This window comes from Sinohyriopsis cumingii, chromosome 2, assembly GCF_028554795.1.
Source record: "Sinohyriopsis cumingii isolate HCF-2022 chromosome 2, ASM2855479v2, whole genome shotgun sequence".
NCBI lineage: Eukaryota > Metazoa > Mollusca > Bivalvia > Unionida > Unionidae > Sinohyriopsis > Sinohyriopsis cumingii.
The window spans coordinates 103760251-103904429 of record NC_142962.1 but is presented as its reverse complement, the minus strand read 5'-3'; the positions used below and the strand labels follow the sequence as shown (position 1 = coordinate 103904429).

The window sequence follows — 144179 nt, the reverse complement described above, 5'->3', positions numbered from 1 at the left end:
CAAATGATGTTTATGTTCGATCAAACGTTTGACGAATTCGGTTTTGCCTGAACCGCTAGGTCCAGCAATGAGCATGTTAAAGGGATGACGAAGATACAAAGCCTCCCAACTGGCACGATCTAAGTGTTCGTCGATGACTTTGACAGTAGAGGAAGAGGGAGCAGAGACAGCAGAGGTAGCCATGGTGTGAGAAATGTCACTTGTGACACGAAAAACAAACAAGACAAGAGTTTATATACTTTTTCAGAACACGTTTATTGAATGTTTCAAATATGAACACGAAAGACAAAAATACATACAACCCAAATAGTGATGTACAGGAATATAAAACACATCAAAACAATCAAAGTGGAATATAAACAAGTGTCTGTACAACATGTTTTGGGTAACCAAGATGTCCTAGGGACAGTGTGTAATGTTCTTACAGTCTCTACATGAGGTATTGTCACACAAGTGTCCTCCCGGAATGACCTTTCAGGAATGTCCATGACAGTCCTGTCCTGAAGCGAGTGGTTGTTCTCGGTGACGGGTTCTTCTGGCACTGTCACTAACACAGGTTGAAAAGTAACTTTTTTCCTTGAACAACTCTTGTGCATACTGGGCCACTTCTTGGGTCCAAGCTTCAAAACCCCCCTTTTTCCAATCACGAACATCTGTCCAATGAGGGTGTAAGTCACAAGCTACACACACATCGTCATACACGTCTTGGGTAGCTAAAAGTTGACGAATCTTTTTTTCCTGTTGAGGTCGAGAAGTATCCAGATGAAACCGCAAGGCTTTGAGCAAAAGGAGTTTTTCGTGACCATTTAAGGCCATGGAGGTGGTAAGTACTGATCGTAAAGAGTCCACAAAGAATCGGCTGGTAAACGAAATCCCAGAAAACAAGTCACTAAGACACACACCACTTGTCGTCCCAAATTGAATGGATAAAGTTCTTGTAATAATCGATGGTAATGATCCACGGTTTGAATATGGTCATTGAGTTCCTTCCACGGAATCTGTTGGATTACATACGACATAAGTCGTGGCATAGCTGCCTGTTTTTATAGTCTCTTTGTTTCGAAAAGAATACACGTACTTTCTAGCCAGTGATGTTCGTTTTCCAGTTGGGAATGTAAATCTTGCATACTGTAACCGAAACGTCAGAGTTCGATTAGAAGTTTCCTCTTCCGCTAAGTAGATTCCACGTAAAATATGTTGGTAATCCTTTACCTCGTCTTCCTCAATGGGTTGCTCTAGGTGTATCTCGAAGTAACCAAAATGATCAACACGTGAATCATCGGGGGCCTGGAAGTATTGAACAAGGTCTGACCACTGAAACAATTTCTGACGAATCAGTTCTCTTATACCCTTCAGGTACCAGTGGTTAAAGATCTGGTGACGTAACGGATGCAATTGTTCTTTACGTTTGACTTGTATTTTCACCAGCTCTCGGTAAATGCGTTCTCTCAACTCCACAGGCAAAGCACGAATGTTCTCTAGCAAAGTATCCATGAATAGGTCATACTAAATCCTCTTTGGTCTGACACAAGAAATGTACTCTTTGCACAAACATGGTTTCACTTCAGTGTCGAATTTAAATCGTTGAGTCACTAATCTACACATTACAATTCGTTCAGAAGTTTCCTCTTTCACCAAGTTGACATTGTGTTCAAGATGTTGGTAATTCGTTAACTCTTCCTCTGGAATTCGATGCAGTACGTTTACAATGTAGTAGATAAAATCGTCAATACCAAACCATTCCTTTTTATAACCAGGAGGTCGTTGATCAATGTCTGTCCAATGGAACACTTTCAATTGAATCAGTCCTTGTATAGCCTTCAGGTACCAGTGGTTCAAACACCGGTGACGTATCGGATGCAATTGTTCTTTACGTTTCACTTGCATTTTGACCAGTTCTCGATAAATGCGTTCTCTCAACTCCACAGGCAAAGCACGAATGTTCTCTTGTAAAGTATCCATGAACAGATTATTATGGTAAAAAGTTACTTCAATGTCTCGGTCCCACTAAAGGTAAGTAATGACAATTCGGTGACCATCGAGCATGTTCTACGTAGGCCGAATCTTGTGGTTCCCAGTGGTGAAGTGACACACTGCAACTGAAGCACTTGACTTTATCTCCTTCGCCCAAGTAGAAAAATCCGGCTCTGGCTAATTCTTCGGGGGTCGGTCCTCCCAGATACTTAGGCCATTTTCCTTTGAACGATTGAAGACGATTTTCAAAGTCGCAGTATTCCGACAAACGCACAGGAAACGAATATTCGTTTTTCACAGGTTCGTTTCGATGAGGGTTGAGTGAAATGGGCAGGAGTTTGCTCAGGGCTGGATGACATCCGTAGGGAGGTAAACGTGAAGGTCGACATTCCCCTTTAAAACGAAACCCAGTAAAATGTCCAAGAGGACGAGCAGCATCGCTTTCGCATCCCACAGGTTTGACACGCACAGCATCACTTTCCATGACAGGGGTAGGGGCACTAAAGTTCCCATGATGCTTTACGGCATCGCTCAGGTCACAAGGTACAGCATCGGTCCCATCGCAAGGCTCACAATCGCACTCGTCTGCAAACTCCGTTACGCAATTACAATGGTAACCACATGGACAATCGCAGTTTCCTTCCGGACATTTTCCGTCGCAATGTCTGGGTCTTATCCATCCAGTATTAGTCACACTAGAGAAAGATACAGCTTTTTTACAATCCCCAAACTGGAACGATCTCTCTTTCAAAGTATTCATTTTGTTCGCTCGGTCTTGGTAGTCACAATGAACTATCGATCTTGACCATAGCCCCCTTTTTATACTAGTCGCAATGCAGTCTCCAGTTTGTACATCTTTCCTTTTTTACGTTTTTTATGTCTTGTTTCGGAAGGTACCGTCTCTAAGGTACCGTCAACATTGTACCGTAGTGTAATGGGTGGAAAGGCCATAGAAAGGTAAGGGCAGTGCGGAGACCATCGAGTATGTTCCAGAATAGCTGAATCTTTATAGATACATAGATCCATTCGTAACTTCAATCCACAAGCGAAACACTGTACCTCGTATCCCAATCCTGACTCAGGTCCCAAGTAGACAAATCCTGTTCTAGCTAAAACATGCGAAGAAGGTAATCCTTCCCTATCCGTAGGCCATTTCTGAAACGTGTCCAATCGACGGGCACAATCACAATAGTCAGGTAAGAAGACTGGAAAATGGTAGGGTTTGAACTTGGAGTTCTCATCGGGTTTCTCACTCGATTCTTGCTGTGGCGAAGTCATCTTTCTGGTGAGTGGCTATCCTCTTACAACCAATGTTTTATACCAACGTGTCCATACGGTAAGGTGAAATGATTGGGAAGTCGAACTCGCTTCTGGTATACGATTTGATAAACTTTTTCCAAAGGTCGACTGACGATGTGGTGAGTGGGTAAACGTACAATCTTGTTCGGTTGGTAGGTGGTCACTTTAAAGTTTCCATCCTCTCCCGATTGCAAGGCTTCTTTCAATACCCCAAAGTTGACTACTCGACTGGTACGATAATTCAGAGTCAGTCCTTTCACTTTGCACGTCGTGTGCACTTCTCCTTGTTTGTCCCGGTATTCGTAGCCGTAATTTTTGGGACCACCACTGACGAAACTTAGAATCTTGTCGTCGGGATGCTCGTCTGTCCAGGCTCCTAAACGGTCTCCTTCGATGTTAGGGTGATGTTGAATCGGGTGATGGATGTAAATGCAACTGTCCGTGTCAAAGTACAGGACGCGTTCTTCTAACAGTTCTAAAGCTTCGTACAATTTTAAGCGAGCATGGGCTGTCACGTAAGCCGCAATGATGACATTTCCAAAAGGGTCGTCTTGTACAAAGTCCAGATCTTCTTCGTAATTGACCAAGATCAAATTCTCTCGAACGACGTCCACGTGTTTCATGTATTTGGTTTTGTCGTGAGTCATCTGGAAGTAGCGAGAAGGTTCTGTCAAATATTCCGTCTTGGGTAAACACGGTCGTTGTGCCATTTTACCCCACAAGCAATTTAACATCACTTTGGCAAACGATCGCCTGCCTTCGTTTTTCTCGATGTGGTCTAAAGTGATGCCCTCTTGTTCGTAGTATTTCTCTTTGAATTGTATTTGGTCTTCGGGAGTGTGACACCAGGAAGGATAGCCGCTGGCTTCTTGCTTCAGTTTCAAAAAGGCATCCACGTAGTCTGCGAAAATGCCTTTCTGCGTGGGGTCACCCTTGCGGTATTGTTGTGTCTTGGGAAAGTGGCAAATTTCGTACACTTCTAACAGTTGGTATCCCATGTCCAGAGCTTTGAACAATTCTACGCTGACCCAGGTTCCCGTCAAGGCCCGTTCTTCCTGGCTGTGATGGCAAGGTTGGTCTTGGTTGCACGTTTCGGCACAAGTACGGCACAAGGGAAACATCAGTTTGCCTTGACAATGGTGAGGTAAGACGGGATGGTAGAGGTTCGTGGGAGGCAAAACTTTGCACTTGATCAAGCCTTCGTATTGTCGAATGTTTTTCAGGTCGATGTGTTCCGTCAGCAATTGCGGGTGCCCTACGGGAAAGCGACAATATTTGCACACGTAGGGATACAGCGAACACACGTCCAAGTATTTGATTTCTTCTCCTTTCTCTTCGTCGGCTTGGTACAGCAAACAGGTGGCATTGGTCCTTCCTCCGTACAAACTATCCCTCGGGTTCAGCGGGTCCATGAACTGGTAACTTTCCACGAGGCGTTTAAACTCGGGATCTGTTTTCATACGGTGATCGTACTCGTGTTCCCACATTTCCACCACTTGGTATCCTTGCTGTTCTAACTTTAGGCGTCGCTGACAAGTGTCCTGATACAAGTCTTCCATGGTTCGTTGCAAAAACTGATTTTTAGTACCACGGTCAGGGTAACAAACGGGACATCCGTGAAATAAGCAACCGTTAAACTCGTACACGATCTTGGGGTTTTCTAAGTCCCAGCCATCGACCGAATACGTTCCGATGGTCTTTTCGCCCCCTCCGTTGCGGGCATGCTGAATCCACTTGTCTTCCTTGTCGCACAAGTAATGTAACCAACGTAGGGCTTTGACCGAGTATTGACGCTTGACAAAGTGGGTCGTTTGAGGGCTGATGACAGCCACTGTGTTTTCAGGCATGAATCGTTGTCGATACACTAGGGAACACGCTTTGGCAATGGTGCAAGCTTCTTTCAAAGGATCCACCCCTCCGTGTTCCATGAACAGTTCTCGAAATTTTCCACAGCAACGCCGTAAATTGTCCACGTCCGAACGACAATACTTTAGCATTTCTTCCTGAAAGTCGAAAGGGTCCGAGGCGTGAATCTGGTACCAAGCGTAGAAAGCTTCTCGTTGTTCGGTACGCATGTTGTCGGGGTCGTAATAGTGAGCCTCAGGCAAATGGGGTAGAACGGTGTGTTGATTGGCTTCCGTATTGAAAAAGTGTGGAAAGTACCCTTTAGCCATTTCTGTCATTCCAAACGTTTTAGGCATTCGACTCAAAGGCATGGCCAAGTAACTCATCGAATCTTTAAACTGTACTTGTCCCACTTGCATGAAAATGATTTTGGCTCCGTTCAAAGTCACTTTAGGACGCTCGGTGCCTTGTTCCGTATAGTGCCTCAAAAGAAACTGTCCATCGTATCCGGAGAAATTGTGAGCCATCACCGTGGCATGACGATGACAATCTCCGTAACGTTCGATGTCCTCTTGGCTCCACGTCTTGTCGACGGGGTCTAAGACCCATTGGGCAAAATCGGCTAACGTGTTGGGTCCCCGAAAGATTTTTTCACGCCCTCCGGGTATCTTGCTGCAGTGAGGGCAATGACTGAAGATAGGTTCTTGAATGCACTTCTCGCACGCTCGATGAGCCACGCAGAAATTAGGAATGTGAATGCCGGTTTCTTGCATGCATTCGAAATCGAAAAAGATGAAATTGCCTTTCTTCTTGTGACCGTCGTCTTTCTCTGGTGGGGGTTGGTATTTTTGCACGTAACATTGGTGTTCCAAGTCCACGATGTGGTGACAAATGTGACATTTTTTCTTTCCTGAACATACGTGTGCCTTGGTATTATTGGTACGTATGACTTGTTCACACGTAGAGCACAATCTCAGCAGTTGACAAGCGCATTTCTTCTGTGATCCTTGCGTTTTCAGATGTTGTTGGTAACAGGTAGGGCTGACAAACGTGCGCAGACAAGTGGAACAAGGCACTGGTTCTTCGCTCAGACAGGGTGAAGAGGCCAAACATCCTGTGCATTTCGATCCACAATGCTTGTGTTGCTCTCGATTGTTATAACCATGGTCACATTTCTCACAGTAATAACTGTATTTCAGGAATCCAGTGATACTGGTAATGGTATCGAAATGGTCATCGTGATGATAAACATGAATGTATTTTCCGTCCTTAAAATCTTGCCCTCGAAACAATAGAGGTCCGCGCACTTCTTGAGGGTGCACTTTCAAGGTGTATCGTGGAGCTAGGGCATCTTGCAATTTTTGCATCTCAGGAATGCCACAGGGTGTGTCTTTGGGCAGGCCAGCTTGTTGTAACAGGAGTTCTGCTTCGTTTCGTTGTTTGGCTCGATCGGATCGTTGAATAGTGTCCCAGGTTCTTTTCCATTCTACCGTGTCGTTCTTGTTGGCATAGGTTCGTCCCACCACGATGGCACGGGCTAAACACATCTGGTCATGAGGGTTGTGAATTCGGACGAGACTCGTTTTGGTGTTGCGAAGGTCGTCCACCAATAACATCTTTTTGCGTCCTGTCCCTTGAGGAGGAGAGACGTGGGTCATGTCCAGTGTGGCTTTACCATCGGTGATGTCAAACTGATCATTAGATTGTTGTACGTGTTGAATCTTGTCCATGACTTTGGAAGCAGTCAATTCTGCAGGGGTGCTAAACTCGATCCAAACAGGGGATTTCAAACCGTCGTGTTGTATGGAAAGTCTCAAGCGATCGTCTTCTTTGGGTTGACATTGTCGCTTGAGTGCAGTGAGCAAAGAATCCCACACCTCGGTGATGAACACTTCTGCTTTCTCTAACGGCACTTCAGCCTTGAAATCTTTAAACTTCACCGTGTATTTGTAAGCCGTGGTTCTAAATTTTCTAGAGGAGCGCTTTTCAGTCTCTCGAATGGAATAGTACTTTTCAGGGTTGACTAAGGGTGGTGAAATTGGTTTAGAGGTTTCAAATTCTGGTTCACTCATGTCCTCTTCAAAATCACTGGCATGAATTTGTGCCAAGATTTCAGCCCTGGTACGAGGCGATAGATCACGTTTCTGCCTCTTACTTCTTTCTTCTTTCTTCTCGAATGAATGGGATCGTTTCATCTTGAAAGCAAAAAGTCAAATGACTCAAGTTCAAACACCATAAGCTACTTTATAGTCATAGCAGACCAGCGTATATAAAAGGGTGTGTGTCTTGTCCTTTCACTATTCATTTCACTCTCAAGCCGAGCACAACGATGGAAGAGACTAACCAGATGGAACGTTTCGTCAGAGCTTTGCGAGGGGTCATTAGAAAATTCTCTTCAGACCAGCCTACGGACTACTCTCCTTCCTTTAGAGATAAAAGTCAAGATACTTGCTATATCTGTCAGAAGAAAGGGCATTGGTCTTCAGAGTGTCCAGACCGTGAAAAAAGAACAAAAACAGGGACTAAAAAAGACAAAAGTCAAGATACCTGTTATTATTGTAAAGAAAAAGGACATTGGTCTCCAGATTGCCCAAAAAAGAAACAAGAGGAGTCAGAAGAAAAGAGGGATTCTTCACAAGAAGAGAGGGATTATTCAGAGAAAGAAGAGGAAGAAAAAAGACAATTCTGTTTACAAGAGGCAAAGAAAGAGGAGAAGAAGAAAAGAAGAAGGGAAGAAAATGAGGAAAAGAAGGTGAAGAAATTCAAAAAAGAGAGAGACTAAACAAGGAGAAAGAAGAAGTCAATGAACTTTTAATTAAAGTGTTGTGTTGTGAATTGTGAATTGAATTGTAAAAAAAATGGAGAAAAGAATAAATGAATGATATAAGGTAAGTGTCTTTGAGTTGTGATTTTAAAATAAGAACGTACACTCACGCACTCATACACAGACACGTACTATAAGGGTAACATGGGTGAGTTTTTTGAGTTATTGGCAAATTGAAATTGTATTTCTTTTCGAGAAATGTGGGTGGCCCTGAAAAGGGCCTTTTTTCTTCATGGTGAAAGGGTGAGTTTAAGCAATCAACTTTAACTGCCTTATGCCTTTGCCACGGCCAAGGCCTACTTCTGGACTGCGTAATGTTGATGATGATAATAATGATTGGGTTGAAATCACTAAGGGTGGTACGGTAGGCTTAGTCACAGGGTTGACATGTTTGGCTCGGGAAGGTCGTATTCTCTTCGGTCGTGATAAAGAAGTCTGATACATTTGTTTCAGACTTCTTAACTCCGCTAAAATGTCCAACAGTACCGTGACCGTTTGATTTTCACCCTCTTGTTTCTTTGCTGCTACTTCTTCTTGCTGTTGCTGCTGTTGTTTTTTTCTTACCTCTTCTTCTTGTTGCTGTTGCTGTAGGAGAAAAGCTTGTTCCGCTTCCTTTTGTCGTTGCATAAATTTCTCCAATTCTTCTTTCTGTCTCTGTCTAAAATTCTCCACTTGCGGTAATGAAGAAGGTAACGAAGGTTCCGGAACAAATTCTTGCGAGGAGAGAAAATCCACAAAATCCCAATTCACTTCTTCTGAAAGTAAGTCCGAGTTCCCTTGGGCAGTCTCCCCTGCTGGTGCAGCCCAATGGATCGTTTTCTGAGTTTCCGTCATGTTGAATCACTGTCGCATAGATTGACTGCACACAAGCGTTAGCGAATCTATACTGACTACGTGACGTCACAGACTGCTCTCTTCGGATTGGATGCGGGCTGACTGAATTCTGTAACGCGTGTTAGGATTGGTGAATGAACTCAATCCATTTCAATCCCTCCTGTCCCTATAAATAAGCGCCGTTCACTGCATTGATTCACCTATTCTCGTCGCTTCAAGATGTGGACTACAGTTGAGTCATCCACCCTTGTGTCTTCCATGATGTTTCGGACAGACTTGCTTATGTATGTCCGATCGAAGTGGACCGTTGTCCACAGGACAAACACCAGCCTGTGGATACGTAGGATCTACGTCGAAAGACAAGGATGCCTGAAAAGAGTGCTGATGTACGGACCAACAGTAAGACGCAGCCTAAGGAGAAGAAGAAGACCAATGCGGTGCCATTTATGTTTATGAATACATTAACATAAACCCAAAGGCCCTTTTCAGGGCCAGCCATATTTCTCGAAAAGAGATAGTCTTTGAATTGCCTACCCCTTTTTTTTAAAAAAATCCCATGTTCAATTCCCCTTGTCCGTAGAGTGACCCACGATTTATTGCCATGTTAAATTCCCCTTGTCCGTAAAGTGGCCCACGATTTATTGCCATGTTAATTCCCCTTGTCCGTAGAGTGCCCCACGATTTTTCTCCATGTTAATTTTCCCTTGTCCGTAGAGTGCCCCAAGGGGTCTTGTAATGCTAATTCCCATTGTCCGTAGAGTGCCCCCCTTCACTACTAATGTATGTATAAGACGGTTCGTACTTTATCATAATAGCGTAATCATTGTTGAATAGTAGTATAAAATTGTAACAACGAATAAATGGATTCAGTCTCAATATATTTTAATAGAAAATTACTTTCAATATAATTTATCAACTTACTTTTAATACAATTTAGAGAAAATTTCAATCTTGTTACTTGTACTAAAAAATTCTGTCCTAATACATATTTAACCGGAAATAAAACTGTCTTTGTATTTATACATATTTAACACAAAATAAAACTATTTGTCTTTGTATTCTAACATTTAATAAGAAGAACTTGTATCTGCATGCGCCATTCCCGTTGGCGACTGCAATTTTACTTTCAATTTGAACGAAATACCTCACCTCCCAAGATGCTGTGCTGCGCATGCTTAGCAGTTCACATTAGCGAAGAAAACTCAGGTAAATCCGTTTTTTGCGCTCGGAGGGATGAGCTTTTTTTTAAAAAAAAAAGCAGGTTACTTAATTCAATTACTGGGGTGTCTTACTGGTATGATATTCGTTTATTTCATTACATCATTTATCTAGGTATGAGAAAGACATTCCAACAAATAAAGTACTCTTTTAAATGAAGATTAAAGACAGCCCAAAAATACCCGGATGGCAAATCCAAATCTAATAAACAGGACTCTCTAGCGTCCACTATCAACTAGCTATAAAGCATAAAAGCGTGCTCCGTTCGATTTATCCTCGGCTGGTTTGCATGTGTTTGCATAGCTTATTTTTAACACTGCACATTGAGGCTCTCATATTCTCCGACAGCAAAAATGTTTTAGTATGAACACTGTCAGTGTGAGCCATTTTATTTTGTTCATTTCTATGTATACTTTATAAAGCGTCTGCATTTAGTCCAGCTGCATAGATGTTTCGCATTATTTTTCTCTAAAAATGTCTCCTGCTTTTTTATTAATACATTGAGTTCACTATTTTTCACGCTGTACCAATTTTCATTGATTTCGTGGTCGGGTCGCTACAAAAACCACAAATTTATTGACCTAAAGAGTTTTGCAAAATAAATGTTGACAGCAAACTGTTTTCACATAGAAACAGTATCCATTTTTTTTAGCAAAGTACCAAAAGGGTAGGAAATTTTGATGGAATTTAATTTATTAGGAATTCCTTATTCGTAAAAATAAACATGTCAGAAAGGCCATCAGATAAAAATATGCATATTCCATTCATCGAATCAGGTTTAAACCTGTCTTTTTGAAATTTAGATCGAATTCATTGCAACATTATATTTTACAGTCATTAATCGTTGAGGATACATTTATCAACAGAAGGTTAACTCGCCGCTAGGAAATTAGGTCTGAATTACAATTTACACTTTGGCGATAAATTGGAAGTCGTTGAATTTAATATTATATCTCTAATAAAAGTACTCTTTTGATGACTTATAAACAAAATCATGACAAGGAAAGGTACATAGACCTGCTTTCTCCAGTGACTGACGTAATATACTCGCTTATAAGTTAAGTTCAACTGTACACTGCATATACCAAGATCTGCCGGCGCACAATGCGCAGGCAGATCTTGGTATATGCAGTTTGTTCGGATTAATCAGTAGAACAAACGGCGTAGACGCTGATCTGCATGTGCATTATGGTACGAAAGATAAGGTTGTTTGTTGTTTGTAGTGTGACTCGACTTAAAAGTCAGTATAAACGGTATTTTAGACTTTTGGATGCAGCGGCGAGAGAGATAAGCAAATGAAACATTAAATGTGGTAAAGTTGTCAAAAGCAGTAGACACTCTTGATCTTTTTCCCTACTGTATGAGACAAATTAGATGAGTTTGAAGTTGCTGCAGTTGTTGATATCAAACAGAACAATACAACCTAGCCATTGCTTGTAGCATTAGATTTAGCTATTTCATAAACGGAAAGTCACAATAGTTCATTTGTTGTATGAAAGGACGTTCATAACCACTTCTTTTAGAATGATGCTCGCTTGGATTCAACACAATCATAGATCGCGTCAATATTTAATAAACTGGATTTTGAAAATTCATTCCTGTTCAAAAATTGTTGCATCCTATGTCGTGTCGCCCGGTGACTGCTGTTTACGGCTTCTTAAGCCACGTACAAAATAGTACCTAGAGTATTTTGTCTCCAAACAACAGAATTTAAATAGGGTAGCGTTTGGTGAATGCTTCCGCACCTTCATATAAATTTACTCTGACAGAACTTCAAGAAAGACCCTCAACACTACTACGGCAAAATACCTATCCATGTCTACTTACTGTAGATGTATTACGTAGTTAACACAAGACATATTAATCCAGAAATAATTCAAAAACATGTCTTAAACTCAATAGTACTCTCAAACCTAACCTACTCATGTGGGACCGTCTTTAGAAAATCCAACATGTACTAGCGCATGTACTGGTAACTAAAGAAACATTTCCATTTGTATCACCAATTCACATTTACCAAATAATGTTGACCAAATTGCCAAATAACGGTGGTTATCTCTGAGCGATAACCATCTTTAATGACAGTGAAACAATTACGAGATAATCTGGTATCGCCTTAGAATGCTAGAATCGTACATGACACACGGTACTAATGATATGGAAAAATGGGAACCAGCCTGGAAATGGGTGAACATAAAATAGAATATAGATGGGTTTGGCTGACCAGGATTGGTTAATAATGTAAGTTTTTTTAGGAAAAAGAATCTTTTGAGAGTCTATCCTAGTTGTTAGTGAAAATAATAGAGACATTGTTTTATTGATGGAATTTGTCTTTTAACAGTCTTGAGTTTGGAACACGCAGTACTGAAATTAGCACCTGACTCTTTGGTGCGGAATTGAACGCACACGTTTCAAACACATGCAGGTCCAGAAAATGCCGCGGCCCATATCCTTTCCTCAACACAGAAGCTGACATCCATGTTTCATCTATACTGATAAATATAGGTTTGATCATGAGCACTCAAAAATGTTAAGTTATTGAATTTTTAATATCATGGTGTTTGTATAGGTTTACTATGGGGACTGAATTAGTACCCTGATTTACAGCATATTCAGCAATCTGCTCTAAGGGATATAACTCAATCTTCAACGATCTGACTTCTCTGACTTGTTCAGCCTAAGTACATTGGATTCAAAGAGTTTCATCCCTTTTTTGTAAACTTCGAAAAGTTATGGTTTAGGTATATAAATCGTCCTTTCATCCCATTAGTTGACCGTATTAATGTACCAAGTGGATCAAATTGTGTCACAAGAAAATAAATGACAGTTATTTCAGTTGATATGTGTGGATGCGAAATCGTGCGGTACAATATCCACATGGTGGGGTCGGCTGTCTTAATTTTCCTCTCTTAGTTCGGCACAATGGTACCTGTTGTTATGAAGACTGCGATGCCTTAAGAAGAGATATTGAAGAAATTAGCATAAATATGCTTTTTAAAAGTGTGTGCGTGTGTGTGTGTGTGTGTGTGTGTGTGTGTGTGTGTGTGTGTGTGTGGACGGGTGGGGATTAGTGGAGGTCTCGCTTGTTGTGCTCTTTATGTAAGATGTTGGAAGGTAGGAGTTGGAAAGCCTACGTAGTAAAGGTCTCGACGATAGACCCAAATGAGTCCAGTGAACATATATGGACTGAAAATGAGACCCAAATGAATCCAAGTAAACAAATGGACCAAACTGGAGACGGAAGCCAGAATGGAAATCCAAACAGAAATCAAGAGACTCAAATGGACATTTGCCACGCGAGAGTTCGATGCATACTGAGGGCAATATTCTTTATCTATCTATCTATCTATCTATCTATCTATCTATCTATTTATCTATCTATCTATAAATACGTTGACGCAGTCACACTTGACTATTAAGCAACGGGTGGTACGTGGTCAAAGATAAAGTAAAGATGGAAGTGATAGGACAGTCAGAAGAGTAGTGATAGGAAAGGCAGAAATAAGTAAAAGTGTGTCAGTGTACGTTTTCGTCCCTTCATACTCAGACCAATCCGGCTACCATAGCGGCAATGAGATATGGAACCTCAACCGGCATAGCCCTGAGAATCACTAGGTCTTACTTGTAGCTGACTAGTTCATTAGAATGTGATTTTGGAAAGCTCCTGCTTGTGAGATACCAAGCCAGGAGCTTCTGCAATTATTGATGGTAATGTGTTCCAAGTCCCTATTGTACATGGAAAGAAGCTGAACTTGAAACAATTTGTCGATGCTGACTTTAATTGGAACTTTTTCCTGTGGTTTGTCCTAGTTTGGCTATATGCCAGGGTCAGGTATTTGTCTGCTGGTATGTCCACTAGGTTGTTCGCAATCTCGTACATTATGGTTAGCTGGGCCTTGGTTCGCCTGGATTCGAGTGATTCCCACTGGAGATGGTTGAGCATTGCACTGACACTGCTAGTGTTACGATATTTATTTGTGGTAAACCTAGCCGCTCTCCTCTGAACCATCTCTATCTTATTTGTTAGATCTTTACTATGTGGTTTCCACACAGTCGAGCAATACTCAAGACCTGGTCAAACCAGAGTGAAATATGCCGCACTTTTTACTTCTTCATTGTTGATTTGGAGGTTGCGGCGCAGGAAACCAAGGTTACTGTTCCCTTTTTTCACTATCTTGTCAATGTGCCTTTTCCAAGAGAGGTCTCTAGACAATTCCACCCCGAGATATTTTGTTGCCTGCTCATTGGCTAACTTATGCCCCTTAAGAGTATATTCGGACAAGATTGGTGATTTTTTCCTGTAAACTCTTAGGATGCTGCATTTTTCTGGATGGAACGACATACCCCAAGTTCTTTCCTAGAGGGCCAGTTGGTTCAGGTCTTCTTGAAGGATCTCACAGTCCTTGGAGACATTTATTTCCCAGTAGACTATACAGTCATCTGCAAAAAGTCTTGTGTTGGATTTGACGCTTGCAGGTAGATCATTGATGAACACCAGGAAGAGTATGGGACCCAAAACACTCCGTTGAGATACCCCATTAACAACTGGTGCTGGGTCTGATGTTGCTCCATCTACTATAACTCTCTGCGATCTGTCTGATAGGAAATCTCTGATCCATTTCTGTGTGTTACCCCTGATGCCATAGTGGTCCAACTTACTGAGGAGTCTTTCATGGGGGACACGATCGAAAGCCTTACTGAAGTCAAGGATTGCAAGGTCATACTGCTTCCCTCTGTCTAAGGATTTGACGAGCTCATCCACTAGGGTTATGAACTGTGTTTCACAGCTTCGTCTGGCACGGAAACCATGCTGGCAGTCTGTTAGAATGTTGTAGCGATCTAGATGTTGCATCATGTTGCTGACTATGATGTGTTCAAGCATTTTGCAGCAGATACATGTAAGGGAGACCGGTCTATAATTGCTGGCCTTGAATCTTTCTCCATTTTTGAAGATAGCTGTAACGTTTGCTGTTTTCCAGACATCAGGGACATAACCTGTTGAGAGGCACTTCTGGTAAATATAACTCAGGTATGGTGCACACTCTTCTGCTAGATCGTTCAGGATCCTTGCTGGAATCATGTCTGGTCCTGTAGTTTTCTGTGGGTTAATTATCCGCAACAAGCTGTATACACCTTCTACAGTAACTTGGATGTCAGGCATTGGTGGGTAACGATCTCCATGTAGGCTTGGTAGATCACTCTTATCCTCTTGTGTGAAGACTGACTGGTATTGACGATTCAGTATGTTAGCCTTGTCGGATGCCTCTGAATGTAGTTTACTGTGTTCCTTGAGTGGTGCCACACCACAGCTGTCTCTACGTAAGGACTTAATGTAGTTCCAAAATCTCTTCTGCTTGTTTGGTTGTTGTTCTTGATGTGGGTTACCGACTTATATCAAGTTTTCAATATATCTCCAGTAAGCCTGCCGTTCTAAGCGTTGTGATCTTGCTTTTGCTTCTTTGTATAGTTTCCGATCTCTTGTTTTTCCTGTTGTTTTCTGTCTTGCAAACAATTTGTTCCGTCTTCTGTGTTGGGCTCTAATGGATTGGTCTATCCAAGGTTTGTTTGTTTTGTTTCCAGATAAGGTCTTAGATGGTATAAATTTATCCATTAACCGTTTGATGTTCTCCTCGAACATTTTCCATGTGTCATTTGCAGAAAGGTTATCTGTTTCACGTATGAATGATTCTTGTAATGACTTCAATTCTTCACGTAACTGGCCATAGTCTGCATTCCTGTATTGGAAGACTTTACGAGCTGCTTTCTTCACTTTCATTTGTCGTAGGCTGGACTCTATGTAAACTGTTTCATGGTCAGCAATTCCTGGTATGACATCACACTTGTTGATTAGTGTTTTGTTGTTTGTGAAGAACAGGTCAAGCAGATTTGAAGTAAATTCAGTTACACGTGTTGCTGCATCTACAACCTGTTCCAGGAACGAGTCCTTTATGATATTTAGTAGATGTTGGCATTGGACATTGTTTGTGGCTTGTGGTAGTGGACACTCATTCTCCCAGTCAATATCTGCCAGGTTGAAGTCTCCTCCTAGCCATAGTAGCAGTTGGGTTATTAAAACTTATCTCACTGTCTGCTTGGGTACTGTCACTAAGGCATTGGTTAACTATTACTGGTATCGAAGATAAAAGTGTCAAATATTCCAGTGTAGAAGTTTGGCAAACCACACTGAGTACAATCCCAGCTTACATTGTGGAGGGTTTTAAAAACGGCATCTGGCATACCCATACACTCTTGATGATACCATACTTCGCACGAGTCACAGCACACACAAGGTGTCGTCCATTTACAGGCTTTGTTGCAGACCCCGCAAGGAAACTTGATGGTTCTTGGACCCGGGTTTGGTTCTGGTGCATATGATTCAGCTAACAAAAGGCTACATAGATAGAGGAGAACGAGTTTGTTCCTACATACTGGTCCTTTTACCTTCGACATTGTTATTTTTAGAGTGGTAAAGAGGTGGGTGGAGAGCGATAATTTCTGACGATCCCGAATCAGTACTGGTTGTGTATTATTATTGTCCTCTGCCTGGAACGTCAGGGTTAATATTTTGTGCATGATGAGGGTAAGGGTGATGAAAGATAAGCTAATGGGGTGTAACATGTTTTAACTTACATCTATCAAGTCCAAAAAAGAACGGATGTTTACCATTTAGGGTTGTATTGTGGGATTTGCTGGTGAGTGACCAGCGTAGATTAAAGGGGGATAGCTTAAATTTTAAATAGAAAAAAAGTATGAGCGAGGATACTATCATATTGATTAAGGATATGTTCCCAAACATCAGAGAAATGATGTTGGTTTATAGGACCTGGCCTGATTTTGTGGATTTGTTGAAAAGAGTCGTGAGCTAGAACAGGAAGTGACCGACGCCCGCCATTTTCCTATCCAGATTTAGTAGCGCCCTACTGAGCAGCCTTGGGGTAATGTTCGTTGTGGCACCCCTAATTTGCTACAGAGAACAGGGTGCTTTTTGGTCATTTGTGGACTCCCCCGCCCCTCCCCCATATAAGTTTTGTGAATAACTGACCCCGTTCGACCAGGTATAGGAGAAATACTACCAAAATTTCAGCTGGAGAAATAACCCTCACGATGGCGCCCACTTAACTTTGCGTCTTGGGGCTGATTCTTCCTCCCGCCCCGACGTGCCGCCACTGCAAATGGAAATTAAAAATAGACATTAACGGAATGAAATGGACCCAAAGTAATTAAAAGGATTCAACTGAGAACTGAATCAACTAAATGAACCCATATGGAATCTAATGGACCCATATGGAGATTTTTAAAAAAATAGCCCCTCTTCTGAAAAGATATTATTTTAAATGATAGGTCGATAACGTATCCATACTGCTACAAATTCATTGCAGGCATCAGGGGAACATTAAGACTCGTGCGTCTGAGTTTATGAAACTTTTGGCATAAATAATCTTATCACAGTCAAGGATTACTACCGATTTACCGGTGTATAGACGCACCTGCTAGTAATGACCATATTTAGACTGTCCCCTGAGTGGTCAGTTTCAACAGTTTTGTCACCATATATCATAACATAAAATCTCATAGTCTGACATTATTAACCTCTGGAAACCACCAGAATTGTTGTTAATTTCCACTGCAGAAGACGTAATTATACAAGTAAATGGCTGCCATTTTGTACGCATCTGATGACAAAAGATTTTGTCGAAACCTTAACGTCGAATATCATAGCACCCCACACATAATTTCGAATATTTATCTGTCATTTATCCTTCAAACAAATATTTATTGTGTAGACAGTATGACATTGATATTCTAGTTGGATTTGTTTGGTTTGGTGCTTCACGACACGGCAACGCAAAGAACACACCAGAGTAGCCAACCAAGGCAGGATGATTCAAACCAGCACCATTTCGTTCGAGAGTATGCCACGCTAACCAATTATATATATAGCACTCTCCGTTCTGCTTTGTATATATTTGTAATTTTGAAATTCTCAAATATTAATCCTACATACCTAAATTTATTTCGTAGGAATCCGGAATGACGACTGTGTATATAGATGAGAATTAATTACTAGGTCGCCATACGAGTGTATCTGCTACGCACGAGTGCATATAACAGTGAATAGAATCATTTTTTTGCAGATGTGTGCTTAGTCGTGATGAAATATGGACTGGTGCCTGCAGGCAAGGCGATGGTTGTCGTTGACCCGCTGACCTGAGCTCAAATCTCCGTAGAGTACGAATTAAAAATTCTCTAACTTGTAATATTATTATTTATTTGTTAAGCTGATTAAAATGATTATGCGCCCTTAATAAGTGGTAAACGGACTTCGTTTGGGAAAAGGCAATATCAGCTGGTGTGTCACTTGTTTTCTATTTGTTTACATCGAAGTTACAGTATTTGCATTTGCGGAATGCATTGAAGTGCAGTACAGCTGCAGGTGCAGAATACTATACTAATATGTGTCACATGACACCGACTACGGTTAAAGAAAGGTTACAGCCATACATGTTGTGATATAAGACACGTACTCATTTTGGTACACATTTGGATAATGACTCCATTCCACACGCATGCAAGTCAGTTGACATTAATATCAGAGAAAGCCTTGGAAGAGTATATAAGCATTAAGTGCCAAAAGTGATTTTACATTTTTTTCACGAAGGATTTTTTTCTCCATATGATCCTATTTCCTTAAATTGCGTGTAATTACGTCAAATCTTAAAGGAAAAAATGTGCACGAAACAGCTTGTTGCAATTGAAGAACGATAAAATCCAAGCAGGTTTTTTGAATATTCTACTTGCCGTGAACCCAGTGTGTCTGCTGATACAGGAAGTTGGCTGTCTCTCCTAGCCTAGTATTGGTGTTAGTGTTTCATAGTCCTGATACTGTTAAAAGCTATAGGGGTGAACATGTCTGACATCGATTTTCAAAACCACAAAACCCCGAAACACTTAATTCACAAATGATTATAAAACAATAGCTGAAAACATCACGTGAGATCATTAATTTAAGAATTTCAACGGCACCAATTTACCAAATAATCCCATACTGCCTTAGTTTAAGATCTGCTTGATTACATGGGTCGATTGTAGCATTTTTTTTCTCTCATCATTTTCAAGTACTGTCATTTCAAATATGCAGGGAACATTCAGACCTTGTTTAGATCACATACTCATCATTTATCCAATACGCCTTAATAAAATATCGAAGTATTTCGGATAAAATGTATATAAAGAACAGCTGCCATTTACTAGAACTTGTGCATCACTCCCCATCAGTACGAGATTTGTTCTGGGATTCCTTCTATATTTGCATAAAACGAACCCTCTGTATTTCTGTAAACTTAATCGTTCTTTGTGACCTAGATGAGGAGTTTCTAAATTCTAATCTGAAAAACCCCGGTGATGTAAATGGTACTAAACAATTTAGAAAACGAACCCACGAGAGTAGCCACTCATTCAGCAACCAGTCACGCCCCTGTCATTGTATGACCTCTCATATTAGGGTAATCTTAAGGCCAGGAGGGTTTTGTATGTCAGTTCATATGACTGGGTTGACACTGAAGGGCTTGGATACTGTTTCAGTAGACAGTTAGCGTATTCCCCTGGGTCCGGATCCTGGCCAACACCGTAGCCATTTTATTTCCATTAGCTATGTTTGTGTATAGAATGTCTTAGTTTATTAAATACTATCTTGTAACTTTTCCTATGTACTGTGTTGAAATAATTTTTAGTTTTATCTTTTCCTTACTTGTGGTTATCTCTAATCGATAAGCGCCTTATCAATGTTTGCCACAATATAGGCAAAGGAATAATGTTTTTGTTTATTTTAATTTTCTTTAAAATCGATCATTTGAAGAAACTAATTCATCTCTTATTCTTTTTTAACTCAGGATACATTGTTATACAGTATGTCTTATAACTGCCTTCCATGGGAGCTTAGTAAGGAAAGTTGGCAAGCTATATTATTTAAAACTAAAACAAAGTAAAAAATAATACCATTTTTTTCACCATCTATCCCAAGTCACAGATCAAGATCAAATGTCAAACTACACTCTGAATAATACAAATTCTATTTCAGAAGCACCATTTCTCATGGAAATAAATTCAACTATTCGAAATATGTGATTTTTCAACACACACACAGACACACACACACACACACACGTCAAAATGTAAGAAAAAGAAAATAATATAAATTTATATTGGAAGTCACCTGTCTATGATGTCATGGTTCAATCAGCTGATACAGCAGCATTTGGTTGACACGCAATAACAAAAAGGCACTTTTACTAAATTTTACAACTAGTTACGTTTAAAGAACATTAAGATTTTGTGTTCATATATTTTAAGGTAGAACTCACTACGAGATGACCATAATTTCATACCTCTAGTTTAACTGAGTATAGATTCACCAGCACTTACTGATACTATGGTTCCTAATGCAGCGACATTACTAAGTACCAATTAATTAATTTTGGTTGTGTCACTGTTATGAGATATTGGGTGGAATATGATGACAATGAATCAGAGACATGCCATTACTTTATTTTATTACAAGCGACCTTACCCCCAAAAAAAATGTTATTAGGATGTCGGATATCGAATTGACAGGTCTGTCTGCAACAAAATTTACCTTTGTGTATGTTTTGCAATACAGAGGTGGGCATGCAGAGAACTGCGCATGCGTTTTATTACTAATTACAGAACAGAACAGGTCAGTCTTATCTGACGCATGTGACGCAGATACGCGAAACACAGCATAAGCCTGTGCTTTTCTATGATATCCAACTAAAGTGAACGAATGTATGATTTTGAAAATGACAAAAGTTTTCTTTCTACATTTTTGTTTTACTTCCACTGTCTATAAACTTGATATACGTCAGTGAACAAAACTACATCACAATTATACCAAATTATGCACCATTATCCACGTCCAATGGTAGACTGGTCATATGTCGCACTTATACATAGAATTAAGGACGTAACTAGGGGCAAGGAACAATGTTAGTCCAATGGACACATGTAAGATACATGTACTAAAGAAAAGAGAAGCTGTAGACATGTTCTGTAGCGGGTGTGCGGACGTTGTCTTAACGAGGCATCCCTGGATCCTGGTTAAATTTTAAGTCGATAGCGTAAATCCAGATTTTCAGGCGCATTATTCAACGGTAGATCTGGGTTTACGCAGTACGCATCTATATGGGTAATTACGTTATACTAAGTTCCTACGTGTAACGAATTAAAATAATATTAAATCTAAACTATATTTTCTTTTTCTTTCCTACATCAAACATTTATAATTTAAGTCAGCAAACCTTTTTTTGCAAGCGATTTGTAATGTTGTTTCAATTTCGACAAAAGTAAATAAGACAATGCATTAAAAAGCGACATAGCATAAGTTTTGCTTGGTTTTCTGAAATAGTTTGTCTGTTCTGTTGACGCGTTATTGTCAGTTTAAGACCCCTCCCACACCCCGTTTTCTACGCAGTACTTCTTTGTTTCATGCATAATTTTGTGTAATATTTATTACAGTCTTTTATTGCAGTTACATAGGAGCTTTGGAATGCCTTGGACATTATGGTATTTATGTCTGGTAAACACCATAATGTCCAAGGCATTTAAAAATCCCTATGCAACTGCAATAACAGATTGTAATAAATATTTCATAGAATTATGCACGAATCATCGACACACTTATCGTTTAAAATGAAGTACTGCGTAGAAAACGGGGGTGAAGGGTGGGGTCTTCAACTGACAGTAACAAACCTATCACACATGATGCATCACATCATCGGCGGAAGATGCAGTCTAAGACTCAAGCTATCAAAGCTAACCAGTCTAATTAGAACGTAATATAAGACCACTTTTCAAGAAGTGCATGTGAATGAGTTATTCAGATTCGTATGGTTTTCTGCCAGTGAGAGATAATTAGACTTGATGTTTATTTCTCTAATGAAAACCGTTTTGTTTTTGTAGCTCAGCTGTTTCTCGATATCGTTTTACACATGTTATTGTATTCGTTGGCATGAGTACAGTTTTGGATCCTCCAGCTGGTCATGCTGATGTTGTATCAAGCTTAATTGGATCATTTAATGTAGACGTTTTTTTTTTTTTTAAATCCGAACAGATCTGTCTCCCGAAAAAGGCTCATGAGCCATATCTCTCCTTGTTTTGAAGGGGATAAGGGGGGCACTCCTAGAGCATCCTTTCGTCCTGTCAGAGACCTTTATTTTGGGGGACAATAAGAGTCTAGATTAAAGTTTCCACCAGATGTTAATATAAAGACCTGTATCGCATTGGTATTGTTTCCCCCAAGCCAATTTTTCCATCCCAGACAAAGTCCTCAGAATAGACCCCCCCCCTTCTCTGGAAATCATAGAGTAAAGTCTTCCCAAAGGAATATTCCTTCAATGAGTATTCCAACCCACCACCAAAGTACGTGCTATTTTGGAAGACCTATTTTATCAGTGTTTATAAACTTTTTCATCTGACTCTTCTGTTGGAAGTATATGTGAACAATTCTGGGTCTTGTTAGAATAAATCCTTGAATTCTGATTTGCTATATATGGATCTGAACATGCGATTTATTTGTTAAAAACTCATGGAAAATGCCAATATTTATGTGAAACGTATACCACAATGTACCACATTATTTGTGTCTTGATTCTTCCCTGATTCTGGTAGCACGGATGCAAAAGATTTGAAGTGGAAACATTTTGTATTTGTCACCAGTGGCGTCACCACTCGTGAACATACAATGTTTGCACTTTATTCGAAATATTTCCATATATCTACTAAAATAGTGTATCTCTCTCTCTCTCTCTCTCTCTCTCTCTCTCTCTCTCTATATATATATATATATATATATATATATATATATATATATATATATATATATATATCATCATCATCATCATCATCATCATCATCATCAAGGCAAAACGCTGTGGGAATGCTATGATTTGGAGAATGAGATTGTTTGAATTTCCATCACGACGTAATCTAACGTTGACTTTATGGCAGCTTGTTCAATAAGATAACACTGGATTGTATACCTGATATACCATTACCGGATAAGGCCGTGTGTGTGTGTGTGTGTGTGTGTGTGTGTGTTTCCAAAATATCAAAAAGGCCTTCACTTTCCTCGAAAGGGCACCAAAGCAAACGTTTATGTGTCTCTTTCCTCAAAGTGTGCATAATATCCCAAAAACATGAGCAAGAATAAAACGATAGTCAACTTTCAAGTGAAAAGAAACTGTACGTTTGTTTTTTGCATACGTGTTTTTTGGCAGGTGTGGTGGAGTCCGAAAACCGCTTCTCCCAATCTGGCCCAGTTGTATTATTTGTAGCAAACCCTCATGACACTGAGACAATATCGAATCTACTGTGTAACGGGTCACGTCACTTATATAAGACGGGTTCGAGTTTCTTAAAATATTACAGGTTTGCTGTTATTAATTCTACAGAAAGTTGCTAATTTGTATTTAGTGCTTCTTTCACGCAAGGGAGTTAAATATGTTTCTAACTGTAAGCGGTCATTATCCATCCATTACTGGCGTGACAAGACAATCCAAAGGTAATGCTGGCGTCAAGTCCGATAAATCAACTCCTCAAATTTGTGTTGGTACTGGTTGACGATATGTAGATTTTTGCTGCATGCAGATCTTTCCGGAACAAACCTGCGTACACTTTATGTCACATACCGGCAATTGAAAAACGTCCATATCTAGCGAAATTAAAAATGGGCACAAGGCAGATGGTTCTGCTATTCCACGTGGATTTGCAAGTCACCAAACATAAGATTTACTCCGGAAATATAATGTACATGTCACCAAAAGAACCCTTCAGCCGACGGAAGCTGAACAACCGCAAGAAGTACCGGCAAGTGTATACGATGTCAAGCGATATGTGCAGCAGATTTTTACAGCTTTTAATTTATAGCTGATATCAGCCCCTAAACCGAAAATCAATATCATGACGGGTGAGGGGCTGATTTATCGGCCTACCTGGCGCCTACCATAGTAGTATTATTTCTACTTCTATCTGGAGTCTTTTTAATGAAACATTCCTCACTACAAGCACCTCGGATACTCCAATACACTTCTAATATAACTTAGCTATAGGTTTGTAAGAGCTGTCTTTATGGGCCTAAACTTTAATCAATAAAATCAACTTTTCATTTAATTCTTTGACAGCGTGTTCATTCCATTTAAAATCAGTTTGAATACCACCATGTCGACCAATTCTGCGCGTTGGGTAATTCTGCGCAACGATACGTCATTTCTGTAAACATTGTTGGATCACGTGTTATTTTGGTCAAAAACCATTTTATATCAAGAAAGAACGATCGTACTTTAATTTTAAAAAAGTGATATTCATAAAGTGTACAAAAATATCCCACATTTCGACTCGAAAAGCGTATAAAAATGTGATTTCTAAATGTCAACATGAAGGCACACTCCATGACCTTCTTTAACCTGTAACCCAGAAAATCCTATTTACTATGTATCTTTTGGAGTCATACAAATTAATACATTATTTAAAAGATGGAAATGTTTACCTTAACAAAATTCTGCATCTTAATCCAAGTTACTAATTTTGCAAAAAGTTGTCCCACACGTACAAAATCGTCTGCTACCAAACATGTCAACTTGCCGCTGAAATGGGATTCTCAAGAAATTCCTCGGCGTATAGTCTGTTTCAAAATTCTTTAGTAATTTTTCACATTACATACTATTCATTGCTGTTTCTCTTCAACATAATAGGTTTTTTTTTTCCTAAAATGTTGAACTTTACTCATTTTTGTTTATATGATTGATTTAGTTTGCTTAATATATCTTACCATTTTGGCATTGTTAGGTTGAATTTTGTAAAACTAGCTATAAATCTGACCCAATTACTTGACTGAACTGCTGACAGAACAGTCCAAAGTAATATATTTCATTTCTATAGCCCGATGGATAAACATTAAATCTTTTCAAAGCTGTGCGCAGAATAGGCCGACATCTCGCAAGTCATGAAAACACGGGGCAAGGTATCCCGTACATCCAAAATTAATATTAATTTGAATAGAATATTCTGGTGATAATCGCCTCTTTTCAAATGATAAGCATTGCATGTACCTGTTAGTATGAACAGTTTCATGATATGTTAATTTTCCTTTTTAATTTTTCGTTTCAAAATTAATTTTAAAAGAAATGAACGTCAGATTTTCGTAGGCTACTGACCAAAATTGTTTTTTTGTAAAACGTGCAGAAATTGCATGACTTTTTGAAAATTTGCAGTAGAAATTGTATTTTGGTGTTGTTTCTTAAAAATATGGCTTAATATACAAAAAATATTTTCCAAGTTATCTAGGTACTTCACCATATCTCATTCGGACCGCTCCGGTGGCCTAGTGGTTAGAGCGTCCGCCTCGGATGCGGGAGGTCGGTGGTTCGATCCCTGGCCGAGTCATACCAAAGACTTACAAAAACGGTATTAACAGCTGCATCGCTTGGCGCTCAGCATTAAGAGGTTAGTGTTAGGATAACGTGACTGGGTGGGACATCATGCTATATGTCTGCGGCATGATGCCCCAGTGCTAGACATCACTACAAACTGTCATGCTGCAAACATTGTAGCGATATGACTGAAAAATTGTTAAAGCTACGTTAAAAATCCAAATCACACACACACACCATAATTCATTCCGTTCATACAGATCATTTCATGTAAATGTTACGAATATACAGTTATTGTTTATTTTATGAAAGATGTATAATATCAGATTTTCACATAAAAATAGATTTTGCATTCTGTGAAGAAATAAACAAATTGTAAAAGGTTTGACGAAAGTGCCGTTTTAATGAAATAAAAGTCTTGAATTATACATGATCAGACTAATATACTGTTAAATCTCCTGTCTCGCCTACGACTCTGTTCAGTCTCGTGTCTATCATTTTCCTCTCTTCTGTCGAAAAAAATGTAAGCACACACACACACACGCGCACGCGCGCGCGCGTGATACCACATCATGATATGGACATCAAGAATAATTGGAGTAATCATACAAATGCTATTTACAAGGGACATTACAAGATTAACTAGCAATCGATTTACCATAGAATTTTATGCCGGCCAAACAGCAATTTGAAAATGCACTCAGAAGTGATTGTGTGTTCTCTGATTAATTCGGCCCTTATAGCTGGTTTTATAGGTTCAACGGTCGGATTCATCTTTACGACGAAATTATCTAAGCCATATTACCAGAATTTTATACGAATGCATTCAAAGGTGAGAAGCAGTGACAGTTTGTATGAATCGGCAAGAGATTCATCATATTGAGAAAGAAGACGATGAAACTAATATGTAAAAAAACAAACATTACGCTTGAAGATCAATACGATAAAATATCCGATAAGGCTAGCTTTAAATTAAGACGAGTGAAAATTCTTGCACATGTTGTTGTACATGTCGCCTCTAGGACTTAGATTACGTTTTCGCGAGTAGAGCATGGAGAAAGCGCAACGTCGTGGAGCCACGTTATCGCATTTTGTCGTGGCATAGAAAATATTGGCATACGCCATAGGCTCGCCGCGGCACTCAGCAGGTCCTGTCGAAGCGAATGACAAAACGGGAAAACGGGCTGGTGCAAAATAAAATGGTGCTGAGTCCTGGCGTAACAGCCTCTGTTTTTATCTTGCGTTTCATTTGCCATTTAGAGAAAGGTGATCATTTTGCAATTTATCTGTGAGAAGCTGCTTCATGGCGCAAATTAATGCGCTTAGCTTAAACTGAGCAGGAAAGACGTGTGCATAGGTGCTCGACGCGAGCTTAATTTTGAAAAAAGCAATAACCTAAAGGGCAAAAAATCGTACCGAGTGACAAAATTTCCTCAGATTACCCCGATGGCCATTTCTGACAAGGGATCATTTATATGATATATTATTAAAGAGGCAAGGTAATTCTGTCACTCGGTATGGACCAAAGGTGTGGGGCCAATTACAGGATTTGTGTACTAACATAGGTGATCCACACGTGGTAAGAGTGATTACGAAGCTGCATAACGGATCAAGAAAGTATTTTAAGGGCTATTCAGTCCTATACTAAGGGTGTTTTGTCGACTCAAACTGAGCAATCTAATTCAGGCTCTGTTATCATCACCCTGTCAAATAGACTAGACACTACTGCTAATCTAAACACAGTGATCTCCACCAGTTGCTGTAACAATATACCTTCACACATGACGAAAGAAAGTCTATCTGCAATCATTCTGGCGCGCGCGCGCGCGAGAGAGAGAGAGAGAGAGAGAGAAGGCGCCTGGCATACTCCAGGTGCATTTAGAGTTCTAGTAATTTACTGATTCTGCTCATTTTGTCGCTGTCGACTGGTCAACGATGGGTAGCCAGACTGATTGTTTGATTGGTTTATTGGATTAGAGTCGTGTTCACACATAAGGGTATGCACGACTGGTTTATGCATGCACATCAGGCTGATTAATTATTCGTGGGGGAAGGAATGACCCACATCCATCACGCATTTCTGCACTCTAAGAGTGCTGATAATTTTAGCTGGCAGGTCTCGGATTATAAAGTCACATAGGAGCTGTATATTTGGCGTATATGAGTGGGAATACACCAACACACACTCATATTAAAGAGTCTGCATCCACCGCTTGCAATTAAAGTTATTGTGGAGAGCGGAGTTGGAGCCACACTTTCCACAGTTTTATGTATAATTTCTTATGGGGAGCGGAGTTGGAGCCACTCTCCCCAGGATTGTATGCATGCGTCGGACGCTGTTAAGTTGTGTTAATTAATTAGGTCTTGCGTTTAGTAGAGAAGAGAAGAGAAGGGAAGGGAAGGGAAGCCACTGAGCCAGAATCCCCTTTGATATATCAACCAAAACTGAGCCAGAACCCCTTTTTGATCTGCTTTGATACCATTGAGCCAGAACCCACTTTGATCTTCTTTGATATCACTGAGGTCAGAACCCCTTTTGATATATCAACCAAAAGTGAGACAGAAACCCCTTGATCTTCTTTGATACCACTGAGCCAGAATCCCCTTTATCTTCTTCAAAAGTGAGACAGAACCCCCTTTATCTTATTTGATACCACTGAGCCAGAATCCCCTTTATCTTCTTCAAAAGTGAGATAGAACCCGCTTTATCTTCTTTGATACCCAAAATCTGAACCAAAAACGCAGTTGATATTTCAATCAAAACTGAGTTAGAACCACTTTGATTCCCAGAAAAAACTGAGTCAAAACCCCCTTTCATATGCTTTGATACCCCAAAACTGAGCCAAAACCTCATTGTTTCACTCCTTTGATAGCTAAATACTGAGCCAAATCACGTTCATCACTAAGACAATTTCTTTGATAGCCGCCAATTTGTTTTTATCAAGAATCCCTTTATGTCTATACTACTGACCTTTAAATATGAATACAGATATTTGTTCAGTGCTCCTTATAACTCAGAAATTTTGTTTGAAAAGAGTCACCATCACCTGAAGATTGATACATGGTGCGATTATTGAATACACCACTTGTGTTTATCATTGTGAGTTACTGTTTATAAAAGGATTGAAATAAAAGATATCACAGAACATTCACAAGAAAATGTTTCATAAAATGTGAAACTGCTAATCAATGGCACTGAAGAAGAAAACAAGAAAGGTTGATTTATGTAAGTCTACCTGATATACAGACTGCATACAAATACACTTACTTTGGTGTTGACGTAAGCAGTTTCTTCTTTCTCTGTCCTTTCTGAATGGTTTCTGCAATGTTTCTCTTACTTTTAGAAACAACTTTTGCATTCTGCAATCTTTCAATCAGATCATCCAAGAAAACTGAAGCATTTACAGCGCCAATATAACTGTCTGGGCCAAGATCATACTAAATCCTGATGTCGTCGTTACAAGACATCCTTCATTCATAGAGTCTGGCAAGCAAGATGATGGCTGACCTGCAGTTTGAAGATATTTTATTTGGCTGTTCATCAGACAGCGTAGTTTGGATATAGCGGTTTATGGTGGCATCGAAATCTGAGGGTGTCTTAATTTCGTATTAGACTTCTCTTTTAGACTGAATTGTCAGGTGCCCTATCTCCTGAAAACTCAGCCTTGTTGGATCATGAACCGTTGGACAGTACAACGTTTTCACAAAATCAATGTAAACATTATTGTCCATCTCCATTTTATCTGAATTAATACTAAAAAGGTTATCCCAAAACTTTGGATACTGCAGACATAATGTCAATATCTTCCAGTGCGAAAAGCCATGGAACTTGGGGAAAGTAGTCGTTGCCCCCTAAATAGGGCCAAAACTATTTCGATGCCAATGTTCTTGTCGCCCGTTTTCTGTTCCAACAACGTCAAAATCTTTGTGATCTTGTACAAATTTGAAAGCGTAGCCATTTTCTATAGCTTCAAAAACACCAGATATTTAAATCTTCCATCACGTTCTCTTGGCCAAATTTGTTAAACAGAGAACAAATGAATGACTAAAGAATCTATATCTACCGAGAATACAATACTTATAACAGCATCACCATCTTGGAGTGCAGAGACACATTCCAGCTGCCAGTCAATTTGTTCTAATTCAGCTTCTCTTTTACGATGATTTATTGGTAATATGAATGAGGGATCGTAACCAGTTATCTTTCCAACAGGTAGAATCTCAGTAAAACCCGTCCCAATATTTGGTTATCCTCGGACTGTATCGTTAGCCAGAACAGTCGGTTGTTGATCAGTCGAGATATATTATCTTGATTCACTCATTATAAGACAAGCAAATATATACAGAACAACTGTGAGAACGATTTCGGGTTTAAAATAAAATTTTGCATTTACTGGGTGAACATATGTGAAATACATGGTCACGGAGAGTAAACAGTTTTAGTATCAAATCACAATAATTACCCCTTTTAACAGAGCCATGCCTCATAAAATAATTTATTAATATCTGAGCTAAGAGATTTGTGTATAGCAATCAGAAACAATTCCCTTTAAAATAGTCATCATATGTTCTATTGCAACACGATCAAATGTGTGTGTGTGTGTGTGTTTATGATTTAAGATTTTTAACGTAGCTTTAACAATTCTTCAGTCCTATCGCTACGATGTCTGCAGTGTGGCAGTTTATAGTGATGTCCAGCAGACATGTAGCATTATGTCCCACCCAGTAACATTATCCTGACACCAGGCCGACCAGTTCTAACACTAACCTCTAAATGCTGAGCGCCAAGCGAGGCAGCTGTTAGTAACATTTTTGTAAGTCTTTGGTATGACTCAGCCGGGGATCGAACCCACGATCTCCCGCATCTGAGGTGGACGCTCTAACCAATCGGCCACTGGAGTGGTCACAATTGAATGTAATGTTCTAAATCTTGTAGCAAACTGTCACTACAAAACTATAAACACGCCTATACAACTTTGTTAGACCATGATAATATCTCTCACTTTGTCCGTTTCAAGTAATATTTTGAGTAGAATAAAATAAATATAGAATATTTCACTTCAAGTAATCTGATATAAATAATTGTACACATCTCTCTCTCTCTCTCTCTCTCTCTCTCTCTCTCTCTCTCTCTCTCTGTCTCTCAGCCATGTATGAGCTAACTATCAAATTAAACCCACTTTAAATAAGAGGCAAAAACGTCATAATAAAGATAATAATGTTCTATATGTTTCAACCGAAAATTATTTTCTGGAGGAGAGCAGCATTAACAGGAAGTTGTAGGTGAAAACCAGGTTTCTAGCTGAACGACTATTCCAATTGCCGTATTAAGTGCATATTGTCAATTTAAGGCTTTTATATCGCTTTTTTGAAATAGTGTGTAAAAAAGAGGTTTCCAACCCTTGACAAAGTCGCCTCGACAATTTCGAGGATAGCGTTTTTTGCGTTGGTAAAATCATAGTACTTCTTCACTAATCGTTAAAATATCAACTGTTGATATAAGAAATATTTCATTATCATAATGATATAAAGAAAACTTTACTCGTCCACTTATCTTACGATGACTTTCAAATAGATCTTTTATTGCTACTCTACCGCGTGGATATTTACTACCTATTACAAGTACTTTTGATTTATTAAGATCAATAGTTAATTTTGTATATTTTGTTGACTAATTAGAATTATTAAAGTTATCATATCGTTAAATTAGCTCATCTCTTAATTGATATATATATATAATTAAGATATTTATTATCATCAGATTTTATTAGCGATAATTTTATCAAATTTGTAAAACAAAAAACCAGATACTTCATTGTTAAACTCAAATGTTAATGGTTGTCCGTTCATTGTCAATGTTTTAATTCTGCTGCTGTTTCGATTTGATAACATTAAATTTTCAAACATTATTGTATAAATTTTGGATACAATTTATTTCAAGAAAACTTTGTCAACAATTTATTGCTACACACTAAAATTAACATCAAATATATCATTAGAATGCTCTGCACATGAATGCTTTGGATTCCGATAATGACCAAATGCAAATGTATCTATTCCATTTTCACAATAACGTTTGTCATCAAAATTGCTTAAACCTCTTTATGTCACTTGTTTAGGCTCGAATAAACAGTAACACAAGAAAGAGTGAAAACAAAAAGCTTTTAAAAATACATTAATTTATTTCCCTGGAAAAGTTCTGTAAAAATGAAAAAAAATATGAACTTACGGTTTTATAGAATCAAATCCAAAAATAATCCAAGAATTATCCAAAAATAATTTTTTGAAGTCCTAATAACAAAAGGTTCTACTGATTTCAGGATTTAAATCAACACCTGGTGTTTATAAACTAACAGTCAAGGTCAAACTATTTTCTAAAAAAAAGTATCATATCGGTGAATAAATTTAAATTACAATATCGTGTAATGAAAATCAATTTTAATACTGACAATCAAATTGAAATAAATATATATTAAATCTGATATAATTAAATCAAATATACATAACACCAAATTTTATTATAACATCCGTTTCAGGTTTATGATGATTTGTTCGAATAGCAAGTGTTCTTATAAAACTAACTCCTCCATCTAGAGCATAATTAAAATCGTCGAATCAGATAAAGTTTTTAACAAAGGTACGAGGCAAATTTTTTTGCTTATTTTGTTACTTTATTATTGTCCAATACTATATAATACATTTTACTGCTCAGTCCAATAAAATATTTTATGATAATCGAATTTGTCTCATCCTTAAATTTACCAATAACCTTTGTATTTGTATCATCATGAAATGTACTACTTCGAGGATAATCAGAAAAATCAAACAGATGTTTGCTATCATAAATATCCTGGTATATATCAGCACACTCTATTTCATAAACGAGTGAGTCGGTATCACTAAATAATAATCTGCTTGACGGTCACTGATTTTGAACAAAATTAAAATGAAAATCGTACATGAGCCACTTTGATAAATCTAACTCAGCAGCTCCAACAGAGATCGGTTTATTGAGTTTTAATTTTGTTTTTCTTCGTTGTAATGCAACAAGGTTTTCATTAAATATTTTCATGCTGACAAAATCATCATCAGACACAATTTTTTTTTCTGCGGTTGATGTTATTAACTAGCTCAATATTTACCCGCTTTCTAATATTTTCCATTGTTTAACCAAAATACCGAGTTATTCATTAGCTAAAACAATTTTTCAACATCCGTTTTGACTATAGATCTTAAAGTATTCGAAGTAGTATAATCTCTCATCCACAATGATTGATTAAGTTTTAACACACGATGAACTTTTCTCAATAGAAGACCGGCATAAATTGCTTGTTTAAGAATTTTGTAATGCAAAATAAAACATTTCCTGCTGAGCAAATTTGGTACAAGTTTATTTACAACAAAATTTTGTTCTGATGATACCATTGCTTGTTGTTCTCGAAATAATAAACTATAATCGATTATCATTGATTCTGTACAAAACGGATAAGCATTATGTAGATCATGTAATGAAATAGGGTAGTCCAAATCAACCGCAACAAAATATGAAATTTCATCAGGTATATATCATTTCTGTTTCAGATCAAAACTGATTTCGTGTGATCCAACAAAATCCACCAAATAGCATCGGTTCTGACATTGCGTGACCATATAAATTATTTTGATCGAAATAAATAATATATGTTGATGGAAGATTTGGATTATACTCACTCATATATTTATTATTTGCTTCGGAATACTTCTTTGTTATTACACTAATACATCTCGAATACCTTTTTCAATAAAATTAAACATTTCAACAACAGTCAATAATTCCAGCTCCACTTTACTAAACTTTAACAAAGCATCCCACGATTAAACTGGTGCAGAATAATACCAACATGGATCCAATCCATAATTGTTATAACTAATATTTATAAAACTTTCAAATACATCAGCAAGTAATAATACATCAGTTTTTAGTATAAATCATGATAATCACCAAATGTTTTACAATCAAATTATTTCCAATTTTTTTTAGCATATTCATATTCATTGTCGGTTATATTTTCATTTTTTAACCGTGAATAAAATGTATCTTTGTGCGGCATAGAAGTTTCATTAAATTTTTTCCAATGGTCAAGATATTGGTACGGAAATATTCCTTTTTTGTGCTAATAAACTTCTTTTGGAGACATCGTCTCTGTCAAAACAATCTTGCGAATTATTAAATTGACTACAACCATTAACCAGCTCATCTAACGATGCTGCCATAAACTGTAAACTGTCGACGAAACGTAATGTACCCAAAGTAACAGACAAATACGTTTCAAAATTGATTGGGATACATTTGATTACGTTATCAAGTTTTAAGCGAGACACTATTTCAGGGTCACCAAAAGCTTCAACAATAATACGGCTGTCATAACCACGAAAATTATGTAAAATGACAGGAATAGAATGTAGAACACGAATATTACAACCATCATGAGCAGCTTCATATTGTCCTGTTAAAGAATAATCAAAAACATTTATTGAGTGGCATGTAAATGCTTTCTCGCAGATATAGCTAACTTTTACTTCGTTGTATTCATATTCTTCTTGAGCAGTAATTTTCTTTTTTTTAAACAAAATATATTATCAACTTCACTAATCAACTGCTGTAGTAAACAAACAACAGGAATATGACTACTATAACATTGCTTCCAACTTTTTCGATTTGGTCGATATAATTTAATTGGCTTTGATTAACTCGGAATAACACAACAAACTACCTTATACGCAATTCCACATTAAATATGGCTTTGAATTTTTCTTGTACTTGGCATATTAGGATTTTTTCTACACCTTGTACTGGAGAAAGTATACACTCAAAGTGCGCGTAAATAACGAACGAAATCTTTAGTTTATGATTATAATATTTAAACCGAAGAATTTTTTTCTGTTTTATTTGGCATTGTAATTTGCTGCACATTAGTGCAGTACTGTAGATGCTCTTGTGATATTTTATTTCCAGAGCAAGCATGTAAACAGCGATAACAAAAATATTTTTGTAATTATATTGTCGACCAACAAGTTCATTAAAGTTTTTGATGCACATATAATGATTTCTATACAACAGAAGGTTTATAGTTGATTGTGATACTGTTTCAGACATATGTCTATGATAAACTTTTTCATGCTCATCAAGACCAAATATATTAATCGAAATGAATTTCTCAGAAATATTGTTTTGCTTTTCGAATTTTGATATTTGATTTTCTAAAATGGGAACCCTATTACCAGTAAAAATTTAATTTTGTAACGTAATTTAAATATTTTTCTAACGCGATCAGCATTTTTTTTCTTTCGGAAACATTGCGAAAAGAATAACCCATTGAAAACATTTGTTATCGAGTTTTTAACGTTGATGCAGCATTTTTTTCTTGTTGTAGTAGATCCAGATAAGAACTACCACACAGTACATCAGTGAAATAGAATTTCTGATATTGCTTCAAATTTCCATCCCGAACCTTATGCAGTATATTCTTCTATTTTTTAAAATTTTATTCCTGATAAAATCAGCAAGCAATGAAAGATTAGTTCCTAGTAAAACTCATCTAGACTTTGCTGTAATAATTGGATCGGCTATTTATTCACCAACGACGTATTCGTTGGCATCATCTCCGAAAAAATAAATTTTGACAATAAAATATGATATTGTACCATAATTTCTGTTGCGTTGTTTTTCAAGTTCACGTTTTACCATTGGTTATAGCAGGTGACAACAATTTGTTGATGTAAAATCTTGGAGAATTATTTGTTTATCAAATCGGTAACTATAATAATATCCATCAAAAGCGGCAGCTATTTTTGTTGCTGATAACCCGCTTTGCGATATGCATTTAAGGCTCTTTTTGCAATATCACGTAATTTTAACATTGTTATATTATATTTGATTATGTGTTTAATTCTACATATTTGGAATGCTAAGCGTTTTAAAACAATTAAACAAATAAACTGCTAATAAGAATAAAGACACAAAATGAAAATGAGCAAGAACACTATTACACACATCCTAGTTATAACCTATACGACGGTAATATGCTATGATCAGTGATACACATCAAACATTCTTCACCATTTGGCAAAAAAAAAAATCCCGAAAACAATAAGACGCGAAACTCCTAACCTTGACCGTGTTAAGGTTAATGACAATATCGTAGAACTCTTTGGGTTAGATTATGTTAATGATAACGACCTCGACAACGTCGAGGTCAATGACACCGTTGTTATTAAAAAATATGGAAAACAAGCGTCTAGTCGATATAATGTTAAATATTATATCACAAAAGCTTTAATTTTACCGTGGAAGAGAATCAATAATTTTGGCAGTTGCTAAGGCCATTTTTTTAAATGTTAATATTTCAGCATTGACTGTCAATGCCAAAAAATATAAAATTTGATTTTATATGGGTCAAAGTATTTAATCTGATGAACATTTCCAACAATCGTCGAAAGTAGTTTAGTTCATTATGTAAACCTGTAAAATGCAAATCCATACTACGAAAATACGAAGAGATTTATCAGAAAAATTATTACGCTGTTTTAATCCAACTGTCAAATTTGGAGTAAATCCTTTTTCAAATAATTTTTTTTTGTTAGAGAAATTCGAACTCGATCTCCAACCTTAAATTTATATTTTCGGTACATATTTTAGTTTGCTAGTACTGGAATTGTTATTGCGTCGTTTAGTGACATTGAAAGGCTTTTATGTTTTGTGTTATTATATTCATCAACAATTTGCTGAAGATCCTCAATATATCTATTTGTGGTTTTCAAATGTTTGTGGATTCTTTTGTTCAATGTTCGATTAAATCGTTCAACGATAACACTTTTTCCTTTATTTCCGGTAACATATATTTTTATGTTGTTTTTCTCCAAGGATTGTTAAAAAAATTTATATTAAAAAACTCTGCTCCATGATCAGTCCAAATTTTATTAAGTTTTCATTCAGATTTAACAATAATTTGCTTTAGCGCATCACTTATTGATATTCCAGTTTTATCTTTAACAGGCACACTAAAAGCGTATCTGGTTAAAACATCAATCACTTTAAATAAATATTGTTTGGAGCACCGTCAATACTAAATTCAGCAAGATTTGAAAGATCCACTAAATATATCGCCCAAATATCATCAACAGCGTATGCTACAACCTTACGTCGCGGAAACTTTTTTCCAGGCCGATGCAGTTCGGTTGCAAGACGCTCTGCGTTTCCGAGTGGATCTCTACCGAGAGGAGACTCAGAAAGACTTGTCATTCCAGGTCCTAGTTTATATTTTGTTCCAGTTAATTCTTGAACAAGTTTTCTGTCAAATCGTTCTCGAAGATTTGTCGGTTTTATACTATGAAGTTCGTTTAAAATAATTTTATCACAATCATGCTTTTCCTCAAAGCTTTGCGTTGGCAAGTCGTCCTTGGCGTTGCCAACCTTGAGTGAGTCAAGACGCTTCGCTTCACGGTAACAAATATCATGTCGCAATGCTTTTGAATCAACTTGATTATAAGGTTCTTGTCCCGGAAGCAGATTATCATTTTCATCAAGCTGTTGATCATGCGGACTATACGGACCAGAGTATTTATGTCCTGGTCATGTCCAGCCGCCTTTTGGTTTTGGTAATTTGCCAATTAATTTGTGTATATCAATACCAACTCCAATTATTTCTCTTTGACCGCAACTGGTGCAGTAAGCGATGGTTTTATTTTGTTACAAAGATCTTTAACAAATGCATTGCAGTTACAATTTTTCATTTTGTAATTTTTCAATCACCTACAAAAGTGACTTCCCTCTTGGCGTCGCCAAGGTGTCAACCTTGGCGACGCAGTCCACTGCGTTGGAATCCACCACCTCCAACGATTTGCGTTGACGGTGTCAAGGTTGAAGATGTCAAGGAAAGGGATTTTAAGAAAGCGCTTTTCTTCTTACCAAAGACCGCACAAATACTATTTAACATTGTCCTGTTGTTTTAGTTTTTTTTTTATTCTTGATTATTATTTGATGTTTTTGTTTTGCATTATAGGCAAAACGATTCTAGTTTTGATGCTGTCATTATATCTTTGCTACACAAAAATTTCAAGAATGTTGAGTGCAATATTATCATTAGCAATAGAAAGTTTTCTGTAAAATTGTAAAATAAACTGTAAAATATTACATCCACCAGCCAGCGTAAAACGCGAAGCGTTGTGACATTTGTTTGATAAACATAACACAATAATAACCGCAAGTCGAAGTTCCAGTTGGTTGTAGTTGATTTGAAGAAAAATTTATTTTATATATTTTTATTAATATATTTTGGATGACATCACTTGGTGGAAGACCAAATGACTCAAAATAATTATTATTATTATAGACTGCGACCCAATGTGTCCCTGATCCATCATTAAAATCTTGCATAATAACTATACAAGAACCACCTGGAGCGACTCTGTCGAAAAGTTCATCTTTTGAATAGACTCCACAACTTTTATATATATATATATATATATATATATATATATATATATATATATATATATATATATATATATATATATATATATATATATATATATATATATATATATATATATATATATATATATATATATATATATATATATATATACATATATATATATACATATATATATATATATATATATATATATACATATACATATATATATATATATATATATATATATATACATATATATATATATATACATATATATATATATATATATATATATATATATATATATATATATATATATATATATATATATATATATATATATATATATATATATATATATATATATATATATACATACATACATATATATATATGTTTTTTATCAATTATATCAAAATTACTTAACGCGGACGCGGAAAAACTTAGTTTTTCTACCGTCTGGTTCCTGGGAGTGTCATTCCACGTCCTATTCCCAATAGATTTGGCAGTAGGCTTCCAGCTATTATTGCTAGTAGTTGTCCGATAAATCCACCCTTGAGACGCTTTACGTTTTTCACGTCCTCGACGTTGTCGATGATGAGTTTATCTTTTGTCCAGTTTTTTTTTCATCCTGGTCTTTTTGGCATTTTATTTATTATCCACACATAACGTTATGCGTGGTACATAATTTGTTTTATACCGTCTCCTGACACCGCTTTTTTAGTTGCTCCTGATATTGTTCCTGATGCTGATGCTATTCCCATTGTTCCTAACACTGGTAATATTTTTGGTAAAATAGTTTTTGCTATTGTCGCAAGTGCTGGTTCAAAACATCCACATTCCTTTGCCAAACGTTTTACTTGTTACGTTGATAAATTTAACACAAGTGGTTTTCCGCAATTGAATTTAGTTATTTGTTGTTTTGTTAGCATTAATTTTGGTAAAAACCGTGATTGTTGGTGTTGTGGTTCTATACGAAGGGAAACAGCACTTGGAATGCTACGCGGTAGATCGCGATGCGTTCCGTCAACAACAGTTGCTATTTTTTTTTTAACTTGTCCTTATGTCATTATTATTATACTACTACTGTCATTTTGTTTTATAGTTGCGTCGATTGTAATAAATATATCACTAACAACAAGCGCATACGCATTTAATGCAGGAGCTGAAACAGCAGCTGGAGCAGTGCTAAGTGTCCAAGACACTTCAATATCGGCAGATAATTTGGTAGCTCTTTCGCTGTGCTTACATCAACGTAAAATATTGGGTACAATACTCAGAATTCTTCAACACTGATTTGAGATTCACTGTCAACGTCCTGATACTATTGCATAGCTTCCCTCAGATGCATATATGGTGGTGTAATGTTTTTTGTCGCGTCATTGGTAAAGCTACATTTGATTGCTTGTTCAGTATACTGTTTCTAGTTGATTCTTGCAAATATTTGTATAACATTAGCATTACTAAACACCGCGCTATTTCGCTGTTGACTACCACGATGTGCTTGTAGCTGAAAGACAATAAGTATGTGTCTCGGCAATTGTTCGCTAGACTCGGTTGTAATTCTCCATATGTAATCTGTTGTATTTGGAGTTGCGGTTTGATAAATTTTATTTTGTTGAAAATGTATTTTTTGTGTATGCCGAAAGCATTGCCTCAAGTTCTATTGTTTTGCCAATAGTTTGTATAACTCGCGGCATCCATAACGCTAGTCTTGAAATTTGAAATTGTGCGTCAGTTATTCCAGGAGCACGTATTATACAATCATTTTGTTCTGCTCGATCTAAAATAAGCGTATGCTTAAGTCCACGAAATACCTTGTTGTAATCACGACAGAATTCGAAGATTGTTCTAGACGGAAGCATCATTGTTATTTGGCTTGATTCTGCTGCAAACGCTCTTTGTTTAATATATCCCTCATTGTATCTAGCAATACGTGTATTTAAAAATCTATTAATCAAGTCTAACATAGCAACACCATCTGCACCTGCACCTGGTGGTGTTATTCCAAAGTTATCACATGCTTCCGTTAGTGAGACTCTCGTAGTGTCTGCGTTTGCATCTGCGGCTGGTGCTGTTATACCATGGTTTGGTGTGTTCTCTATAAGAAAATTGCGAACAATCACAAAGTCAACACCATGTGTAAGGGTACCACTAGAAGAAAGAAAAAATTCACCCGAAGGCTTTAAATCACTTCCAGTGTCCTTAAACCACATCATATTTAATGCAATGAATCTTGAATAATTATCGCTAAAAGAAACAGTTTTAAGTATCATACTTGTAGTTGTAAGTGCACTGACATATCTCAACTGTTTGATTAGCAAGCTGGTATCGCGCACTTCTAAAACAAACACAAACCATTGTTTACAAGCGCAATGTCTGTACCAGCTGCAATATCACCACCAGCTGCTGTCAATAGACGACCACGAACTTCAAGTACAACTTTATGTTGCAAACGAAAGACGTCTTCATCTCGTGTATTAAACGTTCTAGCACCAGCTTTATTTGATCCGTTTGACTTTTCATCGAGGTATTCAACGTACTAAAACTCGGTTACAATATCATTAACATCTGATTTATCAGTAAAATCAAGATAATTGTTAACTGACATTTTTTTAATATTATTCCCACAAAATTAAGAAAGCTGGAACATCAACTTGTTTTACCATCTTGCGTATAATTTGTTCGCTGTCCGGTGATAATAATTTTATTGTTGTTGCCATCATTGCCTTTTTTTGTGTAATACGTTGGAGTAATATCTGATATTTCTTTTACCATATCGCGTTGCATATCGCTATGCGATGTGCCATTAATCTTATCAGCAATCTATTGTCTGACAGAAGTTCTAGTAACTGAAGAGGTGCCTGTAGCAAAAGCTTTTGATGCGTCAGTAGTGATTGGGGCTGCTCTATTCACAATACCGGGTACATTTTCAACGAGCTTTGTAAAGATGTTTTAAAAAAATCCCCCTACAATTTTTCTTCGATCAAATTACCTTCGATACAAGGTATTGTTCATTGTTTTATTAAATATTCCTTGATAAATTCAAGGTTGATAAAATCAAGGTCCCAACGCTACGCATTGGCGCGTAGGTGTAAGTAATAGGTGACCACCTCGTTGTTAAGATCAGGTTGCCTACCAGACTTATCTGTAAGTTGCATGTTTATATTTGATATTTGTGATTCAAGATTAACCGGATAATAAATTATTTGTTTAGGATTAACTTGCATTAGTGATCCTGATGGAACGTCTGGTAAGAAACTATATATTGTCTGTCCGCGAGTACCCTGTATAGAATAAGAACCTGATGCAATTGAACAATTAATCAAAATTGTTTTAACTTGTGTGATGTTTACAGCAGCACTTCCGTCGTAAGAGACTTCAACAGCTCTGCTGTTGGATCCATATTGTTGATTACTAAAACCGAGCAATGACACAATACTTGTTGATGGTGAAAAGTAGACTGACAAATTCTTTTTAACGTGATTCTTGCTCGTAGTGTGTTATAACTCGGTGTCAACTCAACATTATCGTTGTTGGCGGCAGAGCCTTGGCTCCGCTGTTGGCAATTCATTCTTTGATTATCTTGTTAAGATTGGTAATGTTATATGCATCTTGTGGAATTGTAACGGTCGTTTGTAATTCTTCTTGAAAAAATGTGAAATCATCATTGATCATTGACGTTTGTTTTGACATTTGGCATTGCATGCCATGGTGTGGTAGAAATTAATCCTATTTCATACTGTAAATTTTCAATTGGTGGATTATCATCCTCTGAAAATTTTGCGCTATCACTCGACAAAGTCGAGGTGGAGTCGAGTAGTAGTGTTGTTGATAACATTAAATAATTGACTAGACAACATCGTTATGCAGATTCTCGTATTCGTTTGATGATAAAGATCGATTTTCTCGTAGATGATCTAGTATATCAACAATTTCATTATTAGTTTCTGTTCTAAGACTTACTGCTTCTTTTGAGGATATCAATCACATTTGGCGGTCAACCATTTCCGCGTTTCAGGCATACTCGAACGGCTCCTAATCCCATTTGCACTCTTGTTACATCTTTTGGTCGTCTACTAACATATCCACGAAAATGATTTTTAAAATCTCAACCTTTACCAAAACCAGTTTTGTAAGAGAAGCTGATGCCTTTTTAATAAAAATCTTGGCAATAATTCCGTCTCTTAAGTCGTCTAATTTTATCAACATGCTATCAATTTCTGTATTATTTTGTATATTATTATCAGCAGTAATCCCGTTATCATATACTTGATTAACTATACCTATTATTTCATTGTATCTATCTTGATTCCATCTCATAACATTATTAAGTACTTTATTACTAGTATTAATTATTGGCATAAACTCGTTGTAATCATCTTCTGTTAAAATTTCTCGTGTCTTTTCTATAACATTTTATCTTATCTGCAAGATCTATCAATTTTTACAGTGCTTTCTGATATTTCCTTAGTGTTTGTTAAAATGTGTTTTATCAAATTTTGTGTTTCAGAAGATGATGTTTCAAGTAATTTTTTTTTGTTGCAGTAGTGTAAATGGAATAATTAATCTGTCAAGTTTGGTTTGACTTGCAGCGGGATCACTAATGCGACAGAGATATCTACTTGTTTTGCTAACCTTACTTTTCTTGTCTCAGTCTAGTCATCTCAGACCAGTCGTCTCAGTCAAGGTGTCCATGCGCTCATAACTACTTTTATAAAAAGAAACCTGTGTTGTCTTCTGCTGTGCCTGACGTAGTTGTACTAAAATCAAACAACAACCACAACAGCAACAAATATATAACAAAAACATCGTAACTTAAGTTAAATCCATCTTTAAGAACACACCATACAAAAACAATTCGAGAGAGACAAAGACATATGCATATGATGTTAAGATTTTTTGGTATTATGCTTGTTAGTCCCACACAGAATGGTCAGTTTTATTCTATATGCAGGCCTAGCTCAATACATCTGTAAATCAGCGTTATTAAACGGAGCTAAAGCTACCTAACTAGTTTTAAATACTTCATGTGAAACAAATAATAAGCTGTTAGCTACATTTAATGACGCTGACCTGAAAATAACTGTGCTACAGATAGGATAAAATTCTCAATGCTGTGTAAAATGAACAATATAAAAGAAAACACTTATCCTCGCATATATACTATAGCCTATACACTTCATGGCCTCCCTACTCTCTTAACAAATACGGAAAACTTAGTAACAGCCAGAAAAGTGTTATATAAAGCATGCTTTTTTTCTAATTTTGTTAAGCATCTCCACTGTGCCCCGGTTGAATCAAAAATATACCGACTATATTTAATGACAAATAATACACTTACCAACCAGAAGGAATAATTTATCCGTCAGCAAATTAATCCATAAGTAAATGTCACTGTAGCACTTGCCATATTTAGAGGACAGAAAAATAAATGTTCAAAGAATCCGTGAACTTGAAAGTTTAGCACATGGCTATCCGCCAGGGTCCGCATTTGGAGGGTCTATTATACACGGGGGTAATTTTACAATCAATATTAAGGACAACACAAGTATGTCACACACAGTTTCACCTCCTCCAAAGAAAAGAATAGTTATATACGATAGTGACACATAACTCTAATTACCCATGAATAATCTAAAGAAAAGTGTTACTCGTCGTTACAGCTTGTACTAAGTATAACTACAGTAGAGCTGAGTAGCCAATATCGTTTTATTATTTACAATGTAACTTTTCAAAATTGGAGCTGATGAAAATAAAAGTTTCTTGTAATAAATATTAATTATTTATTGTTAATTCCATATAACATCCATATATTAAATGTGATAATACCTCATTATTATACAACATTTTATGTTGTTATTTTTCTTTGCTCACGCGTATAAACTGTGTACTTCGGACGCAACGGTCACACCACAGCCCTCATTAACATATTTATATTCATGCGCCGCATGTAAACATTGGACGTGAACACTAGTGCAGAATTCTATTTACTTTAAATGAAAATATAGGGTGAGAAAAATAATCTACGTTGGGGTTTGGACCGACACAAGGAAATCCCAGTCGCGGGTTTATATTATATGTCTCCACACTCAGACAAGCCTCGTGGGGAGACAAATAATATAAGCCCCTGACTGAGATTTCCTTGTCTCGGTCCAAACCCCAACATAGATTCTATATGTCTTGCAGCGGGATCAGCAATGTTTGCCACAAACGCCTCCAAATTTTGTTGTTTTTCTCTTTCGAACTTTCACTAAGCAAACTAAATAAAACTTCCTCTTTTAAACACGTTATCCTTGACGTACTTCTTGGACATTTTTTCTTAAACCCAACTCTTGTCGCAACAATTTTTCTTTGTCCGTTATTTTTCATTGTTATATAAAAATGTATGAATACAACAAGGAGACATTTTATCAGGATCCCGTGAAAGTGTTTCAAACAGAAAATTTGTATTTATCTTTAGTGGCGGAGCCACTTGTTGCCTTATGATAAAATTCAATAAATTCTTTTTTGCTAACATCACCACATTGTTCGTTTGCAATATTTCGTACGTGTACGTTATCAAGTCCCGGAAACAAAATAAAAATAAAAAATCGTATAAATCGATCAACGTTTTAAAATCCTGTGCAAGATAAACAGCATTACATTTTCTGTTAAGTGATAATGAAAAATATGATTTAATTTTGTTCAGTTCGGAATTGTTTATCTGAATATCAAATACAATTATTTATTGCTCGGACGAATCTAGTTCGTTTATCGGAATAAGATCCCTCCAGTTGCCTGATAATAAAAACATCATCATCAACTCCGAGTTCACATAGTTTAAAATTGTACTCTACTAACAGCAGATGCATTTCTTGTTGTGGATTGATTGTGTAAATATAAACTTTATCATAGTTAAAATTATTGTTTAGCAACAAATTCGTTTAACAGATTTGTTATGCCAGATCCTGTTCGTCCAACAATAAGACAATGACAATCGGGAAGTTCATTGTTGTGTTTCTGTTTTATTAATCTTTCAGTATCAAAGTTTAATACTGACATTTTATATAAATGAGCTACTTATACAACATTTAGAACTAAAATGCAATCAATAACAACAATGCCGTTGACTAAGTCGAGTAGTGGTGAGAATGATTTATCAAATTATCTAAAAGAATCTATCGAATCAATGAGCGGTAATCTATCAATGTCAAATAATCGAGTAATAGGATTAGAAATTTCTTATCCACCAATAAATTTTAATCAAACTCAAGCTGTGAGCATATAACAACAAAAACCTGTTGATGATAGTAAACTTGATAAAACTGGTGAAACAGTTACCTGTAATGTTGAATAGCTGGGTAACAAAATAATAGGATTTGAAACTGTTTATCCACAAACTAATCAGACTCAAGCTGTAAGTGCACAACAACTAAAAACCATTAATGATGCTAAACTTGATAAAACCGGTGGAACAATTACTGGTAATTTTGATATGTCGGGTAATACAATTATTGGTCTTGAAGAAAAGTTTCCACTAGCAAATGTTAATATGAGCCAAGCAGCAAGTTACAATCAAATTTATTCTGTTTACGATGTGGTTGTTAAACAAATCTGGCGACACAATGTCTGGAAACCTAGTGATGAGTAATGCAAAAGTAACTGGGCTATCAATAATCTCACCTCCTGATGAGGATACTGACGCGGTTAGTAAAGCACAACAACGTGGCGCACTTGCGCCGTATTTACGTTTGTCTGGTAGATAAATGACTGGTTCGATTGATATGGGCGGTAGGTTAATTTATAATACTCAACTTGATAATACAACGCTAGCAAATGATGATTGGCTAACAAACGTAAGATATGTTAAAAACAACTTTGTTAAGTTTTAAGCGATGAAACAATGACTGGTAATTTTTGCATGGGAATGAATTTAAAAAAAAAAAAACATCTTCATACGATTTGGTTGTATATTCGGATCTAACATATAAAAAATATGTTGACGCCGACTCAATACTACAAAATAATATTTTAATAACAAGAGCGAATTATTTACCACTTGCTGGTGGATCAATGACAGGAATGATTGATATGGGTTTATACAGAATAATATCATCATATACTCCATTTTATTCATTAGGTTTAGTAAATAAGGCTTAAGCAGACTCATTATCCGCGGGTGGAATACAAAGAACAAAAAATAACGTTGGTTTTATACCACCACTAGTCGACTCAGCAAATAACGGATTAGGATTTGAAGCAACCGCATCAGTTCAATATCCCGGAAACTCATCACATCATGTTTTTTAGTTTACAAGTCCAATATCGGGAGCTGGTGAATGGACAACTTATGGAGAAACACTAAATTTTTGGTTATAAATATAATGTCCGTACGAAGTTGCAGTGTGACCATTTCAAGTACGTGGAAGATTAAACTCAACATTTGGTCGTATATACAGCTGGCAATTGCAAGGATCAAATGATAACACAAATTGGACTACGTTGTGCTGTATATCAGGTACTTATATTTCAATATCACAACATTTTCAAATTTCACAATTAAACACAACAAAATAATTATACTTCCGAATTATGTTAATGCTGCAGAAAGCCCATATCCGGGAATAACAGTATTTCAGTTATTTACGCTAGACGATCAGGTCTAACAATTGTGTAATAATTGTGTAACAGTAAAAATAAAATGTCAGATCCACCAATTATAGCAGTATCAAAAGAGTTTTATGATAATATTTTCAACCAAAACAAGGATGTATCCCATCTTCCAGATGGTGAAAAAAATTATATCAATGAAGCAAACAAAATTAATTATAATCAGATAGATAGTGAGTCAGAAAATATAGCTGATTATATTCGTATTATGCACATGCGCTGTCCGCAGTTGAACGAGACATTAAAATATTTTAATTTGATTAGCACGTACTGTCATCCTGATGATTGTAAAGAAGAGCAAAGAGCAAGTTGAAAAACTATTTTAAAAAATATGACTCGATTTTAATAAAGAAAATATTGATGTTATTATAAAATCATAATTTAATAACAAAAAAAACTTATGGTGAGAGAATATTAGAACAAGCTAAAGTAGAAGGTTCTCACGATCGTCTTAAAAAATTGTCAGAATAAAAAATTTCGAAACTACGAAAAAATATCTTAATGATAGTTTTTCAAAACGAGAAGTTTTTAAACACATTGGGATGTACTATTACGACAAATAAACACTGCTGGAAGTTGTTAGAAACACATTTAATGTCGCCGAACTTTTACTAAAAGCGTATACTAAAGGCGTATATAAACGCAATTAATCCATTAACATATAGACCTTATGATTTTGATCCAATCCTTGTAAACAAATTATTAGCGATAACTGAAAATTTTAATGATAAAATTTCTGATTTCGATGACGCTAAACGAGAAATGTTTTTCAACGAATTCGAATTTGTAAATCTACATTAAATAAGAAATTCACCAAATGACAGTAACGAAGCTAATGATGTACCTGCATTAGAAGAATCTCGTGAGTTATCATTTCTAACATATTACAAAAAAATTAGAAAAATTATATACAAAACATTATCAATAACTATTGAAAAAGATTGATGTATATGTAAAGTTTTAATATGGTTGTATCACTAATAAAAATTCACTTCGACATAACATGTTAACTAATTTTCATACAGCATATATAATTCTTCAAGAACATCTTCTTCTAAAAAATCTTAGCTTGCAAAATTTAGCGCTAGTGCTTGGTTATATTGATGAATTAGAAAACGATTGTAAGGATCTTGTAAATGAATTAAATTTATTTAATTATACTTACAATATACGTTCATATAGTTGGTTAACAAAAAATCAGGCATTATGGAATGAAGCAGCATATGAAAACACGGACTCGTTTGAATATACCAAATATAAAAAATAATTCTATCTAATTATGATCAATTTAGAGAATATATTCGCAAAATGAAAAGAATACATAATTTTGAAGTTGTATAAAAAAAAGTATCGCACAAGAAATATCAAAAACGAAAAAAAAAAACAGCAAACAGATTATTGATTTCAATCATATTTCAGAAAATATTCCAAAAGCTGAGATTGATGCGTTAATACAATATTAGACATTTTATCGTTAAAAAAAATCTTTGGTGTACAAAAACATGTTATAAGAATTATGGAAATATTTTCGTATTTACCATCGTCATCAACACGTTCTGGTATAGTTTCTAGCGGATCAATGTTTAACCCATTTTTGTTAATTGTTTCTGGAATTGGTGTCATTTTATCAACTGCGTTAAAACGAATAGAACCTAACTTTGAAACAAACAAAAAATGCTTGTAAAACAGTAACTATAATATATCAAAAATTGTTTAACCATATAAGATCTTATCATCGCTGTGTAATATATGACATGAATATATGACATGAACGATTTAATCTAAGAGTTTCTTTTGATTGATAGTATTCTTACGGGTATTTTACTAATGCGAGTAAGCAAGTATACAAATCAATATAAAAAAATGTATAAAACCGAATGTGTTAATGATACCTGAAAATAATCAATTAAATATTTTAAAACAATTGGTATATTATATAATGACCTCCATAAACAATGATGATATAGTTAGTGACAAAGTTACTAGTGACGAAGTTATTGATGACAAAGTTACTAGTGACGAAGTTACTGATGATGCAACTGATGATGGTATAGTTTACTATGAAAGTGACGATGCATTATTAACAATGTCAACGATGATGACTTTGATTTTGAAAGATATATGAACGAAATGTGGGACTCGCATGAATATAATGAAGCAGCATAATATAATATAATATAATATAATATAATATAATATAATATAATATAATATAATATATGCAATAATATTTCCAAAGTTAAGAAAGTTATACAATTTATGTGATAATGAAAAAAATAAAATATACAAAAAATAATATTAATTGAAAAAGCAACACAAAAACGATGAGAAATATATTCCTCCTCATATGGATGCGATTCCATATATTATTAATTCTAGTAAACAACCTAAATGAAGAAGATACATATCGTATGAGTTTTAATGATAAGATACGATATGATTTGCATATTAAAAGCCTACAAGATTTTTATAATCACACTCCTTATGCGCGTATCAGGTAAAGTTTTCTTTATATCATTATGATAATGAAATATTTTAACGCCAACGCGAAACGCAAAGCATTTTTGCGTCCAATGCATCGCGCTGGGGTTACAAACCTCTTATTTTACATACTAATTCAAAAAATCGATATAAAGGCTTTAAATTTACAAAATACGCTCAATACGGCGAATTTTGTATATATCATAAAAAATCGACATAGAAGCCCCAAATTTACAAAATACACTTAATACGCCGATTGCAATAGTCGTTGAGCCAGAAACCTGGTTTTCACCTACTACTAAGGAAACTTAGGTTTTCATTTATATGACTTGTAAAAAAAAAAAAATTGTCCATTACGACATCTTTGTAACCTATTGTAATAAGTCTCATACCTGAGAATAAAAAGAACAATCACAGTTGAATATAATGCAGATATGATGTTACTTTAAAACATATTAAATATATATTTAACGTAAAAAAAATATTGAACGAGAATATTGTATATTTTCAAACAAAATGCTATAATCGTTTCTAAGGAAGTCTAAAAGTTTTACTAAATTACCCCACCAAGTAACCATCTAAAGAATTATTCAGAACAGATCGATGAATGCTTCATGAATTTTATAATTGTAGTTATATGAATAAGTTGAAAAGTAATAGCGGAAAAAAATCACAAAGTTAATTATCTGAAATTAACGAGTATTTCATCATTATGCAGAAACGAGAAAATGTGATTTTCCATTTGCGACAGCAATATCACCCGATTGGGTCTAATATTTGCTTAACATATCGATTAACTCCATTTTTCACCAAGATAACTTAGCTCCTCATCTATTAAACTCCTGTCTCACCGCCGATAACGTTCATGATCCATAAGACAGACATTTGGAAAAGCAAACTGAAGATTCTATTTTTTTATTGCGTGTTTGTTAATCAGGAAGTACACCAGATATAATCTTGGACCGCCTTCTTCCATGGTGCCACCTATCGGTTTAAAGGGAAGATAACTGGTTATGATCCTTTATTGGCCTAACAGGTGGATGGGTGTGGTATAGTCAGATATGCAACGAGCGTTACATTTTTCATATACATTGGATCTTGCGTACAATGCACATGGCAAACTTCACGAAGCTAGGTAATGTGGGATGACATACTTGTCTTCCCTTGGTCAACAAGGTCCCTTGATTGACTGACAGTCATATTACATGCACACCTATAACCCGATGGCTACCAAACTTTTCATACTGAAAGCTTAGTTTTGGCCGGTACTGATAATGGCAAAGAGAATTCCTGAAATACATACTAAAAACTGATTTATGTGCTTGTTTACGTTTAACTCCTCTTTACCTAAACTTTCACAACATTCACTTCTCTAAGCATTAATCCGCCAAACTGTATATCTTCAGGTATCACGTCTTTCGGTCTTAATACCCGTCTACAGATAATGAAAAATACTTGCCATTAGCTACTTATTCTAAATAACCAGCATATGTATACATAAATAAGTTGTATATTGAATTTGATTGCAAATAGTAGACCTATTCTAGCTGTGGTATGCATTTCAGCTAGTATGTGAGAAGGTACTTTCCGCAAAACAAGATGGTGAAAATTAAGAAAAATACAAATTTTAATATAACAAAATTACAGTCTGATCAGGCATAATATATGTGAGTAGTTGCATACTTGATAAGATGGAACTTCTTTCAGTTCTGGTGGGTGTCACAATTGTCACTAATCGTGACTGTTAAACGAAGTATAGAGCAACGTGCTTCATGACGATGAATATGAATGTAAACTGTCGAATTTTGAATTGTATTGAATCTTAAAGTGGAATGCATTGAGCATTACAATTTTATCACATTTAAGCCAGAAAAGTCTTTGTTAAGGGTATCTTTGACTTCTCTTCTCCCCCACGTTGGTGTTAAAACTTGCAAGGCTATAATTTATGACTCAGTGAGATTGACCCGGGTATTGCTTTTTGTTGTTATGGGGCTTAACGCCATTGTTCAGCACACGATAGGCTATGCATGGCGGACAGTATTAATCGTGGAGGAAGAACCCGGGAAAACCCCGGGAAGAACCACCGACCCACGAGAAGCTACTGGCAAACTTTCTCACATACCCACCTTGGTCGAATCCTAGACTCGAACCCACGCAGACAGAGGTGATCCGTAACGGAGAGCGCTTTAGACCACTCGGTCACTCGGGGCCCCTGACCCGGGTATTGCTACGCTGTCCCGAGAAAGTAAACATTTGAGCTACCAACCATCACCATATGATAGAAACCCATGTCAAATTATCATTTTCAAAGGGAAATTGATATGCCCGTACTTCACAGATTCTATGTTGTCTAAGATCTGTCGAAAGAAATTATTATCTTGGGAAAAAGTTAGGAACCGCTGCTTTGCTTACGTGCTAACTATGGCCTGTGGCTGTGAAGCGAGGGTGATGTTATATCGGATTAATTCAGATTTTATGCAGTTTGGATAGCTAGTATGCTTCTGTGTAACTAAGTGAGGGAATTGTATGTGCGTGTAGAAAGTGGTACATGCGGAGATTTATTGGTAATTTTGTCCTTTAAGGAAAGCTTTCTGGGGAGAGACGGGACAGTCCAAAGACGGAAGTCCGAAAAAAGAAGTGGCATATACAAGACAAACAAATAAAACCGGAAAACGGTTATGTTTGCAAAACTTGACATGGCTGTCTCTACAGGAATTAAACCTTTATCTTTATTATGTTTCAACTAGTTTATTTCAACTTGTTGCTGATACTGCAAATTATTATTCTTGACCTAGAAATCGATAAGCCATAACGACAGCTGCTATTTGATGTAAATGTATGTAAGCGCAAACTATACCCCAGATATTTCATTGTTATAGTACTCATTATAGGCTATTAAGCAAATTTATAGAATTATTTAAAAGAAAATGTGTCGGCTTCAAAAGATAATTTTATTTGTGCAAGGCTGTCTTTTTCTAGTCTTCTTGATTTAAACCGCTTGGTTTCAATGTTATAAGGCGGCGTATCCAGTAAGATTCCATTTCTTTCCTGGTTTGGGAACTCCAGTTATGGTTGTGAGCAATTGCAATAAGTGTAATATCACTGAAAGTGTGGCCAGAGGAGGAGAAGTGTTCTGCGACAGGGCTTCTGTACGGCTTCTTTGTCATCCAATCAGATCTATGAAGGTTGGTCTTTTTCTGTAGCTTTTCAGTTTCTCCGACATACTGAAGGCTACAGAACTTACATGTGATGAGATAAATTACATTCTCTGTTTTGCACGTTTTTTTTATACATGGTCCAAACAGATGATACTTTTTTATAGGTCGGATGGTTTATTCATTCAAGTTTGTCTTCGTAGATATTACAAAGTTTTTAATTTTAAAACGCAAAAGCTCGTTGCTTTTACAGATTCATTTAATTTATGAGATGTTTTACAGAACACTTGACTAAAGAGGTTATATATTAAGGTAGTGTTGTACAGCTCAGTGAATGGGGAAAGTAATGGGCGTTTGATTCATTCGTAATTACATGATATTACAATTTAAGAGTCTCCACCCACCCACACCTCCATGCCACGTTTCAATTATAATTAGACAAATTTGCGTTAGATGTGACTAAATGGGAAGAAAAAAAATCAGCAAACATTAGGTTTTTTCAGTTCTTTAATAATTTTGTCTTTGATGAAAGAAAAATATTTCTTAACCTAAATACATAGATGAAAACAATATTGAAGTTAATACTGTTCTCGTATATCTCTGGTCCACAAAAATATTAATTAAGGGTTCCTTAGTCAATCCGGAAACAAACTGAAAGCAATTTTGTATCATGCTGACAACACTGTTTCGTCAATCTGATGTTGACAATACTGTTCCGTCAATCTTATGTTGACAATACTGTTCCGTCAATCTGATGTTGACAATACTGTTCCCTCAATCTGATGTTGACAATACTGTTCCATCAATCTAATGATGACAATACTGTTCCGTCAATCTGATGTTAACAGTATTGTTCCGTCAATCTGATGTTGACAGTACTGTTCCATCAATCTGATGTTGACAATACTGTTCCGTCAATCTAATGTTCACAAGACTGTTCCGTCAATCTGATGTTCAGAATACTGTTCCGTCAATCTGATTAAAATCAAATCTGCAGTCTTCACGCAGGAATGAACTCGTTTGGTACTACGTAGGAACATACTTTCCTTCTGATGGCCTCACCATTTCTATACCGTATCAGTCTCGTTCTTTCCGCCCACACGGATCAATACTCATATGTAGTTTTGTATATGAATTGCATGGTGTGATGTACGGCTTAGAAAAGTTTACAGAGGAATTATACCAATGTAACAAGAAAAAAATTGCAAGTGTGAAATTAGAGTTTCATGACGTAAGAAAGTGGTTGCGTGTTTAAGAATCTTTTAACTCACAGCAGTTGTTGTCTTGAGGCCCTTGAAAATGGGGGAAACATGGACTGGTTGAAAATAGGTATAGCCGCACGAACGATTCAGATACCTACGTGTCAAAATGTTGTGAACATTGGTCAATTATTTCAATGAAGCTTGAGAACTGACTGTAAATGCAGATACCTCTTTTTAAAATCTGTTTCGGATAAATCATGATCAGTATTAACTTCCAGAAGCATTGTTGATAAGTAGTTTGTTTGGTGCTTTGAATAAGAGTTATATAGATTACAATTTGTTTGCTTTTAGAGAAACAGTACAAATTAACGTAATGAACGTTTAAATGGAAACTTTAGCATAGAGGGCTTTTGGCGTAAGGTTGTGCCTTTGAATTTGGCTGTAAAAGTGGAATGTGCCGCTTTAAGTCGTGATTGTTTAGATGCTAGAGAACCATTTTCTGTGAGTATAGCATTTGTACATTAGTGGTGATGTAACTATGAGGATGCAGTGTCAGCTGGCATCGTCTGATGGCTAAAACAGATCTCTGCACCCAAGTTTTCATTGTAGTGAGCAGGGTTAACTTGCGTTTTCGACCCAGAAACATATCTGTTCAGAAGCGTTTCCTACAGTATATTTTGAAAACTGTTGGATACCAGTAATACATTTGTAATAGTCTTAAAGATCACATCACGAGAATCAGCTTGTAAAGATCAGTGTTTATTAAGAAATCTCTGAAATGACTGCTCACAGTATACGAAACTCAGAAACATTCATAAATGGACCGTCGCATTATCATATTTGGAACTGATTTGTTTGTTCTATGGGAGATGTGACACTGCTTATCCTTGATTATTTCTATGATATTGTTTTGGACTGTGCCCTCAGGCGTAAGGAGTAATGGTTCGGACGCAGAATGACGTAATGGTTCGGCTTGAAAGGCACGAGCCTGCGAGGTTATCTTTGGAAACATTTTCAGGAGTGATATGACTTTTGATAGTATGGATGCTGATGCAAGCTTCCTTAGGAAGTATCTTAGCTTTCATAACAGCGCGAGTTTGTATTTGCGAGCAGCAGTGTGACCTGAAATGGTCTGAAGCCGACGAAGGTTTGTTTTCTGTGCTGAGCAGTTTGGGCGCATCAGGTTTCTTTGTCGTCGTGTTGGGAAAGACTTGTGACTGGTAGAGGGGATGGCATGTCGGATGTTTGTCAACAATAGGAACCTGACCTTGTGCAATTTTTTTTTTTCAAACTGATGCGTAACTAGTAAGAATTGATATCGCTCTACCTGCAGTATCTTTGTCGTGGTAGTAGGAGATGCCTACGTGTTTGGTCAATTGTTTTGGCCTGCTGGTTGTACGGGAGACATTCGAGGAATGGTCGTTGTAGCAGCAGGAAGGAGCTATCGTTTTGTTTCAGTTAACTTAGGTAGACTTGTCGACCAACTAGAATGATATCGGATTTACTCTGACATGGCTATCGTCTTTTCTTCTTTTGCATGAGATATTTTGAGAAGATCCTGATTTGTTGGAATGGAGTTGTAAAATGTCATTATTATACGAGGATTTACAGCCTTGATAGCACAGTCAAAGCAGTGTGATGACCGATTCAACGTTGTGAAGTTTATCGTTCATTGTTCAAGTGTATTTTATTTTTTGGCATAAGTGATTATGCTTTATCTTTAGTTCTATGGAGAAAAAATGGCAGATTCATCGACTTAGAGTCAGATCTTTAATCATGCTTGGCAATCACGAATCATCGGATTGGTGGTTGATTCTAGGGAAGTAACCAATTGTGATTCAAGACCAAAAGTATGGCATGTGTGATCACTCGGGGACATGTGAAGTTCTGATTCGTGGGTAATGTAATAGACCTAGAGTAAGTGCAATTTGTATTTATGTAGCCGTTTATTGCTTTGTTAGATTTTAATGATTATTTGTTGCTTATGTGGAGTCGGTGTAAGCGAGGTATTTCTCAACCCAATTAATTATCCAATATTTAGGAACATACGTCAAAATATATATTATTCACGAGACCTTTTTTGCCTGGATTAGTTTCGTACAATGGACTCTCCATAAATATCTTAATGTAGGGAATTATTTAGATATTTTAGGTATATGTGTTTAGTAATTTCAGATAGAAATAATTATTTTTATTGGGTGTTTGGGTTGTGTTTTATATTGAATGGCTTGAAGTACTAATATTCGGCTTAGAATGGACAACTGACGAATCATACAAATGTGAACCCATGCAAATAAAATTCGAGTCTCATGACGTTTGGTCATTAGGAGTAAAATATTCGTAATGTATGCACGTTTAAGAACCTTTCGATTCAAAACCACTGTCCATGGAGATAGGGAAACATGAACGCTCAAGCCACGCTCACACGTGTTTGATTCTCTTGGCGGAGAGACCCCCTACGTGTAGCAGTATGTTAAATCTATATTTCCTCATGTTTCCTGCAAAATAAATAGATTTAAAAGAAGATACATAGATGATGGTTCACAGTTATAATGTGAGCAGTTCAAAAAAAAAAAAAAGAAAAAAGGTCTTATCAGAGTACTGTTCTCTTCACATCTGGATAGCTGGCTTGATATCCGCTGTAGAAAATCCCCTTTTAACTAGCAGTAGATGAAGCAAGATCGTATTAATTCAGCTCCAGATTAGATGTGTTCCTTTTACTGCCGTATTATCCTCTTCTTCACACATCTTAAAATTTCCAAAGTTACTTCAGAAGTTGAAATCCACAATTTGCATAGTTTGGGTGCATAGAAAGGCGATCAACGAATAAATTCCAATGTATCAGTGAAACAGTACACACTGAAAGTGTGTGTGTGTGTGTGTGTGTGTGTGTGTGTGTGTGTGTGTGTAGGATTTTTAACGTAGCTATTACCAACTATTCAGTCATACCGTTACAACGTCTGCAGTGTGACAGTTTATAGTGATGTCTAACACTGGGGCATCATGCCGCAGACATGTAGCATGATGTCCCACCCAGTCACATTATCATGACACCAGGCCGACGAGTCCTAACAGAAATCTCTTGATGCTGAGCGAGGCAGCTGTTAGTACCATTTTTGTAAGTCTTTCGTATGACTCAGCCGGGGATCGAACCCAGGACCTCCCGCTTCACTTCTCCAAGATACTTACAGACTACAACAAATTTACAAAATGAATAAGTCTGCATGTTTACTTGTATAAAACCCCAAAAGTAAAATATAGTGCGAACATTTCTAAAAACGAACCCTTCATAAATCTATCAAAGTTTTAAAACATTTATATATAATATATTGAGTGTTCTGTTAAATATATTAGTTATACTATCTCGTTTGGTTTCGCTTATCTAACGATACGCATTGTGTTTAAGTACAATTGATTTTCTTTTAACCTTTCACTAACAAGGAGTAGAAATTAAAATTTTCTCAGAGTTTGCATTAATCTTAGTGGAGATGCTTCAAGTTTTAGACCTGCATTTGATGGGGTTAGACTTGTACCTTGGTGCCTTGTATTAAATGCCAACGCCTATTAGTATTTACTGACCAAATTACCTATGGCCAATATGAGAGTTATCAGTTTATGCCTGGTGTGCGTAGTTGTATCACGCTGCATACTGTGCGACAGCATGAGGGAACTGTTTCCTGATCTAAAATATAGAAATTAAATAGTAACTCTGAGTCAAAATATCCCAGAAATTCTGCTTTCAGTTTTGCTCCAAGTTTGCAGATGACCATTTTTGTTCCGTGAAGTGTGCTTACAATAATGCATATTTCAGTTCGTAATAGAGGATTTTCTTGTGCAAATTAGCGTGATCAGGGCGTAAAGCAATTTCGTAAAAGGTTCATTCTCTTCTATGAATTTCATATCTGCATTTAATTATACCCTAGCTTTGTCTTTCGGATTTGGAATCTCCAGAACGTGCACTAGATTTCAAACAACTTGGTAACCCTGGCAAATATTCAAGGTACGTGCCACTCTACTCGCAGCGAGAGTAGTTGGCCTGCACCGACTCCAACCAGGTATGCACGCGTGCGCTTTTAGTCGCCTACCTCTACCACAAAGTTTGTCTTACACTTCTTCAGGATGGCTTCAAATTTATTGGTTGCCCAAAAAAGATGCAAGAAATAATTTTCGTTCTGGACTATACGCAGCATAACGCAAGTGCGATCTCACGCTTCGTTCAATGCACATTCATTCGAAATTGTCGCGGGAATCCAATCACGCGCACAACTACAGTTTGCGGGTAGCCTGTGCCAAAGTATAAAGCACAGCCTTTTTTGAGGGTGAACAAGTTCGTCGTAGTTCTTTCTCTTTATTCTTCTTGTGCTAACAGCATCTTCTCAATTGTTTGGTGGCGCCTAAGCTGTGCATCCAGAGCATGCTCCGGCGCAAACAAACGGCAGTCACTATCATGATGGGTAGCGTGGAAAACTTGCGATCAGGGGTTTCTTCCACAAGCAACAATCGGAGTAGCTTAAAGCCAATTGACTGTTTTCTTGGTGCTCCATGGCCATACCATGTGTCGAGAGTTTGGAAGAAGTTCGGATAGGGAAGGCGCATTGTGCACCTGCAGGGATGAAAGCACCGTACATGAGTCTGGTTCATTCCTATAACAGCGCAGTGAAGCCAGGTCGACGCTATGTTCATCTGCATGTGACATGTCTGCCCGAAAGTTTGGGCATCCGCGAAAGCCAAACTCTGAAGCGGTCCACTATACAGCTGGTTCCCATCGATCTGGTTTGCAATGGTGAAGAATACAAAAATAACTGCTGCTCTCTGTGCCCCTGTTTGGGCGTACTACGCCATGTATATCGTGTTGTTGGAGCGGCCAACAAGCACTAGACAGCGGTCCAGCTCTTTGGCAATTACAGTCGCCTACCCTTGTAGAACACATGGTGCTGCACGAAAACTTTGCTATGGAGCATACCAGAGAAATTGCTAGTGTAGCCGACAGAGTATAATTCATAGCCAAATTTCAAAAGTAAAGGTTCGAAGGCTGGGATGGGAGCATGTTGGTCTTCCATCGGAATCTAGAAAACGTCTACCTTAGTTACCAAGACTGCAAAGGTTGCCATCTCGCCGTTGAGACTTGTACAATATTTCCCAAACAATCCGTGCCTTGGAGTCAGTGTATTGCTCGATGTGGTTTCGTATCTCGCAAATGACACCAGGGCGTCCCCTGCCCACTTTGTACACGTCGTTTGTCTGGATGTAGCAACAGAGTTCCATTGGGCTTTCGAGTCAAGACTTTGCGTACTGCGTCCAGTATGTCGGACACCAAAAGCTTGGCGGACCGTGCGTCTACGACAATACACGCAACCTTGCCTCTAACGAAAACAATAGTTTTGATGTGCAGGTAGCCAAAGACGTATATATAATCTACAAAGTTTAGGAAGGCCAGAAAGCATGTCCGGCAAGCTAGTCCACTCTGGAGATATCGAAGACTATGTTTCTCTCATAGGCGTTCTCATGAAGTGGGTGTACAGCAGCAGCGAAATGTGTGTAAGGTGGAGTCCATGGTTGTAGGATGTGCACATATTTCCGAACATGTCGAAGAAAGATTGGTACTACACCACGCAAAATGTTGACAGACAGATTTCTTGCAATACAATCTGCTAACTAGAATTTTTCGAGTGCCTATAGAAGTGAACGCTACAGGCCACGAATTCTGCGGCTTTGGATGTACATCAAACAGAACCTTACCTGACAAAAACGCTAAAATGTTCCAACATACACTGCTGAAAATTGAGTTAAGTCTCAGTAAAAAGATTATATCATCATTGTGGAAAATAATTTAGATTCTTCTAGTTCCAATTTTTTTAAGGATTTGGCTCATAGTCCTTGTACCTTCAATGAAAGTATTCGTAACAAGTTTTTTTTTTGTTTTGTTCTGTTCTCTAATTGATTTTGTGATGTCTGTCCCGTCACTTGTAGCCTTCATTGAAACCTATTATCTTTACTGGTGTTCTTTCGCTGATAGTTATTATCAGGAATATCTTGACCATGTACCGACTGTGAGGACACATTGGTACTTTAAGCATGTTTTCATTCGTCCAACAATGGATTGAATGTCCAGCATGAACATTATTCCCAAAATCCAGATCCACGCCCACACACGCCAAAAAATAAATTCAGCGGCTATCCTTCGTCACTTCATTCCAGTCTGGAAAAATGTTGTGCACTAGCCTTCTGTTGATAATCATATTAGCGAGGACCCTAAATGAGGCAAGTTTTCCATTCCGCTTGGTTACCTTGTACCTTGGCCATATTTACCTTGTGCCAAGGATCTCTGTGGATAATCACTATGAACTTGTACTGATTTGTCGACAAGATTCTTCGCAGTTCGTGAGCAATTTGGTGAATGAAGGTACATAGTGTACTACAATATGAGCTATTCGAGAAAACGTAACCTAAACAAGTGAAATGTAGTGAAAGTGTCCTTTTCTAGTAAGAGTGATGTACTTATAAAGACACTTATAAAGTCATCAAGTCCGACGATTCTAGCATAAACAGCGCTTGAAAAAAAAAATAAACATAAATATTATCTAAAGTGAGTGAAACGCGAACTATGGGTGACAGTTACCTAATTTTGCGATTCGGATATCCGGTTGTGTATATTTGATTTGCATTGTTTGTTATTTTTTTATATTTATATTTCATTATAGCTATTGATAATGTGACATTGTATGTTGAACTTAACCTTGTCCAAAAACGAAGTTCATTTTCTACCTGGCCAATTACTGATTTTAGTTTTGTAGTAAACATGTTTATCTCAATCTATGTCTTGAACTCTGGAAATACCTTATCCATTGCGGGGTCCACATGTTATTTACTACACATTTTATAGTATATTTTAGTAACAGTCTTCTTAATACAACTAAGATGTAACTGTGTAAATATTATGAACTTTCCAGAAGGTTACTTTCCATTATGTAATGTTTTATGTTTTATTTTTTATAGAAAATGTTTATTGTGGCCTGAGGTCAGGTGGAAGACTATATAATCTTGTTATTGGAAGAATTGTTCGTTCGTGGTTCAAGATCTAGCAGAATCAAATTGTATTATTGTTTTGTCCAGAAGTTAACTTAGGCTGGCATTTTTTCCTTGAACTTATTCAGGTGATTTTTTTCTGGAAAGATAGAGTGCTTATAAAATAATAAGATTCTTAGACAGAGATATTCAGTGGGATTTATAGTGTATTCAAACCTGGAATTATATTATTGCGATTCAACAAAAGATTGTTGGTAAAACAACACGATACAGGCCACCACATGCACGTCAACTTTCAACGTTAATTTTAATTTGGATTTCTATTAAAGTTATTCATAACTTTTATTATTAGGACTTGTGTCTGTAGTTCTATGATTATTTGGGATTTAATTCGCAATACCGTCGGTTCTTTTTATTAAAACATTTTAAAAGTCTTTCAGTCTTTTTCTGTTACTTATTTTACGAGTTTAAACTCATAACAGTAGTATTTATTAAGATGCATCCCCTCAAAAGCCTCATGATTTTAGGTATAACAGTATCAATAGGGGATTTTTTTAAAAAGTGACCATAAGCTGAGGGAAAAAACGTAGGTCACAGTGGTATTTTCTTGTTGTAAAGGTATGGTACTAATACAGATGCATACAATTCTCTAATTGAATGATTATAGAATGAATAGTTCTATTTAAATAAAAACTAAAACTCAAAATGCAGCAAAACTTGAAATATGGACCACAGTGGCTTCCTTTAGTAATGGGGGTGTCGTGTTCATAGTCATGCATCCCAACCAAGTTTCATGACTGTGCATAAAGGTACAGAGTGTAGAAAACCTGAGCCAGAGGAAACAGCAATAACAACAACAACAAACAATAGTAACTGGAAGGGACTGACAATCGACTGGACGAGAAGAATTTCCAAGCTCGGAAAAGCCATCGATTGCCTTGCCTGTGGGAAGGCTTCCGGAAGCGACGGCATTCCGCCTGAAGTCCTCAAGAGCGGAAAACCAGCACTGCTCCAGCCCCTACACACACTCCTCTGCCTTTGCTGGGAACAGGGATACATCCCACAGGACATGCGTGATGCCAACATCGTCACTTTGTACAAAAACAAAGGAGACCGTAGCGACTGCAACAACTATCGGGGCATCTCCCTCCTCAGCATCGTCGGAAAGGCCTTCGCCCGTGTTGCCTTGGCACGCTTGCAGATCCTAGCCTCCCGCGTCTACCCAGAATCCCAGTGTGGATTTCGAGCCGGCAGGTCAACTGTAGACATGATCTTCTCACTACGTCAGCTGCAGGAGAAGTGTCGCGAGCAGCGGATGCCCCTCTACGTTGCCTTCATAGACCTGACGAAGGCGTTTGACATGGTTAGTCGGAGTGGACTCTTCAGACTTCTGCAGAAGATCGGCTGCCCCCCACGTCTGCTTGCTGTCATTATGTCGTTCCACGAGAACATGCACAGCACAGTGTGCTTCAATGGCGCAACATCTGAAGCATTCCCAGTCGTTAGCGGAGTCAAACAAGGCTGTGTCCTTGCACCGACGCTCTTTGCCATCTTCTTCTCCATGCTTCTCCAGTACGCATTCAAGGACTGCAGCGAGGGAGTGTACATCCATACCAGGGCTGACGGCAAGCTGTTCAACATCGCCCGTCTCCGTGCTAAGACTAAAGTCACAGAGGTACTCATCCGTGAATTGCTCTTTGCCGACGATGCAGCCTTGACATCACACACGTAAGATGGACTTCAGCAGCTGGTATGCTGCCTCTCCCATGCATGTAAGGAATTTGGACTGACCATCAGTTTGAAGAAAACAAATGTCATGGAACAGGACACAGACTCCCCTCCCTCTGTCTCCATCGATGGGTACAATTTGGAAGTTGTCGAGAACTTCACATACCTCGGGTCTAACATCTCCAGCTCACTCTCCATTGATTCTGAGGTGGGCGGCAGGATTGCCAAGGCAGCAGCAGTGATGGCCAGACTTAACCAGAGGGTCTGGAACAACCCCAACCTCACAGAGAAGACCAAACTGCGTGTCTACCAAGCGTGCGTGCTCAGCTCACTTCTCTACAGCAGCGAAACATGGACGACCTATGCAAGACACGAGAGGAAACTCAACAGCTTCTGAGATGTCTGCGGCGCATTCTGCACATCCAGTGGCAGGACAAAGTACCCAACACAGAGGTTCTAGAACGCGCCAACATGAACAGCATGTTCTCCATACTCAGCGAGAGGCGCCTTCGCTGGCTCGGCCATGTCAAGAGAATGGACCCAGGTCGCATTCCCAAGGACCTGTTATATGGGGAGTTAGCAGAAGGTGCACGACCAACTGGACGACCACATCTGCGCTACAAAGATGTTTGCAAGAAGGATATGAAGACAGCAAACATCAATGTCAACGACTGGGAGAGCTGTGCAAACAACCGTTCCAGCTGGCGTCTAGCTGTCAGGCAGGGAGTTCAAAACGCAGAGGGAAAGAGAAGAATAAAGCAAGCTGAAAAGAGAGCTAAAAAGAAGGATAAGCAAAAGCGTACTTTGGAGCTATGCCATCGTCTCTCGTAGACGCACGGATGCTAAGAGAGGGGGTGTCGTGTTCATAGTCATGCATCCCAACCAAGTTTCATGACTGTGCATAAAGGTACAGAGTGTAGAAAACCTGAGCCAGAGGAAACAGCAATAACAACAACAACAAACAATAGTAACTGGAAGGGACTGACAATCGACTGGACGAGAATTTCCAAGAAGTCAAAAAAAGATCATATGTTCCTTTTAAATGCCGAATGCTGAAACCATCTCTGATATACCTTAGCGATAACAAGCTTTCCAAAATAGCTGTTGTGGTGGACAAATCTGATGTCAGATTAACAGCATTTCCATTTAGGAAAAAGTAGACTCATTAGACGTCTTTTGGCGACCAACCTCATATCATATTGATTATTCATTCAGGGGGAGTACAGACAAAAAAAATTTATAAGACAGCCGTCAAAACAGCCATACTGTATGTTCCACTAACACCATTTCCATTTAGGACCAATCTGGTGTCATAAGAAGTCTATGTAGATATATCCATCAATTTGGGAGTAGATAGCCACCATGTTGGCCATATTAGAGATTGATTTAGGACCAACTAGACACCATAAGTCTTCTGGTGAAAACCCCAAGTCAATGCGACATTCCTTTCAGGAGGAGGAACGATAACAAGATTTTCAAGATGGCTGCTGTGACGGCCGTATTTAAAATTAGATCGGTCCCAGTTTCATTTAGGACCAAGTTGATATCACAAATCTATTCGGGAAAACTCTGTGATGATATGACCATTCGTTCAGGAGAAGTAGCGATAACACAAAACATTCAAGATGGCCACTTTCAATCATAACAACTAAATCATGGGAGGAATGTATGTATAAAGTTTCATGGCAATGCGATCCTCCAAATAGTTTAGGATAAACAGCAATAACAAACTTGTGCTAACGAACGGACGGACGACAGACTATGGATGAAGGATGTACATCAGACCACTCCATAAGCTTTTCTGGTCTATGACAAGTAGAACTAAAAAAAGAAGACAAATAACCCTTCTTATGGATGAAGCCAAAGGCCTTTTTCATGGTTCTTCAGTTCTCTCAGAAAAGAGATACTACTAAAGCATTGCCAAGCTATAAGTGCTTCGTGTTTTTGTATGTTTTTTACAACTAAAATGCCAACCCCATCCCAATGTATTTATGATAGTATGTTTGTGTTTATCTGTGTATACTATGTGTTACAATTCCTGCTCAGATGTTGCGAAAGTGTATGATTTTATCTCTGTTCCTTTAGTTTTTCGTTGGTTAGTAAGAGTGTGGTGTTGGTGGTTAGTACATTGGTCACTATAACGGCGTATTGGTTAGTACAAGTGGAGTGTTGGTTAGAAAGTGTGCTCTGTTGCTTAGTACGTGTAGGGTGTTGCTCACTTCATCAGCATGTTTGGTAGTTGGTTATTACTATAACTAGTTGTTGGTCAGTAGAACTATGCATTTGTAGGTTAAGTTTAAAAATAACATTTCCCGTTGTAGGCCATAAAGATCCCAGGAATATTTTTGAAACCGAAACTTTATAACCTCTGCGTTACATTCTCCATAGAAGCTATATAGACTGATTTCAACTAGTGTAATGCTAATTCCATTTTGATGGCATATCAACACATCTGAGGCTACACCACCCACATTACTACTACAAAGGTTTTTCTCAGCCTCATTGCATGTTTCATTGTTATTAGGCTAGTCTATGACACTATTCACCGTTTTGTATAAAAAGTACCTCTGTAAATATACACTTCATTAAAAGTAGTTTTGCGCTTTGTGTACACGCGGAATAACATGTATTTATTTCATACCTTTTCAAAATTCGTGTATCTGTCTCTAAATATTTCTGAAATTGAATTAAAATAAAGGTGTCTAAAATAAAATATTCCCTACTTTCTTGAAAATGTGACCGTACAATGTTTAATATTGTGCTTACATATAAATTAGCCTGATGTTCTACACCGAGCTTGACGAAAATATGTCAAGCCGTATGTAATAAACCAGCTTTTGATAGTTTCTACTTAAACTTTGATGGTCATATTTGATGTTCTCTCTTATCTTGAAATTGTTCTATCGTAACCAAACGCCGTTCAAGATGACATTGTCACATTTGTTTGTTTTTGTTCTTGTTTGTTTATTTGGAAATATTTCAGTTTTGTACACAAGCTGTAATGCACTAGCTTTCCCTAACTCGATGGTACTTCAGAGCAAGTAGCAAAACATTAATAACATTACCTCGAATTGATAAACGGCTCCCGTACATTTTTAAAACTCTATTTCATCCAAATCCGTCTAGCAGTAATTTGTTTTCAAAAAACGACATACTTTAAGGTTCGATTTTTTTTCTGTAAAACAGCTCAAAAGAAATTAACCTTGCTTTCCACTATATTGCGACATTTAATTGGTTCAGTTTTATCACCACTCGATCAACCTGTAGAGTGAGAACGTATACATATAACACCTTTAGGCATATTTTAAAATGTTATTGAAAATAAGTATATTTTGCTGTTGCTTTTTCTAGTTAAATTGCTTTGCTCACAAAAATTACGCGGCACGTGACTTGTCATACTGGGTGCGGGCCGGGGTAAATTGACAACGTGAATCACAGCGACTTGACGATGTACTATCCCACTTTTGATGCCATCCGCTGAATAAATTAGCCCATAATTATCAATATATGTACGTTTTCAAACTCGTTAATGAATGGAAAAACCAAATCTGTAAAACAATTGGCATGTCACCCCTAGATTTTCAATCCTGTGTAGAACGAATACGGAACAAAATGGGAGATATTTCATATAAAATACAATGGCAACTGTGTTCCATATTTTAATTTAGTTATTAGGAAAGAAGAACAAACAAAAAGATTTCACAAAATTCACTCAACATCAAACTCTTGGCAAGTACATAAAAAACGGAGCTGACCAAGATCTTGATTATATAAGCCCATATTCCAATTTTGATCAAAATCGGATAAGGGTTATGGCTTTAAATGTGATAATAAACTGAGCCAGTTACATATAAAATAAACCCATTGCAATGTATGGTTCTCGCTCATTGCTGAAAAAGTTAAAGACATTGATCACTGAAGGATATATTTGAAGTTTGATCAAAATCTTATCACACATATGACTTCCAGAGTGGCAACAAGCTCAAAAAATCAAACGCAAGATCAACTGCTTAATTTGCGTGTATTTCATTATCAAACTTTTACACAATCTACATCATAGAAACCTATATTCCAAGTTTTATCCAAATCGGGTCACAAAAATGGCCTCAAGGGTGGTAATAAAGTCAGCCAATCAGTTTCAGGATCATCCATTAATACAAATGGGTATTGCTCATTATCGTACTCTTCCCGAGATTTGGGTGATATAAACCCATATACCAAGTTTAATTGAAACTGGTTCAGAAATATTAACATATAATCATAAACGGATGACCACTTCAAGGCAGGTGTGTTACATGTTCAAAATACTCTTTTTTCTGTTTTTAACATTGAATTTGGTGATGGAAATAACGACGTACTGAAACTTGCAAATTAAATTGAGTATCTAAACCCATTGAATGTGATTTTATCGTGTGGAGTGCGTGCTCAGCCATCTAACAACATCATCATCAACAAGATGCAGAGACTGCAGTCCATGACATAAGAGTAATTCGCTCCAAGTAAGGTCACCATCGCTGTATGATTATTGTAATTCTGACAAACTTAAAGATGTTACTAAGCAAGATCAAAGCAAATATTCCAACCTGCGCCTTGTTACCTCTGAAACGTGCAGCTGATTTTATTTACATTTTTGAAAAAAGGTAGTATTTTCTCTATAAGCAGGGTGACCACTGGTACTTTTCCCATCAAATGTTGGCGTCATCCCAAATATCCGAAAGTATTAAAAAATTCATGATGCAAGAAGTGTGTGTGTGTGATCTGCATTTTTAACGTAGTTTTAACAATTTTTCAGTCATATCGCTACCATGTCTACAATGTGGCAGTTTATAGTGATGTTTAGCACTGGGGCATCATGCCGCAGTCACGTAGCATGATGTTCCACCCAGTTACATTATCCTGACACCAGGCCGATCAGTCTTAACACTAACCTCTTAATGCTGAGCGCCAAGCGAGGCAGCTGTTAGTATCATTTTTGTAAGTCTTTGGTATGACTCGACCGGGGATCGAACTAACGACCTCCCGCATCCGAGGCGGACGCTCTAACCACTAGACCACCATAGCGGTCTTGAAAGAAATATATAAAGTATTGTAAAACTTTCTGATAAAGGGATAAAAATCAAGGAATCCTAGGCACATTCGGACTACATGGATTATATAAAAAGGATGCGTATCCTGACAATTCAAGCATTATTTCTTGTCATTTAACATACTAAGCAGGGTCATATCCTTAAGTTATTTAAATATGCACAATTTCTGCACGTAAGTAATTTAAGCATACTTCTGCCTTACGAAATTAGGGTCACTAGTGATGGCTACATCACTTTGGACCTCGCTGTGTACATGTTTTTTGGCAGGGCCTTAAAATTAAGAACTTGTGCTGAAAAACCAATGTTTGGATAATATGGGCATTCAGGGACCATAACTCTTCTACATGATCATACGGAATGCTGGAAATCCAACTTATTCAAAGTATTGCCAAACAAAAGTGCATAATAACCTTGGCTGAAATTTGGGGCCATAAAACTTCAAATGATGACTTGGAAAACATGAAATAAAACTTTTTTAAGATCTTATCAATATCAGATTCCATGCCAAATTCCAGGAACGTTTAGTACAGCCATAAATCTTTTAAACGAGACTAAATCCGTACAAGACATTTAATGAAATCAGTTGTCAAGGGCCGTAACTCCAACCAAAGTGGAATTGATGGAATAAGGGTTAAAAAAACCCACATGTTAGTCTTTAGACAATGTGCATACAAAACTGCATCAGAATAAATTGAATGGTTCCAGAGCTGTGCTGATTACAAGGATCTGCATTAGTATTCGTGTAATATTAATGGAAAAAGAGCAGCAACTCAGACAAAATGGGATCTGAAAAGATGAAAACCCTTAAAAGGCACAACTGCACGTAATAGGCAATTCACCTACCAAATGGCTTTCGGACATGTGCAAGAATTGCAGAGATATGCTGTTCATAAAGAATTGTGAACAGATGGACAGATGGAAGGGCAGACAGACAGACAGATATTACAACACTAATCCAGCATTTCGATGCTGTGCTGTAATTAATTTCTTTCCCTAACAAAAACGCTTGTTTAATTTTAATATTCCAAATTCCATATTTATCAAAACATTTATGTATGCAACCAATGACCACACTGATCAACACATACAATATTAAAGAGAAAAAATAAAACGACTGTTCGCATAATAAAAGCATAACGTCGAGTATTTATTCCAGTTTATAATACTAGAATATCCAACATGTTCTCAGTTAAAGCAATGATTTCAAAAATAAATAAACTGGGCGCCTATGGCTGATAGGTCTGCCCCAAATTAGCTCCATCCTAAAGCTAGCAAAGGAAATTATATTCGACTATATTTTGCACATAAGCTTGGCACATACTTCTTCTGTGTTCGCAAGTTCCAATGGAAAGCAAAGCTTGATATACCGTCCTTTCTCACAGAATCTTAGTTATTGTCAATATCACTGAACAAAAGGTAGTTTTTCAGAACTGGCGGAAGCTTTAGCTCTTCAATCCTATCCACAGTACCTTGTCCCTTTCCAAGAGAATTTCGAATGCTTTTTCGTGTAATTTCCATCAAGGTACATGGGTTCCTACTTATGTCTTTCGCATGGTTTAAAATCTCCTTGGATAGAGTCACTTGTTTTTCATCTGTGTCTAAATACCTAAACAAGGCATTTGTTGCTTTCTCGCAATAAGCAGAAACTAGAAACTTCAGAAAAATGATTTTTTGTTTGTGCAGGCAGTGCTCAACGGCATTGCAGGGTCGGCAAGAGTTGCTCAGATTGCATCTAATATCAAATCTACAGTTGACATTTAGTAGCATTTTTAAAATATCTACCTGACCAACAACCACGGCAAACCAGAGAGGAGTCGCCCCAGCATCATCTGCTAAATCCGCATCGCTATTAAACTGAAGCAGCAATGAAACAATTTGGGGGCAGCTGTGAAACACTGCTTCATTTAAGGCAGTCATGCCGTGCAGTCCTCTATGATTTGTGTCACACCCCGCTTCTAAAAGTAGCTTGACAGTTTTCTTATGTTTACTGGTGACAGCACTGATCAATGGTGTTAGACCATCTCTATTTCTCGCGTTAATATCAAAGTTTCTGGCAATAAGGTCTTTGCAGCACTGCACGCTTCCACTTGAGGCTGCATAATGAAGCAAAGAGTTTCCATTATTTGGCATTCTTATCAAGTCAGCACCGCTTTCTATGAAAAACTTCACTAGTTCAGCATGGCCTTTGGCTGCAGCCATATGCACCGGAGTACAACCTAGTGAATCTTGGGCGTCTATATGACAGCCATTCGCTATTAAGAATTTACAGCATCTGATTTGACCCCTTTCCGCAGCAAGATGCAAGGCAGTCCTTTTATTGTAAGCGGCCATGCTTACATTACATTTATTCTCCACAAGAAGCTCCAAAACATTTTCATGTCCATTTAGCGCAGCCATCATCAACGGCGTGAATCTACGGATGTCTTGTGCATCTATTTCAGCACCTGCTTTGAGTAACAGACGACAGCATTCTATATCCCCATGCTGAGCGGCAAAGTGAAGTGCAGTGGATCCACTATGACTGACCTTGTTTACTTCACATCCTGACTGCAGATAAAGTTTCATCAGTTCAACGTACCCTTTTTCAGCCGCACAGATTAAAGGTGTATTACCAAAGGTATCATCCTCTTCAAAATCAGCTTTCGCATTGACAAGCATCTTGCAAATCATAAAATGCCCATTTTCTGTAGCGCAATGAAGAGCTGTTCTCTCAAGGTACCCTCTTCGCCTCACAGAAGCTTGGTGAGCAAGAAGATATTTTACAACACTGATATGCCCATTTAAACAAGCTAATATCAATGGAGTATCGTCTTGTCCATTTCGAACATTGATATTAGCACCTGCTTCGACTAACAAACGACAACTTTCGAGAAAACCATTTTGCGCAGCATAATGAAGAGCCGTTCCCTGCTCACTGCCGCCACGTTGGTTGACGTCACAGTCCCAGAGCAAGAGAAGCTCCACAACAACTGCATGGCCATGGGCAGCTGCAACCGTCAGGGGTATGTTGTCATCAGCGTCCTTTATACCCGGACCAACTTCTGCTTCCAAAATGGAAGCTGCACAATCCGCCCGCCCAAGTTTACACGCTGTGAACAGACCCTTTTCCAGTTCTGTCTTAGTACAAACTTTTGTCCGGATAAGCTCTCGCACCTGCTTAACGCCATTCTCAAGGATGGCACTGTCTAATCTGTAAAAAAAGGGAATAACTGGTAATAAAGCTAATAAAATGTTCTTTTTTCCAAGTAACTATATATATATATATATATTCCAACTGTAAATAAAAAATGACAACAATGCAAAATATCAACAGTAATACAAAAATACAATAAGCACTGAGAATGCCTGGAATTTAAATGACTTCCTCTTGATGATCTTAAAAGGCAATGTTAAGACCTTTTGAAATTAGTTTAGACCAAAAGGTCCAATGCGTCCTTAGAAGACCAAGAAGTGATACTTCACACATCCAAGAATAGAAAGATGAATATTACGAGGGTAACTTTCAAAAATACTTGTGTGCCATAAATCAGCCCTGTAAGTTGATTCAGTTTTGTGTAACGCGCAGGCAAACAAAGCTGAGGCTGAGTCTTTCAGCACTGCATGTTGGGTATTTAATTCAAGTGTCTACCCTACATCCAACATGCTTCCTATACGCTAATACCGCTTTAACATATATGGATACAGATAAGATTTAAGATAAAATACGCGTTGGTGTCTGTGTGTGAGCACATGTACGAACATCCCTTATTTGAGCAAGAGTTGGGAAATATTAATGTGGCATCTCTCTTATAATAGTACAAAGATTATGATGTCAAACACTTAGTTTAAACGTGCTGTATCGCCTTTAAATAAAGCAAAGTGATCGGACAAAAATCGTTATAATTTAGTACGTCGACTGTCAACAAGATATATCACATATAGAGTATACTAGTGTCATACGTGATATTGCGGCCAGTATCATGAAAGGTATTTTGGCCTGTACCATACATGGTATTTTGGCCAGTACCATACATAGAATTTTGGCTAGTATCATACACGGTACTGTGGCCATTATCATACACGGTATTGCGACATCATACAAGGTATTCTGGCCAGTATCATACATAATAGCGTGGCCTGTATCATTAAAGGCATTTTGAACAGTATCATAAAAGGCATGCTGGCCTGTATCATACATGGTATTGTGGCTAATATCATACATGGCATTTTGGTATCATACATGGTACTTTGGCCAATATCATAAATGGTACTTTGGCCTGTATCATGAATGGTATTTTGGCCTGTATCACATATGGTATTTTGGCCAATATAATACGCGTTATTTTGGCCAATATCATACATGGTATTCTGTCCAGTATTATATATGGCATTTTTGCCTGTATCATACATGGCATTTTGGCCTGTATCATATATGGTATTGTGGCCAATATCATACATGGTATTTTGGCGAATATCATACATGGCATTTTTGTACTATGAACTATATCATACATGGTATTTAGGCCAGTATCACACATGGTATTTTGGCCAATATCATACAAGGTATGTTTGACTGTATCATACACGGTATTTTGGTCAATATCATACATTGTATTTTGGCCTGTATCATACACGGTATTTTGGTCAATATCGTGCATAGTATTTTGGCCCGTATCATACACGGTATTTTGGCCAATATCATAAATGGTATTTTGGTCAGGATCATACATGGTATTTTGGCTTGTATCATACATAGCATTTGGCCAGTATTCTATATGGCATTTATGCCTGTGTCATACAAGGCATTTTGGCCTGTATCATACGTGGTATTTTGGCCTGTATCATACAAGGAATTTGGGCCAGTATTATACATGGTATTTTGGCCAATATCATACATAGTATTTTAGCATGTATCATGTACATTTTATTGTGGTCAATATCATACATGGCATTTTGGTATCATACATGGTATTTTGGCCAATATCATACATGGTATTTTTGCTTTTATTATACATGGCATTTTGGCTTGCATCATACGTAATGTTTTGGCCAGTAGCGTACATGGTATTCTCGCCAGCAGCGTACAGGGTATTTTGGCAAAGTGTAAATCTACTTGATCGTTTATCATATTAACAAGTATAAACAAGAGTACCGTTCACAAGACATACTACACATGCTACATATTTCATAGTTCTTTATGTAGATAACTGAAATTTGTACGCAGAAACTAGTTTACTTCTTTCAAAATAAATAACTTTGACCTGTGACCTTTCTACTCCCAAATTCAATAGGTTTCTTTATTACTCTAAGTGAGAGCAATCGACAACAACGGGGCCATGTCTGTAAGGTGGAACCGATGTTATTGTGCGGAAACCATTTTTATTCTTCCAGTTAGTGACCTTGACTTCGGGCGTTTTGACTCCAAAAGCGATAAGCTTCTTCCTTACCCGAAGAGCACGCCATTCACAAAGTTAGGTCGATGTATTTAATGTAAACTTTAGACATGTAACTTCTATGTCTGATATTCTCTACAATGCACCCCTTTTCACCAGGATTAGTGTGAATAGATCGACAATATATTTACCTCCTCATATAAATATTTGAGTTCCTGTTGAATTGTGCGTATCCTTGTTACTTTCCATGATTATGTGCCAATTATGTGAGATATAATAGATTCAGCAACACTAAAGCTATAGAAATTTAAAGCCCATGAAGATGTTGGTGTTCGTCGTTGTAAAATATTAAGCTTTACATTCAAACTGATGGAAAATCGTTTGGTTTCTCTGTAGGTGGCTGATAATAAAAATTAATTAGTTATGATTAATTCCCAATCCTATTTTATTTCAAGTAAATATAAAAGATCCATCGAAAACAATCTACGCTACAGATGGCATTTAAATCCACGATATTTAATACCCGCTTTTGAGCTGCTAAGGCGATGTGCAAAAAATAACATACTTTCGAGGCAAAAACAGACGCTTGATTAATCTTGGAAATCCAAACATATGTAGTTTGAAATGGTTGTGAAAATTACGAAACCTGTCAAAAGTTGACATCTGATGTTTAGACATTCCCAGGGAGGAGGGAGGCGCTTTCCCTGAGAAAAGACCCAAGTACTATAGCTAACCTGCTGACTGAAATTTCTCCAGTGCTAATGATTGCGTAAGTTATGAAAACAACCGTTTAAAAGTTTCTCTAGTTTATTTTTGTCTCTTCGTATTTTGATCCCACAATAGCGCCATTTGTCATACACTGAAAAGTTATAATGCCATAAGGACGCTTTTTATGTCAAAGAAAGTTCAAATTATGTTTTAGATTACACTGTGTACATGTTTTTCTACCTTTATTAACATCAGCCATATATGATGGTGGAACAGAACCATCTGAATAAATCTGAAATTAAAGCATCCCATGCCAGAATATTTCTGTGAACTTCTGTCAAGGTCTCTTCTGTGGTTTCTGAGAATACGCTCTTTTTCAAAAGGATTTATACATTGGTAGTAATATCGGTTATATCTGATGGCGAATCGACGTCATTTGTATGAATGTAAACGAGCTCAATATCACAACGCAATCATACTAAGGAGATTCTGAGAAGTCGTCTAAAGCTCGTCTATTTTAAATAACCGTGGCCATATCCGTGGCCAGGATGCTTTCTCTAAAGGCTCAAAAATGTTAAAGCCCGCTAAGCCAGGATGCTTTCTCTAAAGCTTGCTCGAATTATGTGTAGTAGTTTTTCGGAAGTAAACTTTTAATGTTTTCACATTTAGTAACGGCGGCCATGTATTCTGGCGAATCGACATAACTGTGAATAAATTTGAAAGCCATCAATGTCACAATTGCTTGCCTGTCATATTTGGTCAAATTCTGTTGAACAGATTCGGAAAAGTCGTTTAAAGTTATTTCCAAGTTTAGTAATGGTGTCCGTAATGGTGTCGAACCCACGATATCCCGCTTCCGAGGCGGACGCTCTAGCCACTAGGCCACCGAAGCGGTCATTTCATGGTTGATCAGCATCAGAATACTGAAGTTGAAAATAGAAACTGTTCACAGACGCCGGACGGTAACGACACACGACATAAGGATGATGGGCCATGCCTTAAACTCACTTCACCATACGGCCACGTGAGCTAAATATGATCGTTGCGAGTGCTTTAGTGAAATTTAAAAAAAGAAGAGAATCAAGCAGGCCTGAGATAGTTCACCTGGCTGACATCTGCACAACAGTGTTATAAGATCGTTTAGTCAGGAGCGACGTGGCCACAGAGAATGATCTGAGCAGTGGATTTTCTGACTTACTGCAGAACTTGAGGAAGCAGTCGGAAGGGTGGGAAGGCGCAAACAAAGAGCCGATCCCACTGAAGACTGAAAGCAACTACTGACCATGTCCCTTGATCCGGAACAGAAGAAACGTAAAACAGAAGTTTGTTGCCGAGTCTGGCTAAAATAGATCCAATATGGGTCTTCCCCACAGCGAGAAATGGGACCACGTAACAGAATAGCGAGGAGTCCATTCTGTGAGGATGGCTCTGCCAGTTCTGGAGAAACTGTCTGCCACAACGTTCTTCTTGCCCGGAATGTGCCGAAATCGGATTATCTTCTCTGTGGTGACCCAGCGAAGAAGGTTCCGGACATCCACACAGAGACAAGGAGCATGTGCGCCTCCTTGACGTCGGAGATAAGCTACGACATACGTTTTGTCGGAGGAGACCATAATAAATGTACCACTTACTCTGTCGATGCACCCTTGCAACGCTAGATATACAGCCTTCATTTCCTAGGTTGCTTATGTGGAGGGATGATTTGGACGGGGTCCAAAATCCCTGCTCAATTAAGTCTGGGGATTCCTTTCATACATCTGTATTGATTTATCCACCACTGCAAATGGTGACGAAATGCTGATCCTATAAGGATCAGTGTTGATAGAGAATCTCTGAGGTTTCGACCTTGCGAGAACGAGTAACTGCAGAGATCGCATATGAACACGTCATAATAGAATCGATTCGGCAGCGGCGTTCAAGGTTCCCAGAAGGGACAGGTACAGTCGAGTAGAAAAAGACGTTTCTGCTTGTAGCGTCTATAACACAACCAGGATTCGATCCATTTGATCCAATGGAACTCTAACGAAATGCATCCTCACATAAACGAAGCCTTCCGATGAAGTGACTTCCAATTTCTCGAGGTTGGGCAAAAGGGCCAAATAAATTACCACGGATCAACAGCAGTACAGATCTTGATGAAGGAACTGGATTTGAACATTGTGGATCAACCAATCATCTAAATACTGGAGAATTGGTGTTCCCAGTAATCTGAGATATCCAGATATCATTCCCATAACTCTCAATCAGGGAATACAGGATAGTCAAATGATATATAACTCTGGAAGGTGTGGTGCTGATCCCTCCCGGTGGGAGGTTGCGACATACAACCTCTGACCGGGTGGTGGCGGTGCATCTCCTACTCGAATGGAGGCAGAGTCACGACATGGTATAGGTGGAGCATCTACTCAATGGGAGGCAGCGACACGCCATGAGACGACTCGTGCACATCCTCCATAATGTAAGGCAGCGGCACACTAAGAGGTAAGCGGTGTTTCTCCTCCACATTGGGAGGCAGCGACACGCTATGTGATTAGCGGTGCATCTTCTGCTCCATGGAGGCAGCGGCACGCTGTTACATGGTCGCTGTATCTCCTTAACAATGGGAGGTATCGACGTGCTGGGATGTATATTCTGGTTAAAAGGCTACTTATTTTCTGTAACAAAGAAGCCGGGAAATTCCGATGACGAAGGAAAACGAGGTTTCTTCTTCCTCTGATAAGTGCGTGTACAAGATTCCAGCTTTCTGTAAACCACGACTTAGATAACTTATAAAGATGTTTTTTGTAGATATCAAACATTTCATACAGTATGGTTGAGTGTCCCAAGAAGACTTCTTGTGGCCACACTTTCCCAGTCCAAGTGTGTTGATATTATTCCTTTATATAGTAAATAAATTAAAATATTTTTAATGTCACGTACAACTAACCTTTTTTGTACGTACCGCTTTAGGAGTGCACCCCTATATTCTCTATAGACGTAGTAAACTGTAGTATAAATTTACGAGTATTTTTGTTTTCGTGTTAAGAAAGCGAATTCTCAAATTCTTATACAACTTCTAGTGAATAAAGGAAGTATCCGTGAATAAAGGAAGTATACACACATACAAAAACTATGTAAAACAATTCAACGCGCTGAATCAAATATTAAGTATGAATATCGTATACGATGTGCTGCCGTCGATATCAATCTAAAGAACAAAGCCTTAAGTTAGCAAGTTGTCCTTTGTCGTTATTCCTTGCAGACAATGACCTACCTGTACCTAGATATAAAATGTTTTAAATAGTAAGTGTACTCGACCCATGCGGGTGTACACGAGGTAACCCAAAGTTCCTGATGGAAACAAAAACTGGTGGGAAAAGGTTACCACGTAAAAAATTTGAAAAACTAATGTGTAATGTAACACCATTGTAGATACATTACTATAGAGGCCATGCCGCAATTGCGGTTAAACAACACTATTCCAGGCAAATTTTCCCCGGCGAATCTGTCACACGTCTGATTACATCAGCGTCCTTGAAAAGGATGAACTATATATGCTTGTTTTGCATATAACATACCAAGGACATGGCTAGTTGCACAAGGAAACTGGGCGTTTTCTTTTTTCGGCACGAAAAAGAAAGCTAAACAACAACTGAGTAAGCTATTGGTGCTATTAAAATCTTCTCTCTCTCTCTCTCTGTCTGTCTGTCTGTCTGTGTCTCTCTCTCTCTCTCTCTCTATATATATATATATATCACACACACACACACACACACACACACACACAAAGATAAAGGTATAATTAATATGCACATTCCCTTGCTCATAATCGATGTAGTCCAAGATCTTGATGATATAAAGCTATGTACAAAGTTTAAAGAAACTTAATGAGAAATATAATCGCTATCTCTACAGAGGTAACAAATCAGATGTAATATATATCATCAATATCTACCAATCTCATTTATTAAAGAATATGTGTACGAAGATGATAAAATAAACTAAGACTCAGAAATCTCTCTTTGGAATTCGACCTCCAGAATGGTAGTGAGCTCAGACAATCAAATTACGAGATCACCTAATTATTACGCATAGATCCTGCCCTAATCAAACTCATCCAACAAGTCTGAATAAAACTGTATTAGAAATATAATTACTAGATTGTTGAGGAGGTCTGCCAATTAAATACAAGGTCAAATCATTATCATGCGCAACTTCTTATTATCATAGTCATCCAAGAGCTTGATGATATAAGCCTATTTACCAAGTCTGATCAAAATCCTATAAAAATACAGTCTCTAAAATAATTAACAAGAATCTCAAGAAAATACTGACACTCTACTGGGCGAAATGAATTTCAAGGAATTCAAAATCAGATCATTTCTTCCTTCTGTCGTCGACCGTCCTATCTTTGTGTCAGTCCCTTGTTTGTGCCCCATGTTTTTTGCGACCTGGCGCGCTTGTTTTTAAATCCTGATGACTTTAACTGGGTCAGTATCTTTCGTCGACAGCGACAGAAAGTACTTATTAAGAAATATTCGACGAAATAAAATTTAAATATTTACTACAATTCAAATAAAAGAAAGCAAAATAGAAACGTCCGGTTTAACTAATGCCATTTTTGTCTCAAGTTTGTGGCCCTTGAGTGAGTGTTAGCTGTTCAAGTCAGTGCCACTATTCACATGTTGGCTTACTGAACCTTTTTATTAGCGGGAAAAACTAGCTAGATAATTTGGTGACGGTAAAGGCAATGCAAAAAAACTTGGTTACCGTAACACGCACTTCTTTTACCATGTTAGAAAGAAAAAAAATGAACGAAATAGCCAACTACATATAATGAAATTTTTCAATGAAATGTTTTAATATAAAGGGAAAGATCTTTGTTATTTAATAACACTGAAAAAACCCACATCTTCTAAAACTTCACCACATTGTGTAAATATGGTAATTTCACCGAAAGTCTTCATCGATAGCAACATTTAAAATTAGCTGCTGTGGTGCACATTCTAGATGTCAAATTGGCGTCATTTTCTTTTAGGCCAATGCAGACCATATTAGAAGTGTTACAGTGAAAATCCCATATCATAATGATCATCCTCCATTCAGGGAAGTGTTCACAGCGAGAATTTTTTTACCCTGTTTTAATACTATCAACACGTTGAATAATTTTTACACTAAGCGAGACCTATACATATTTATGTGTTATTGCATTTGATACGGTGGTTTCATTGTTGTTAACAGCTCTAATGGTCATGGACCAAAAGAGCTTATGTGATGGTCAGTTTGTCGTCCGTCCGTCAGCACAAATTTATTATCGCTAATCCTCCTAAGTTACTTTAAGGACTGCAATAAACTTTACACACACATTATCCCATAGTCTAGCTGGTCTAAAATGAAAATGTTGCTGTCCAAGGTCAAATTACAGTCTATCAGGTAGCAAGATGTTTAGCCAATCAGTGCAAGGGAACCCTTATTAATATGCGTACATCTGGCTCATAATAAAACCTATTATGCTAGTTACTAGGTGCGTATTATTCTTAACAGCAACAAGAACCGACTCCAAACTGAAATTCTGTCTCGTAATACCAGCATGCATGGATAGCTACCAGTTACAAGATCGAAAGCGTATGTAATTAGTAATGTTAAATCATATACATACGTCTACTATAGAATGATGTACCGCATATTAAATTGCACCCAGCTGGATACATATATGAGTAGAAATGGGCTGCTACGATGACATGCTGAACGAATCTGATGCAAAATTACCTCATTAATATGCATATATCTTGTTCCTAACGGTACCATTTGTTTAAAGGATTTAGCATGTTACCATTCATTTTAAATAGGTTTTACAAATATTTGTTTTATATGCTATGTTATTGTTCTTCGTGTTTATGTTTATTTGAAAAACTTTACCTTCCTAGTGTACAATTCACTTGACGTATTTCCCACCTAGCAGCCACTATTGTAAATCTCTAGCACATGCTCATCAACTGCACTAATCCATGATCCTAATGAATGAAGCATACTAAACAAGTCTGATAAAAAGTGGGTTAGGAATACAGTCTCTAGAGTGAAAATTAGGTCCGCCATTGTCATTCAAGATCACCGCATTAATATGTGTGGATGCGTCACATAATAGACCTTATGCCAGATCTTATCTTATCATAAGCCATATTTTTTAAATATGAATTTATCAGGGTTAAGTTACAGGAACTTAACCCCGATCAACTCACGTTAAAAAAATATGGCTTCAAGAATGGCAATAAGCTCAGTGAATCTGACGCAAAATAACCATCCAAGATCTTGATGGTACAGGTATAAATATAGCTTCCAGAAGTGATAACTTGCTCAGCCAATCAGATGCAAAATTACATTATGAATATGCATGAATCTCGCTAGTTATCCAACCATCCAAGATCTTGATGGTACAGGTATAAATATAGCTTCCAGAAGTGATAACATGCTCAGCCAATCAGATGCAAAATTACATTATGAATATGCATGAATCTCGCTAGTTATCCAACCATCCAAGATCTTGATGGTACAGGTATAAATATAGCTTCCAGAAGTGATAGCATGCTCAGCCAATCAGATGCAAAATTACATCATTAATATGCATGGATCTCGCTAGTTATCCAATCATCCAAGATCTTGATGGTACAGGTATAAATATAGCTTCCAGAAGTGATAACATGCTCAGCCAATCAGATGCAAAATTACATCATTAATATGCATGAATCTCGCTAGTTATCCAACCATCCAAGATCTTGATGGTACAGGCATAAATATAGCTTCCAGAAGTGATAGCATGCTCAGCCAATCAGATGCAAAATTACATCATGAATATGCATAATTCTCGCTAATTATCCAACCATCCAAGATCTTGATGATATCAGCCAATATTTCATTTTGTATCTCGTTACTGAACTCGTCAAAGCTCTTGATGATATAATTATATAGTACAAGTCTTTTCAAAATCTAATCAGAAATATGGCCTCCAGAAAGGTGAAAAGCTCAGCCATCAGATTCAAAATCACCTCATTAATGTGAATGAATGTGACGAATTATAGAACTTGTCAGACACCATGACGGTATAAACAAATATTCTAAATCTGATTAAAACAGTGTCATAAATATGGTCTCCAGAGTGGTAACAAAGTTATGCATTGTTTTTGTTCATTATCGAACTTGTCTTTGATTTTGAGAATACAAACCCATATTCCAAGTTTGATTGCAATCGCTTCAGAGATATTAACTGCGCAGCGGTAACAAGCAACTGTTGCAGGACGAACAACCAATGGCGCATGCCAAAAGACGTACCAAGGACGTAGATCCTTGCCATGCGCTCATTTGACCTTACGGCCAAATGAGCTGACACTGCAGGACAAAGTTGCTACTTTCAGGCATCAGCGTCAGCGTCCACAGTAATTTTCTAAAGGTGACGTTGTTTGTTGCATTTTTTTTCTCCATTAAGTCTGGGCTCGACGTGGAGGGTCTGGTTTTCCTGTTTAGTCAAAACCATGTGTATTTCTTCATAAGAAACGTCGCGCATATGCAGTACAATAAAATCAAAATACCCGAGAACATATAAACCCCATCTTTGTAACATATGTACCTACATATGTGCCTTTTTAGCTGACACACTGAATTACACAAATCCTCGAAGCAAACCAAATTTAGACTATTTATTCAATGAGGGAGAGGGAGGACAACTGTAAGAGCATTCGTTTAACTGCAATCCCTTTTTTTTTCAAATGCATTAACGCTATTGTAGAATTTGCTGGAAATTTTAGCATGAACACATGTGCAGCAAAATAGTTCAACAAATCAAGGTAATTACTGCAAACATCATAAATCAGGAGGTTGAGTGGGACTGGGCTGAAATTACGTTTTGACAGGAAAGTCTAACCTGCAGAAACATGAACAAGGCGCTAGGAATTTGAAGAATTCGAAACTGCTGAATCTTAGGTTTCCAGCACTAAGCCTATGTGAAGAAAATGAGAAAAAAAAAGTCTGAACACGGATCCACTCCACACCCCTATACCAGTGTCAGATTCCTGATTTTGACAATCTGCCGTGACTGGCGAATTACAAATAATACGAATTCTCCTAGATTGCCACCTTTGAATATTATAAAAGATGTACTCTTTGGATATGTGTCCTTTTTTATTACAAAAAAGTTACTAAGTAACAGACTTTCTGGAATATCTCTCGTGATGATTTGAATGTGTAAAGGATAAAAATATTTTAATAATCACGGGACTGATCCCAAGGCAAATAGGCTACATCCATTACAGCATGGTAGCGACGGGACTCAGGTGGCCGAGCGGTCTAATGCGCTCGCTTTACCGATCACTGCCATTCACCTGTCCGCGTGGGTTCGAGTCTCAGGCTTGGCTTGTAGGTATGTGAGAACTCTTGCCAGTAGCTTCCTGTGGGTCGGAGGTTCTTATCGAGGTTTTCCCGGGTTCTTCCATTAACAGTAATACTGGCCACCATGTATAACATCGCGTGTGCTGAAAAATGGCGTTAAACAAACAACGACATGCAAGGTGTAGCACCGGACCTTTTCTGAAATTGCTAAAGCACTTGTTTCAGTGATTTTATCACTGATAACCGGTCCGGGTCTTATAAACATGTCATAATTCTTTCATTTGTAGAGATGATTAACTGAATATCTTGTTGTGTGTGTGTGTGTGGGGGGGGGTATATAAAGCTTTATGATGCCCATGTTTTGGGACTAAAATATATGGATTATTTGATCCTGCTCGTCCGTCTCTATACGTGAGTGCAAGCGTAACGTCATGCAATTCCTCCAAAACTCGTAAACTAGACTTCAAACTTTGTAATATGATTCGGGGAGAACTGCGGATGCGAACGACGGCTTCAGAATTTCGATCCATGCCTTAGGGGTGGAGTTTGGGATTGGGGTGAGGGTTGAGATTAATGCACTTGGGATGGGGAACACGTTTTCATGTAAATAATAATAATAATAATAACAACAACAACAACAACAACAACAATAATAATAATAATAATATTAATAATGTTTTTTCAAGAGAATAACACAGTTATTGGTACAAACATAAATCTCCTCTTGTGGCTCTCAAAAAAAAGAAGAAAAAAGAAACGATCGGATTTTTTCATAAAATTTGTGCAAACTTCCCAAAATTTATATTTCTTAGTCGTATATAAAATGTGCAGTGATTTCATGATTTGTTTAGTTTCGCGCAACAACAACGTTTACGAGAGAGACATTGCGAATGCGGGTGGTCTGTCGATGTGCTGACAAATTTTGAAACTATGATCCGTACCCTAATTAATGGGGCTATTTGGTGGGTGCGGGTGGCCTCAGACTTCTAGTTTCAAATGAGTCTTAAATTCCAATGGATGAGATTTTTAACAGGGACTCTAACAGAAGCTTTGAATAAATGAAATGTTGTAACCTATAGGAAATAGTACTCAAATTTGTTACTTTACGGACTGGAGGATCTTCCTGAATAAGGCCAAGGCCAGCATGTCAAACATACGATCCAAGCATTGCTGAAAATCTGTAACCAAACCCTAAACAAACCCATATTGACGATGGCGACAACGACTGGAAAGTAACTGCTGTGTCTCGTTTCCCACAGATTTGTGTTCGAGGGGATGTGCGGTAGCTAAGTTTGTAGAACTTCGGACTTGTAATCCAATGGAAACGGGTTCGATACCCGCTCAGACCAACCCGTGTCGGATTCATCAGTGTGCCATTCGGAAATACACTTAGCTCCCATTTCCTCAGCAGGATATAGCCAATAATGTGCTAAAAGTGCGGTGATAAACAAGAAAACAAAAACTCGGGCCGGGCAAAAATACAAAGTTCATGCTGAAGGAAGGCTTATTATTAAACAATGATAAGGATGTCGAATTCTTGCCCGGAAACAACAATATACCAGACGTAATAAACTAGTCAGACAATTCTAGAAAACGACCAAGTTTCCACATCCTTGTTATACTGATTAGAAAGAGAATGACACTTAGACGGCAGCGGTAATGTTAAATAATATTGAGTTGGAAGGGATGCACGTCTTCCGCCCGGAGCATAAATGTTAAACTGTTCTTACCGATAATACATGTACAGTGTACAAAATCGAAATACAATACATATAAATCTTATTTGGGTCCTTCTTTTCTTTCTTTCTCTCTGTTTCATATTATCAAGTACCATTCATCAGATTTAACTTATTTTCTTCTGCAGAGACATGTCAAAGCATCAAACCAAATCAAGTTGGTTGTTGCTGTTGTGGGGTTTAACGCCATTTTTCAGCACACGATAGGCTATACATGGCGGCCAGTATTAATGGTGGAGGACGAACCCGGGAAAACCCCGGAAAGAACCACCGACCCACGAGAAACTACTGGCAAGCTTTCTCACATACCCACATTGGCCGAATCCAAGACTCGAACCCACGCAGAAAGAAGTGAGATGGCAGTGATCCGTAACAGAGAGCGCTTTAGACCAATCGGCCACTCGGGGCCCCCAAATGAAGTTGGCGTTGTCTGGGAGTTACAGCGTGCGGTGAAGTGCATGAAGATGAACGGCCAAAGCTCCGTAATTATACAATCGATCTAAGAAAACTACCCCTCCCAGAATTTGTGACTTACGACCATACATAAAAACTCTGACCCATGTTACAGACACCATGGCCTACACAGAAGGTATTTTCAGATCAACGCAATTAAAAAGGAGCATACCCAAAATGCATGCGGTTATGGGTTCAATGTAGAAACTTAACCAATGATGGGAAGTTAAAATATATGCAATGGCAAGGCTTGTGTTACTTGTTTAGGCTCTAATAAACAGTAACATAGAAAAAGTGAAAACAACAAGCTTTGTAAATTTAACAAATAATTTATTTCCCTGGAAAAACAATGTAAAAATGAAAAAATAAGAACTTATGGTTTTAAGAAATAAAATCCAGAAATAATCCAAGAATTAAATTTTAGAAGTCCTAGTAATGAAATGTTCTAATGAATTCAAGATCGAGCCCCGACGAAAAGTCCAAAATGGAAGGCGATGACGTATGCTGTAGCTAGCATTGTGCTGTTGTGTCTACAGTTATTTGCTGCTTCACAAACAATATTCCGGTGTTTGAATTTCCGAATAAAATTTCAAGAAATGTCTTTGTCCAAGAATTCTGTATGAGCACCCAAATACTTCCAGGAAAAATAATTAATCTTTTAGAAACCAAATAATTTAAATAAAAATTAAAATGCAACTCCAAAGGTTATACAGTCAAAAAAAGACGCAAAATAGATAATAGATACCCGTATCAAGTGATCACATTCCAGAACAGGATAGAAGTTATTTACATGCCTAAGGTCACGTATTCCAGTACAGCATAGATCTCACTCTATGTATCCCACAATAAAAATAAATTTTAAAAAAGAACTTGATTCTCAACCAAAGCCAGGATGTGATGTGATTTGGATTTTTAACGTAGCTTTAACAATTTTTCAGTTATATCGCTACGATGTCTACAGTGTGGCAGTTTATAGTGATGTCTAGCACTGGGGCATCATGATGAAGACATGTAGCATGATGTCCCACCCAGTAACATTATCCTGACACCAGGCCGACCAATCCTAACACTAATATCTTAATACTGAACGCCCAGCGAGGCAGCTGTTAGTACTATTTTTGTAAGTCTGGTATGACTCGGCCGGGGATCGAACCCACGACCTCCCGCATCCGAGGCGGACGCTCTAACCTCTAGGCCACTGGAGCGGTCCAAGGCCAGGAACTAAGTTAAAAATAGAAACAGTGTTGCTATTATAAGGTGTTATGAAAAGAGTCAGGTCAAAGTGAATTTTCTGAAAAAAGGCCAAATCAAGTACACACGATTACATTACTTTACATGTAATGAAATTAAAAATAAAAAGATTTTAAAACTTACAAACAATTAAATTAAATCATATATAAATTAAATCAAATATACATAGCACAAGCATCTTTGATACTAAGGATGTTATACCAAGAATGCGGTACTAAGGAAGCGGCACTAAGAGTGTTCCAGTATTAACAGTGCCCGAGAAATGAGCAGCAAACATAAAATGTATTCCATGTCAGTGAAGCATAAAATATGGACCATAACGAATTACGACTGAAATGAGAGTGTAGTGCTCATAAAATGTATCCCATGTCAGTGAAGCGTAAAATATGGACCATAACGAATTACGACTGAAATGAGAGTGTAGTGCTCATAAAATGTATCCCATGTCAGTGAAGCGTAAAATATGGACCATAACGAATTACGACTGAAATCAGTGTGTAGTACTCGACAAGATGCATCCTCTCACCATGCATCCCCTCACCAAGTTGCATTATTTCAGAAATGATGGTACGTACATAGAATCCAAAATAACCATATAGTCGTGAGCTGAATTCAAAACTTTACCTACGCCTGTAAAATGTGAAATATGGGTCACAATGCTTATTTTTCTACGATTGTGGTATTAAAAGAAATGCATAAAATCATCTGAATGTATGATTCTAGGATGAACAGTGCTTGAGAAATAATGTTAAAACACAAAATTTACTAAGTGTGAAATATGGGTCACAGTGACTTCTATTTGTGATCAGGGTGTAGTACTACTCATCACGGTGCATCCCCTTCGCAAGTTTCAAGATTCAAGGTATGTATTCAGGGTGCAATAAACCAATGCTGCGATAATCCAAACGCAAACACCTTGCCAAAAATGTAAAATACAAGGAAATGCAAATTTAGCTGCAGTTCGACTATACATATTTATATGTTTATGTGTGTGCGGACGCCAATACCGAGACAGTCTCCTCTACTAAACTGAGGAAAGCTAATAACAGTCATTGATATCAAAGTTGTGACTTAGTACTTGATAAACAAATTCTAATGTTTAAGAACTTATCTGATGCATACCATATTTTGAACTCCAGTGCAAAAATGTTAACAACACCAACCATTAAAACTACATCCATACATATAAATAATCCCACCTGTCCATCCTTAATGACAGCGTAGCTCCGTTTCCTTTTCTCACAGACTGGATACGGTCTTGTAATGGCTCTCTTTCGTCTCAAAATCATGTCATTTTTTATTTTAAAAATGCTGTATTTTGTGGTAGAACGCCTGAAGCTGAAATCACATGTCCTTTCCTATCACCAATTTACCTGAAAATTGAAAAGGTGAAGAACTTAAAACACTGAACGGTAAAGCTCCTTTCAAAACTCTGTGAAAGCAGCTGCATCCTGTGGTAACTTTGTAAAGCTACAAAGGAATTTAAATGAATCTATATAAAAAAGTTGTACCATATATTAAGTGAAAGGATCAAGCCAAATCTGTGCGTAAAATTGTAATTTGAACAATGATATTTTGGTTGCTAACAACCTTTCACCTGTCTGTTATTTTTTATTCTACCCGCAACACTTGGAGAAATCTATCAAAAGACATGGCATACGTATGAACAAAGCTCAATGCACATGCTCAGCCAATGGTTGCTTGTATGTTGGTTAGTTCTAACGGCGTTTTTAACACAATATTGGCTATATCATACTTACGAAATGGAAGGTAAATGCTTTTCTAAAAAACACACCGACGAAGCCAATCAGGGATGGCCTCATCGGGTATCGAGCATGATTCCATCGCTCTGCCAACTGAAATATTTTGATACTGCGGCACCCATTAGTACCAGGAAACTGTATCCACGTTCTTAACAAGTAAAACCGATTTTCAAATGAAATAACCCTACAAACATTTAACCAATGGTACAAAACCATGCACATGTTTGAGACGAGTATATATCATTCTAATCGTAAAGCAGACAAAGACGATGTGTGCCTCAAATATGTCTGAATCTGATAAGGATAGACTACTCCAAATAGCAGTATCCAAAGAATGAGGTTTGTGTTTTGAAATAGAAGTCATTTTCGGTAAGTATAGTCCATGCCTCAAACTGCTACAAGACTAGATGCAAGCACATCCCTTATTAATTATAATAATTTGTCTGCCATGTCAAGTGCAATACCTATCAACAACGATGAAAACAACAGTTACAATCCAACAAGCGTAAAGACACTCGCATAACGGCAAGGACAAAATGAACATTATAACTCTCCCTCGGAAAACTGACTCTCTCTCTCTCTCTCTCTGTCTCAGGGGCCCCGAGTGGCCGAGTGGTCTAAAGCGCTCACCGTTCCGGATCACTGCCATCTCACCTCTGTCTGCGTATGTTCGAGTCCAAGGCTCGGCTAGCGTGGGTACGTGGGAAAGCCTGCCAGTAGCTTCTCGTGGGTCGGTGGTTCTTTCCTGGGTTTTCCAGGATTCTTCCTCCACCAGTTATACTGGCCGCCATATATGGCCTAACTTGTGCTGAAAAATGGCGTTAAACCCTACAACAACAACAACAACTCTCTCTCTCTCTCTCTCTCTCACACACACACACACAAATATTAACGGTGACGACAACCATCCCGTTGTTGTCACCGCTAACAAATGAAATATCCACTTCTCGCTTTTGGATACCGATACAAACATCGTAGCGTTACGACTGATTTTTTTTTTTTTTAAAGCTACGTCAAAATCCAAATCCAACACACACATACATACACACACAATGGTTCAACAAGAACCGATCTTACCGTATACATGTGAACGAGATATCCAGAGAAGAATACTGTGCTTGGAACACAAATTATAACTAAATATCCAGGAAAATAATAAGTCAAGATAGCTTTGGTTTTTTTTCCTGTCTTGTAACGAGCAAGAAATGAACTCCTAATAGATGATTCACCTTCCTCTCTACATCACAAGAAAGCCAGAAATCAAATCGTATCACTAGAGTACCAGTGACTTTACAATATACAAACTAACCAGATATATGTGCAAATTAATAACTGACGCTGAATCAAGTTAGACCTCTGTAAATCAATGTGGATATTTCCCGTACATATCTGATGTCTTTAAAGCAACGAACATCGTAGTTTGACTGCACGCCACTTCCATATTCAATTGGAACACTGTCGGTCTTTTCGAGAAAGAAACGATTCAAGCATATGATCTCCACATAATCGGCTGTAAAGCTTAGAAACTGACTGCACTTCTAGCTGTAAGAAATCTGATCGCACGTTAAAAAAAGAAGAAAATATCGTATTCAAAACAGCCTCGTAAAATGAAAGTCTATATATGCGGTTTTCCAGATATTACTGCAAAATATCAACTATACACGGATTGGTAGAATTAGTATCAGCGGCGTGGCAAGAAAATCTGTCCCTACCATCAGATAAACTTAATTCTCGGGCCCCCTCTTAATAAAAAAGACTGCTTGATGAGAATTTTGCTCTGCCTTCCCCCGTTGCAGCTATTGTTTTGGCGGTTGCTCCGCCACTTGGCTTTATTTTCGGCAGGAAATAAGCTGCTTTTTAATGACTGATATATCATACCAGTACCGCACTGGAATTACTGAGACTATAGATCTCTTAGTTTACAGGTGATTAACTATCAATGTCTAGTGCCAGGTGAAATATACCTCAAAGATTTCCACAATGAATGTCACATTACTGTATAAAGTAAGGAAGGAAATAGTTTAATTTCTGGTTTACAAATCTTCTCAATTCTTCGGAAGAAAGAAAGAAAGAAAACAAAAGAAAGAAAGAAAAGAAAGAAAGAAAGAACAATGAGAATAACTATCCTTGGTTCGCACATACCTGCGTGGTTGTAGTTAATACACATTTTGTGTTCACATGACTGATAGTTCCTTTCATACTCCAATTTCAAGTCTTCTGCTCCCATATGATACAGGAATGTAAATGAGTAATTTGTAATAATTTTTCATCGCGACTGTCATTCTTGTAAACTGGACTTCGCCAAAGCTGATACACACGTTCAATTGATTCATTTTATTAAAAACTACTTATTTTGTCATTGAATATTCAGAGGCTAAAGCAGCTAGCTGTCTGTAGATTTATCTCTATAGTCGCCTCATGTTCGCTAGTGTAATGCGTGTGACTGTGATTTGGATTTTTAACGTAGCTTTAAAAAAAATTCAGTCATATCGCAACAATGTCTGCAGTGCGGCAGTTTATAGTGATGTCTAGCACTGGGGCATCATGCCACAGACATGTAGCATGATGTCCCACCCAGACACATTATCCTGACACCAGGCCGACCAGTCCTAACACTAACCTCTTAATGCTAAGCGCCAAGCGAGGGAGCTGTTAGTACCAGCTGGGGGACCCAAGACCTCCCGCATCCGAGGCGGACGCTCTAACCACTAGGCCACCGGAACGGGCTCTAGTGTAGTGTATTTTCAAGCTTATATACATGACATCATGGAATAAATCTATTAACGGTACGTGCATAAATGCATAATTTGTAAATAAAATACAATTTTTATTAGTTTTCAAAGAAAAGTTTTACAAGAAACTTCTAAAACAAAGTTGATCAGAAGCCAGATCCCAAACAGAAAATTCCACACTGCACACCTTTTCTGGTACTCTCGAAAGTAAACATGTCCATATTTCTCTGGATTAAATATGGCAACAACATAAGAACTTTTTGTGCCCACTTGGCGTATAAGCGAAGAAAAGTTCCTTTCGGTTATATTCTTATTTTAACAAACCCATTCTCGCTCTTATTTTTTTTTTAACATAACCAATTACAAAAATTGAGGACGACATGACAGATTGGTTAGTCATGACCAAATGTGTTATCCTCATTAAAGAAAGTTTATTATTGTTATTATTATTAATATTATTATTACTATCATTATTATTGTTACCCGTAAACCGGTCCCAAAAATATTTTCGCGTATCCATCGACTAGACTTAGAAGGTCACTGGCAATCAATTGTTTTATTGACTTCAGGACCAACATTTCTGTTTTGGTATAATAGATACCGCATTTAAGAGAATGAACATCGCTGACTGGCTGAATATAATTACTGTATATTTTTTCAATACGCAACTGTCGAGGCAAAGGTGGTAATAAATGTAAGTGGGGAAATCTCACCGGACTGAATTTATAGAGTGGGTACTTACAGGAGAATTTTTGTGAAAAACGAGGAACTTTTAAAAGTTTCGCCATGGATAGATCATTTATAAAACGTAAACGTGATTTGCCGATCGTATCACAAGAGCATAGTAGAGGGCCCCGAGTGACAGAGAGGTCTAATGCGCTCGCCTTTACAGATCACTGAAATTTCACCTCTGTCCGCGTGGGGTTCGAGTTTCAGTCTGGGCTAGCGCGGGTATGTGAGAACGCCAGTAACTTCCCGTGGGTCGGTGTTTTTTTTTTTTCTTTCTCCACCAGATATACTGGCTGCCTATAATGTGCTGAAAAATGGCGTTAAACCGACAACAACAATAACAACAACAAAAGTATAGTGATCTGACCACACATTAACGGTATTGATTAAGCTCTCACTCTAGAACTTAATGAATAGACGAAGGCTGTGGTTGAGGTACGTTGGCATGCAGTGACGACTGTTGTTGTTGTGGGGTTTAACGCCATTTTTCAGCACGATAGGCTATACATGGCGGCCAGTATTAATGGTGGAGGAAGAACCCGGAAAACCCCGGAAAGAACCACCGACCCACGAGAAGCTACTGGCAAGCTTTCTCACATGCCCACATTGGCTGAATCTTAGACTCGAACCGCCGCAGACAGAGGTGAGATGGCAGTGATCCGTAACGAAGAGCGCTTTAGACCACTCGGCCACTCGGGGCCCCCAGTGACGACTGAAGAAAAACCTCAACAAATTATCTAGTAGCGTCAGCCATAATGTTGCAGGCGTATACTGCTGCGCTGAGAACGACTAAAAGACCCAGAGAGAAAAAAACCGAAGTCATCCGTACGCTGACGTGAACGCGCTGTCCCATATAACCTTATTAGTACTGTTTCAGCAAACGACCTGAAGTGCGAACCTCCAACTGTTGGAATGGGTCATGGAAATCGCATTCTGCCTTTTGACACGAATCAGAATCAGCTTTTTCTTGAGAAACACGATGATTGGTTTACCGACGAGACGTTTAAGGCGTCGTTGAGCATTTTCCACCAAGTCTTTTACTATACACCCTCTGACAGGTAATTCGTCATATCCTTTAATTTACACAGGATCGCGTACAGCTTCGCACTGCAGCAAGACATTTGTAATGATTGAACGTTCAGAAAAATTAATAAATGCTATATTTCAATATATTGAGATGTTATTGAATGGAATATGTAACTTGATCTTTAATGCCATATTTCTGTACACTGAGATTCTATTTATTAAAGGAACCTTACTGATCTGTCTAATGCTGTATCTCCGTCTTTTCTTTACAAAACACAACTGTTTGCTAGACTTTGTCGGCACGCTCTTGTCTTTGCGTTCATTTCTCGGTGTTATCAATCTGCGCGCAATACAACGGATGCCAGATCTTTCATATAAACATTTGCCAGGCATTGCCCTATTCAGGAAGAACTGCAAAAATAACGATTTTATATAAGCACAATTAACGACACCGAGTAATGTTTTACCAAAGGCAAAAAAAATTTTACAACATATTACACTGACTTGGGAGCTTATACAATTAACTTCATGTCTTTGAACCGCATTATAATGTGCGCTGAAACTGTTGTTGTTATAGGGTTTAATGCCATTTTTCAGCACAAAGTACCTATACATCTTGGCCAGTATAAATGGTGGAGGAATAACCGGGAAAACCCGCGAAAAGAACCACTGACCCACGAGAAGCTACAGGCAAGCTTTCTCACATACTCGAACCAACGCAGACAGGGCTGAGATGGCAGTGGTCCGTCGGCCACTCGGGCCCCCGCCCTGAAATCAACTGAGCTAATGATATGCACTAAATATCACACAGGACGAAAAAAAAAACAACACCTTTTCGGATATGTTAAAGAGTTTCCGATGGAAACTTTGATTCTTTTGTGGAAAATGTCATCATTTAACCATTCCTGCAGGTTCCCAAACTGAAATAAATTCTTCGATATCATCGAAACGGTTTCAAGGAAAAGTGATGTTGACTATGAATGATCAGTATGAAAGTGTAATTTTATTTTGGGTCACAGACAACTGATACTTGGTATGAGCTATATAACCAGCGTATATGTGGTTGTACATTAAATACCGTGACTGCCTGAAAATAATTACTGAAGAAAATTAACCCAATTTTTAGGAAGAAACCTAACTTTAAAAAAAAAATATTTTATCTTTCTTGCCGGACAAGTACTACTGAATGCAAATGGATTGATTTCACTGGGCTGGATTTTTATAGTGACCACATAGTAGGGAAGTTTTGTCAAAAGGGGGCGCAGAGCATATAACTGTCATCGTTTAAAATGTTTTCCATTGGAACAATCATTCGGAAGAGGTAAGAGTGATTTGCCGATCGTACCACAAAAGCAATTTGGCTATATATTAATGTTTCTGTGGGAACTAAACTAGACGTCTGTGGCCATATTGATACTCGAGAAAGATGTTGACTCAAGACACTAATACGGATGCGACTCCTGTTGGTTAGAATTCATTTACTGCTGGAATCAACTATTCCTCGAGTATCTAGTTTGCAGGAGTTGCATTAAATGAGGCAGTAAATCGAGATAACCTAAACCAAGGGCCATACACAATTCTGAATGATAAATTCAAAAACTTTTTCCACACTATAAGAAAGGTTTCCAAGATATCGTTCGTTCGAATTCACGACATAATGTAATTAGCCAACGTCACTGAGTTCACTGAACCATAAGAAGCACATGGGAAAAAAAAAAAAACATCCACTGGTCCGTGTGGCTGCGGGTTAATAAAAACCCATTTTGAAAGCTTTGAGTTTTGAAAACCGGGGAAGATAACTTAAGTCAGCTGACCAGAATCACAATATCGCCCGATTCGACTACAAACATCTGTACAAGAAGACATAATTTATTCCATGACAAGCGCATTCATTTTAGCGTTTGCGTTTCTTTATTTTTTTTCCAGCATTTGAGCTCAAATTCAAAATCAAAAACTGTTTTAGCTTTCCCTCTAACAGATCTGGTGCAAACAAGCTGAAATTAGCAGTTTCCCGCAATTAAATAAAATTCACGATTTAATAATTTTGTAACTTCTAAAAGGGACCCCTTTATAGAAATTTGTAACTTGAAGGGAATTACTACGTTGTTGCTACGGTTTCGAAATATGGTATTCGATTTCTACTTCACCAACCAATTACAGGCGGTACAAATTATAGCTAATGATCCGTAAATATACGAGGCAGACGAAGATATATGGAAACTAACAATTAATGTACAGAAAACATAATCACATGCTATGTTAGAAAACCTCGGACCTGAAATATTGAGAAAGATTCCTGCGTTAATGCGTATTTAAATTAGATGTTTGGCAAAAGTTCGTGAAAATCCACTGTGCTGCAAATTGACCCTACAAGTCAAATGTATTAACGAAATCATAAGCTTGGTGGAGTGCTAAGATATCATATTGGAAAAGCTGCTCTATAGAGACCTCCAAAACACACTTGACAGACAATACCAACAGTTAGGTTAACTTCAGTCGTAAATGTGGGACTACTAATTGAATACATGGCCAAGGCAACAGTATAAATTACTTCACCCCCATATAAAATCAATTTAAATCTTGGAACTTATAGTACTTTTTTTATTCTAAGCACTATGCAAGAAAACCCCAAGCAGTTGCCAAAAGCATACTGCGAGTTCATTTGCTGCAGTGTTGGAGTTTCCCTTGATAATGTGTGCTTCGAATATAACATGCAGTTTTATATACTGTTTGCAAGCCATATGGTACCTTTCATCTAAATCAAAAAGTACTGAAATAACTGGTTGTATAATCACACTTAACGAATATTTTCTTAAATAAAGGAACCCGACAATGACGGGAACTGCCTTAAAGGATCTGGATGGACACACTTGTAGGTTACCTTCTTTTAATAAATGTTCATTCGAAACATTGAAGTCAGTCCCACTGATCATACCTCAAAAATCAATCGGACGGTCGAGGTCACTATGTAATGTATGCCGACAGATGCCATTTGATGCCGTTCGGACCAACTCGGTTATTTACGATATATGGATTGACCGAGAAGTTGCGAGTGCTTCAAACGTGTTTCACTCGCAACTTCTCAAACAATCCTACCGTCAACCGAATCGTAGACGGAGGTTTCTTTCTTGCGAGGAAGTTGTATGTGAACAAAATGTGTGATGTTTTTAATGTAAATTACGGCGTCAATACACAAGCGAAGCACACTTTTGTCCCGAAGAAAAAGCAGAACTGGTATAAAGAATCGAATATATTATCATAGCTGCCATTCAGACTACCTCGGTTATTTATGGAACAAGGATTGACCAACAAATTGCAAATGCATTTATATTTTCATTCACTTCTCAGTCAATCTTATTTTGAAATAACAGAGGTGGTCCGGACAGATTGTTGTTCTACACAGTTGTCAAAATATGTCGAACGAAAACTCCACAAACAAATGACAGAACATGAACCTATCAATGGAAAGTGACATCCTTCATACAGAACGAATCGCAGGGGTAAGGTGGAATTGATCAGCTGCAAACTGACAGGTACGCTAATGTGCTTGACCAATCAGTGCACGTTTCGACAAGCTATTAGTAATGCCATACTTAACAACGGGTAATTTATCCAGTTAAATCGCGTGATAAAACAATATTGTGACCATGGTGAAAACGTGTGCATAGGGCCTTGGTAATCAGTAGATACTCGGTAATCAGTAGATACATACTCTGACATACTTGTTTGCGGTGACATTTATACTGTTCCCAATACCCCGTCGAAGTATGCAGAAATGTATGAGGTGGATCACATCTTAAGACCGGCCCAAAGAACATCAAAACAATCGATGGAGATGACCATGTGTTTGCGTGTACGAAGAGTCCATTAAAATAGCAGAGAAAAATATACTTCAGTGAATCTATAGACATGTCATTATGACCTAATGGATTGGGACTTTTTACTCATTATTTTGACCTAATGAATTGGGACTTTTTACTCATTATTTTGTTTGGTGTTTAGCAACAAACTGACAAATGAGCACATAAAAAAGTTTAGTGCCAATAGCATCACAAAGAGCTTTAAACATGCATAAGTGAATATTCAAATTATTCGTCGATCTATGATTCGCGATTATGAAGCCACATTAACTATAGATGGGAAATAAACGCGAAGTACTAAATTACTCAAAAGATCAATATACTATCATAAGCAACTGATCGATTGATTGACATCTTTATTTCCAATCATTCTAGATACATAAACAACAAACGATTAAATCGTACAAGTAATATGAAGAAATAAAGATAACTTTAAAATATTAAACACAAAATATCCTTGCTAATAACGTTCAATCAAGGCGCCCCGAGCGGTCTAAAGCGCTCACCGTTCCGGATCACTGCCATTTCACCTCTGTCTGCGTGGGTTCGAGTCCAAGGCTCGGCTAGCGTGGGTACGTGGGAAGGCCTGTCAGTAGCTTCTCGTGGGTCGGTGGTTCTTCCCTGGGTTTTCCAGGGTTCTTCCTCCACCAGTTATACTCGCCGCCATGTATAGCCTATCTTGTGCTGAAAATGGCGTTAAACCCTAGAACTACAACAACAACAATGTTCAGTCAACGTTGCACACACAGCATGCAAAATAAACCGGAAAATGTATACATTATTAAGAAACATTAAATTATTCTACATCTTTAAGTTGTAAAGAGTAAATAAACATTCAAAGCGTACAATTTAGGAAAATAAAGTCAGCAGCAATGCCAATTATATGCCAGTCTGGTTCAATATCAAACGTCTCGCATACCTTTCCCACACTAGAGCAACGGCTGTGATACACAAGAGAGGGAAATGGGTAATCTGAGCATTACTAAAGTGAACTATGGCATTAACGGGTAATCGTTTTCAAGGGAGTATTGACAGCATCAATATTGGACGTGTAAAGATGCACACATTATTTATGAGAGAGAGAGAGAGAGAGAGAGAGAGAGAGAGAGAGAGAGAGAAAATAGTGGTAAAATGCGGTGCATAAAACACTACTGGCTCGAGAGGTTAGTTACGCAAGGATGAACATTTTCATGAGTCTAATGTTTTAAATTTATAGCGTGCAAGGCATAGGCTCTTCCTGTAGTCTGAAGAAAATTTCCAAAGATTTCCTGTGATCAACGCCGAAAACGTCATCATGCTATTTATAGAGAAAAAGCAAATGTTCGAATGCCAAGTTGTTGCGCACAACATAGCCACGAAATTCCAAATGGCCAAATGAGGTAATGTTGTGCTTTATCATTTACATGTGGATTTACGAGTTGCCAGACATATAATTTGATCCGGAAACATTTTATACATGTCGCCGAAAGGACCCTTAAGCCGACCGTAACTCATGAGCTGCAAAAAATACCGGTAAGTGTATGAAATGTAAACCGATCTGTTGCCATCACATTTGTCTGCAAAAACTGTGCGATTTAATGAATAGGTTAAATCAGCTCCCAAAACCGTTCATCGGTATCAGTACAAGTTTGGGGGTGGGGGTAAGAGGGGCGATTTTATTGACCCAACTCTGCCAGTGTCCACTAAAAGCGAAACACATTCTTGTCGAGTGTATTGGCATCTACAACGTGAGCCACAAATCTTCTGATTTTAACTCGATTGAAAGAAATTTATGACGATGTACTACCAAAGAAAATGTATTTTAAGCTAATGCGGTATTTCAAGAATTAAATAATTTTGTGAGAAAGCTTGCCAGTATTTTCTCGAGGGTCGGTGGTTCTTTCCGGGCATTTCCCGGGTTCTACCTCCACCATTAATACTGGCCGTCATGTATAGCCTATCGTGTGCTCAAAAATGGCGTTAAACCCTACAACAACATCAACAACAACAACAAAAATAACTTTTACTTGTATAGTTCAGTATATTTATCTTGCACAATCACATATTTACGTTTACCAAAAAGGTTTATCTTCATCAATTTGCTTTTCAGCCATATGTTATCTTTACACTTAAACATCTTACTCGTTAATCGGCATATATATATATATATATATATATATATATATATATATATATATATATATATATATATATATATATATATATATATATATATATATATGAATGAATGACAAATGAATAATGAGAGGTAATGATGAACGACTGTAAGGAGATTAACGGTGCCATGTCTTACATTTTGAGGAAAAGTGACATTTTTCAATTACTTTAAAAATTAAAGTTAAATTAATTAATCTGAACTAAAATTTTCATCAAAATATTAAAATAAATGTAACATAAAAACGAATTTCACGCAACAGCCATAATCTATAATAACAACATGCAAAGTGTTTTGTCAAAAATATTATCCTGATGTAAGTTACTTAAAAATGGAAGCATTTTCCATGTAATCCAAATTATTTTCCAGTATAATCGTTGAAAATACAATGAAAAACGCTCCACTCTCGAAAACAATCAGCATATTTTTTCGCATCCCATATAATGAGTCGACCGTAGTTCGTGGTTCTGCGGCCATAAATGATTATCGTACCTTTGTCATGACAACCAATGTGGGTCCGGAGATGGCTGATCAGTCCGATCCGGGCCCGGAAGAGTCTGTTGCAGTTGTTGTTGTTGTTGTTGTAGGGTTTAATGCCATTTTCAGCACACGATATGCTATACATGGCGGCCAGTATTAATGGTGGAGGAAGAACCCGCGAAACCCCGGAAAGAACCACCGACCAACGAGAAGCTACTGGAAGCTTTCTCACATACCCACATTGGCTGAATCCGAGACTCGAACCCACGCAGACAGAGGTGAGATGGCAGTGATCCGTAACGGAGAGCGCTTTAGACCACTTGGCCACTCGGGGCCCCCGTCTGTTGCATTAGGGACATGGATGTACAGATTGCTGACCGGGAGTTGCAGAACTTCTGTTCATGAATTTGCACAGATCAAGTTTTTTTTTTTGAAGCTGCGTCCACTAGTCTTTTCTGCTCAAAGGATGCCGCACCAGCATTGACCTGACTGCGCCACGCAGATCGGTTAGCAGCGACACTCTCCCAGCTGTCAGGATCAATGCCTAGGTTCTTCAGCGAAGCCCTTAGGGTGTCCTTGTACCTCTTGTTCTTACCACCGTGAGATCTCTTGCCTTGGTGTAGATCTCCATAGAAGACCTTCTTAGGTAGGCGTTCTATCGGCATGCGGACAACATGGGCAGCCCATCGATCGGAGTTGCGCCTTGCACAGCATAGTGTGGATATTGGTCATGCCGGCCTTAGTGAGCACCTGTGTTCAGTACCTTGTCCTGCCATCTGATTTTCAGTAGTTTTCTCATGGAGCTCATATGGAAGTGGTTCAGATTTTTAACATGGCGGCTATACACAGTCCATGTCTCGCAAGCACAGAGGAGGGTGGGGAGACCAACCGCTGAGTAAACTTTGAGTTTTGGTGGCAAACTTGATGCCTCTACTATCCCATATAATTGAGCGGAGGTTACCAAATGCTATGCTGGCTTTGGAAATCCTGGTGTTAACCTCATTGTCTATGTGGACTGCTTGTGAGAGGGTGCTGCAGAGGTATGTGAACCTGTCTACATTTCTGAGCTTTTGGCCACTGACAGTGATGGATGGTTCCAGGTAATCTTCTCCAGGAGCTGGCTGATGCAGAACCTCGGTCTTGCTGATAGAGATGGTGAGTCCGAAGTTGGTGCACGCTGTGGAAAACAGGTTCATGCTCTGTTGCATGCCTGCCTCCGTGCTGGAGTTGAGGGCAACAGTCATCTGCAAACAGCAGGTCGCGAATGTTCTCAGCTTGGACTTTGGTTCTGGCTTGAAGCCTCCTCAGGTTGAATAACTTCCCATTCCAATGGTATCGGAGACATACTCCAACATCGCTGTCCTTGAAAGCATCCATCAACGTTGTGGAGAACATGAAGCTGAAGAGAGTGGGGGCTAAGACGCATCCTTGTTTCACACCATTCAGCAAAGGGTTTGGAATAGTTACCCTGGTCCTGGATTCTGGCAAGCATGCCATCATGAAACTGCCTCACCATTTCAATGAAGGCTTCTGGACAACCAAATCTGGCCACGATTTTCCAAAGGCCTTCCCGGCTGACAGTGTCGAATGCCTTAATAAACGTAAAATGTATATAAATGCCAAACTAGCCACCACGAGACAAAATCGAAAGAAGACAAATCGCATGAAAAATGTGTTAACAAAACGTAGATCTGATAACTTTAGCTATTAACAAGAGGCGTAATTGTATATATTGCATAATTATGGCTAATTTCTTAAATACCTATTAGACACTCTTAGCCAAAGTCTTACATAACAAACAAGCCTAAAAGTCTCAGTACTGGAGACCACATATCAGCATTAGGACCAATGAAAATGTTATGTCCAACAAGGTTACGTTTTAGGACCTGTTCTTTTTCTAGTATTTATAAACGATCTTCCGTTATTGTCAAAATTCCAGTATCTTCCCTGATGATAAAACTATCCACCATTCGGGCAGCTAAACATTTTGACACCTAGGTGGTATGTTGCTATGAAATAGATATAGTTGCTGGGAATCTAGCCTTGAATATGAGAAGACTGCTTCGGCAATGCTTTTAGCTTTTTCGACAGCCGGATCAATAGTGTTATTCTTGTATACCCTTGTTTTTTAAGTGCCTATTTTAGCTCCATCGATCTTGCATTGAGCATTTCCTCCCTGGAGTAGGTCCGTTCTTTGCGAACACATATGCTTCACACGTAGTTTTTCATTACATGTTAAGGATGACAGCTGGTAGGTAAAATATGTTGATGGGAGTCGGACGATTTGCAATACACCTTAGTTTCTGTTTCCATCTTGAAATATTAACCGAGTATATATGGATATATTGAATTTGTCTTGCGACCAAAATGTGAATCTTTGGTTGGATGGATATTGTTTCCAAATCTAAAGAACTTCTGCACTGGGTAGGAACACATCTGCAACTCCGAATCCTCGATCACAAAACATTCAAATTCAAATTCATTTCTGAAATAATCCATCAAATGCGTACTTTTAAAGCTGAGGTCACTGTCCTGTGATTTTAGTGACCTCCACCTCCACCCTAGGATGCATCCAGGTCCCTAAATGTCAAATACTCTACCCCACCTTGTGCAAGATCATACCAGATATGAACACTCTAGATCGGTGAAGACTGAATTCAGGTTTCAAAGACGGACAGATGAAAGGACAAAGAACATATCTGATTTTATCAGTAAAAATGAACTGTGATACATTTCTTATCTTAAAGAACTATTTTAAAAACACTATTTCAATCGTTTTTTGTCATACTACTTTAACATTAGTATATGGACTTATCCATATAATCTCCAATAATACAATGTCTCGAATGCTTACTTCTCGAAATTTGTGGGGTTGCATAATCAACGAGATGACTATCGATTGACTGAAATCTCGCCAGTCGCTATAGTGCCGCAGCTGCGTACAAAAACACGGTCATATAACATTTTAGAATAAAATATTCTGACATGTTTACTATATAATAAATTATTAGAAATCATCGATCCACTTAAGAGGATGCTTTCAAAATTTGCATGAATATTTTGTAGGAAGAAATCAACTAGGGGGGATATTCGTACAATATTAGCATCAATATCAACACGTATTCCTACAAGCTATTCAAGTAAAGAGGGTATCTCGACATTTCCAGTAAATACGGCATCACAGTTTCCAGTCAATAATCAATAAGTTTCCCAAAAATAATGTGTTACGGAGTTTCAAGTTAATACTGTGCAATGATTTTCCAGTTTGTATCAAGAAATTCAAAATATAAGTATACAAAGATATCCAAGAAGGAGCAAATAAAATCAAGTAAAAAATGTCATGTACATACATTCATTCATTCATACATACATACGTACGTACGCCTGTGCGTACAAACAGAAAGACATACATACATACATACATACATACATACACACATAACTGCCTACCTAATTCACCTACCTACTTTCTATACATACATGCATGCAACCATACAGACATACGCACGCAAGAATGAAAAATCTCATATTCGATCTTAAACGATGAAGTTTCTTCCTTCATTTTACAGCCTGGCGAAGTCTTCGGTCTTTTTTTCTAATTCTCTCTCCCCCCCCCCCCGGACGCTAATCTCTTGAATCGTATTTATTACAAAATGCCATGTTTCATGGAATAGCGCCAGTTAAATTAACCGAGAAAAACATAATGGGTATTCTTATCACCTGTTCACCTGCCAAATGAAGAACAGAAAAAAGTCAAGTTATGGAAAGAGTATCAACCCACTTCTTAATAATAAATAAACCAAATGCTATGCGCATTAACCTAATAATGAAAGAGGAGGTACAAGGAAATCGTATCAGATAGGCATAAAGGTTCCCGCAGATCGGCTTGTCTCGCTTGATAACTGAGTAATAGGATGAACGCTCATAACCAAACCTACATATCACACCAAAGAACCATCACGGTTGTATCCTTCTGTGTTTAGGAACCCGTATGAGCTGTATCATTTTTTTAAAAGTTAAACGTGCCTGAAACTATTATCACGAATTCCATACATGCAATTAACAAATCGCAACTGTCATTATAGATGATCTTAAAACAAGATAGAAAAGAAGAGTCTCAAGAAGGCACTGACGCTTTTCTATCCGAAAGGAATTTCCAAGATTTCAAGCTAAGATCACTTCTTCTTTATGTTCATTATTGCATTATTATCTCCCCGTGGGGCCCAGTTTTCATTTAGAACCAACTAGGTATCATATGATGGTACAACTCCCATGTCCATATGTCCAAACTTTCTTCAGGAGTACCGAGAACAAAATCTTCCAGATGGTAACTTTGGTGGCCATACTGGATGTCAGATGGGAATAATTTTCATTTAGACACTATCATGTCTTAAGGTGAAAACCCCACGTCGAAATGACTTAGTTTTTAGGAGTATAAATAACAAAAGCTTAAAGATGGCTGCCATAGTGACAATTCTGGATGGCATATTGGCACCTGTTTCATTTTCTACCAACTAGACATCAGAAGACGTCTTCTGGTGAAATCCCATTGTCTATATGACTTTCAGCTCTGGAGGAGTAGCGATAACAATTTCTTCAAGATGGTTGCCTCAGATCAGCACCATTTTAGGACCAACCAGACATCATGAGAAGTCTTTTAGCGATAACATCATGAACATTGTTCTGAAGGGGTAGTAATAACAAAATCTTCAAGATGGCGACTGTGGCGGCCATACTGGATGTACCAGCGGTACAGTGCTCACACATGATTAACTAGGCGTCATAAGAAGTCAGTGTGCTATTCCGTTCAGAATGAGTAACAAAAAGTTTAGATTTTTATTTCAGAACAACATAACACTGGGATGAACGAGCGCGCGTGCATGTGTGTGCAAAGTTTTATAGCAATTCTAAAATCAGTTTGGGAGAAACAGTGGTAAGTCTAGTGTTATCCGTCGAACGGATTTCAGATGACAAACGATGGACAACAGGCCATTCCATACGCGTTTCTGGTCTATTGAACAATCCGACAGTACACGAGTAGAACATTTTCTCCGTCTCATTTTAATTACTGATAAGATCAGCTTTGAAAAGCAAATTTTACTTAATTTTTTACTTCGTATTATCAGATACTTACGCTCCTCTTCTGAGAATCGTATACTCATTATTCCCACTATGAAAACAAAGTCATATGGACAGCGTTCTTTTGCATACCAGGGCCCAGCAGCGTGGAATGAATTGCCCACTGAGCTCAGACACAAAGACACAGTGATCACATTCAAGAGTGCTCTCAAAACTCATTTATTTTGACTGCAAGAACAGACTTAAAGACCTAATAATGTTTCCTACCTTAAATATTCTCAGCATGTTTGCTTTTTATGTTTTCTAATTTCATGGTGTTTGTTTTTGTAATCATATCATTATATGTTTTTTATCTCATAGGTGTTGTCTAATGTTGTAAAGCGCTTAGAGCTTCTAAAGATTAGGCGCTATACAAAGTCCTCATTATTATTATTATTATTATTATTATTATTATTATTATTATTATCAACCAACCATAGCGTGCCAAACCCATTTATCCAGTATTTCTAGACTGGTTCTAATAATCGTTTATAATCAGTACCACAATTCCTACAAAGATGTCTCTGCGGGCGGAACAGTAATCCATGCATAACAGGTTACAAGTTTTAGATGTTCAGTAATTTACTACAAATGTTAAACGTACATAGAGGATATTTTCTTTTCTTACGCTAATGCTGTATATGTTTCATCGTGTGGTAACAAAAGCTTGATATTTTAACGAGTGACCAAGGCACGAGTTCAAATATACAATTTTTGGTACTACAATATGAAAGAAGAAAAAGAAACTTTTATTTTTATTTTAGACCAAACTTGCTCTTGAATCCCCGTGTACAAGATTTAACTCTCTCTTCAGCAAAACACCCTCTCCCCTACCCTTTTTGTAAAATCGCCAAAGCGGTAGGATCTGGTTGACCTACACAGTAAATTACATTTTGCCACTTTGCAAACTGAAAACGATGCAAGTCTGATTCATCAATACATCACAGCAAGTTTGTCGTTGTCAAGGAAATAATGGGAAACCACTTAAGAGCTACGCGAATGGCGTTTGGTCACATCTTTTTTTTTAAACAAAGATTAATTTCCATGCTTGAAATGAAAGGCTGAATCTATTTATTTGTTCTAGCTCACAGAGTACTCATTTTTTATTTTGAAGGTACACATTTCTTAGACACACAATAAATAGTCGCATGAGATGATGAGAAATCTTACATTTTCACATGTGAAAATATAGGAATGAAAAAATATCAAAATTAGTTCGATAATATGTCTCTATATTTCACACTTAAGTATGTAAATAAATAATTGATTGCAAGTTTTAGATGTTCAATGTTTTCAGATGTACGGTGATTTATTATTACATGTACAGTAATTCATCATAATGCGATATAGAAATGAATCACTGAGAACAGAGTGGCGATATGGCCTCAGAAACTAATTTATTTGCAGATTCATCAAATATAGCTGCAAGCTGGTTATGTATTTCCATTTTAAATGTATTTCTTTTCTTTTTCTCTCCTTCCACCCAAACAGGATTAACAGATCATAAATAAAACATGTCAAAAACTGTACATTTGTGCAGCAATGAAAAGGTGCCACAAATACAAATTGAAATAATAACGAGGACGTTTCATGTATTAGCTTATTTAGTTTGCACATTAATCGTGCTAAATGCCACTGAATAAAGTTAATAGTGCCCTGTTTACGCTCCTTTTCAATGTATCTCATACCGCTTTAATATACGACAAAATGGAGAACGTTTTAGATCAAAACTCAATTAAATGTTCGTATCCTTCTTGAAGCATCAATTATGACTCGTCATTGTTTGAAAACATGGAAAATCGGGAATACGGCAGTGAAACCATCTCTGCTATTCGTCAGCAAGAACAAGATTTTCAAATTAGCTGTTGTGATACACATATTCGATGTTAGCTTGGCAACATTTTCACCATTTCATTGACGACAAAGTGAACGTCGTTAGAAGTCGTTTGGCGAAAAACTCATGTCATAATGAGTATCCATTCAAGGGCAGCTGTGACACCAAACCTTTTTAAGACAGTCGCCATGACAGCCATAATGGATGTACGACTGGCACTATTTTCATTTCGGACCAATTAAGAATCTTAATAAGTCTTTCGCTTAAAACTCCATGTATATATAGCCATTTTGAGACGGTGAGAGATACAATTTTCAAGATATGATTTCCCATCAATAAGTAACAATAAAAGATTATTATACTGGACGTCAGATCGGTAATATTTTCATTTCCAATCAACTGGACATCATCAAAAATTCTTCTAGTGAAAACCAAACGTCAGTATGACTTTCTGTTCGGGTAGAGTTTTGATAACAAGATTTTTAAGATGGTTGTAATAGCGGCCATATTGCATATCGGACTGGCATAATTTGTTATTTAAAGCCTGCTAGACATGATAAGGAGTAATTCAGTGAAAATCCCAGGATGATACGACCATCCATTCTGGATGAGTAGCGATAATAAGATCTTCAAGATGTCAGCCGTGTCGGCTATTTTGAATTTTCGATCGACACTATATTCATTTAGGACTAGCCAGACATCATGAGACCTTTTGTGTGAAAATTCATGTTGATATGACAATCCGTTTAGGAGGAGGTGCTTGAAAGAAAAGACAAAAGATATTCAAAATAGTCGCAGTGGCGGCCATACTGGATGTTCGGGCAGCACCATACCATTCTCATTTCGAACGAACCAACTCGACCATTGGATGAATATGTGTGTAAAATCTCCAAGCAATCTAGTAAGTTGTTTAGAAGGAGTATCGGTAACGGATGTGATAACGGATGGACGGATGGACAGACGACCAACCACGGACAACAAACCATACCATAAGCTCGTCTGGTCCATGATCAGAAGAACAAAAACCACAACAGGTCTACTAACAATCATCAAAATTTTCATTTAAAAACTGCAATGTGACGCTAAAGCCCACCTCAATCTACACAAGTAAGGTGTAAACGAAAACATAATCGATTCATTCTTTGTCCGAAAACAATCACTAAAAGAACAAACGATACAAAAAGAATCATCTGACGCAGGATAGAAAATTGTTTCTCTATCCTAAACTGTTGTAAGATTTGGAAACTTTGTTTAATGGATGTACTTATATAGCTAATTCTTCTGCAGTGGCAAAAATGTACAAATACAATGCAAAGCAAAATGTTCTGCCTTTAAATAGAATTTATACATGTTTTGGTTCACTGATACAGTGGAAACATTTCACAATCGTCGCTTCTACACTTCTGACAATACAATGTTTCCACTTAACTTGTGAAATGTTTCACAATAACTACTAAATTTCAGATGAATAAATCAAATAAATATAAGTGTGCGCGACTTTAAACAAAAAAAAACAAAAAACAAACTATGTACAAAACTTCACGTCGAGAATGACACTACCGCTGCCAACGCCAGAAACGTGATGTTTACATTCTCGCCATCATCTAAACGCTGGATCGACACAATTAAAAAACCAACAAACAACAAAACAATCCCCAAAAACAAAACAGTGGCATTGCCAGAATCTTACTTATTAAAGAGTTGCGAATCCATTAAAGACTTGGGTTACTCCCATGGTGAATCATCACGCTTTCAATATACATTTCTCCCACCCACCTCATCCTCGACATTAACCACGAAACCCAACCCCCTGACGACCCTACCCACCAAACCGCATTTACTTCGTCTGCATGCTATTACTGCATGTATAAAGTTTGTTAAAAAGATATTTACAAATGACGTTTAAATGTAAATAGCTGACCTTTGACCTATTGCGTGAAACCTAAGGAGAGTGCTCTAACAACTACACCATTTTTGCAGACAAGACTAATGTAACAAATGTATTTAATTTCCACCCAGCGGTCCAGAAGAAGACATTTACAAACTGACAAAGTTTCAGAAATATCACAATTTCCAGCATCCTCCTTTTTCTTGGAAAGATGGGGGAGGAGGATACAAAAAGACATATCGTGCCCACCGTTCAAGATAATGTCAACATATTTACCAGCAGACATTCTTACAGATAGGATCAAAATTCACAGAAGTGTCTTCTTCGTATCTGAGCAAAAAACTGAAATGCAGAACTGAATTTTTGGAGCAGGTCCCCAAATCTATCTTTAGAAGTCATTTTTTCCGATTTAAATCCAGGAGTCATGACTTTATAGGGCACATTTGCACTCATCGCATCCCTTATCTGCTAGCATTACCCAAACACACTTTTTCAGTTATCCTAAGTGAATCACCTTCCTACAATTCTGGAAAGTTTAATCATAAACGGGAACCTTAATGTCAAAACTTGGGGGAAAAAATCAATCTTAAAGACGGGCAAAGATATCAACCTAAGGCATACCTCAGGTTCCAGCTGTGGACTCGTACGTGCAAGTTTGTTTTCGAACTCAAAACTTTTTTTCTTTCTTTATACAGCGTTTGGCATCACTTTAGGTTTTAAATCATCTGAGCTGGAATGTAAACAAGGCTAAGTTTAATGCGCACTTAGTACTGCTCTTGGAAGCACAGTGCATTCCTACTTGCATACAAATATATTCAGTTGTTTATGTCACAGGTAGGGTGCTAATAACTGAAACACTTCGTTTCTCAGAACACTCAATCTTTAACAAAACCTATGATACAATTTAACCCAAATGTATGTTGATATTAACAGAAAAATCTTGCCGCGTTGTGAGTTTTTCAAGCATTTCTCAGATTTTTAACGGATATTGGCAGTCTTTTAAATGCCAAAGTATTGGATTTCGAGGGAATTTGGTACAGCAGTTGTAAGGGTTCTATTGTCGTGGTTCCCTAACATCTTATTACGTATATTTGTAAATTTAAGCAAATAATTCATATAAATTACGCCTGTAGAAACTACATTATCGGTGCTCTCTCTCTCTCTCTCTCTCTCTCTCTCTCTCTCTCTCTCTCTATATATATATATATATATATATATATATATATATATATATATATATATATATATATATATATAACACTACAGCTCTTGAGAGAACACTCAATTACTTAATACTAAAATTACATGAAAACACTCCACCCACCCCACCCCCACAGAGAATGGAGCTCCGATCTATTTTCGCCCATTATTCATGGTACCGTGTGTGTGTGTGTGTGTGTAACAAAGACAACACAGCATGTAATACCAGTAAACGACAAGGATGTAAGATGACATAGGCAATTAAATAACTGACTTATCAAAGAAATGTAACCAGGTTTTCCAAGACGACGGCTGACTGGGCTACGTGATGAGACATGTGTATCTCTGAAATCCAGATAATTCTTCCTCTGTTTCTTCTGGAGGAATGAAGTGCACGTGAGAAATAAGCCATTCCTTTCCCTATCATGAGTAATGATAAGGGAGTCAACAAATTAATAAATAGTCTTATGTATTTGTTGGAGGTAATAATGGAAGAACAAATCCCATAAACGAAGCTGCATGAATTTCAGGGACTCCCCACAACCTGTTGAAACAAAATGTTTATCACTCTCTGATCAGATGTCACTGGCTCATTTTGAACACTTAACACAAACCCTACTTACAACGGATTGACTTTTTAGAAACTAATTACCGGTGAGCTTTGCAATTAGTCGGAATATTTGAAAATAAATTAAGAAAATAATTTAAGCGTCGGACAGAGATTGCAAGTTTGAGCCACGTGTGATGTGTTCTCTAGATATCATCAATCACCGATGGAATGTAGGGGTGTTATGTTTTAGTTTGCAGAGAAAGGAAACATGCCGGTGACTGTTGCCATACCAGTCTAACAAGGGAAGACGATTACTCGCAATCTACGCAGTTATTTCTTCGCTAACTGCAAATTAATTGCCCATTTGCAGGGAAGGTGTCATATTCGTCATACCTAGCATTGTTCTCGTTCTTATAAGACACAATATGAATGAAGAAGATGATCACGAACAAATGTACAGTGACGTGCAATTTATGAGACTAGTTGAATAATGGTGTCTGCCACAAGATCGTTACAGCGAGTGGAATATATTAAACCATTCAACGAGTTTAACAAATACTGATGTCCAGTCAAGCGTAGATTTTGGTGTGTGGGTGTGTGAGAAGGAGCCAGAGACCAACTCCACATCCAACAATTAAGCGTGTAACAACCGGTATGTTTCGTACAGTCAGTTTTCTTTACGGTTTGATGGTTAAAATTATGCCCTGTAAACGTTTAAAATGTAGGAGCTTGTCGAACGATTTTTATAAGAAGATTTTTGCACACTGAAAGATCCAAGTATTAATTTAACAAAAAACAAATAAAAGGATGGCCTCGACCTTAAAATCCAGTCCAAGATCGACGAAATGCTGTAAAACGTGACTTTGAAGCGATCGAAATATGAACAAAATCAATCAAAGGGTTTTAGGAAACACCATGATTAAGCACATAAATAAACTTAAGCGACAACCTTAGAACAAAAAATTCTCCTTGACTATGACCTTGACAACAATGGTCAAGAGAGGAAGCCAGTTTGTTATAGAATTTTCATGGCTTCGTGAATTGTCCTAATAATGGACAAAATCCATGAAGAGTTTAGAAAATATAAGAAAATGAAAACACTTTAATCACAACCTAAACGCTATATATTTTATTACGTTTGCCTTGACCCCTAGATTATACGCAATAAAAAACGTTAAGAAAAAGTTTAACGCTAAATGTATATTACTAAACTTGACCCAAGGTCAAACGAGCAAGTGAACGTATCAATGAATGACTAGTATTAGCTTCATGAATGATCCATGCCAAACGTATCAATGAATGACTAGTATTAGCTTCATGAATGATCCATGCCAAACATATCAATGAATGACTAGTATTTACTTCATGAATGATCCATGCCAAACGTATCAATGAATGACTAGTATTAGCTTCATGAATGATCCATGCCAAACGTATCAATGAATGACTAGTATTAGCTTCATTAATGATCCATGCCAAACGTATCAATGAATGACTAGTATTTACTTCATGAATGATCCATGCCAAACGTATCAATGAATGACTAGTATTAGCTTCATGATTGATCCATGCCAAACGTACGATGAAACTCGATATGCGGGGGGGGGGGGGGGGGGGGGGAAAGAGAAAGATGGAGAGAGAGATTGAAAACATATGTTGGAAGTGAAGATAGGACATTGTCGGAAACGCAAGTACGGTTAATTTTCTTCCTAGCTTCTCTGCACAATGCTGCTGTTAGAATGAATATTTGGGTCGACATTTAAGTAAAACTCAAACAGAACAAATTTCAGGAGCCGAAAACGGCACCTCAGTTTGCAGCATGTATGCTGGATTTCAGCACGTTTTTAGCTTGAGAAATGCACATATTCTGGGTAAACCTACTGTAGACAGTACCGTTATGAAATACTATCTCTCAAATGTATTCCTCCGAGATGCACTGTGAGCGTGGCCATTGCGAATTTGTCAACAATTCGGATTAGGACTTCATGGCAACGATCAATTAAGGATATGATATCCTCTCAAGACAGCATACTGTATTTTCAAGGATCACCCTCGTTCTTTGCAAGTTTGTGATTAACTGCGCAGATAGTTCCAATGTCTTGTTTACGATGTAAAGTCTGTGATTCAGCGCAGCGATATTTGCATCCTTGGTTAAATTATGTAAAGCAGTTTCTGAGATGTTTTTTTTATGTATTATTTTGTTTCTTAACTCGGTAACGGTGGTCATTTGAACAACACATCTGAAGCATTTTCATCTCCAAAACTACAAAACTGAATTCAACCAAACTTCACAAAGAGACCCTGCTGTGAGCCTATCTCAATTGTGTTGGCCTACTATAGGCACCGATCCGCCTGGCCACCGTTACAAAAAGTTAGAAATCAAAATGTTTTCTCAGCACCTAATGGAATTTTACAAAATTTGACAGAAAGCAAAAATGGCATGAATACCTTTCAATTTTGCATAAATGATTAGCCGCAAGCATCGCCGCAATTAATATATAAAAATGAAACGACTCGGAAACCCTTTCTACACGACTTCGACTTTTTTAAAAAAATATATATATATATAAAAGCTTAACAGAACTTGATCGATTTTGACAATTAGCATTCAGCCATGAAGATCTTTCAAGCCAGCGTAAACGATACCGATCCAAAAGTGCGGTTTGTATAAGAAATGTTACTTTGCATTTTAAGAATTTGACCTTTTTGCCTTTATCATTCTTTGGAATGTCTTTTAGGGATATCTAACTGTGGTCTGCACTATATGGCCATGATTGTGCTGATATGCCGTAATCCTATACCTACTATCCTCATACATACATACATACATACATACACAGCAAGGTTTTCCAACAAGCAGATATTTGAACTCCATGGCGTAAACTTTAAAGACTGAGCTAGAGTCCCATGTGAGCCTAAGATCACTCACTCACAACACATTAGTCCACAAACCAAATGTAATATGGACTGGCCGCTTTATGTCCGTTTAAACGTATTAAACTGGCTGTATTGGAAGTCAAACAGTTGTTTGGGAAGCCGGTAAAAATAACATTGCTTGAACATGAGCAGAACACGTCTTATTTATAGGTTACTACATTTGTATGGGAAAATATGAACGAGTTTTTCGGATGTAAATACTGCACGACCTTGGGAGTGCAGTATAACTATCCGACAAAACGAGTTCATGTTTTCCCATACAAATGCAGTAACCTTTTTATTATATGCTCATTTTCTTATTCTACATAATGCTTAATTATATTAACAACATACACTACTAGAAACAGAGTAACTGGATGTATGTCGTATTCCAAACTATATACACAAGCGCAGATCCATCATTACACAACAACAACATTATTAATGCGCACATAACTCCGCCCAGACAAATCTGAACTTCGTCGCGCGCTCGACATAACTTTCGAAAGAAAATGGCGTGTCCATTTGAAATTGAAATTCGGAGTCATATTGTGAATGAATGCGCATTGCAACAACTTTTCCATCTGATATGGAATGTATATATTTTTATTTTTATTTTTTATTCTATGAAATTTTTTTATTATGGACTGGATTTATATGTGACAACTGAACATGAAATATAACGGACTGAAGAAGCGAGGGAGAAGCGTGTTGACATCTGCAGATGTTTTTCATTTTCTGTAACTGAATGTTTGAAACCATAATGTGGGGATAATATGAAGTGTTTCAATTGCAATTATCAAATGACGCTATGGAATTTAATGCTTATTTCACTTTGAGTGCAGTAAGGAGGATGTAATTGCACTTATATTTGAAATTGCAGTACAATTTTGAAATGTGTAATCACGATTGAGAATCTATGACATGGCTCATGTAATTCTGATTTGCAGAACTAAGACAGTATATTTTGAGGAAATTCAGGATGTAAAACTGTAAGTATAAATTTTTTGCCATTCTTATTATCGGCTAAAGAAGACAGTTTATCCATTGTCACTTGTATGTATCTGTATAGCTAACCTAAATCCGGAACAATGTAGCAAAATAGTTAACGCGAAATGTGCCAAAGCAGCTGGAATGTTGCAGTCCACGAAACTTCAGCTTTACTTCATTCAGAAACAAATTTAATCAACCAAAACGTAACGCGCCTACTACGCAAGTGTACATGATTTGTTTATAAATCAAAAGTGCTGGCGTCTGCGTCTATTGCTTGTTTACAATAGAAAGTAGTTCCCTTATGCACGTGAATGCAATATGAAGGTGTGCAATATCGTAAAATATTGAACGATTCTGACAATGTAAAGTTAACGGAGAATAAAATGAGGACATAATAATATATATTCCAGCAAACGTTTATTCAACCTATCTATGCAGTGTTGGGGTGGGGGGATGCACATCCAAATGGTTAATATGGAAATTACGAACTTTTAATAAGAAACAATCCTGCAAAGTATGTTAACAAGAGTACCGTGAACGAAAGATTATACAACCGCCCATCATGTAGGCTCTAGTAAGGCATGTATGACTCGGTAAATTATAGACAAATTCGCCACGGTGAACTTGATCTATGGTCAAGGCTTGAACTAAGTTGCTATTCAGAAACGATTAATTCTCACGTGTTCTTCACTACTATAGCAGCAAGACATCATTAATATTTGGTCCAGAACTTACTTTAGAACAAACGTTATTCGGCAAAAGCGAGTTTTCTGACCCTGGCCCTTAACCTTTTGACACCTTAATAAATAGGTCGCAACAACCCTTTCACAAATTTTAGTTAAGGTACAGGGTCTAAAACTCCCAACGTGATAGAAATATTGCAACATTTTTCAACATGACGACAGTGTAGCAAAGACTAGTAACGAAAAATGACCGTAGAGAGAGAGACAACGACAGCGAGAGAAGTGGATACAATCAAATCATTTTGATAAATTTTAATCCATTTCATCAGATTGCCGATTTGTTCAGTTTGAATAAACAGCCGATTTGTTCAGTTTGAATAAACAGCCGATTTGTTCAGTTTGAATAAACAGCCGATTTGTTCAGTTTGAATAAACGGCATCTGTGACAGACCCAATCAAAAACGTTTGATAGATTACAAACTTTTTCTTTTTCAGGGACAGTAATTAGTTCAGGTTATCAAAACAACTTTTTGAAAAAGTGTGGGAAACGTTACTATCAATACTAGTTTAAATCGAAGTAAAATGCCCATTTAATAGGTTGCCCTTTTTCTTTATCATTATAAATGCAAATCGAAACATTATTTCCTGTGATTTGGAGTAGAGGTACAAAATTTAAAAGATTTGTTTTTTTTTCAAAAATGGTTTTGTAATTTTCCAAATGCTTTCGGATCTTCCTTCTCAAAATATGAAATATGTGCACACACACACACACACACACACAAACACGCGCGCACGCACGCACACACACACATTATTCATGCTCATTATTCAGATCTAATGCAAACCTCACGAGATGCTGGGGTTGCTAAGTGCTGCATATGATATACTCACCACCACATCATTAGAATTCTCAACTTTCTCTATTCCTTCTTTAACTGTTGAAAAGCATTCGATCTGTCCAGTTTGTTCCTGCTGTCTGTTGAAATCAGCTTCCACTTACAGACCGCCTTGAGATTCACGTTAACACCGACTGCAACGAAAGAATTATGGTGATTCCCAATTAAAATGTCGATGCGAGTATTGTTATACTCCTACCAACAAAGACTGGATCAAGCAAGGTTTTGGTAGTAGAAATAGTTCATATAGAAACTAGTCTCACATTTCGTAGGCTATATCTTAGCATAACATCAATTGATTTTGCTAATTAATTTATCGGAAACGTGCACCATGCTGCCGTCTCCGTGACAGTTCCTGTCTTTAATAAAAGGTTCTTTAGAACCATCGAGTTTAAACCATGGATACAAATATTTTAACTGTTACACTGAAGCATAAAACTGAAATATCTTCAGGTATACTTTCCAAATAATTAAGTTTTCTCTGACGCTCCAAATAAAACAATTTCATTATCCTGGTTACGCAACGGATTTGTTTTAATATTCCCCACAAAGAGTTAGTAAGAGAGAAGTCTATAAAGCGAATGAAATTTTGTCGGTGAATGCCAATTCTGCAACTGCGTATAATTGCTTAGGAAAATGACAATAAACATATTAAGACATGTATTTATTTCGTTAATGTGCCTTTACCACTTAAAAACAAAGAACGAGTGTTGAATATACCGATGGATATTCTGTACTGGAAGTTATACCTAATCAGTTATGAAATTTATTCTGTTTGGCCTGTTCGTTACTGGGGATAGGGTTGGGGAGGTAAAATCTATAGTCATGTCAAGATATAGAAAAATCATCTCTACAAGTCTGATTGTATAATATTGTGGTACTGACAATGTGATCAGATGAATATAACAGAATAACGGAGTGAAAGAGATACACAATAACAATAGATGACAACAGGCTTACAAGCTTTCCGTGATTGAGATAATTTGTAGGTTAATTTGCCATACAACTGGGGCGATGTTTTGACTTTAAAGTTGAAACATAGGCCTGATACAGTGCTAAAACTGTAGAGTCAATTATTTCAATACATATCGAATAAATATCGAGACGAAATTATAAGGTAAACCTCACACAACTTGACATTATATTCAAATGATCACTTGTGCTGATATCGAACAAATTTATTCTACTAAGAAAAGGAGGATCGCTAGGTAGGTATGCGTAGGTATAGAGACACACATTCATGTATATACACTGTTACGACTTTATGGTCTTAAAATAAAATAAAAGCAAAACCAGTAGGTTTTTCGTGAAATTCAACAAATAATTTATTTCCCCAACTTACAAAGTAAAAATGTAAGAGGAATTTAGAGTATTATGAATTAAATCCCAAATAATCATAAAACTTTTGTGTTCCGAATGAATATTATTCTTTTGGGTTTAACGCCATTTGTCATCGCAAGATAGGCCTTTATAACTGGTGGACGAAGAACCCCGGAAAACCCCAGTAAGAACCACCGACCAACGGGAAGCTACTGGCAAACTTACCACATACCAACATTGGTCCAGTCCGAGACTCGAACCGACGTGGACAGAGGTGAGTTGGCGGTGAAAAGTAAAGGCGAAAACTTTATTCCACTCGACCGCCCGTTGCACCCTGGTCCGACGGAATTCCAATCTTAAATGTGATGATGTACCAATAGTCTTTAATGTACCGAGGTGCCAATGATCTTAATGTATCACAATGATGTATTCCAGATTATCTTTGAATGAGTCCTTAACAATCCAAAAGCAGAGTTGAGTCCAAATGTTAATCAGCAGTTTGTAATTCCAATGAACAATTTACACCAATAAATCATCTCAAATTATAAATGAACACAACTAAAGCTCTGATCACTGATTCCCAAAACACCGATATTAAGATAGGAATGAATAATTTTGATTATCATAACTTTATATATATATATATATATATATATATATATATATATATATATATATATATATATATATATATATATATATATATATATATATATATATATATATCAAAACCAAAGACACAATAAGTTGTGGGTTATAAGTTCGCTTCCAGAACTTTTTAAGGTCAAAAGGACATGTCAACATGTTTACAAATATTAACTTGCAGTACAACCCACAGCCATGGACAAAAGTTACCTATCTAAACATTTGTTTACATTGACCATAATCTTAAACAACGACCTACAATCATGGATTAAAGCTAAGCACACAATAAAGATATACAAATACCCATAACAGCATGTACTTATAAATATGTACACGTATATATATGTATATATGTACACAATATATGTACACATACTCATATTGATCACATATTCGGTACACTTTGCCCATAGCATGTACAGTTTCATCTTTTTTATGCTATCACACGTTAAAATATCACTTTATGTGATTCTGATTGGTCAAAATAAGCCCATGAAATTATTGCGCAATATTCTCTTTATTGATTGGCTGCGACGAAGAGAAAAGCATGACTTTATTCAACTCGTTTTATAAATTAAATATTAAATCATTACCCATCTGAGAACCTCTATATATTGTGTAAAACTTAAATGGATAAATATGTGAATAGCTGAGTAGCTGAATAAAATCGACAGAGATATCAACAGTTGAGTATATAGAACACGCTAACGAGTAAACCCAACAATCGGATTAAAATCAAACTTTCCTGACTATGTTATCCACCGATAATTATAACTAGGCTTGTGTTACTTATCCTCTGCGGCATGACATTTAATTGGTGATTCAAAAGGTTATCAGAACATGATTTTGTATCAGTTCGCCACATCTCTGCTGTGTCGAAGATCTTGATTTGAATTAGCAGCCTCAGCTCTCCGATATGTCGATCCATTAATTAGTTTATCACCCAAACATACTCTGATTTAGATGCAAACTTTAGGGGCCTCATGAAATCAGCAAAGGCAGAATTTTTGTTTTGTCTAGTTTTAAAAGGGCATGTGCTTAAACACAACTACAAGGCCTAGTCTAGCTAACATATGACTCATGCCAGCGGCATCAACTTTATTTTGCACATTTTTAAAGCAGTTCACATCTCACATACGGAGATGATCCCGTGATAAAAAGTGCGATCAAGTCATATCTTAGGCAAATGCAAGACAAATAGAAACTAACGAAAATCAAGCATAACAAACTCCACGGAGATTCGTACATATCTGATGTCAGCGCAAGTCATGTCTAACAGAAATGGGCCTTTACACATGAACAGACTGCTAGCTATCAATATACAACGCACCGATGAAGCGGTGATTTATCAGGGATAGTGATCAGTCAAATCTCGTGGTCAGGGATCGTGATACAGTCAAATCTCGTGATCAGGGATCGTGATACAGTCAAATCTCGTGATCAGGGATCGTGATACAGTCAAATCTCGTGATCAGGGATCGTGATACAGTCGAATCTCGCGGTTTTCATACAATTCAGCGGTCATTAAAGTTATATTTTTTTTTAAAAAAGTGACTTTAAACACTTTAACAATTTGCAACAAATAAGAACCTGTCTGAAACGTCTGCCTGATTTTAAATATATCATCATTTGTGACCGATTACAATGTTCGTCCTGAGCTGGCATTCATCGTCTTTTCTTTGACAGACAGCCAATGGTTTAAATTTCATCAACTGCAACTGCCAGTTTAAATCAGCATCTTATCTTGCGCAAAAACACAATCTTTCCAAGGATTACATATACATAAAACAACAGAATATTCTCCAGTCAAGACGAGCTACGTACAAATGATAAATCCAGACGGAATATCTCTGTTTTGATAGTTCCAGCGGCTCAGCTCATGAAAATTTTCCAGTTATCTTTTGGTTTTTTTTCTCCTCAAGAAGTTCATGTTTTTGACCTTAAAATTCCAAAGCGGAAAGCAGAAAAGTACACAAGGACTGCTGCCGTGCAGTTCGTAAACAGCATTCTCAAGAAAATCATCAGGGTTTGCAAATATCGGCTTTTCACCGGAAACATATAGACGCATCTGCTGTGACATATCATTTGCTCGTGAAAAAAATCCTGCCTCTTCAACAAAATAAAAACCAGTCGTAGTACTACAACATATATAAACCTTAAAAATTCAAACTAGATCGAAGTTTAAAAAGCAAATAAACAAAGAAACAAACAAGGATATCTCACACACACAGAAAGAAAAAAAAAACATAAGAGGTAATTCCGGCGCTAAAATCATCTGCTTGCCAGACATTAATCACAAATGGAATGTGATGACACCTAACCTAATTAGCTGGGATGAATTTGTACATGAACTGACTAAAAAAAAGTTATTCTTTTCAAAAATGTGCTATTGACTGGCAATCGATATTGTAGTGGCTCATTAAGAGCACTGTTATCTGGTGGTCTGGCTCATTCTAATAAAATCTAGGATTCCAGTTCAATGGCTAGCCACTGCATTGTTTCGCTCTACTACTTTAAGAACCAATGCTTCCTGGTCCGTAAGTCTATAATCGACAATAACACGAAACGAAAGTTTGTTGCACATCTTTAATAGCCTAAGATACAAGCATTTTGACAATATTAATGGAATGGTTTTTCACAGTTTAGATATGCCAATTTGAAATGTCCTGTCTAACAAGGCAGGTTACATGCTATAGTATTCGCACACCCTCCTGTTTGTTTGTACCCACCTACCGATTTAAAATAAAATGCATCAAGAATATGAAAAATGCACAAATTTAGTTCTTGTATTCATACATTTTTAATTTCTAACCTCACTATCGCATGGGGTCTCTAACACTGTGAACTTATTGGCGTTTCAAACAAACGGAATCTCGACATAAACAAGCAGACAGAATGATCACTGTCCTTTCTGGTTCTGGAACAGTCCATTTCAGTAAAAACTGTCGTCATCGTCCAATATTTCCAAAATATAAATATTATAAAATAAACAACACCAACACATAAAAACTGACAGGTTTCGCTTTATTGCTTCTTCTGAGCGAATTAAAACTAAATTCAAAATTAATGATTACGTCATTAAATACATTAAATACATTCTAAGAAATCAACGCTATAACTATAAACAATATCATAAAATGTTTGAAAAAAATGTAAGAAATAAAAAGGATGAACTCTTGTATACATGTGTTAAAGAGATGCAGCGATTAAATTTGCAGAATTAATAATTTATTCTTAAGGTTATAAAAAAACGGTGAATTACATGGCAGCTGTTGCCTGACAAGACATACTCATCCCTGCAAATATGGCGACCGTGTTACTAAAGTAACTCCCGTTCTATTCAAAAGGACAACAAATTGATAGTGTTATGGACCCCCTGGCGACAATCAGGTACGAATGTATGAACTGACCAATGAGATGACTACGTTTTGCACATTTTTTAAATAAGTTTTTAAAATTTGTGATGGTAGGGGTACAGAGGGTAGCGTGTGAAAACTTTGTACAAATTGAGCGTTCTCACAAAAATACATAAACATGTATTCATGTACATAAGAAGTACACATTTTTAAATTCATTTTCTCTATCCACATCCATGTCAAAACAACTACGAATCTACCACGAACAGTTGATATGTTACGATAGTGCCATTCCTCAAAAATTATTTTTAATTATCCAACACTTGCCAGAACAGAATCTGAGCAGTTCTGACATGTCTTGGCATTTCTATAAGCGTGTATTTTGAAGGACACATGGTACTAATGATATGGAACAATGGGAACCAGCCTGGAAATGGGTGAATATAAAATAAGAGTATATATGGGTTTGGCTGACCAGGATTGGTTAATAATGTAAGTTATGTTTTAGGAAAAAGAATCTTTTGCGAGCTTATCCTAGTTGTAAGTGAAAACAAATAGAGACATTGTTTTCTTGAGGGAATTTCAGTTCTTTAACAGTCCTGAGTTTGGAACACTCGTTATAACATTAACACATGACTCTTTAGTGCGGAATTGAAAGCACATGTTTAAAAAAACATGCAGGTCCCGAAAATGACGCAGCTCATAGCCTTTCCTCTACACAGAAGCTGACATCCAGGTTTCATCTATACTGATAAATATAACTTTGATCACGAGTCCTCAAAAATTGTAAGTTGTTGAATTTTTAATAGCATGATGTTTGCATAGGTTTACTATGGTAGCTGAATTAGTACCGCGAGTCCTGAAAGATATCATGCATCCTTGACAGAACACTAGTGTAGTTCGGTATGCTAAATTGTCAAAGATGAGTCCAAAAAGCATCCCATAACTAGTTGAAAGACACACAAGACCCGGCTTGGGGCAACTATTAAAAGTTTTTTAAGTCGTCTGTTGCAAAAAGACAGGTTTAAGGTTCGTCAACGATTACAAGACAAAAATTCAGAACGCACTACAAAGTAAAGTTGACGATGCTGTCGGTAAGTCAACTTGAAGATGTTGGTGCAGAGATTCGATATCTGACACGAACAAATAATCCATATGGTGGAGTCTTATCCAAATGAAGACAGAAATAATCGGGATAAAATGTTATGGACATAGCTCCAATCAATACAGGCATTGATACAATCTGGAAATATAGAATAACGGAGTTCCTCTTCATTTTTATCAAATAGTCTAAATAAGATACAAAGTCTAGTTGAAAAAGAGTGGTTATAGAAATATCGAAAACGGGAACTGGCATATAAAAGACAACAAAAATGTCCAAAATAGCTGTATGTAAAATGCAAATATTATGTATTTTTATATCAGGGACACAGTAGTAGTTGTTGTTGTTGCTGTTCTCGAGTTTAACGCCATTTTTCAGCACAAGATAGGCTATACATGGCGGCCAGTATAACTGGTGGAGGAAGAACCCTGGAAAACCCAGGGAAGAACCACCGACCCACGAGAAGCTACTGGCAGGCTTTCCCACGTACCCACGCTAGCCGAGCCTTGGACTCGAACCCACGCAGGCAGAGGTGAGATGGCAGTGATCCAGAACGGTAAGCGCTTTAGATCACTCGGCCACTCGGGGCCCCCACAGTAGTAGTACAAAAGGTGAGAGTAATGGAACATCTGCTACGAGTTTCTATTAACTTTCACTAAAATTTTCACAATTTTACCTATACTTTCAATATGCTTCGCAGAGGAGCTGCAACTTGATTTCATCGCTTAAAAACAAATTTACTAATTCATAACAGAATTCTAGAAGTCCTTTATCCACACCAAAAAGTACTAAAAATCAATTAATAACTTAAACTAGATAAATTAACAGAACACATGTCTTGAAATAACTGATCAATACATACGTTAAATAATTTACTGAAAACGTTTAGTGAATAATATAGAAAAATAAAAAATACAAATTTTTCATTTGTAATAGGGATTTACTTAGCTTTCGCTTATAGAAAACTACCAAATGAATTTACCTGTGACGCAAACATATAAAACATGAATTACTATGAATAAGAACTTGATTTAGTATACATGAATATCTCATCCATCATCGATCTTTTAAGTATACTATGATTAATACAGAAAAATACATTCAGAGCCAAACTAATTATTTCTGTAATGGGGGTGGGGAATGAGTTTATTTGTTTTGTGGGGTTTAAAGCCATTTTCAGCACATGATAGGCTATACATGCTGGAATGTATATTTGGTAGAGGAAAACCCGGGAAGAACCACCGACCCATGGAAAGCTACAATCAAGCTTTCTCACATACCGACGCTGATCCAGCCTAACCTCGAACTCACGCGGAGAGGGTGAGACATGTAAGTAATCTGTAAGGTCGAATGCCTGAGACTACTTAGCTATCCGCCATCCACCCAATCCTAGGGGAAGGAAATGATTCTATATTAGAACACTAACCATCTCCCGTAAAACCAGTTGCTGAACGACATCAAAATAAATATTTCTGCAGCATTACCATGAGAAGTCGCATATTAATGTTTTTTACTTTCTCGAATACGAATTTAATCGATACAGTTTTCGATATCTGCTAGCATCTAGAAAGACAATAAGTAGCATGTAATGTAGATTTAAAACACACCTTTATTCGTGTATAGCACTGTAAATTTGGTCAATATAAAATTGTATGATAATATTGTAAAGGTAATCTTAAAAGTCAGAATTAATGTACACTGTAGTCACAAACGCAAATATCAATTCGTGTCAGTAAAGCATACAGTTTTGAACACAGCGACCATTGTTGGTTTTACGGGTGTAGCAATAACAAAGATGCATCCAAGCATAACATTTCTTGTTTGGAATATTAACAGCGCCCAACAACAACAAAAAAACTTTCAACAATAAAATCTTAGCATAAAGGTCACACAAACATATTTTTGCAACTTATCAACATGCATACATTCCCAAAGTTCCATGATTATATGTATGTATAATAAACCGTAACAAATATGTATTTGGTCACGAGCAAAACACGAACTTAATCCAGGGCAGTAGATGATAAAACACACACACACACAATATATATATATATATATATATATATATATATATATATATATATATATATATATATATATATGTGTGTGTGTGTGTGTGTGTTTTACATTTTTAGCGTAGCTTTACCAATTTTCAGTCATATGTCTACGATGTCTGCAGTGTGGCAGTTTATAGTGCTGTCTAGCACTAGGGCATCATGCCGCGGACATGTACCATCATGTACCACCCAGCCACATTATCCTGACAAAGGCGACCAGTCCTAACACTAACCTCGAAAAGCTGAGCGCCTAGCTGTTAGTACCGTTTCTGTCTTTGGCATGACCCGGCCGGGGTTCGAACCTGCGTCCTCCCGCATCCGAGGCAGGCGCTCTAACCAGACCAATATCAGCTTCATTTGCTGTAGCAGTATTATAGCAACAGAGATGTATATCATCAATGTCGCCATTCTAGCATGCACAGTGACTGAGGGAGCCCCGAGTCGCCGAGTGGTCTAAAGCGCTCTCTCTTACGGATCACTGCCATCTCACCTCTGTCTGCGTGGGTTCGAGTCTAGGATTCGGTAATGTGGGTATGTCAGAAAGCTTGCCAGTAATTTCTCGTGGGTCGGTGGTTCTTCCAGGGGTTTTCCCGGGTTCTTCCTCTACCATTAATACTGTCCGCCATGCATAGCCTATCATGTACTGAAAAATGGCGTTAAACCCCACAACAACAACAGTGACTTAGAATTGAACATCAAACACAAAGCTTAACCAGTCAGTGAAGCGCAAAATAGGTACCAGATGACCTGCTTCAATGCAACGCATCCCCTCACTAAGTTAAGTGACTCTAGATAGGACAGCACGTAAACAGCGTACAAAAATATATGTGCACAAGACATAAATGAAAATATGACCCTAAGGCAACAAAAGGCGACATGTGGGTTACGTTCACCTTTTCTGTTGAGTGTGGTACTAATAGTTACGTTTAATGACTCGAGCCCGAAAAGAAAAAGCAATTAACCAAATTATGTGACGCGTGAAATATGGGTCATAGTATTATCCGCTTGAATGTGACACAACGGTGCAAATTTCTTGCAAAAGAAGTCACTGATAGAGGAGACTACTCCGAGACAAGCAATAAATAAATACCTCAATCATACGCCGATTTTTGTTTATGTTTTGATACTCTGTAATCATCGAGTTATGTAAACCGCAACAAGTTCACTGGTTATCAAATGCAAACAGTTAAGTCAAAGATAACAACTTTCGTGTCAAAACGGTGGATTCTTGTGTACATCATCTTTTTACCAAATACACAGAGCTTCACGAATGTTCAGGAAAGAAACGATGCCATCTTTTGTGGTCAAATTAAGAAGTTGGATAGTCGATGTTATATTCCATGACAATATAACGAACTCGATAAGTACTGATGGACGACCCGAACAAAAACAAGAGTGGATTTTATAATTTTAACTTTGAGTGTGGTTGTCGTTCTTGTCTTGTTGTAACGCCATTTCACAGCGCAAGATAGTCTCTCTCTCTCTCTCTCTCTCTCTCTCTCACACACACACACACACACACATACCCTCTATCCCAGTGAATACATGGAACAGAAGACTTTGTTACTTTGTTTTTCTCAGTGTTAATTTGCAGCTTTAAAATGCAAGACAATCTGATCATCTGAACACAAAAATGTACAACTTTGCAAACAAACTCCATCTTCATTCCAAAACCGTTTGTTTGAAAATGTAACCAACAGAAAGTCTTGACAGTAATATTTTGCACTGGTTATCTTCAAACTCAAAGCACTATCTGAAAAATCTTTATCAGCAATGTTATGTTTATTTGGTTTATATTATGTGTTTAACGTCTGTATGATTGTAACAAAATGTTAACATAGCTAACTTTTGTCCATAACTGTAAGCTGTAACTAGAATGTTTGTGTAGCATTTGAATTCAAGATCAATACTGTTTACAATTAAATTAATTTTTATCCGTTGTAAATGTTCTATTCTACTACGTCATATGTCTGGTGATAATGTATAAATGGGGGTTTGGTAAACAAATAATTCATTCCTGATTTTTATCAGACTGTGGGAATCCGTTATCCGAGTTTGCAGCTATGTTGTTAACGTCACATATAATACAGTCATTGGAATTACTAAAGCGCTCATTGACTTTTGGATTAATACATTACTTTGGACTTATGTGAACTCATTCAAAGACATTCTGGATTGCATCAGTGTGTTACATTAGGGCATTCAAGACTATCGGAATTCATTCGGAACACTATATTTTTGGACGTGTGATATCACATTTGGGATCGTCTGGAATTTAATTCACAATATTGACTCTCCTGAATTTTCACTTTGTATTGTAGGGAAATAAACTGCCTGTTGAATTTACTTAAATTGTTGGTTTCACTTTCATACCGCTACATATTTTACGACCTAACGTAGAAACGACAGTAATATTTGCAAGTGACTGTCTTAAATCTAAGGCAAGACCTGAAGCTAAATGCAAGAACGTAACCAAGAAATTACCAATAAAAAAATGTACATATATGTAGAATGTACGTTCCTGCAGCCCCTTACTAAACGGACAGGTGCTTCGTAAATGTCTCCAAACTGTTACAGTGGACACATGAATAGATAATAGTAGAGATTCAGCAGGCCTGTATACATGTGGATGGATGATTTTATTTATGGGGATATCAAAGCCCATACTGGGTGTAGTACAATGGCTCAACTCCACTTTGTTGATGTGAGCTATAGTTCATTGCTCTTTTAAGATCGATCTGTTGTAATCCTTTAAAAGCTGTGTTGTGATTCGAAAGGAATTATTTATTTAAGTTGTTCATTGGAATTAGTAAGTGCTCACTGACTCTGATTAAGAGATTATTTTGGAATTATTATCAACTTATTCAAAAACACTCTGGACTGTATCATTGTGGTATATCAGGACATTCAAGACTATTGAGATTCATTTGGAACATTGTATACTGTTGCACTTATGACAGATCATTTAGAATTATTTGTGATTTAATTCACAATACTATAAGCCACTTTGAAAGTTTCACTTCATAAGTTAGAGAAAAAAGTTTTTGATTTTACTTTAATTGTTAGTTTCACCTTCTTTCTGTTACATATATTAAGACCTTGAATAATAACAATATTCTAATATACCGAATTTAAATGAATCGATGTATTCTAGTGTGAACATTATATTAAAAGATTATGTGCAAGGTTCATAACATATTAATGTCTTCTACTGTGAAATAAACTGAATTATATCATGCGAAATAAAGTAGCATCTTCCTGTGTGAAAAATATATTAAAAGATTTTTTCTTAATAAATAAAGCTCTTCTAGTGCAAGAATACTGCTGGTATATATGCTGATCATGTGTACCGTGAAATGAAGAAGGTTAACATATAATGAATTTATCCATGGGATATCAGTTTATCCTGAACATACAAGTTTTGTAGGAAAGTCAACACCTCTATCGAATTTCATGGATGGTGTCAGAAGGGAAACAGAAGGTCAGCAACAGCAAAGACTAGAGCGTCTTATATCCTGAAGCATATACCAAATGTAAACACAATGAAGCAGGACCCAAAACAAAATACAAAAGCGACGGGTAGAACGTCTTAGATCCGAAAGCTAAGCACAACTGCAATGACTGCGAATGCAAGACGAATTCCAACACCGCCGAAAATTCATGAAGCTGAAAATAAAAGAAAGAGTCGTAGACGCTAAAATCAGATGACTGAAAGAAAGGCTCATTTAAGAACATAATTAGCACATATACACTTTCGTGCGGCTTTAATCGAGACCTATACGTGTTCTTCTGCCAGACAGAAGCAAGCGAAAAGAAAACAGTCCTTACGAAAATCAAGAGACTGTATTCGATATTTGTTCAACTGGAACTAACGCTCCATATAAGACCACATAAAAGTTTCCTAAGACAACAAATTCTTCTTTCATGCTCTACAGTAAATTTTTTAATGGTACCCCAAAATATCATAAAAGACCATCAAAACAGAATGTAGATGCAGTCATTGGTTTCAGAGATGTCCTGTAAAAACAGAACATATTCATCAAACTTGAGAATTAATTTTGTATGAGAGGGTGAAAGATAAATATGTTAGAAAGGAACCATGCAGTAGGGAGTAAAGGATGCTGAACGTAGGATGCATCTCTCCCCAAGATAAAACTACAAAGAGGAACAGAAAGTCTTTCGAAATTGGTGTGAAGCCACATAAGCTTATATGGCGAACAAACGTTCATCTGTAAAAAAAAAAAAATGCATACACCTTTCTTATTCACAAGAATATATCTTCACTCTGAATGGTTATCGGGTTCTATTTGCTGGTAGTGTCAGTTGGCTAAATCATTAATCCCATCCTCCTGGATAATGGATACCAATGTTCTGTGCCTGACCTATGCCTATGGATGAGACACACATGGCAAATTAAACAAAATTCCTTATCTAAGTGTAACCAAAACAACAGTCTTAGAGCAAGTTGTGAATGGCTGTGTTTTCGTAAGTTACACTGATTTTGGCTGCAGTACAAATTCTAATAATTCTGGAGTGAATTATCTGGAATTTGTTCATTACTTTTTAACTGCAATCGACAATTTTAGAAGCTGTGGATTCGAGAAAACCTATGTGTATTATGTACAGTGCACGGTTTTACTGTAGTGTACTACGTACAGTTCATGACGGGGCCCTGATTTGCCGAGTGGTCTAAAGCGCCCACCGTTACGGTTCACTGTCATCTCACCTATGTCTGCGTGGGTTCGAGTCTTGGGCTCGGTCAATTTTGCGAAGCTTGGCAGTAGCTTCTCATGGGTCGGTGTTTTTTTCTGGGGTTTTCCCGGGTTCTTCCTCCATCATTTATACTGGCCGCCATATATAGCCGATCTTATGCTGAAAAATAGCGCTAAACCCTACAACAACAAGAACAACAACAGTTCATGACGGCTAACTACAAAAAATGTAACGTGCATACCCGAAACCCAGAAATTTGTGGAGAAAAAAATCAAAAAGTGATCCACAGGCTGTGGATATAGTGAGAGAACTCACAATACGTGCATATAATGTCATTGTGTCTGTGACTGGTGGTGCCGAATTAGAGGGAACAAACTATGCTTCAGGGCGCTTAGGAAAACGGAAGTATAGGATTCAAGGACATTAAGACTCAGGAGTATAAAGACCTTAACCTTAAGTACATGCCGTCACCCGAGGAATCAAGTGAAAACCTGCGACAAAGAGAATTAAAGAGAACTGGAGTTCATACAAAAGGACCTTGAATAAGAACTGGAACTTCAAAAACCGGAGCTAGGAAGAGAAAAATTAAGAACAGAACATTGTTTGGAAATGATGCATTAGGGGAGGGAGGGAGAAAAATAGGTTTTCATCTTCAATGCCATTTAAGGTAAAGATTATGTTATGTATATCTGATTTCATTTAATTGTCCATTTGTAAGTTTTATTTTTCTTAATTTCATTACATGTCAGTGTAATGTAATTTTGTTTACTGGAAATTTGATATTTTCCAGAAAATTCAGTTTGACCTGAATCTTTTCATCAATACCTAATAATAGGAACACTGTTTCTTTTTCTGACTTATTTCCCAAAGCCTGATTCAGGAATCACTGAGACAAGTAAACAACTTTTATTTTAATTTTATTCTCGAGTAAAATGTTTGGTTTTTATCAAGGTCATACTAGGAGTACGTATTTTTTTTATATGTAAACAACATCTATTTCGCAATTCTGGGTTTTCCAACATTTACACCGATGTCTATAGAGAAATTAATAAGTTGGGATTTTTGTTACAATGGAAAGTGTCCGTTGTGGCAGTTTGCAGTTATAATTTTTATTAAAATTATCTGGACTCTAAAAGATTAATTATTTTTCCTGGAAATATTTGAGTGCTCATACAGAATTATTGGACAAAGACATTTAAATTTTATTCTAAAATTCAAACACCGGAATATTACTGACTGTGGAATTAAAAAAAAAAAAATGCAGACGATACAACACCATACTGACTACAGTATACGTCATCGCCTTCAATTTTGGATTCTTCGTCGGGGCTCGAACTTGAATTCGTTAGAACATTTCATTATTAGGACTTCTAAAATTTAATTCATGGATTATTCTTGGATTATTTTTGGATCTGATTCTTAAAACCGTAAGTTATTTTTTCTTCTTCATTTTTATAGTGTTTATCCAGGGAAATAAATTATTTATTAATTTTTTCAAAGCTTGTTGTTTTCACTCTTTCTTTTGTTACTGTTTATTAGAACCTAAACAAGTAAAATAAGACTTCAAATATATGATCATGAACGAGAAGATATCCTGTCTTTCCTAAAAGAGCCTGAAGCAGTTGCAAAGCAGGCTAAGTGGTCTTATGATTTTAAGGTATTACAGCCAAGGGCTCGTTTGACAAGTGAGACTAGACATCTTGCAGCGACTATATGTGATGATTACATGAAGTTCATGAAAGCATTGACTGATTGATCGCTTTGCTAAACGACCACTTCGTCATTTCTACATGCTGGTGGGGACTTAAAGAATACTAGCAGACAAAAGAATGAAAACGAGACAGAAGTCGAAACAGAATATACTGACCAACGTGATGATACTAAAAGTGACAAACTTTCGGCGATGACCGCAGACAACTAATACAGACTAGAGAAAATGGTTATCTGTTGATGGCTCAAACGGAACTTAAGTTGTCGCACCAGCAGGAATACAAAACATTGTAATGGAGCCAGCACACGATCTGCAGGTCACTGATATGGAGAAAACGAAACAGGATTCTCTAATCATCCTTTAGTCGTCTAGATGTTAAAGATATTGTAAAACGTGTCACCATTGTCTGATGACAGCAAAACGGTTTACAGATGTGAACTCACAAACAGTTTGCCCGCCAGTTATAACAGAAACGTTCCCAAAATTGCAATGAATATTGTGGGGCCGTCATCTAGAACGACGTCCGGACACATTTATTCTAACGGTGGCTGATCATGAACGAGGCACCCTAGGGCGTTTCCTATTCGGTACATGAAGGAAACAAGTGTGTCTAACTCACTACTGAAGTTTAGCAGAGTTGATTTTCCAGAGGTAAAATTAACAAAAGGACAAAAATCGCTAGCAAACTATTGAAACAGCTGTATCAACTACTGGGAATCAGTAGAGTTGAAAACCGTATCAAGCAAATGGAAAGGTTGAACGCGTTAACGAAATATCGAAACCAATATTGAATAGACAACAGGAATGAATGTTACCATACCTGTTTGCATACCGAATAGTCTAATATCCAATATTGTTCTTAACGCATTGTGATGGTACATAGTTGGCAGGTCCTGGGTCAATGCTGATTTTACGAGGCATGTTTAGGGAAGAAGAGTATGTCATGATATCAACCTCGGAACTTGTTGTGCATATGCGCGGGACGTTGGCTGACACTGAACTCTTGTTGAATCGCGAAATGAACATCTAAGCACCGTGTGATTGTCACACGAAGACAAGGGACTTTAGTCCGGCAAACGAAGACTTATTCACCTGCCATAAAATTCTTCGACGATGAAGACACAATATCAGGGATATAATCGAGTGGTTTAAAGGTACACGATGTTAATTACTAGGTATACGTACCCAGTTATGAACGGTATGGTAACCTACCATATAAATTTACCGCATGGATACAAGCGTGCTGTACTGTGGGCAACTCTGATAGACGATAAAGATCGCGTGGATATAGATTTTCTACTTAGAGATGACGCTGCTGAAAGATGACGCTGTTGAGAGATGACGCTTGATGAAGGAGCAACGAGATGATATTACAAATTTTGCAAAGAATTCCAGGATGTTCTAACAGCAAGGCATGGTCGAACAAAATTCTTAACTCACATCTTTAGCCAAGTTCGGAGCCAACAATTAAGCAACAACGGTTGGATACATAAGAAAGTTTATTACGGACTTTGCAAAAGTAGCAGTATCGTTAACGTCCATGGAGCTGAAGGGACTACCATAACTACTTGTATGTAATGAAGAAGCTGTCAGATCCTTTAAAATGGTGAAGGATGCTCTTACTAAAGTCACAGTTCTTATGGTACCATATTTCAGTTTGCAATTCGTGGTGTAAACGAACGCCAGTGACATTGCGATTGGTACTTTGCTAAGCCTGAAAGTTGACGGTAAGGAACACCCAGTGGCCTATCTTTGCTGGAATATTCTTCTCTGTGTGTGTGTGTGTGTGTGTGTGAGAGAGAGAGAGAGAGAGAGAGAGAGAGAGAGAGAAAGAAAGAGAGACTTGGACTTTTAATGTAGCTTTAACACTTTTTCAGTCATATCGCTGCAATGTCTGCAGTGTGGCAGTTTATAGTGATGTATAGCACTGGGGCATCATGCCACAGACATGTAACATGATGTCTCACCCGGTAACATTATCCTGACACCAGGCCGACCAGTTATAGCATTAGCCTCTAAATGCTGAGAGCCAAGCAAAACAGCTGTTCGTTGTTGTTGTTGTTGTTGTAGGGTTTAACGCCATTTTTCAGCACACGATAGGCTATACATGGCGGCCAGTATTAATGGTGGAGGAAGAACCCGGGAAAACCCCGGAAAGAACCACCGACCCACGAGAAGCTACTGGCAAGCTTTCTCACATACCTACATTAGCCGAATCCGAGACTCGAACCCACGCAGACAGAGGTGAGATGGCAGTGATCCGAAACGGAGAGCGCTTAAGACCACTCGGCCACTCGGGGCCCCACAGCTGTTCGTACCATTTTTGTAAGTCTTTGGTATGACTCGGTCGGATATCGAACCCACGACCTCCCGCATCCGAGGCGGACGCTCTAACCACTAGGCTAACGGAGCGGTTTTCTTGTGAGAGTCCTCCTCGGATGCGGGAGATTGTGGGTTCCAACCCCGGCCGAGTCAAACCAAAGAATTGAAAAAATGGTACTAGCTGCTGCCTCACTAGGTGCTCAGCATTAAGAGGTCAGTGTTAAGACTGGTCGGCCTGGTTTCAGGATAATGTGACTGGGTGGACATGATGCTACATGTCTGCGACTGATGCTCCAGTGCTACACATCACTATAAACTGCCACGCTGCAGATATTGTAGCGATATGACTACAATTCTAAAAGCTACGTTAAAAATCCAAACACACACTCTTCTGCGACAGCAGAAATATGCATCTATCGAGAAAGAATGCCACTGTATTGTTGGGAGAGGGGTGTAGTTTAATTCAGACATTATTTGTTAGTATCATTTAAAATCGTGACTGACCACAACCTATTTACACGGTTAAAATAAATGCAATTCAAGAAACATGGCCACACTATGAAGCAAGCAAGAGGCAAACATGCGAACGCCGATGGATTTTCGCGAACGTAACTGAAATATGTTTAATTGAAACATTATTACCATATGTATGTTCCTTCTATGCTTCAAATCACTGATGAACCTACTGGAATAGTTCAGGATTCTCTAATTTCACTGTGTTTTGATTCTTTGTGAATCTTAACGGAACTGATGCGGATATAGGGTGACTCATTTACTTGTTTACCAATATTTGTGATGGTCACTGCGGCAATTCTAGATTAATTTAGTAAATTAAAATTAGTGAATTAAAGTTTTATACCTTAAAGTATTAGCCAAGTTTTATGCAACTTTGTTATTATATTGATGAATCAAGTCAGCAAAATATTTTCAAAATTAGATTGAAAACATAGTACGTTTTATCAATATAATTTCACTCTCGGTGAACATCAGGTTATATCTGCTGGTAGTGCCAGCTGGCCAGATCTGCTGGTAGTGCCAGTTGGCCAGAAAGTTAAAGCTCAGAATTCTTGATAATTTATTCTAGAGACTGTCAACAGGCACATTTCTGTGCCTGTACTTATGCCATTATCTATAATACTTACTAAAACAATGATAGAGTCGGAGAGCAAGCGGTTAAGTGGATTAACTTTGTAGAGATCAGCGTAACATCAAGGTGTAAGATCTTTACTTTGGTGTATGTGTTTCCTTTGAATCCGAATCTAACATGAGACCCTCAGACGACTGAAGCTCAACTGGACCAAAATAAGTTTCGGGAATTCATGGTAACACCGTGTCATAATCACGTTAGATTTAAGATGATTGTATGTCAGATTAGCATAGTTCCACATGCTGATCTGTCTTTAGTTGGATGAGCAAACAATATCAAGAGTTTTAAGATGGCTGCCATTATGACCAGATTAGATATCGTAAGTGCACCATTTAAATTTTGGGCAAACTAGACAGCACAATAAGTCTTCTCGTAAACGCACAATCTCATTCTGACTAGCCATCCAGAAGAAGTAGTGATAATAAGATTTCCCAGATGGTCAATGTGGCAGCCATATTAGGCATCAGATTAGCACCATTTTCATTTACGACCAACTAGGTATTATAAGAAGTCTTTTAGTGAAAACCCCATGCAAATATGATCATTCATTCAGGAGAAGTAGTGATAAGATTTTGAAGATGGCCGCTGTCGTGGCTATACTGGATATATGAGTATCACCGTTGTCGTCTAGGGCCAATTACATGTGACAAGAAGACTTGTAGCTGTGTTTTTTTAAAAACATGACGATCCCACCATTCACTTAGTGTCAGCAGTGTCATAATGAATGTGCGAGAGAAACCATTTCATTTAGAACCAACATCTCCATAAGTTTCCAGGTGAAAACACCATGCTAATATAAACTTGTGTCCTGGAGGAGCAGGAATAACAGGATTTTCAAGCTAATTGCTGTAGCAACCATATTGGACATCTGATCGGCACTATTTGAATTCAGGGCCATCCAGACATCATTAGAAGTCTTCCAGTGAAAACTTCATGTTAATATGGCCATCAATTCAGGAGATGACTTTATTATATGCTCATTTTTTTCTCCGTTACCTTTACATTGTCAGAATCGTTCAGTATTTTACGATATTCCACACCTTCATATTGCACCCACGCGCAGGACACGTGTGCCCAATAGTATTAGGAACTACTTTGCGAACAAATCATGTACTCTCGTGTAGCAGACGCTTTACGTTTTGGTTGATTAAATTTGTTTCTGAATGAACTAAAGCAGATGTTTCGTCGACTGCCACAAACCAGCTGCTTTGCCACATTCCGCGTTAACTTTTTTGATACAATGTTTCGGATTCTGGCGATAGACGCCAGATTTCATAAAATTGCTTGGTACCTACAAATAACATGCAAGTTATAAAGGCTGATAATAAGAATGGCAAATACTATACTTACAGTTTTACATTCTGAATTTCCTCAAAATGTACTTTCTTAGTTCTGCAAATCCGAATTACACGAGCCATGTCATGAGTTCTCAAGCTTGATTACACATTTCGAAATTATACTGTAATTTCGACTATATTCCAAGTGCAATTACATCCTCCTTACTGCACTCAAATTGAAATAAACATTAAATTCAACAGCGTCTTTTTGATAATTGCAATTGAAACACTTCATATTTTCCCCACATTATGATTTCAAATAGTCAGTGACAGAACAGAAACACACTTGCAGATGTAAACACGCTTCTCCCACGCTGCTTCAATCCGATGTATTTCATGTACAATTTGCACGGATGAATCCAGTAGATAATCACGAAATTTCATAGAATCGACAAAAATACCAAAATCTATTCGTTCCAGATCAAATGGAAAACTTGTTGCAATACGCATTCATACACAATACAACTCCAAATTTCAATTTTAAGTACAAAAAACGACATTTTCTTTCGAAACTTATGTCTAGCGCGCGACAAGTTCAGATTTATCTGGGCGGAGTTATGTGCGCATTAATAATGTTGCTCTTGTGTAATCATGAATCTGTGCTTGTGTATTTAGTTTGGAATACGACATACATTCAGTTACATTGTTTCTTGTAGTGTATTTTTGTTCATATAATTAAGCCTGAGGTAGAATAAGAAAATGTGCATATAATAAAAAGGTTACTGCATTTGTATGGGAAAATATGAACTCGTTTTGTCGGATGGATATACTGCGCTTCCAAGATCGTGCAGTATTCCATCCAAAAAAAAAAATCGTTCATATTATTCCATACAAATGCAGTAACCTATACATATTGGAAGTCTGAGCGGCACAATTTTCTTGTATGACCAACTAGACCATGGTGTGTGTGTGTGTTAAGTTTCATGGCAATATTCAATGTAGTTTAGGGGGACTAGAGACAACACTGTTGTGCGAACCCACAAGCGGACCACAGATGTCGGACAGACTACGGAGTATCACATTCGCGGTTCCGGTCCATGGATAGCAGACCAAAAACCAGTCGATAATCCTTTCCATTTTATTTATTTTATAACTGATTTAATGCACTTTAGAATCTAGTATTGTCCAATCTTGCAAAATTAATTTTAACTGTTTTAATAAAAGCTAACGTTAGTGTACTTCGCACTAGCTCAAGCTCAGTTGTCGATCACATGGATTGTAGTCATTTTGCTCAGTGTATACTTCAGATAGTGAACGATTTTCATAATTACCAAATGTAAATAATTTTTCTCAAACTACATAAAAGAAGTGTATAAGTATGCCGAAAATCGCTCCATTGCGCATGTTGCAAATGCAAACAACTTCACTTTATGTCTGTCACTCTTGCAGAAGCATGTAATGACTGTACAACGGATCCTATTTATATCGACCGAAGTGGCTATGTTCATAATTAGATCAGCGGTCTCCAAAGGAGTACGGCGGTGAATCGTTAAACCATTTAAAAGAAAGTTTCGAAATCCTAGAATTTTAAAGGGCGATTCCTCTACAAATAAACGGTGAAATATCAGAGTCAACCGGCTTCTACCGAAACCCTTGATGATTACGTAAATAGTGTGTAAACGTGTTAATGCTTGTTAAAAACAGAAAGAAAACCCTGCATGGAATGGGCAGCCAAGGGACAAGCTTACTCTGTCCGTAACGAGCAGTGTCACCTCACTGAAACTAATAATTTAATAAAAGAAATAACACTTTGAAAATATTTTTTTTAAAAAGACCAATGCCCTTTTTGTCCGGTAGGACACGTCTTACCGCTGTGTGTGTGTGCATAAAACGGAGAGAGAGGGGAGCCCAATTTTCCCTCTCTGACAGAACAAGAGTTTCTCTTTTCTGTCTGTTTAAAATCTCAACATTTTCTTAAATTCCTTATCCGGGCCTCTTTAAGATTACTTGCATTTTTTATTTAAAGGTTGAGTAATTAAATCCAAGCTGCCAAAGATGACTCAGTACAAGAAGTGCACTACAACCGCTTATCGAAAATTAATATACTGGATTGCATGTGCAATTTAACGATTTGGGTTAAATTTGAATTTTGGGTATAGATTCATGAGTCAGCCTGCTCCGGATGGGCAGGAATAGAAGGACATCACCTCCTCATGTCATGGGGGGGGGGGGGACAAAGTGGCCTAAAACGCTTGCCTTTACCGAGCACTGACATCTCACCTGTCTGCGTGGGTTAGAGTCTCGTCTCAACCAACGTGCATATGTGAGAAAGTTTGCCAGTAGATTCCCGGTGGTTCTTCCTAGGCATTTCCCAGGTTCTTCCTCCGTCAAATATACTAATCGCCATGAAAAGCCTATCATGTCCTTAAAAAAGGGCGTTATATCCGCAATACCAAACCCATACCTCCTTAATCTCTTCTTTACCCATAGTACTCTCCCCTCTGCCTCTTTCTCTATATTACTTGTCATCTCATAAAACTGTTAAATCCTTTAAAATAATTCATGACAAAAATGTGTACGTCATCAATTTTTACAAGATATATTTTAAAAGTCAAATCGAACATCTCGCAACTAAATGTCCCTTCATTGTGAAAAACACAATGGTCCAAAGCTGCCCATCCATCCTTCTATCTTTGAAATATTCCTGCTTGATTATCACTCAGTGAGAGAAAGAAAAAAACTGGTAATAAACAGTATTTATATTTAAATGGCAAACAACACATTTCAGGGCAATATTTATCATTTTTGTTTGACTGCTTTTGTTTAATATGAATAAAGTTGCAACCTGCTACTTCTGTCGCACAATGGCGAACGGGAGCACACTGAAATATCTGATTTTCATCAGACAGTCTACGTCGTAATCATTATTATTATCAATCATAGCAGTAGCATTAAAAGTAGTGTTAGTGGTATTAGCAGTGGTGACTGACAGGCTTTTAAAAAGAGTTTAGTTTGATAGTAATTTTACCATGACTAACTCGGTCATATGTCAACGCCAACCTACGCATATTGTTTAAGGTCTTGACAGCAGTCTAACATGAAATTTTATGCCGTCATTCCTCTTAGGAAAGCTCATTTAATCTCCATCATGTTGCATAACGACCCCCAGCACACACACCCCTTGAACAACCTGTATTCCGTTGCAGAATAATGACAATGTATGGACTATGGACTGGAAGCGTGAATGTAGGCTATTTTATATGCTGTTAACCAAGGACCAGTATTGCAGTAGATAACGAAACTAGGGATCAGTTACGGATTTTGATACTCTTATATGCTGAAGCCCAATTATCCCTCCAAGCATGAATGTTAAGTTTACAAATAAACTCAATAACGTGCACACAAGATGAAAGGAAAAGCGCGTAGCTAACACTCTGTTGCAAGCCTATGAAAAGTAAACACTACAGGGTGGTATAGCCGGCAAAGAGAGCAGCTGCAAGAAAACTGCTGTTGGAGTCGGCGGGGATTTGGTCATTTTATTTCAAAGGACAAGCCTCACTTGCTGATTAAGTAGAAATGTATTTATTAACTTGTGATTTTATGTAACATAAGATATTCATTCCAACAGAAAAAAGGATCTGGAATTTTGTAAAGCCTCTCGTGTATTTAATAAACTTGGCAATACACTTGTTCATATTTTAACCTGATGTACTTTTCTTTTTCTATGTATGTATGTATGTATGTGTGTGTGTGTGTGCGCGTGCGTGCGTGCGTGCATGCATGCATGTATGTATGTATACATACATGTATGTAGTGCTTCAAGCCACCTCAGCAAAAAAAGTGTCCTTGTAATGCAAACTAAAGATTGTGCTCTAAACAATATACACTTTCATGATGGCAATAGTTAAAGCGTATGTAGACGGGGGCGTAGGAGTTGGGTGTGGAGACGGTCACAGTTTTCATGATTAATCCTCAGTAAGCTGACATAATATGAGTACTCATGAATATTTCTCTTTACCTCCGTCCGTCTGTCTCTTCTCCTTGTAACATCAATTCCTGCATATCTGGTATCCTGTTTCATTATAACAATGAGGAGAAAATACTGTGAAGAAACAATAACCCACAGATGTGAGATGTCAGTGATCTGTAGTGGCGAGCAATTTAGGCTTAGACCCAATCGGCCGCTGGGGGTCCTAGCAAGAATGAATTGACGACAGGGAAGGTTTAGAGTTTTGTATGTCGACCCTGGTAGAACAACTGTATCGGGTTGGGTAAGAAATTAAAAAAAAGAAAGACATGTTACTGTGTTACAGCTTCCAAATCTTTGTTCTGAAAGCTACATCAATGGGATAGGTAAATCATTAAGTTAACTGACAAAAGTAATCATACTGAGGCTAAATTAAAAAATGTTCTGGTTCCAATGAAAACCACAGGTCTCTCCCCCACCCCCATACACACACACACACTCCCGAAAATGAAATGGTTGGTACCTAATCTAGTCAAACTTCTCAAGTGGAAAGTTATGACACAAAAGTGGTTATCCTATTCTGGATTTTGCCATGCTAATATAATTACGCTTTGAAATCGCTATTAATCAAAGTTTTGCTGTTAGGTCTGGTAGTCCTTCCATGGATTCAGATTATTCTGATTTGCAATGCTACGTCATCGCAGTTGTTCTCATTCTTACTTGTATCTCATAACTATTTGGTACGAATCATGGGGAAATAAAGTATCTCAACAGAATTACTTTGCATAAATCATCAGGAATATTTCAGCACAGTATCTCAACATGATTATTTGGTATGAATCCTGGGAATATTTCAGCATCTTCATTATAAAGCATAAACAACATTATATATATATATATATATATATATATATATATATATATATATATATATATATATATATATATATTTCAATTATTTATCTGGAATCTCAGAATTTATGCCTAAGTCACTGACGACTTTTGTCAATTTAGTGGTATGCATGTTAAAGTCGATTTTCCTTTTATGTAAAAATGAAATTTAGATCTATTGCGCATGTGAATAATTATGAAACATATAAACACGTGAACATTTTTACACGTAGTACTGATTACACCGTACACTGATGACACGAACTTATGTGAAAACATGCGCAAGCCTAATTCTTGTCACAGATAAAAGGGCCAGCCAGTAAATTTCTTAAGGCGAACTATTTCTAACTCGATTGATAGTTTTACTCCCAATTTGCCATGAAGTAGGCAAATAATATAGCAGACATACCCCCTCGATCAGGTTTAAAAGATATTTACTTTCCTGTTACTGCCTTGCTCGGTGGGAGTTGGGGTTGGGATTGATTAGAGGCGGATGGTGGGGTGGTGTTCTATGAAAGACAACATAAGGTTGACCTAGTTACACAGATAATTTTTCTCGCAGACCAACCTGATTGGAGTACGCGTACACTCATTTATAACACCAACTTTTACGATGCGGTAATATTCTAATCTATGTGGATGCATACCGGTCTGAACTAATTTATCAATGTCCATACGTTACTGCGCTACGTAGCCGGGTCTTTAATCTACATGTTATCAGTAAGGTCATGTTTAGCCGTATTGTAAGCGTAGAATTTATAAACAAAACGCATATATGAGAAGTACAGAATGCACTGAATAGACCCATTAATGTGGCTATTTGGCTGCTAATGTGACTTTTACACAGTATGACAGCTAACCAGAAACGCCATTTCCGCAATCATTCTGCAGTAGGCCTATGTAATGTAATTAACGTATCAAGACCCTGTCCTTTGAGTGCAGGTTAACCTATATGTCATTCACAAACTATCCAATGCAAACATACACAAAAAGAACAGGCATTATTTAAAAAAGCTTAATAAAGCCTACCTTTGATCGTTATTCCCAACTGCTGACACAATCCACAGGAAACAACCTGTTTAACAAAACTTTAATTCTGCCAGTCAATCACAAAACTTCCACGATTTATGTCCGCAAACAGGTCACATGATATAAATATTTGAAAGGGAAGTAACTCCATAAGAGTTCGGTGCCAAATTACTTCGGTCAAGAAATCGGATTTCAATACATAAATCGTGATATTCGTGTGCTGTCTTTATGCGCTGAAAATGTGTGAAGATTAACAATATTTTTGTTTCAGTTCCTGACATTGTTTTCTTGAGTATTTCATATGCACACACATGTTCTTGCCTCAAAGTAACATTATCAGGTCATTCCGATTTTCAATTTGTTAAACCAGTTCTCTAATCATTTTTAAAATGATTAAAATAGTTCATGAACAGAAAGACACAATTTTAGAGTGTTGACTCCTGGTACATAAACCAAAAGATTATGCAATTTAAATGATCGAGATGTCAAAACAATATATATAAAATTATGAAACATATAGACACGTGAAAATTTATATAGCCTCAACATTTTTATAGCAAACCCTGGGACGATAAAGCCTCAATGGAAATCGCAGTCAAAAAGGTCGTGGGACTATATAGCCTCAAACGGGAATTGAATATGGGGAATATTGGGTCTGTGTAGCGACAAGGGAAAGTGGGTTTGTTGTATAGCGATAATAGGAATGGAACAGGTGAGGTAACGTCACGGTACTGGAGATTGGTAACAATGTAGCAAGGGTCTGACCTGAATATGCGCTACTCTAGGGAGACACAAATACAGGAGAGATATGGACAAAGACACACAAATATGGAAAAGAGAATAAATATATTTTCGAGGCATATGAGTGGCCCTAAAACGGCCTTTGGTTTTGTGTTAACACCATTCCGTTAACATAGAGGGTTCTATGCTGTTCTATGGTTTAACGCAATTTTTCAGCACAAGATAGGCCATAAATGGCGGACAGTATAACTGATGGAGGAAGAACCCTGGAAAACCCAGGGAAGAACCACCGACCCACGAGAAGCTACTGGTAGGCTTTCCCACGTACCCACGCTAGCCGAGCCTTGGACACGAACCCACGAAGTCAGAGGTGAGATGGCAGTGATCCGGAACGGTGAGCGCTTTAGACCACGCGGCCACTCGGGGCCCCTTAACATAGAGGGCATCGCATAAGTCTTCACTTCTTCTGACTTCTGGACCGTAGATGAGGACTCTCTTCAGACAGCCTTGTCTCTCCACACATATTCTTCTTTTCCAAACGCTCGTATCGGTGATCCGTTTAATTGTCCATGATGATGTGACATACATGGTTAAGTCCGTACGGAACAGCATCGATAATACGAGGGTACATGATTCAACGTTAGTCCACATCTTGTGACGAGAACAGGTGAAACGAATGCAGTGAACCGCTGTTATTTATAGTGGTAGAGCGGATCGAAACGGATTGAGGTTTCTTTTTCACCAATCCTAACACGCGTTACATAATTCAGTCACAGTGTGGAGTCTGTCTTCCAGTCTGAACAGAGCTGACTGTGACGTCACATTTCATATATATATATATATATATATATATATATATATATATATATATATATATATATATATATATATATATATATATACGCTAGCGCCTGTACGCAGTGATTCATTGCGACAGAGTTTTCAAATATGACGGAAACTAAGTAGACGATGAATTGGGGTGCACAGGCCGTGGAGACGAGGAGCGATGACATAGCAGCGGCTACCAAAGTCAACACAGTTTTACTTGCAGAAGACACCGATTTTAATTAGGATTTAGGGGATTTTTTCTCGTCTTCACAAGAATTTGTTCCTGTACCAGTATCTTCGCCGCCTTCTCCTTCCTTGCCACACGTCCAGGATTTTAGACAGAGACAGAAAGAAGAATTGGAGAAAGTTGTACAGCAGCAAAAAGAAGCAGAACAAGCTTTCCTCCTTCAACAGCAACAGCAGGAAGAAGAGACAAGAAGAAGGAAACGACAGGAAAAAAAAATCAGCAGCAGAGAAGAAACAAGGTCTAGGAGAGAAGGTGGAGAGTGCAAGTCAAATGGTGACGGAACTATTAAACATTTTAGCAGAGTTAAGGACTCTGAAACAAATGTATCATACTTCTTTAATGCGACCCAAGAGGAAAAGACCTTCCCCTTGTCAAAAAACCCAAACCTGTTACTACGCCTGAGATATCCACCCTAGTGACTTCTACCAAATCATCAACAGGAGCCATTCCAGAAGTAGGCCTTGGCCGTGGCAAAGGCTTAAGGCAGTCAAAGCTGATTGTGTTTTTGTCTTTTTATAGAAGAAGAAAAAACAAACAAACAAACAAACAAACAAAAACCACTCGGCGATCCTTTTCAGAGCTACCCTCTTCTTTCGAAAAGAGATAGCATTCATTTTGCCAAAATCAATTAAAACTCAAAATCCCTTTTTTCCCCATGATGTACGTGTGTGAGTGCGTGAGTGTAGATCCTTATTCTAAAAATTAAAACCATGAGACATTTACGTTTTATGGCTGGTCTATTCTGGTTCAAATTTTACAATGCAGTATCACAACACAAAACATTAAATCGTTCGTAGACTTATTATGTGTCTTTGTTCACTCTCTCTGGGTTTTTTAAAAGAAATTAATTTCTTCACTTTCACAGGTTTTCCTCCTGCTCTTCTTCCTCACTTTCTTCTCGTCTTTTTCTTCTTCTCTTTTTTCTCTTCCTGGATGTGTCTATGTTCTTCCTTTTTGGAGGGAACCTCTTCTTCTTCCTGTTCGGAATCCTTCTCTCCCTCTTGCCCCTGTTGTTTATTAGGACAGTCTGAAGACAAATATCCTTTCTCTTGACAATGATAACAGGTATCTTGACTGTTGTCTCTTCTGACACCTGTCTTCCATCTTTATGGTCGGTTTGAGAGTGAAATTAATACTGGAAGGGAAGACAATTGCCTTTATATAGGGAAGACCCTGGTCTGACATTGATATAGGGACTCACAGGTTTTAAAATGTAATCATTTGACTATCTGCTGTTAAGATGAAACGATCGCATCATTTCGTGGAGAAAGGAGAAGAAAGTAAGAGGCAGAAACGTGACTTATCGCCTCGTACAGTAGCTGTAGTCTTGGCACAGATTCATGCCAGTGATATTTAGGATGATATGAGTGAGCAAGAATCCAGACCCAGAGATTCTACATCCAATCAAAATCTACCAGTAAACCCTCAAAAATACTATCACATTCGAGAGGCGGGAAAACACCCCTCTAGAAAATTTAGAACTACGGCATACACGTACACGGTGAAGGTCAAAGATTTCAAGTCCGACGCACCGCTGAAGAAAGCAGAAGGGTTCACCACCGAGGTGTGGGATTCTTTGTTAATCATACTGAAACGACAATGTGACGCCAAAGAAGACGATCGCTTGAGACTTTCCATTCATCACGACAGTCTGAAGTCCCCCATTTGGATCGAGTTTAGCAGCATGAACGGCGTTTGGGGGTGCCCGCGTTTCAGGCCTAAAAACTCATGTTATTATTTCACAAAAGCAATTTTTTAAATGAATAATGAAAAAACTAAATTCGTGCGCCTAATCGCGAAAGTTGATCTAATCTAGACATAATCAGTGTTTGCAGTAGCATACCAATCGAGATTCCGATACTCTGGCCCCGCGCGGTCATGGTCGGCCTTAGGCCCCGCGTACTCCTAACGCCGCCTCTGTTTAGCAACCCAGCAGAACTGACACCTTCCAAAGTCATGACAAGATTCAACATGCGCAACAATCCAACGCCAAATTTCACATCACCGATGGAAAAGAGATAATGTTAATGACCTACGTTTCTCTTACCAAAGGGACCGGACAACGCAGAAAAGTGTTACTGGTGGAAGATCTTCGTAGCATCAAGCGTAGCCTCGTCCAAATTAACAATCCTCAAGACCAGATGTGTTTAGCCCGTGCCATCGTGGTGGGACGAACGTATGCCGACAAGAACGACACGGCAAAATGGAATAGGGCCAAGAAAACTATTCGACAATCGGACCGAGCCAAACAACGAAGAGAAGCAGAACTCCTGGGCTATCCAAAGACACACCCTGTGGCATTACTGAAATGCAAAAATTACTAGATGTCCTGGCTCCATGCTACATTTTGAAAGTGCATCCTCAAGAAGTGCGTGGACCTCTGTTGTTTCGAGGCAAATATTTCAAAGACGGAAAATACATTCACGTCTATCATCACGATGAACATTTCGATGCCATTACCAGTATCACCGGATTCCTTGGATACGGTTATTATTATGAGAAATGTGACTATGGCTATAAAAATCGAGAGCAACACAAGCATTGTGGATCAAAATGTGAGGGGTGTTTGGCCTCTCAACCCCCTCTTGATGAAGGACAAGAACGAGTGCATTGCCCAGCTAGAATGGGAACGTTTGTCAGACCTGCCTGTTGCCAACATCTGAAGACGCAAGGTTGAGCCCTACTTGTGAACAAGGTATAAGTACCAAGTTACACATTTGTCCAGGAAAGAAATTATGTGACATTTCTCGCCACCAATACTTCATTAAAAATACCAACCACAGCAAGAGGAAGATGACCAGAAGAAAGGGAATTTCATTTTTTTTTCTTCTTTCGATTTTGAATGTATGCATGAGACCGGTATTCATATTCTTAATTTCTGCCATGGCACATCGAG

The 144179-nt window shown here is 37.5% G+C and overlaps 1 protein-coding gene and 1 pseudogene across 10 annotated transcripts; both read right to left on the bottom strand.

Moving 5' to 3' along the window:
• Window positions 1-13395: 13395 nt before the first annotated feature.
• Window positions 13396-14425, bottom strand: LOC149805525 (uncharacterized; annotated as a pseudogene).
• Window positions 14426-65785: 51360 nt separating this feature from the next.
• On the bottom strand, window positions 65786-139578 carry LOC149805524 (uncharacterized). 10 transcript variants are annotated; one of them, XM_089950123.1, is made up of 5 exons: window positions 139468-139578; window positions 113923-114061; window positions 107311-107419; window positions 86304-86477; window positions 65786-70416 (listed from the first exon to the last, which is right to left on the bottom strand). In XM_089950123.1, exons 4-5 carry the CDS (start codon window positions 86309-86311, stop codon window positions 68613-68615), a joined length of 1812 nt encoding a protein of 603 aa, XP_089806249.1. In that variant the 5' UTR covers window positions 86312-86477; window positions 107311-107419; window positions 113923-114061; window positions 139468-139578; the 3' UTR covers window positions 65786-68612. The 10 variants fall into 10 exon arrangements, with proteins under 10 accessions (XP_089806249.1, XP_089806248.1, XP_089806254.1 ...); XM_089950122.1 differs by lacking the exon at window positions 107311-107419; XM_089950128.1 differs by lacking the exons at window positions 107311-107419; window positions 113923-114061; window positions 139468-139578 and adding an exon at window positions 88580-88716.
• Between the last annotated feature and the right edge of the window lie 4601 nt (window positions 139579-144179).